Source organism: Mobula hypostoma, chromosome 3 (assembly GCF_963921235.1).
Source record: "Mobula hypostoma chromosome 3, sMobHyp1.1, whole genome shotgun sequence".
In the NCBI taxonomy this organism is placed as follows: domain Eukaryota; kingdom Metazoa; phylum Chordata; class Chondrichthyes; order Myliobatiformes; family Myliobatidae; genus Mobula; species Mobula hypostoma.
The window spans coordinates 189770254-189880429 of record NC_086099.1 but is presented as its reverse complement, the minus strand read 5'-3'; the positions used below and the strand labels follow the sequence as shown (position 1 = coordinate 189880429).

Below are 110176 nucleotides of genomic sequence, written 5' to 3'. Positions count from 1 at the left end.
CAAGGTCAGAAACCTTAAGGGAGAAATAATAATAATACAAAGGATAGTAGATTTTCCATTGAAAAAATGGTAATTTCTTAAAATAAGGGTCTTGTGGACTCACACATATTTTACTAGGTTAGTAGAAGTGAGTATTTCTGCAGAAACATGCCTAATTTTACCTGCACTATACCTAGTACTACCCCATAGCATTCTTGGTCTGTATATCTAGAGATGTGTATTAAAAAAAAACATCTTTTGAGGCTATATGATGAGGTATTGATATCCTGAGTACCCAAAATCCAGCACAAATCCCCACTCTCTGCAAGAGCTCCTCCACCAATGAATCACCCTCTGTGGAGACTCTGCTCCTGACCAATGGTTTTAGCCAGGCTGGACCAGGTCTATGGTGCTCAGGCTGAGATGTGTGGAATCAGGGCTATAACAGTGAGTTCAGGTCACTGTGGGAACAGCAGCAACTACGGATAGCTGGTACAATTTCCATTATCACCGTCAGTCATCATCATCTGTTTGATAAAAGCGGCTGCTTCCCTCCCTTCTTGTTTGCATAGCCCAAAAATATTTATTTGAGTCTGATTTCATGTATGCAGGATGAATGAATTATTTTTACTTGTAAGCTGTTCGTGCAAAACAAGATTTGGTGATGGACAAAGGATGTTTCATTCAGGAAACTGGGAAATCTCCCTGATATTTTTCAAAAGTATCATTTAGATTCAGCTGTGCATAAGATGATAATTGAGCATTCATGAAAAGTTTTGCACTTCTGACATGGCATAGACCCACTACTATTCAAAGTTCGAAGTAAATTTATTATCAAAGTACGTACAGTATATGTCACAACCTTGAGATTCACTTTTGCAGACATTCACAATAAATAGAAAGAAACACAATAGAATCAATGAAAAACTGCACACAAGATGGACAAACAACCAATGAGCTAAAGACAACAAACTGTGCAAATACAGAAAGAAAAAAAAGAAATATTAATAAAAAACTGAATCCCTATAGACATGTTAAACCAAATAAAATATGAAGTTGCACAAGAGCTAGAAAGAAACCATCCTGAAAACTACAACAATGCTATACAATAAACTAAGGACAATGCCACCCTCCAAGGTGCTAATTAAAACAGAATTACTTCAAAAATATTTTAGAACCTGACAGTAATAGTAGCAACATAGATGTACTGTAGAGCCTCCACAGAATGCTGATACCAAAGCTAAGCTTACAGACCAAATTATCCGAACATTTAACATCCCAGTGTCAGAATGCATGGGCACAAAAAGACTCTGCATAGCAAAGCAGAACATGATCAAAATTTGAAAAAAAATGTTAATACTGTCAACAATATTATATTATCACAATATTTAGGAAAGCTTGAAATATTTGAAGAACTACATACAATAAAATAGAGGCACTCATTGATAGAATCCAAAACTGAGTAGTGAAATGAGAACGCTGAAATGGAAGAGGAGATTAAGAAACAAGATTGGAATCTTAAGAGCAGAAGTAGCCCGCATGATGGACTATAAAATGGATAACCCAAACAAGAAAGTTAAGAGAAAAGCTAAGGAAGTACAAAGTCAATAGAAGAAGATATGATCAACCTAACAAAAGCATTTTACAATTTATAGATACATTAAGACAAAAGCTTGGTGAATATACTGTAAAGCCAGACTAAATAGATATATGAAATGTGCTAGATGAAGAAATCAGTTCTGGAACAGTGGGAAAGGTGTATACAGGACATTGAAACTAAATTCCACACACCTCAATGTCACCAACCCTAGCACAGAATTACCAGCAAACACAGAGATAATGAACTTTACTTAATATCCGGTCAGAGAGGGTGATGCACAATCAAGAAGCAAACTAGATTAGGGAGGAAAAAGATCTCATATATTTGAACACATGTTAATGCTTGAAGTTAGAATTGTCACGTACCCCGTGTCAGTCCAACTGTCAATCTTCGTCTCTCTCTCCTTTCCAAACAAACCATCAGTTTTAAATGTCTCTCTCTGACTCTCTTCGAACAGTCAATAGGGGCACTCCTGGATCCCCTCACACTCCCCTTCCTCAGGGGAAAAAAATTGTCAAAGACGATTTTTTAAAAATGTCCATCACAGAGTTTTAAACAATACAGGGAAAAAAAAACATCAGATGACAAAGCAAAAATGGTTACAGTTTCCAACTTAACATCGGGATAAGTAGTCAGCTATGATGTTATCAGTACCTTTTACATGTTTGATTACCAAATCAAGTTCCTGCAATATTAGACTCCAATTTAACAACCTCCTATTTTTATCCTTCATTTTATTTAAAAACACCAGCGGATTGTGATCTGTGTAAATCACAAGAGGTCTTTGGGCAGGACAAGTATAGACCTCAAAATGTTGTAAGGCCAGAATAAGTGCCAATAACTCTTTTTCAACAGTTGAATAATTCTTATGGTTCACATTAAATTTCTTTGAGAAATAAGCTACTGGGTGTTCAATATCATCTGCACCCTTCTGTAACAGTACTGCCCCAGTAGCTTTGTCACTAGCATCTATGGCGATCGAGAATGGCTTTGAGAAATCTGGTGCTTTGAGCACAGGATGATAACATAGGATGGATTTCAACCGTTCAAATGCCTCCTGGCAAAGGTCATTCCATGCAAACCTTTCACTCTTCCCTAGGAGCTTTGTTAGGGGGAGAGCAATGTCAGCAAAGTTCTTACAGAATTTTCTATAATACCCAACCATCCCTAAAAACCTTCTCAAAGCTTTCTTACTAGTTGGAACAGGAACTTCAGCAATCGCTTGGACCTTGGCCTGTACAGGAGCCAGCTGGCCTTGGCCCACCACATACCCCAGATATGTGACTGTGGCATGGCCAAATTCACTTTTATCAAGGTTCACTGTAAGATTGGCCTTAGAAAGTCTATCAAACAGTTTCTCTACCGCTGCAATATGTTCTTCCCATGTGTCACTCCAGACCACTAGGTTATCAATATAGGCCTCTGTGTTTTCTAACCCTCTAATCACCGAATTGATCATTCTTTAGAATGTCCCTGGTGCATTTTTCATTCCAAAGGGCAAAACATTGTATTCATACAGCCCTGAACGTGTAACAAACGCTGAGATTTCTCTGGCCCTGTCAATCAATGGAACACATCAGTATCCCTTCAACAGATCAATCTTCGTGAGGTACTTAGCCTTTCCCACTTTATCAATACAGTCATCCACTCTGGGGATAGGACAAGCATCCGTCTTGGTTATGGCATTAATTTTCCGGTAGTACAGAATCTCATGCTACCGTCCGGTTTAGGCACAAGGACGCATGGTGACGCCCAGTCTGAGGTAGATGGCCTAATAATACCGGTTGCGAGCATGTACCCGATCTCTTTTTCAACTTCTTTATTTTTCTCGAAGTTTATTCTGTAAGGATGTTGTTTAATGGGCTGGGCTGAATTTATAATGACATCATGCACTGTCCCCTGTGCACCATCTTGGTGTGTCAGGAAATAAATCTTTGTGCTTCCTAATTAGTTCCTGCAATTGCTCTCTTTGTGCAGGCCCTAGATGACAAACCTTATCAGTAAGGTCCTTTAAGATAAGGGAATTCGTAAGTCTCGTGGACGCAATACTCAGTTTAGTGAAATGACTTTTTTCCTCATTATCAAGTTCCTCAGCCCCCCCCCCCCCTTGTTTTCGTGGTCATCCCTACTGGTACCGCCTCAGCATCATGATACGGTTTCAACATATTAATGTGCACCAACTGTGTGGCCTTCCTCCTGTCAGGAGTTTCAATAACATAATTCAAAGAATCAATTTCCTTCACTATGCGGTAGGGCCCATGGAATTTTGCTTGGAGGGGGTTGGTCACAAGAGGGAACACACCAGTACTTTGTTTCCAACTTCAAACACTTGCTCCCTCACTCTCTTATCAAACCACTGTTTCATTTTAATTTGGGAGTTTTGCAGATTCTTCCTGGCAAGGTCACAGGCCTTGTTAAGCCTTTCTCTGAATTTTAAGACATAGTGTAACACGCTGAAACACACTTCTGGGTTAGACCATTGCTCTCTGAGCAGGGTCAAGGGTCCTTTTCTGGCCGAAAATGAGCTCAAACGGGCTGAACCCCAGGACTCTTGAATGGTGTCCCTCACAGCAAAAAGTAGTAAGTGTATCCCCTCATCCCAGTCCTTGTCATTCTCATGGCAGTAGGTCTTAATCATAGTTTTTAAAGTGGAATGAAACCTCTCCAGAGCCCCTTGAGACTCCGGATGGTAGGGAGATGACACAATCTGGTGAGCTCCCAGCTCAGAAACTACTTGCTGGAACATTTTTGAAGTGAAGTTGCTACTCTGGTCACATTGAATTTCTTTAGGTAAACATACCTGTGCGAAAAACTTGCTGAGTGCTTTTACCACAGTCTTGGCCTGGATGGTTCTGAGGGGCACAGCTTCTGGGAACACATTGTTGTTGACAAATACTGATTGTGGCAAATACTGGAAAAAAGTTCACCAAAAGCAGGTATTGGCCGAAGTGGTGCTTTTGGAATAGCCTGGTTAGGTTTTCCCACCACCTGACACGTATGACACCCTCTACAGTAATTGACAATATCTCTCCTCATATTAGGCCAATAAAACTTCCTCATGAACCTGTGCACTGTCTTTTTTATTCCAAAATGTCCCCCTAAAGGCATCCTATGGGCCAGGTTTAAAATTTCAACCCTATAAACCTTTGGAACCACCACCTGGTGCACAATAGCCCAATCCTCACTCGCAGGCACAGTGGCTGGTCTCCACTTCCTCATCAACACCCCATCCTTAAGATAATATCCCACTGTTTCTTTCTGAATTTCCTCCTCAGAGAGAGCTGTCTCTTTTAAAGCCACAATTTCCAGATCTTTATTTTGCTTCTCTATAAACTCCCTCCTTGACAAGGACAGGTTTAAATTAAATTTGCAGGGGGCAGGGATCCAGACTGTGAGAGAGTATAGCGAGATGAAGTACAAAGGACAGGTGGGGACTACACGGTTCCGGAATATTAAGTGTAAAGTAGAGAAAGGTGAGGCGGAATGAGTGATAAGGAGGATACATGTGCAGAGGGATGATCTGACGGAGCATGGAGTTAAATGTGCAGAAAGAGTAAGTAAATTTAAGAAGGACAACAAAATTCAAGGGGCGTATAGCCCGGTTAGAGTTCGGGGAGCTGGGTTATGCACAATAGGCAGCAATTTAAACAGAGAGGAGAAATGGGTTAAAAACTCTATATCTGAATGCACGAAGTGTCAGAAATAAGGCGGATGAGCTTGAAACTCAGGTGCGAATGGGTAACTATGATGTTGTTGGGATAACGGAGACATGGCTGCAGGGGGATCAGACCTGGGAAATGAATGTACAAGGGTATACGTGCTATCGAAAGGACAGAAAGGTGGGCAGAGGGGGTGGGGTGGCCCTGTTGGTGAGGAATGAGATTCAGTCCCTTGCAAGGGGGGACATAGAATCAGGAGAAGTAGAGTCAGTGTGGATAGAACTGAGGAACAGTAAGAGCAAAAAGACCCTAATAGGTGTTATCTACAGGCCCCCAAACAGTAGCATGGATATTGGGTGCAAGTTGAATAGAGAGTTAACAATGGCATGTGGCAAAGGAAATGTCGCAGTAGTTATGGGGGATTTCAACATGCAGGTGAACTGGGAAAATCAGGTTGGTACTGGACCTCAGGATAAGGAGTTTGTAGAGTGCCTACAGGATGCATTTTTGGAGCAGCTTGTACGAGAGCCGACCAGGGATAAGGCTATTCTGGATTTAGTGTTGTGCAATGAACAGGATTTGATAAGTGATCTTGAAGTAAAGGAGCCATTAGGAGGTAGTGACCATAATATGATAAGTTTTTGTCTGCAAGTTGAGAGGGATAAGGGCCGATCAGAAGTGTCAGTATTGCAGTTGAACAAAGGAGACTATGGAGCCATGAGGGAGGAGCTGGCCAAAGTTGACTGGTCGGATATCCTAGCAGAAAAGACAATGGAACAGCAATGGCATGTATTCTTGGGAATAATGCACAAGGTGCAAAATCAGTTCATCCCCCGGAGAAGGAAGGATTCAAAGGGGGGAAAGTGGCCACAGTGGTTGACAAAGGAAGTCAGAGATAGCATAGCATTAAAAAAGAAGTATAACAGAGCTAAGGTGAGTGGGAAGATGGATGATTGGGAAATTTTTAAGGAGCAACAGAACTTAATTAAAAAGGCAATACGGGGAGAAAAAATGAGGTATGAACGCAAGCCAGCTAGGAATATAAAGGAGGATAGCAAAAGTTTTTTTAGGTATTTGAAGAGAAGGAAGATAGTTAAGAACAATGTTGGGCCCTTGAAGAATGAATTGGGAGAAATTGTTATGGGAAACAGAGAAATGGCAGACGAATTTTATAAGTACTTTGGATTTGTCTTCACTAGGGAAGACACAAGCAATCTCCCAGATGTATGGATGGGCCAAGGACGTAGGGTAACAGAGGAACTGAAACAGATTGACATTAGGAAGGAAACGGTGATGAGTAGACTGATGGGACTGAAGGCTAACAAATCCCCAGGTCCAGATGGTCTGCATCCTGGGGTACTAAAGGAGGTGGCTCTGGAAATTGCGGATGCATTGGTGATCATTTTTCAATGTTCCTTAGATTCAGGATCAGTTCCTGAGGATTGGCGAATGGCTAATGTTATCCCACTTTTTAAGAAAGGAGGGAGGGAGAAAATAGAGAACTATCGCTCTGTTAGCCTAACATCAGTAGTGGGGAAGATGCTAGAGTCCATTATTAAAGATGAAATAGCGGCATATCTTGATAGCAGTGATAGGATTGTGCCGAGCCAGCATGGATTTACCAAGGGCAAATCATGGTTGACTAATCTATTAGAGTTTTTCGAGGATGTAACCGGGACGATGGACGCGGGAGATCCAGTGGATGTGGTGTACCTTGATTTTCAGAAGGCATTTGATAAGGTACCACATAGGAGATTGGTGGGTAAAATCAGAGCTCATGGCATTGGGGGGAAGATATTGACATGGATAGAAAACTGGTTGGCAGATAGAAAGTAAAGGGTAGCAGTGAATGGGTGTTTCTCGGAATGGCAGGTGGTGACTAGTGGGGTGCCACAGGGCTCGGTATTGGGACCACAGCTGTTTACGATTTATGTCAATGATTTAGATGAAGGTATTGTGAATAACATTAGCAAGTTTGCTGATGATACTAAGCTGGGTGGCAGTGTGAATTGTGATGAGGATGTTAGGAGAATTCAAGGTGACTTGGATAGGCTGGATGAGTGGGCAGAAACTTGGCAGATGGCGTTTAATGTGAATAAGTGTGAGGTTATTCACTTTGGGAGCAAGAACAGGAAGGCAGATTATTATCTGAACGGTGTGGAGTTAGGTGAGGGAGAAATACAAAGAGATCTAGGAGTACTTGTTCATCAGTCTCCGAAGGTGAATGAGCAAGTGCAGCAAGCAGTGAAGAAGGCTAATGGAATGTTGGCCTTTATTACAAAGGGAATTGAGTACAAGAGCAAGGAAATCCTTTTGCATTTGTACAGGGCCCTGGTGAGACCACACCTGGAGTATTGTGTGCAGTTTTGGTCTCCAGGGTTAAGGAAGGACATCCTGGCTGTGGAGGAGGTGCAGTGTAGGTTCACTAGGTTAATTCCTGGGATGTCCGGACTGTCTTATGCAGAGAGGTTAGAGAGACTGGGCTTGTACACGCTGGAATTAAGGAGATTGAGGGGGGATCTGATTGAGACATATAAGATTATTAAGGGATTGGACAAGATAGTGGCAGGAAATATGTTCCAGATGCTGGGAGAGTCCAGTACCAGAGGGCATGGTTTAAGAATAAGGGGTAGGTCATTTAGGACAGAGTTGAGGAGGAACTTCTTCTCCCAGAGAGTTGTGGAGGTGTGGAACGCGCTGCCTCAGAAGGCAGTGGAGGCCAATTCTCTGGATGCTTTGAAGAAGGAGCTAGATAGGTATCTTATAGATAGGGGAATCAAGGGTTATGGGACAAGGCAGGAACCGGATATTGATAGTAGATGATCATCCATGATCTCAGAATGGCGGTGCAGGCTCGAAGGGCCGAATGGTCTACTTCTGCACCTATTGTCTATTGTCTTTCCTCTCCTCCTTGTTCTCCTCAGCCTTACTACGCCCTAAATCCTGTTGGTATAGGGACAGTAGGAAAGCCTCAGACAAATCAATATTAGCAGCAGCAGCCTTTCTGGATATGCTTCGTGTCACTGCACATGCGGGGTACCCATCAGCATCTGTGGGCGGGTCCTCAGCAGCAGCAGGCTTACTTGTGAGCTGAACCGCTGGGTAAACATTCCCACCTGCAAGGTCATTACTGAGTAAGACATCAACATGATCTATCGGCAGCTCAGATCGTACCCCTATTATGACTGGTTTCGATACCAAGTCACATTTCAAGATTATCTTGTGCAAAGGCGCGGCCTCTGTTCCCTTTCCAATGCCTTTAATGATTTTTACTTCTCCAGTATCTGTCTCCGCACCAAATTCCAAAACATTCTTTAATATCAGTGTAAACACGTGGAATTCTGCAGATGCTGGAAATTCAAGCAACACACCTCAAAGTTGCTGGTGAACGCAGTAGGCCAGGCAGCATCTCTAGGAAGAGGTACAGTCGACGCTTCGGGTCGAGACCCTTCGTCAGGACTAACTAATATCAGTGGCTGGAAAGCTCCAGTATCTCTCCATATTCTAACTGGAATTGGGTGTGACCCCTCCTTCACAGACACAAACCCTTCTGGAATAAATCCATCAAGTCCTTCCTGAACACGGTTTGACCCCCCCTTTTCTTCAGCGGTATTTTAGCTGTCTGAACACAGCCCATTGGAGGTTTCTCTTTCTCCTTTCCTTTTCCCTTTTTCATAGCAAAACAATTTGACGCCACATGGCCGGGTTTTCCACAAGAGTAACACTTAAAAGTGGGAAATTTTTCCCCCGACTGATTCCCTTCCTCCTTATTTTTATCACTAATCCCTGGTTTACTCTCCGGTTTAAACGGTGGATTATCTCTGCTCCCTTGTGGGTTACTCTTAGTGGGGAAAAATTTAACTTTATGAGTTAGGGCATATTTGTCTGCTAACTTAGCAGCTTCTGACAGTGTCGCCGCCCCTTTTCCCTCTAAGTGCGTCCTTTATCTCAGCTGAGACACAGTTTTTAAACTCTTCAATCAACATTAACTCTTTCAAGTTGCCAATATTCTTATTCGCTTCTTTTGAAGCACACCACCTATCAAAGTATACCTGTTTCTCATGGGCAAACTCCACATACTTTTGGTTCCAGGACTTTCTCGAACCTTGGAACCTTTGTCTGTATGCCTCTGGGACTAACTCATAAGCCTTAAACACAGCATCCTTAACTTTATCATAATCCTTTGTGTCTTCAAGAGACAGGGCTTCATATGCTTGCTTAGCCTTCCCCTTAACCACACTCTGTAATGACATCGCCCACTGCTCCCCCGGCCACTGTCGATTACAGGCCACTTTCTCGAAATGTAAGAAATACCTATCAATTTCTGCTTCATCAAATGGAGGTACTAACCTAATTTCTCGACTGACACTAAACCCCTCCTCACAGTTCGCCCCCTGAGTGTTCTGTTGCCATCTCTCCCTTTCAAACTCTCTCTGTTTCTCTGCCTCTTCTCTCTGTCTATCTGCCTCTCTAGCCTCATGGACCCTCCGTTTTTCTGCGGCTTCAGCCTCGAGCTGTAGTAATTCCAATTTCAATTTCAACTGAGCTTCAGTCTCAGTATGTACCTTACCTTCAGCAAATAGCTCTATCACCCCCACCTCAAACGTTCCCTTATCCACATAATGCTGGGCTATTAACATCTGTATCTGAATTTTCCTCATTTTAGTGTTCACCTTCAGTTTTATCTTTTGAGCAATTCCGAACAGCAAGTCCTTCTTAGCATCCTCCAATGCCTCCGGGGTGGGTCCTGCCATAAACTTAATTAACTTCAAACTCCATTTCTGCTGATACTCCGCACAACCAAATCACAAGGAAATTTCCCCAATCAATTCAAACCAGCATCCCGACCAATTTGTTCATATCGCGGATGGCGCCCCAATTTTGTCACGATCCCCGTGTCAGTCCAACCGTCAATCTTCGTCTCTCTCTCCTTTCCAAACAAACCATCAATGATAACTGTCTCTCTCTGTCTCTCTTCAAAAGTTAATTGGGGCACTCCTGGATCCACTCACAGAATGGATATTGTAAAAGCAGTTATAAAAAATGTACCTACAACTGAAGAAGTACCAGCAATGACAATATTCATAATTTTAAGTCTTAAAAGTTATTTGCCTTCAACTGTACCTATTAATACATATCAACAATTATATTAAAAATCTTGAAAATATGCCCAAATTTTTGACAGAAGGTAAAACATATCTCTTGCCTTAAGGAGAAACATGAATGACCAATCAAAACATTGTCTTATTACTTGTTTACAAACTATATATAAAATTGTAACATCTTGCAACTAATCACCACTCATTTAGATAACTACAATGTACTTACGGAAGAGCAGAAAGAATGCCGTGAGGGTATGAAAGCATGTAAAAAACAACTGATTATAGATTCTCTAATTCTAAATCAAACCCGGCAGAAAAGCAGAAACCTATCATGTTATATTGACTACCAGGAACATTTGATTCTGCCCACATACATGGTTATTAGAAGTTCTTAACATATATTAACTACACACAATACTTTTGAGATTCCTACATGTGATGAAGCATTGGCGTACTATAATCACCCTATCTATTAACAATCAAGGAAGAACAAACAGCATTATCAAAATAAAGGAAGGCATTTTCCAGGGTGAGTCTCTAAGCCCACTATGATTTTGTCTTGCTTTAAACACACCCTCTAATTTACTGAATCGGACTAAAATAGGGTATCACATCAGAAACAACCAAACAGAATATACCTTAGCACACTTTCTAAATATGGATGATTTGAAATTATATGCTCCTTCTTCAGCAAAGCTAAAGCAATTAATTTGAATAGTAGAACTATTTTCAAAAGATATAAGCATGAACTTTGGACTGGATAAATGCAGAATATTAAACATGAAGATAGATGCAATAGAGCTAACAGAATACAAAACAGAACAGCAGGATACAGTACAACTGATGGATGAATCTGAAATGTATTAAGTATCTGGTATATCAACAAGCAAATGAAAATAGATCACACTGCATTAAAAGGAAAACTTTTGACAGAATTTAAGAAAATCTGCCAGACAGATCTCAATAGTAAAAATATAACAAAGGCAATAAACATATTCACTGTACCCATATTCTTTTGGCTTAATATCTTGGTCTGAAACCAATCTGGAAAATTTACAAAGAAAAATAAGATCTGAAATGACAAATTTTTTAAAAAACACTATGGACACTCGAACACACTTAAGATTACCTAGATCAGAAGAAGGATGAGAAAAACAGATATAAAGAATTTACACAACAGTCAGATAAAACTTCTTAGGATATACTTCCATCAATGAAAACTGGATTCAGCACTTCACACAAGCGTATGCAATTCTAATAAGAAGTACACACCAGTAATCTTAAATGAAAACACAACCAAGAAAAATGAAGAAATTATCACTGTAGAAGAAAACAGTAAACTAATCAAAGAGAATGACCCTCCATGGAAGACATCCCCACAGTCTGAGCAGACTAGGTGTCAACAAAGAAGCATCGAACGCCTGGCTCAGAGTTGAAGATCTCTTCCCAGAAACAGAAGGACCAGGTGGTTAACACACAAAAAATATCAAAAATACATAACAAAGACCAACAAATTCAAGACAATAGATACAGAAAATGCCAAGGGAAACCAGAAACAATCCAACACATTTCAAGATCCTGCAGCAGTTTAACTCAATCTGATTACTTACACAGGCACAATCTAGTGGCAGACATCATTCACCAAAATCTTGCTTTAAAATACAAACTCATAAAAGGCATGATACCGTATTATAAAGTTATCCAGTTTTAGAGTTGGAGTCCAACAAATTATATAAAACTGATCCATTATTACAGATAGGACTGTCAATAATAACTGTCAAGATGTAACATTACATGCTAGCAAGGAAAAAAAGATTACTTAATAGATATAGCCATTCCAAACAGATATAACATACAAAAGTCAGTAAGTGAAGAACACCAGAAATATGCTGAATTAAAAGAGGAAATTGAAATACTACGGAACATAAACCCGGTATATACATTGTCCCAGTAGTAGTATCAACAACTGATGTCATCCCAAAGTCACTACATGATAGCATTAAACAATTATGTCTACTCAGCAAGATTTATGTAAATCTCAAGAGAGCACAATACTAGGCACCGCCAGAGTAGTCTTAAAGTTCCTAGCAATTGAGAAATGAGTGTGCTTAGCTATGTCTGTACCTTTAATTTTTCCAACTTGAGTTGAGAAAAAATAAAAATACAATAATATTAATAAGCAATAAATATCAAAAACATGAGATGAAGAATCCTTAAAAGTGAATCTATGGGTTGTGGGAACAGCTTCACTGATGGGGTGAGTGAAATTATCCCCCTTGGTTCAAGAATCTGTTGGTTGTGTCTTTTCCTGAACCTTGTGGTGTGGGTCCTGAGGCTCCTGTACCTTCCTCCTGATGGCAGCAGTGAGAAGAGATCATGGTCTGGTTGGTGGGGTTCCTTTACGATGGATGCTCTGGATTGGCCCCTGAGACTGAATGTTTACAAGCCTGCTGTAAATTTATATCCATGATCTAATCTTGCATAGACCAAAAAAAAAGCGAAAGTCCAAAACTGATGGATACTTCTTGTCCTCAAACCTGAACCCCGCTGTAATTTAATTAATTTATTTAATACGATACAGCATGGAGTAGGCCCTTCTAGCCTTTCAGGCCCCGCCACCCAGCAATACCCCGATTTAATTCTAGCCTGATCATGGAGCATTTTACAATGACCAGTTAACCTACCAACCAGTGCGTCTTTGAACAGTGGGAAAAAACCAATGTGGTCATGGGGAGAACGTACAAACTCTTTACAGAGAGATTACAGGCAATGCCGGGAATTGAACCTAGGTTACAGGTACTGTAAGGTGTTGTAAGGAATGCTTTTATCAGACATCGGATGAAGCTCTTTGCCGGATCCCTAAGAATGATAAGATCCTTTTGCTTGGGGACTTCAACGCTAAGATGGGACAAAACAACAGGACATGGAGTGGAGTGCTAGGCAGGCATGGTATTGGCAAGGTGAATGCAAATGTCATGAGGCTACTTACTCTTTGTTCTGAGCATAACCTTACCATAACCAACACCATCTTCCAGCAGAAGGCAGAATATAAGACCTTGTGGATGCACCCTTGCTCTAAATATTGGCACATGATTGACTTCATCATTGTGAGACGTAGTGACATCAAGGATGTTCTCATCACCCGTACCATGAGAGGTGTAGACTGCTGGACTGACTACCGTATGATTGTGGCCAAGCTGCATATGAAAGTGCGTCCCCCCTTGCGGCTGCAAAAAAAAAATAAAAAGCAGCTGAATTACAAACGCCTGAGAAACACAGAAGCAAGAAGTGAGTTTCGACACATCCTAGCTGAGAAACTAAGGGAGTTGCAACCTTGTCTGAGCTCAGAAAATAGCATGGAACAACAGTGGACCTAAATCAGCTCTGCGCTCTATGAGGCAGCAGCCCATCCATCGGCCATAAGAACAGGAACCACCAAGACTCGTTTGACGATAACTCAGACACCATCCACAACTTGCGTAAGGACATGCACAAAGCACACTGGACAACTTTAGATAACCCTTCATCCATCAGCATTAGGCAGCTCGGAGGAAAGTGCAACAGGCAATATCGGCCATACAAAATGAGTGGTGGACTAAAAAGGCACATGAAATCCAGACCTTTGCTGATAATAATGAATGCATAATTTTTACAATGCTGTCAAAACCGTCTACGGCCCAATAAATCGAAGCATTACTCCCCTCAAAACAGCAGATGGTCTAACACTTGTGAAGAATCAGAATACCATTCTGCTGAGCTGGGCTGAGCATTTTAACATCTTGCTTAATCAGGCCCTGACACAGACCCCACCATCCTGGACGAACTGCCTGAACTTCCTCCTATCCACGACCTCAGTCTACCACCAACCTTCCAGGAGGTTCTATCAGCTGTCCATTCCCTTAAGAACAGCAAGTCCCCTGGCACTGACAATATCCCTGCTGAGTTACTAAAGAATGGAGGGTACATGTGTATGCGCACCCTCTACTAATACATCACCAAGGCCTGGACTGATGAGAACATCCCACAGCAATGGAGAAATGCAAACATCATTGTCATGTATAAGAACAAGGGTGTCAAGGCCATCTGTGGCAATAGTAGGGGCATATCACTCCTTTCTGTTGCTGGAAAGGTCCTGGCTAAGGTGATGCTTCAGAAACTCATAAGCAACATCACCGAGTCAATGCTGCCTGAATCGCATTGTGGATTTAGGAAGAACAGGAGCACGATCGACATGATCTTTACAGCCCGGCAGCTTCAGGAAAAGTACCGGGAGCAACATCAGGACCTGTTTATGGCCTTTGTCGACCTCTCCAAAGCATTCGACACTGTGCAAAGAGAGCTCATATGGGATGTCCTCCTTAGGTTTGGTTGTCCCAATAAATTTGTTAGCATCCTTCGCCAGTTCCACGTTGGGATGACTGCTTGGGTGACCATAGGAGGACAAGAGTCCGAGCCCTTCCTTGTACGCACAGGGGTATGTGCTGGTGCCAGTGCTCCTTAACATCTTCCTCTTGTGTGTTATCAAGCTCCTCCACAACAATATCGAAGACAGCAGCGGACGTCAGATTAGATGGCAACCTCTTTGATGTCAGGAGGCTCCACGCAACCACCAAACTCTGTAGAGAGTGGATCCTGGAGCTGCAGTATGCAGACAACTGTGCTCTTGTGGCCCATACTCCGGAGGACCTTTAGACTATCCTTGCTGTGGTGGTGAAAGCATACAGCAGTATGGGGCTGACTGTCAATACCACCAAGAGAGAAGTAGTTTGCCAATGGAGTACCAGGGTTCCAACCCACTCTACCTGCCTTCACTGTTGGTGATGAAAAGCTGTCAGTAGTGCCATCTTTCAAATATCTGGGGAGCATTCTCTCTGAGGATAGCGGCATTGACAACGACATCCAGAGCCGCATTAAACAGGCATCAGCTGCCTTTGGGAGACTTCGACGTAGAGCCTTTCAGAACAGGAGCCTTCGTCCCTCCACAAAGGTCGCCGTATACCAAGCGGTCTGTGTCACCACCCTCCTTTATAGCTGTGAAGCTTGGGTAACCTACAGCCGTCACATCAAGTCCTTGGAGCTCTTCCACATAAGCTGCCTCCAGCGCATCCTGGGAATTACCTGGCATGAGTGGGTGCCTCACACTGAAATACTTGTAAAGACCAACTGCAGAAGTATTGAGGCTATGATCACCCAGCCTAAGTTTAACTGCCCAACTACAGGAAAATCAGGAAAACTGCTTTCTACCTTATCTTGGTAAATGAAGAATCTACAAAGACTAATGTTTACAAAGATGTGAATGGGGATTCTTTAGCTGGTAATGTGAAGAAAATTGGGTAGAATTTTGTTTCTAAATATATTTCATGAATTTATTCAGGGAAAGAATGCAAGCAACACAAATTTATAATTCCAATCACGTATTCTCGATAGGTTTAAATTTCTTTGCTTTCTGAATTCCATATTGAAAGTCAAAAGTGCTTTTTTGGTTAATACCTGTGTCAGCAGTCTTCCAGAAATAAGAAGGAATACTGTTTTCCCCATAAAATAATTGAGGTAAAACATTGGTCGCACACATACTTTGCTCTGATTGCTGTATTACAGATTTTTTACAACCAAAACCAATTGGCATAATAATGATAACTCTATTTCATTGTGCCATTTTTCCTTATCTCATTAGACTTTTTTTTTGACGTAGGGTATGTGATTACTGCATAGCTTTATATACAGTACCAATTTAAGTATAGATTTCTGCCTTCTTTCAGGTTTACAATGTGTTTCAAAACATCCATACATTTCCCAAAACCTTTCTAAGTACATGTTTAATTATATCATGTCAAGCAATATTTAATAGTGCTGTTTACAGTCATTTCAGCCCAACTCAACCATTCAAACCAAAGGTGTTTCCCTAGTTAGTCTCAAATACTTGCATTGGGCCCTTATCTCTCTAATCCTTTCCTATCAATGTACCTGTCCAGATGTTTTTTCAATGTTCCAATTGTACCCACTTCTACCACTTCCTCTGGCAGGGGATGCATTTACTGTACCTTCTGTGTGAAAAATCTTTTGTCCCATCTCTCCTTAACTACGTCTGTTACCCTGGGATGATGACAATGACAAACCATCTTTTTCATTTCCTTTATGATTTTATAACCCTCAATAAACTTGCTCCTCGGCCTCCTTCACTCAAGGGTAAACAATTCTGGCCTATCCAGTCTTTCCTTGTAACTGAAGAGCTCTGATCCTGGCAAGCTGCTTGTGAATCTTTTCTGAACTCTCTCTGGCTTAGTCACATCCTTCCTGTAGTATAGTCACCAAAGGTTGAAGGGTAGCATCAATCAGCGTCAGGCTCATTGGACAAGTGGGAAACTCAGTGGTAGTGGGAATGAACATAGTACCTCAGCAACCTCTTTTATAAGCCATATTAGTATCCCCTGAACAAACAAATCACACGCCTTTTATCCTTCTACAGGTATTGCTAACTTTTCAAAGAAGATAAAACTGCACATCAAACACAAAATTTCGGCCTGAAACATCGACTGTACTCTTTTCCATTGATGCTGCCTGGCCTCCAGCATTTTGTGTGTGTTGCTTAGATTTCCAATATCTGCAGATTTTCTCTTGTTTTTAAAACTGCACATCTCAAGTTCTGTTTCAACATTTTCACCTTGATAACTTCACAATTAATCATTTTTAACATGCATCCAAATTAGGTTCACAGTTCCTAAATTTACGTTTTGTATGGCAGGAGGCCACCTAGACTTGTTAAACTTATGATGCTTCTATTCAATGTTGGTATTTATTAATTTCAAATCAAATCAAATTCAAGTTTAATTATCATTCAACCATATATGGATACAGCTAAATGAAACAGTGTTCCTCTGAGGCCAAGGTGCAAACAAACATGGCACAGTCAAAATAGCAAGCAAAAAGAGACATAGTCACGCAAAAAAAAAATATTGTCCAAGACCCTGATTGTACAGATTCCCAACAGTCCAGCCTATCTTTCCACCGATTGTACGCTGGACAGCATTACCAATGGGAGAGACCAACCCACAACCGAGCACGGACACAACCTCTGGCTTCCCTCTCCAGGATTGCAGCAGCAGGCAAGCCCATGACTTGTGGCCTAGTCCTTGCTACAACTGAGGCAACGTAGCTGCCATGCCACCTGTCATACCACCAAACAGGGAAACATTATCAATGAACACACATCAAAGTTGCTGGTGAACGCAGCAGGCCAGGCAGCATCTCTAGGAAGAGGTACAGTCGACATTTCAGGCCGAGACTCTTCGTCAGGACTAACTGAAGGAAGAGCTAGTAAGAGATTTGAAAGTGGGAGGGGAGGGGGAGATCCAAAATGATAGGAGAAGACAGGAGGGGGAGGGATGGAGCCAAGAGCTGGACAGGTGATAGGCAAAAGGGATATGAGAGGATCATGGGACAGGAGGCCCAGGGAGAAGGAAAAGGGGAAGGGGGGGGAAAGCCCAGAGGATGGGCAAGGGGTATATTCAGAGGGACAGGGGGAGAAAAAGGAGAGAGAGAGAGAGAAAGAGAAAGAATGTGTGTATATAAATAAATAACAGATGGGGTACGAAGGGGAGGTGGGGCATTAGCGGAAGTTAGAGAAGCCAATGTCCATGCCATCAGGTTGGAGGCTACCCAGACGGAATATAAGGTGTTGTTCCTCCAATCTGAGTGTGGCTTCATCTTTACAGTAGAGGAGGCCGTGGATAGACATATCAGAATGGGAATGGAATGTGGAATTAAAATGTGTGCCCACTGGGAGATCCTGTTTTCTCTGGCGGACATAGCGTAAGTGTTCAGCAGAGCGATCTCCCAGTCTGCGTCGGGTCTCGCCAATATATAGAAGGCCACATCAGGAGCACCAGGCGCAGTATATCACCCCAGCCGACTCACAGGTGAAGTGTCGCCTCATCTGGAAGGACTGTCTGGGGCCCTGAATAGTGGTAAGGGAGGAAGTGTAAGGGCATGTGTAGCACTTGTTCCGCTTACAAGGATAAGTGCCAGGAGAGAGATCAATGGGGATGGATGGGGGGACGAATGGACAAGGGAGTCGCGTAGGGAGCGATCCTTGTGGAAAGTGGGGGGGAGGGGGGAGGGAAAGATGTGCTTAGTGGTGGGATCCCGTTGGAGGTGGCGGAAGTTATGAGAATAATATGTTGGACCCGGAGGCTGGTGGGGTGGTAGGTGAGAACCAGGGGAACCCTATTCCTAGTGGGGTGGTGGGAGGATGTAGTGAGAGCAGATGTGTGTGAAATGGGGGAGATGCGTTTGAGAGCAGAGTTGATGGTGGAGGAAGGGTAGCCTCTTTCTCCGTGCCTCTGTCGCCAACTTACTCCAGTTGGCTTTAGGATTCGTTTTCGAGCCTCTCAATTTGGACCTCCTGAGGATCCCAGATACTCACATTTTATTTTCCGCTAATGCCCCTCCTCCCCCTCGTACCCCATCTGTTATTTATTTATATACACACATTCTTTCTCTCTCTCTCCTTTTTCTCCCTCAGTCCCTCTGACTATACCCCTTGCCCATCCTCTGGGTTTTTTCCCCCCCTCCCCCTTTTCCTTCTCCCTGGGCCTCCTGTCCCATGATCCTCTCATATCCCTTTTGCCAATCACCTGTCCAGCTCTTGGCTCCATCCCTCCCCCTCCTGTCTTCTCCTATCATTTTGGATCTCTCCCTCCCCCTCCCACTTTCAAATCTCTTACTAGCTCTTCCTTCAGTTAGTCCTGACGAAGGGTCTCGGCCCGAAACGTCGACTGTACCTCTTCCTAGAGATGCTGCCTGGCCTGCTGCGTTCACCAGCAACTTTGATGTGTCTTGCTTGAATTTCCAGCATCTGCAGAATTCCTCGTGTTAACATTATCAATGACTTGGTCTTGTGGTTGCAAGAGAAGCGTGTAAGGCAATCACCCACGATTAAACTGCACGTCACCTTCATGTACCAACTCTGATGCTTTTGATTAGCAGGCAGCAACACGATCTGCACCCAGGCCCGCTCCTCTGAGCCCAGTCCAGTTCTGCTGACTTGCCAGCTGGCTTCTCCCACAGCCTGGCTGACTCGTCCAATCAACGAGCAGCTGACTGATGAGGTAGACCCGTAGCACCTGTAGCTCTTGGTGCCCGGCACCATCTTGCGATTGTAAAATGTATATATAACAAAGAGAAAAAGCTCCTTTGGTTGGCCCCCAAGAGGCTGCTGTGTCCAAACACACTGCCATCCTACCTGAATATTTCTGTGGAATGGTTACCAAATTACTTTGGAATATTTGTTCATTTTCTTTATTTTCCCTGTTTCCTTTCCATTAATGAACTTTGTAAACTAGTTTTACCAGGAGGCTTTTCATCCTTTGATGATTTTCTTCTTCACTTTTCACTGTAGCTAGTTTACTTTTTCTTTCATGTGCAAGGGTTTAATTAATGAACTAAATTAGTGACATTGAATCACGACTTGTTACCGAGAAGTGATAATTCAGTGCTTAATATTTAATTTGAATAATATCATATTCTGGTATTGTTCCTGAATCCCTAATACCATGGTGAAACTTGCACATCACTTTTCTCATTCACAAATACTCAAAGAGGAGTCATAGACAATGACTTAATTCTACAGGCATAATAAAAGGAAAGGCCAAACTGACTCCAACAGAATAGATTAGAAACAGTTTCCACTGCAACCAGCAATTTATGGTCAAAGGCTGCATTCAAATTGTGCACAGAAGTGGTCTCCATAAGCCGTAAACTGTAGGAGCAGAAATTCGCCATTCATTCACATCTGATACTTTTTCAACCCATTCTCCTGCCTTCTCCCAGTAACCTTTAGACCATACCATAAGATATGTTCATAACCTCTGTGCCTTAAATATACCCATGACTTGACCTCCACAGATTCACCACTGTGAAAGAAACCGCTAAAGAAACTCCTCCCATCTCTGTTCTAAATGGACATCCCTCTCTTCTGAGGTTGTGTCTTCTAGACTCCTCCACTATAGGAAACATCCTTTCTACATTCACTCCATCAAGGTGTTTAAACATTGAACAGATTTCAATGAGATACCTCTTATTCTTCTGAATTCCAGTGAGTAGAGACCTAAATCCATAAAACACTCCTCATATGATAAGCCTTTCAAATTATTCAGCTGCCAATTTGCCTAAATTAACATCATTTGGGTCATTTGCATAGTGAAGGCCCTATAATGTGGACCAATCAAGAGGGAATACTCCTTTCATAGTTCTACGTTCTGCCCATCGGTACCCCAGAACACTGAGTTGCCAATCAAGCCTACCCCTTAGTCATGTTTCTGTAATAATTGTAATATCCATGCTCTGAGTTCATCTGTCTTACCTTTGGGCTTCCTGCATTAAAATAAATGCAGGTTAATCTATCAGGTCTTCCTCATTTCCTGCCTGTTCTGGCTACTGAACTTGCAAGGAATATCTTTGCTACAATTTTTCCATTTGCCACAGTTTTCCATATCCATACCCTCCACTTTCCCCCAGACTACATTAAACCCTTCCAAGTAGTACTAGCAGATCTCCCCTCCACGATATTAGTTCCCCTTCAGTGCAGGTGGATACAACACTTCCCACTTGTACAGGACCATTGTAATTACCCCTGAGCCTACAACTGTGGCATCCTTGGTTGATAGTGGTGTCTCAAGTAGATAGAGTCATACAAAATGCTTTTGGAAAATTGGCCTTCACAAATCAAAGCATTGAATACAGTAGCTGTCAGTATATTGAAGTTATATCAGATGTGGGTGAGGCCCAATTTGGAGTACTGTCTGCAGTCCTGGTCACCTACCAACAGGTCAGATGTCAATAACGTTGAAAGAGTGCAGAGAAAATTTGCAGGGATGTTGCCAGGACTAGAGAACCTGAGCTATAAGGAAAGGTTGAACAGGTTAGGACTTTATTCCCTAAAATGTAGAAGATTGAAGGGAGATTTGACAGAGGTATACAAAACTATGAGGGGTATAGATAGGGGAAATGCAAGGAGGTTTTTTCCATTAAGGCTGGGTGAGACTAGAACTAGAGGCAGCTGTGAAAGGAGAGACCAAACAACCAAAAGACCCACCCACTAACCACAGCTGCCATTTACTCTTGCCCACACTGCACCAGAGTATGTGGATCCCAGATCAGCCTCAACAGCTACCTGAGGACCCACCAATAGACAACTCCATAGGAAGACATCTCACTCAACTCAAATGATCATAATCAGTTACAAAGAAGAAGATTCTTGAGAAACTGAAAGTCTGAAAGTAGATGGGCTACACCCCAGCGTTCTGAAAGAGGTATCTAAAGAGATTACGGAGGCATTAGTAGTGATCTTTCAATACATACTAGATTCTGAAATGGTTCTGGAGGACCAGAGAATTGGAAATGTTACTCCACACTTTAAGAAGGGAGGGAGGAAAAAGACTGGAAATTATACCGTAGGCCAGTTAACCTAACTTCAGTGATTAGTAACATGTTGAAGTCCATTATTAAGGATGAGGTATGGGGTACTTGGAGGCACATGTTAAAATAGGCTGAAGTCAGCATGGTTTCTTTAAGGGTACATCTTTCCTGACAAACCTGTTGTAATTCTTTGAGGAAATAACAGGCAGGACAGGTAAAAGTGAGTTAGTGGATGTTGTTTATTTGGATTTTCAGAAGTTGTTTAATAAGGTGCCACATGTAATAAGGTGCCTATAATATTACAGAAAAGACACTAGAATAGATAAAAGTTTGACTAACTAGCAGGAGGCGAATGGGTATAAAGAGCGCCTTTTCTTGTTGGCTGCTGATGATAGTGGTGTTCCATAGGAGCCAGCGTTGGGACTGCTTCTTTTCACATTATATGTCAATGATTTGAATGATGGAATTAATGGCTTTATGGCCAAGTTTGCTGATGGTACAAAGACAGGTGGTGAGGCAGGTAGTGTTGATGAAGCAGTGAGTCTGCAGAAGGATTTAGACAGATTAGAAGATTAGGCAAGAAAGTGGCAGATGGATGCAGTGTAGGGTAAGTGAATGGTCATGTGCTTTAGTAGAAGGAATAAAGGCATAGGCTATTTTCTACGTAGTGAGCAAATTCAGAAATCAGAGATGCAAAGGGACTCAGGAGTCCTTGTACTGGATTCCCTAAAGGTTAACTTGCAGATTGAGTCTGTGGTAAGGAAGGTAAATGCAATATTCACATTCATTTTAAGAGGACCAGAATATAAAAGTAAAGATCCTTTATAAGGGATTAGTCAGACCGCACTTGGAGCATTGTGAGCAGTTTTGGGCCCTTTATCTGAAAAGAAAGATGTGCTGGCATTGGAGAGGGTACATAGGAGGTTCACGAAAAGGATTCCAGGAATTAAAGGGAATACTTTGAGGATCATTTGATGGCTCAGGCCTGTACTCACTGGAGTTAAGAAGAATGGTGGGGAGGAGTGGAGGGAAGAGGGATTATCATTGAACCTATTGAATATTAAAAAGTCTAAATTGTCTGGACAAGGAGAGGATGTTTTCTATAGTAGGTGTATCTGGGACCAGGGTGCACAGCCTTAGAATAGAGTGACATCCTTTTATAAGAGAGATGAGGAGAAATTTCTTCAGCCAGAGGACAGTGAATCTGTGGAATTTATTGCCACAATCATTCAGCATATTTAAAGCAGAGGTTAATAGGTTCTTGATTAGTAAGGGTGTTAAATGTTACAGGGAAAAGGCAAGAAAATGGGGTTGAGAGGGATAATAAAACAGCCATGTTGAAATGGTGAAGTAGTCTCAATGGGCAAGATGGCCTAATTATTGCGTTATTACAATTGTCTATCTCCATCATTATGACCCGAATGAGGAATATCAGTGCTTGAGGTTACTGGAATGATGATGATCGGGGCATGGATTTTCAGTATACAGCAATTTCTTGAAGTTCATTCAGAATTAGTAAGATTTTTAAATTATATTTTAGACTGATACAAACGTTCACAAATGTATATGTATTTAAACATTTTGGGTTTACTTTATAGTTAAGAAAACTACTTTTGTAATATGTTTATCAATAATTTCAGAGCAATGTTTCAACCAGAGTGTGACATTTGGTAAAATATTAGGTGATGAATACTATTTAAAGCATTTTGTAATATTGTGTTATGTACAGAATGGATAGTAATAACAGAAATATCTGAATGGCATCTCATCATGTGATCGTGCCTACATACAAGAAAGAAAATTACCAACACAAAGATTCTGCAGATTCTCAAAATTCAGAGCAACACACACAAAATTGAGGAACTAAGCAAGTCAGATAGCATCTATGGAGAGCAATAAGGAGTTGACGCTTCAGGCTGATACCCTTTATCAGGACTGGACAGAAAGGGGGAAAGGAGCTACAAATGTTTGTAGAATAAGAAGGTGTGGGGAGAGGAAGGAGTACAAGCTGGAAGGTGAAAAGTGAAGCCACATGAGGGGGAAGTTAGGTGAATAGGAGAGGGGTGATGAAGTGAAAAGGGGGGAGGAGACAAACAGATTAGGAGAATGGGCAAGAAAGTGGCAAATGAAATACAATGTTGGAAAATGCATGGTCATGCACTTTGGTAGTAGAAATAAATATATGGACTATTTTCTAAATGAGGAGAAAATCCATGGTCTGAGATGCAGAGGGACTTGGGAGACTTTGTGCCGAACACCCTAAAGGTTAACTTGCAGGTTGAGACAGTAGTGAGGAAGGCAAATGCCATGTTAGCATTCATTTCAAGAGGTCTAGAATACCAGAGCAAGGAGGTGATGCTGAGGCTTTATAAGGCACTGGTGAGGCCTCACCTTGAGTATTGTGAACAGTTTTCGGCCTTCATCTTAGTAAGGATGTGCTGGCTTTGGAGAGGGCCGAGAGGAAGTTCACAAGGATGATTCCGGGAATGAAAGGGTTATCATACAAGGAACGTTTGATGGCTTTGGGTCTGTACTCGCTGGAATTCAGAAGGTTGAGGGGGGATCTGATTAAAACCTCTTGAATGTTGGAAGGCCTAGACAGAGTAGATGTGGAAAGGATGTTTCCCATGGTAGGAGAGCTTAGGACAAGAAGGCTCAGCCTCAAAACAGGTGTGAGGAGAAATTTCTTTAGCCAAAGGGTGGTGAATTAGTGGAATTAGTTCCCACATGCATCTGTGAAGGCCAGGCGTTGGGTGTATTTAAGGCAGAGGTTGATAGGTTCTTGACTGGACATGGCATCAAAGGTTACGGGGAGGAGGCAGGGAACTGGGGTTGAGGAGGATATTAAAAAAAAGGGATCAGCCATGATTGAATGGTGGAGCAGACTTGATAGGCCAGATGGCCTAATTCTGCTCCTATAACTTATGGAGAATGGACCATGGAAAAAGGGAACGAGAAGGAACATCGGAGGGCAATGATTCGAAGCTGATGAGAAGGGTTAAGAGGGGAGCCAGAATAGGGAATGGAAAATGAGAGGAAGGGAGTGAGGAGAAATTACCAGAAGTCAGAGAAATTGATGTTCATTGGTCAGGTTGGAGGCTACTCAGACAGAATCAGAATCAGAATCACTTCATTGCCAGTACGTGAAACATACCAGAATTGATTGAGGTTTGGTGCCAAACATAAAACACAGGACAATACCATAACAGACAACATAATCAACAATTAGTGCAAAGGTCAATAAACAAATTTAAATAAATACGAACAAATAAACAGACTAAATAGTTATCACCAGAACAAGAAGAGCAGGTAAAACCATTTATCAGATGTTATGTAGGGACAGTTGGGGCATTACAGTTGAATGAGAAGCTGGATAGTGTTGTTCCTCCAACCTGACAGTGGCCTCATGTGGCAGTAAAGGTTGCCATGGACTGACATACCAGAATGGGAATGGACAGTGGAATTGAAATAGTTGGCCACCAGGAAATCCTCCCTATTATGGATGGAACGATGTGCTTGATGTAGTTGTTCCTCAATCTACCTTCGGTCTCTCCGATATAGAGGAGGCCACACTGGAACCACGGAAAGTAAATTGTGACTGCCTTGCAAATTACATGTACAAGAAATCCATTCATAATTCAAAATGGCACTGCATGATTTTAAAATATCTGTACTATAGATAGATAGAAATGGAAAAGCATTCAATGCTAGAGAATTAACACTCTTGATGTACCATTTCAATATCTAAGATTCAGAATAGCTTACTTGGTTCTTAAAGTGCAATTCATTTTGTAAAATGGATGCCACAAGAATTGACAATGTTTAAAGTTAATCAAGAACAACATATTTATTATTTTCCACTATTAAATAGAATATAGAACATAGAAATCTACAGCACCATACAGGCCATTCGGCCTGCACTGTTGTGCCGACCATGCAACCCACTCTAGAAACTGCCTAGAATTTCCCTAGAGGGAAAAAAAATCCTCTATTTTTCTAAGCTCCATGTACCTATCTAAGAGGCTCTTAAAAGATCCTATTGTATCTGCTTCCACCACCGTCACCAGCAGTGCATTCCACACACCCACCACTCTCTGTGTGAAAAACTTACCCCTGACATCCCCTCGGTACCTATTTCCAAATACCTTAAAACTACGTCCCCTTGTGTTAGCCATTTCAGCCCTGGGAAAAAGCCTCTGGCTATCAACACGATCAATGCCTTTCATCATCTTATACACCTCTATCAGGTCACCTCTCATCCTCCATCGCTCCAAGGAGAAAAGGTAACATCTTTGTAAATCTCCTCTGCACTCTCTCTATAGTATCCATGTCCTTCCTGTAGTGAGTTGACCAGAAATTAACACAGTACTCCAAGTGGGGTCTGGCCAAGGTCTTATATAGCTATAACATTACATCACAGCTTTTGAACTCAATCCCATGGTTCTTTCTTTCTTTCTTTATTAATCTTGTTATTGATTTAAAAAGAGCATACATACAAACAATAGGAGAATTATCTCAAATATATATATATATATCAGTAGCAATACAAACAGAAAGTGAAATAGACATTATCAAAATCATATATAGTATTAAGCTAATATGTAGTATATAATAAAAAAAGACAGCTAATTCTCCTCTTATCAATTCATAGAGAGAGAAAAAAAAACTTTAAATTTTTAACTTTAAACCTGCGCAGCAGCTTTGAGTGTTCTATGGACACGGACCCCAAGATCTCTCAGATCCTCCACACTGTCAGACTCTAACCATTAATATTATATTCTGAGAGTCTGACCATTAATAAACTTAAACATAAAATTTTCAGAATCACGAAGCTGTTGTAACATTAGAAACACTTAAAGTTTATTTGGACATCATAGAAAACATAGTCAGTGGTAATGCCAAAAAAAGATACTATTTTAGACTCAAGTGGAAATTTATCATTTCGGTTATCAGTGCAAACATTTATAATTGTCTTAATACACGGTGATTTCATCAGGCTTAACACTTTAAGGTTTATGCATATCAGTTTTGTTTCTACACACTGAGACTAGCCAAAACTGTGCTTTTCAAGCAGAGTCACGACAGTACCTACTGTTGTATTTGGATCAAGAAATGACACTAATGGCAAATATATATTTTTTTCCTGATAGATACGATTTTGCACTGTTATGCTCAGCATGGAATCAAGACCAAAGCTGGAAAGGTAAGTTTCTTTTGTGAACTCTTTAGGATCAGCATTGCTCACTTCACTCAACAATTCAATTACATACTCCTCAGGGGTCTTCTGTGAATTATTGGGTAATTCTGCCATTGAATTGACCTGTGATTTACTGATTTCATCCTTCATAAGGGAATAAAATCGTGCTTTGATTGCTGGATTTTGAGAAACAACATTAGCATTCAAAGTGGAGAAATTAAATTTACAGATAGCAAGCTGTGGATTGTTTTGTACGAGGGACTGTTCAAGGCATTGGTTAATTTCTGAAACTTCCAAAATCATTATCCCCTTTGATTCCAGAAATCTTTGCATGCCATCCTTATTGAGTAATAGGCCAAGGTTCAGTGCACCCCAGTTGATAGACTGCCCTACTAGTCCCTGAGTTCTCCTGTAATGCACAAAAATGTCAAGAAAAGAGTTTGCTGCAGAATAGTTTGCCTGGGCAGAATTCCCAATGAATGATGCAACTGATGAGTAGCAGACAAAGTAATCCAGTGGAAAGGATTTTGTTGTACTGTGAAGATTCAGTACTCCTGCAATCTTTGGACCCAAAACTTTATCGAACAATGATTTATTTAGAGCTTGCATGAGGGCATCGTGTAAGACAACAGCACTGTGAAACACTCCTTTAATTGGGATCTTTGGGAAGGAATGAAGGAAACGACTGATGGCTAACTCAACATTCGACAAGTTTGAGATATCACAAGTAATGCTAATTACAGTTGTCCCAAACTGTTCCCTGAGTTTATGAAATTCTTCTTGCTTCTCAGTAGTTGGAATGCTTCGTGACAAGATAATGACATATCCTCCCCCATGTTTAGCAATAAAACTTACTGTCTCAAAGCCAAGCCCCGAAATCCCCCCTGTCACGATATATGCTGCATCTCTATGAAAAAGTTGTTTGTGACTGTGGTACACAGGTATCTCTGAAATCTTATCATTTAATGCATTTGTATTCAGATCCACAACTGAGACAGCTTTGCAGCTGAAGTAGGAGTCTTCCCCACATTCACCTACATCACAGGTCACTGAGTGAAAACTAATCCTTGAAAAATCAAACCCTTTGCTCTGTAACCACAACGATCTCATCCACTTATAAACATCATCAGCAGATTTTTTCAGATACCATTTTTTCAGTATGTTAGTTACCTTCAAGAAATGAATTTGTACATTTTCCTTTTCATAACCAAGAATGTTCTGACAAGTTTCAAATGCCTGGTTGTTGTCAAAGAGAACAGCAACATACCCAGCGGAAGAGTTGCTAACAATCCTTGTGACCAGAGCTGCTTTAACAGGTGGCAGGAAAAGCAAAGCATCGGAATGAGGATATGCTTGTGAAAAGTCACCAGGTTCTGTTTGAACCTGTACTTTCCAGCCCAATGACTCAGCTGTCAGAGACAGCACCTTAGTGAGACAAGATTCTGGGCTGGAGGAGAGAATTGACAAGCATCTGTGGTGCTTAAGAGGAGGTAAGATGTTATGGAATATTTCCCAGGCAAGTATGAAGTATGAGACACAGGGTGTCTGCTTCAGAAATGGAATTTTGCTGCTTTGGAAACAAACGGTTGCAGGAACACTTACTGTTGAAAATGCAGCAACGGGGTAGCATATAACAACATGATCTCCTACTTTGCAGGACTTTACATCTTTGCTGACTGCTGTGACTGTACCACTGAAGTCCAGAGCAATTAACTCATGTCCTTTAGTTGCAGTTGTGTTCCAGTACAATGTCTGTCCAAAGTTCATAGCAGAGACACTGACTGGAAAATAATCTGAAGAATGAATGCACATTGCATCAATTTTAACATAAGCTGTTTGTTTTACAGGCTCAATCATTTTCCATTCTTGTGGCTTTGCGTGAAAATCTACAACTTTGTAAGGATTCATTGTCTGGAAAACTACATTTTCATAACCAGAATAAGGTACAATGCTGAAAATATTGTTGGAATTTATAGTAGCTGTTCGTTTGACATATGAAACATGTACCTTTCCCAGTCGAATCATTACTTCAGGGTAAGTATGAGGCAGGCTGATTACGTTAGCTAAAACTGCAATATCTGCCTCATTAGTAGAGCATATGTCTATCAGCTGAAAAGCAATCTCCTGAAGTTCGACAAGGCATGATCTGGTCATGCCCCATAAGGCAAAACCTGCAGTGATTTGATCCACTGCATTTTCAGATGTCCTGTAGGTGATTGTTCTCACAGACTTCGAGGATTTTTCCCCTTGGACCAGTTGAAGGATTTGCCGATAAACCTCACAGCAGCTGCTGACATGGTCCACTACTTCTTTGCTGTTCCGGTTAGTTATGTTTTTCATGCCCCACAAGAACAACACTTCGTCAAAGCTGTTCAAATCAGTCACATTGTACTGTCGCAAAATGTGTGTGACTTCTCTATCCATCAAGGTCTCTGGATCCTGGTAAGGTATATAAAAGGATTGCCTATGCAAGTGCTTTTGCAGACCTTTAGCAATCCCAATGTTATCGGCAAATACTAATGATTTTGGTGTAGAATGACTATCTACTCCTTTGGCAAGGTGATCAGTTTCCTCCCAAGTACTTTCATAGGAAATGTTATTAAATACTGTGGAATTACCTTGCCCAAGGAACGTAATTCTGACATTTTTAAATTCAGCAATTACCGTGCCCTTTCTATCTGTAAATGCCCCAGAAACTTCAAAAATTTCTGCAGTATTTTTATAGGCCCTCATATATATTATCATTTCCTGTTGCATTGGTTGACATACCACCAAACTGCCAATGGAAGTTGGGAACCCAGTCCTCAAGCCTGATGTTTTCATTGCCAGAATAGCAACCATTTGCATGTAGTAATCTGAGATAACTGGATGAATGCAATATTCATGCATTTCTGGGACAAGTTCATCTGGTACCGTAACATATGTTATAGCTTCCTGTAGTTCATCTGAGCAGAACACATCTCCAAGGTTTCTGAAGACTGAACTATACTGAAAGCCGAAAGAGGAGATAGTTACATAAATATTTTCTGCCTTTATCCTTTCTTTGGCTCTTTGCAAAATGTGGTCAATTGAAAGAATATTTTCTTCAACCATGCATTCCATGTTTTGGTGAACTTCTCCTTTTGCATAAGAAACAGTTGATGCCATAACAGTAAATTCAGTCACTTTGTCTTTCCTGTTAAGTTGGACTTTGAGCTCTGTTGAGTTTGGTTGCACAATACAGGGTTTCAAGAAAGAAATACTCAATTGGCACAACCTGAGGGGTATCTTTGGCTTAATACTTTCCAAGGTCGATGCTAATGCAAGCTCAACGTGCATGGAGCCAGGTAATATTGGCACTCCATTGTTTTTGTGCTCCAACAGGTACGGTGCTTTTGTTAGTGTGAGGTTGTAGCTGTACTCCTTGCCATCTCTGCTTGAACTACTGAGAAGGGGATGAGTTATAGATGACACTTTTGCATCACCTTGTCTAAAATCTTCAAAATTAATGTTAGGCTTAGTGCGATCAAACTTATAACATGGATACAATGTTGGAACTATCTCACATTCCCCAAAGATATTTTGCCAATTAGGATTGTATCCCATTTGGAAAAGCCCTGACAAAACTGAAAGCAGGGTTTTATAATCTCTTTGTGGCTGCAGTGCAGGGAAAACCTGAGCCCCATTTCCTACAATTTCTTTAATGTATCTTTGTAAGGCCCTTCTAGGTCCTATTTCGATAAACACAGCATCATTTACCTCTGCAACAGCAGCTCTAATGGCTTGTTCAAAAAGAACAGGTTTTTCTATATTTCTGGACCAATACTTTCCTGTCACACAGTCATTTCCTGCAACCAACTTTCCAGTAACAGTAGAAATTACTTTAACTTTCGTTTCATGTTTCTGTAAATTGGTGATACTCTCTTCCACTTGGTTTAAAATTGGTTCCATCAAATGACTGTGATATGCTGCAGGGACATCCAGAAGGTGAAGGAATACATTTTTGTCACCAAATGAACTGTGCAAATCTGTATACAATCTGTCTATTGCATCGGCATCTCCTGACACTGTGCATGATGAGGGACTATTGAATGCAGCAATGCAGAGTCTTCCTGAATAAGAATCAAGCTTATCTGACACTTTCTTCACAGGCAAATTACTAACCACCAACATTTTCCCTCCTGTTACTGTTGATTGTAAAGCACTTCTGTGGTAAAGCACCTTTACAGCATCTTGTAATGAAAGTATTCCAGCACAATATACTGCAGCTACTTCTCCAACTGAGTGTCCAATGATAATGTCAGGCTCAATTCCCCAAAACTTCAGAAGAGTCACTATAGCAACTTGGATGCCAAAAAGTATCGGCTGTGCTATGTCTGGTTTTGTGAAGTCATCGCAGTCATTCTCTATTAACTCCATTAAGTCGATGTCTGTGTATTGTTGGATTATCCTGTCTATCTCATTGATCTGTGCCCTGAACCTTGGTTCTATTTGTAGAAGTTGTTTGCACATACCTTGATATAAAACACCATTGCCACAAAACACAAATATCAATTTAACATCAGCTTTGGTCTGAGCCACTTCACTATCTACAGCTGATCTAAGCTGCTGTTGGAGATGGTCAAGGGAAGGAGCAATAAATGCTTTCCTGTATCTGTAATTCTTATGGCTTCTCCTACATGCAGATGTGTACGCCAGGTTGTGAAGAATTATGTCTTCACTTTCCCTTATTTGGTTACTTGTATCCTTTATCATCATTCTAACTGAATTCTGGGAGACAGCGGAAAGCACAAATATTTCAAGTGGTTTTTGTACAGAGTTTTGACCAGAATCTTGCTTGAAATGCCTGACAACTACATGAGCATTTGTCCCTCCAAATCCAAATGAGTTGATCCCTGCCACCTTCCCTTTCTCCCCATTTCCTTCCCAGTTCATCACAGTAGTTGGAATCTGTAGGTTCAAAGCTTTTGCATTGATGCTCGAATTCTCCTTGGAGTAGTGGAGTGAAGGTACAATTTTTCCATGATGCATCATGAGGAGAACTTTAATTAAACCTGCAGCTCCTGCAGCTGATTCAGTGTGACCAATGTTTCCTTTGACTGACCCCATTGTAAGTGGAGGAAAATCTGTATGTCTGGATTGTGCAATCACACTTGATATGCTGGCTGCTTCAGTCGGATCACCAGCTGGTGTTCCGGTTCCATGAGCCTCCATGTACTGAATCTGTGAAGGGTCAACACTTCTGGGGTAAATGCTCCTCAGTAATTCTTCTTGCTGCTTTTGGGAGGGTCTGGTGATAGGTGTGACTGTTCTGCCATCCTGATTGATTGCACTACGGACTATTACACCCCAAATATGGTCGTGGTCCTTCTGAGCCTGTTGGTAGGGTTAATGAGTATGTTAATATTAAAAGAATGGTTTTCCAATAAGCACCAATATTTAAATACACTTTGTCAACATAAAAAGAATCTGATAAAATGTGTTACCTTTGCTAGAGGCTTTAACAGCAAAATGCCACAACCTTCGCCTCTTCCGTATCCATTGGCTTTGTTGGAAAATGGTTTGCTCATTCCATCTGGAGATATCATTTTTGCTTTGCTGAGTGCTACATTGACTCTTGGCTCAATAATACAGCTCACACCCCCGCAAACTGCCATCTCACAATCACCTGAGGGACACAAATGGGAATTTGAACAGAGTCCATGTGTATCCAAGTGTACAAAAAAAGGTTTAAATAAAATAATTTGTGATAAAAAAAAATTGTTGAAACAGTTCAGACCCTTAACAGTGTTGCTGAGCAGAGTGATCTTGAGGTCTAAGTTCATACCTCCTTGAAAGTGGCTTCACAGGTCAATAGGGAGGTTAAGAAGACTTATGGAATACTTGCTTTTATTAGTTGTGGCTCTGAGTTCAACAGTCAGGAGGTTATATAGCAACTTTACAGAACTCTGCTTAAGCCACATTCTGAGTATTGTATACAGTTCTGGTCACCCTACAATATGAAGGATGTTGAGGCTTTGGAGAAGTTTACTAGAGGATGCTGCCTGGTTTAGAGGGCATATGCAATCATGTGAGGCTGGACAAACTTGGATTCTTTTCTCTGGAGCGGCGGAGGCTGAGAGGAGATCTGATAGAAGCATAGATAGAGTAGACAGGGAGTATCTTTTTCCTAGGGTAGAAATGTCTAATACCAGAGTGCTTACATTGAAGGTGAGAGAGGTTAAGTTCAAAGGGGATTTGACTCGCGACCAATCTGGACATTGGAAGTTTTGAGGTGAGGGGATTTCTCTCTGGTCCACTGGTGAGTAGAAAAGAGATTAGTGGGTTGCTACAGCGAAAAGGAGTTTTGACCAGCTGTGACAGTAGAAACCCCAGGCAGGATAGTGGATTGCTCCTCTTGCGGCATGTGGGAAAACAGGATCCCTAATCATTCTAACTGTGTGGTGCATCCAGCTACAGTTTCTAACAAACCATGTTGGAGCTGGAACTGGATGAACTCCAGATCATTCGGGAGGCTGAAGGGGTGATAGATATGATATATAGAGAGGTAGTTACACCCAAGATGCAGGACGTAGGAGACTGGCTGACAGTCAGGAAGGGGAAAGGGGTTAAGGAGCCAGTGCAGAATACCCCTGTGGCCATTCCCCTCAACGAAAGGTATATCACTTTGGATACTGTTGCTGGCGTTGACCTAATAGAGGAAAGTCACAGTGGTCAGGTCTGTAACACTGAGTCTGTCTCTGTGACTCAGATGGGAAGTGAGGAGCAAAGGCACGCTCTGGTGATAGGGGATTTGTTAGTTCGTGGAACAGACAGGAGGTCTGTGGGTGAGAATGAGATTCCTGGATGGTATGTTGCCTCCTGCGTGCCAGGGTCCGGGATATCTTGGATCAAGTCCTCAGAATTCTTTAAACTGGAGGGTGAACAGACAGAAGTCATGGTCCATGTAGGTACAAATGACATGAGTAGGACGAGTGACATGGTTCTGCATAGGGAGTTCAGGGATTTTGGTGCTAAGTTAAAGGGCAGGACCTCCAGCGTTGTGATCTCACGATTGCTATCCATGCCACGTGATAGCGAGGCCAGAACTAGGAAGATTACGCAGTTTAATATGTGTCTAAAGAGTCGGTGTAGGAGGGAGTACAGAAGATTTTTGGATCATCTGGTTCTCTTCCAGGGAAGAGATGGTTTGCGCCTGTACTGGAGGGGGACTAATATCCTAGCGGGAAGATTTGTTAATGCTGCAAGGTGGGGTTTAAATGAGAGTTGCAGGGGGATGGGAACCAGAATGCTAGAACAGTTAGTGGGGAGATTGCAGAGGAAGATGTTGGTAAGACCTCAGACAAAGTTAGGAATCAAAGCGTTGAGCATGGTGTGACTAGTGTCCTGAGCTGCCTGTATTTCAATGCAAGAAGTATCATAGGAAAGGTGGATAATAGTGCAGCAGATGAGGTAACTGGTTTATAGAGGCAATGTGTAGCAAGAAGAGGCTGTTGATAGGGCAAAATTGCCGTCAGCAGGATGAGTTGCAATGTAAAAGGAGGACAAAATCGAAAAGGGAGAATACAGGACTGAAGGTGGTATATTTGAATGCACGCAGTATACGGAATAAAGTAGATTAACTTGTAGCACAATTGCAGATTGGCAGGTATGATGTTGTAGGCATCACTGAATCATGGCTGAAAGAACTTTATAGCTGGGAGCTTAATGTCCAAGGATACACATTGAATCTAAACAACAAACAGGAAGGCAAAGGGGGCAGCATTGCTCTGTTGGTAAGAAATGAAATCAAATCATTAGAAAGAGGTGACATATGACCAGAAACTTTTGAATCATCATGGATAGAGGTAAGGAACTGCAAGGGTAAAAAGATCCTGATGGGAGTTGTATACAGACCCCCAAACAGTAGAAAGGACGTTGGCTACAAATTACAACTGGAGATAGAAAATGCATGCCAAAAGGGCAATGTTACAATAATCGTTGGAGACTTCGATATACAGGTAGATTGGAAAAATCAGTTTGGTGCTAGATTTCATGAGGGGGAATTGCTAGAGTGCCTATGTGATGGCTTTTTAGAGCAGCTCATGGTTGAGCCCACTAGGGAATTAGCTATTCTGGATTAACCATAAAACCATATGATTTGGAGCAGAATTAGGCCATTTAGCCCATCGAGTCGGCTCTGCCATTTCAGCATGGCTGATCCAATTTTCATCTCAGCCCCAATCTCCTGCCCACTCTCCCTATCCCTTCATGCCCTGAGCAATCAAGAATCTATCAACCTCTGCTTTAAATATGCATAAGGATTTGGCTTCCACAGCTGCCTGTGGCAAAGAATTCCACAGATTCACCACTCTCTGACTAAGAAATTCCTCCTCATCTCTATTCTGAGGCTGTGCCTTTGGGTCTTAGATTCTCACACCATAGGAAACATCCTCTCCACAGCCATTCTATCAAGACCTTACACCATTCAATAGCTTTCAATGATCACACATTCTTCTGAATGCTAGTGAATGCAGGACCAGAGCCATCAAACACTCTTCATATGACAAGCCATTCCATCCTGGAATCTTTTCGTGAATCTCCTTTGAATGCTCTCCAGTTACAGCACATCCTTTCTAAGATAAGGGGCCCAGACCTGCTCACAATATTCTAGGTAAGGCCCCACCAGTGCTTTATAAAGATCAACATTACATCAATGCATTTATATTCTAATCCTCTTGAAGTGAATGCTAACATTGCATTTGCCTTCCTCACCACAGACTCAATCTGCAAATTAACCTTCAGGGAATCCTGTACAAGGACTCCTAAGTCCCTTTCAATCTCTAAATGGAGAGAAAATACAAAAAGCTAAGGTGCAAAGTGACTTGAGGTTGGTGGTAGTGGATGGGAGATCCCCAGAGCTAATAAGGTCAATGAATGTGTGGGAGACAATGGCCTGGTGTCAACTGACTGAAGCAGTTTCGTAAGACTCCATTCAACTTTCTTCAGATAGAGCTACGTGTAGCTACAGTGTGAACAATCAAATTTATTTCATGCATTATAGTAATAAGAGTAAAAGTAACAGAACAAAAAAAAATCCCTTGTACCTTGCTTGATAGCCTGAGCAGCATAATGCAAAGCAACAAGCGATGAAGAACATGCTGTATCAATAGCCAGTGATGGTCCAGTAAGGTTGAAAGCAAAAGAAATCCTATTTGCTGCAATACTCATTGCTGACCCTGTCCCATTATAATGGGTGATTTTGTTGGCATCACTATTTGAAATCCCCTCAAAATCACGATTCATGAGACCTAAAGAGAAGACAATGATCAAGTGTCAAATGAGAATTGCATATATGTTTGCACAGGTTATGCAATGTATCACACTGTGTAGAAATTCCAATACTCATTGGGATCACTAATAGTTACATCCGCAATCCTATCTCTTCCAGCTCTATTTCCGTTTGTCCTTATCCCTGGAAACTTCACTTTAAAGTCACTTATAATAAAATTCATAATTCCTATCTGCCATCATTCACTCTCAAACATATAGAGCTTATGAAATAAATTTTCCTGTTGAAATATTAGTGGAGTTCGCTGTTTTAACATCAATTTCCTGTGACTGCATGCACACAGTTAGATATATATATATAAAGCAGTTGATCTTCAAAAGATACATAAAATCGAAGCACTTCATGTTGAAATCTATGATCTATACAAACAAAACCTTCCAGACATAGTTAGGCTCTATCTTCACCCATGTAAATACTCACATAATGCAATAATAATTCATGCTAATTACCACATAACCTCTCTGTTATCAAAATTTTGTGGAGGTGAATACAGAGGATTGATGAGGGTAGGGCAGTGGATGCCGTCTCATGGATTTTAGCAAAGTCTTTGACAGAGGTTCCAAATGGACCAGGAGAGACCAGGAGAGCAGCACATTGGACACAGAATTTGTTTGGTAGTGCAGGCTGGTACCAGGATGGTAGTGGAGAATCGTTTTCCAGATCAGAGACCTGCATCAGTGGTGTGCCGCAGATATCAGAGTGTAGCCCTCATTGCTCATCATTCAGCAATTTATGCAAGTGGCATGATCAGTTTGATTGTACATGACACCAAGATTGCTGGTATATTATCCAAGATTAGAACAGTTTATTGTTGTTGTTGTTCGTCCTTCGTAGTCGAAGATGACCGTGGCTTCAAAGTCAAATGGGAGATTGGTGGCTGTGGGTCCGGAGGTGACTGATGAGGCCAATCCGGGCCCTGAAGGCTCGCCCACATGTGGGACGCAAGTGGGTGGGTGCTGTCGTGGCAGTGGATGCTGCTCGGGCCTTGCGCACAGCACACTTTTGTTGCGCCTGACTTCAGCTGCACGGGCTCCTGTGATGATCTTGCTGCGCCAAGCTGGACGGTCGAGGGCAAGCGTCTCCCATGTGTTGATGTCGACACCTAGGCCTTTGAGGGATGCTTTGAGGCAGTCTTTGTAACGTTTCTTCTGCCCCCCACCCCCCCCCCAACGACTGAGCGCTTGCCCTGACAGAGTTCTCCGTACAGCAGCTGCTTAGGCAATCGGCTGTCTGGCATTCTGACCACATGTCCAGCCCACCTGGCTTGGGCTTTCAGCAGGAGGGTGTAGACGCTGCAGAGCCCAGCTCGTTCCAGGATTTCTGTGTCGGGGACTTTGTCCTGCCACCTGATGTGGCGGAGTCTGCGGAGACAGCTCAGGTGAAAATGGTTGAGCTGTTTGGCGTGTCTGCTGTAGACAGTCCAGGTCTCACTGTTGTAAAGGAGGGTGGTAAGGACCACTGCACAGTAGACCTTCAGCTTGGTGGTAAGGCTGAGTCCTCTCCGCGCCCAGACGTTCTCACGGAGTCTCCCAAATGCAGCGCTGGCTTTGGCAATCCTGTTGTTGACCTCAGCGTCTATGTTCACTGCGCGAGAGAGTATGCTGCCCAGGTAGGGGAAGTTGTCGACTGCCTGGAGGTTCTGGCCCTTCACTGTGATGCGCGGCTCCTGGTATGGCTTTCCTGGGGCAGGCTGGTACATAACTTCAGTCTTTTTGGTGCTGATAGTGAGTCCGAAGTTGTCGCAGGCTTGTGAGAAGCAGTCCATTTCACGCTGCATCTCCTGCTCTGTGCTGGCGTTGAGTGCGCAGTCATCAGCAAACAAGAAGTCTCTGACGACAGTCTCTCGCACCTTTGTAACTGCCTGCAGGCGCCTAAGGTTGAACAGTTTATAGACCAGCTGAGAAAACGGGCATTAGAATGATGATGGACTTTAAAACATATAAGTGCAAAGTTATGCATTTTGGGAAGTTAAACAGGCCAGAGTATGCACTGTGAATGGCAGGGTTCTGAAAAGTCTTAATTGACAGAGAGACCCTGTGGTACAAGTACATTGTCCCTTAAAACTGGCAACATTGGTAGACAGGTAGTGAAGAACTGTTCCCCAGCTGTAGCACTGACGATAGGAGTTGGGACATCATGTTACAGTTGCTGTAAACATTGGTCAGAATACACCAGTGTGCAATCTGGTCACCACACTTATAGGAAAGATGTGATTCATCTAGTGCGACTGCAAAAAGAATTCACAGGAATGTTGCCTCAAATTGGAGAGCTTGAGTTAGGTAGGGACGACTTTCCCTGGTGCAAAGAGGTGACCTTATAGAGGTTCATTGAAATATGAGAGGGAATGACAGGGCAGATGATTACAGCTTTCTTCCAGTGTTAGGAGTCTAAGACTAGAGGGCCAGACCTCTGTGTTAGTTTTTCCACACGGATGGGGGTGGGTATATGAAACGAGCTGCCAGAGTACAAGTTCCTGGGTGCCAACATCTCTGAAGCTGGGCAGTGGTATAGCGGCATCCACACTAGACTTCAAGGAGAATGGTCTCCATTTCAATTCTGGCCCTTTCTTGCACACTTTCCGTCAGCCTGATAAAAAACAGACAACTGCTAAAGAAGCAGCAAGGTTGTCACCCCTTGTGCCACAAGGTGCCAAAAGGAACATCAACAACATCTCTGAAATTCTATGCTGGGTCAGAAGACGTGCCAGTGGATATATTTCATGAGGAGTTTTAGGAGACTTGGTATATCACTGAAGCTTCTAATAAATTTGTACAAATGGAGAGCATTCTGACTTGTCCCATCATCGTCCTGTATGGAGGCACCAGTGCATAGGATGAGGAAAAGCTGCACAGGGTTGTAAACTCAGTCAGTTCCATCATGGGTAATCACTTCCCCACGATCAAGGACATCTCCAAAAGGCAACATTCACCATGAATGACCTGCACCATCCAGGACATGCCCTCTTCTCGTTGCTGCTATCAATGAGGAGATTCAGGAGCCTGAAGACACACACTCAGTATTTTAGGAACAGCCTCAACCCCTCCACCATCAGATTCCCGAAGAGTCCATGAACCATCAAGTTCAGAATTTTTGCACTATTTATATTTTTATATACAGTATATTCTTATTGTAGCTGATATACAAATGCTGAAACAAGTTTGAGGGTCTAAACAACTCACTGTGGTTCACATTGTCTGGCAATGTCTACTCACCAATGAAAACACCTGTTTTGCTCCCACTGATGTGTTCCATGGGCATCCCTGCATTCTCAAACACTTTGTACGTGCACTCCAACAGAAGTTTCTGCTGTGGGTCCATACTACTGGCCTCTATGTGACTTAGGTTAAAGAGCTTGTGATCAAATCCATTAAATCTGTTAGATAAACAGAAAGTCCATGTTAACTGCCGGCTGGTGATATTCTGGGGTGCTCACCTGTTCATGTACTGTAACTCCATCTGATGATTTTTGAAGAAAACAGAAGTTATTAAGGTCACTTAAACAGAAGTTTACTACAGATGGTTCTTCTGCTGATATTTTTACATTCTGGAAAAGTTTCACTGAAATTCATCTGCAATTAATCTGAACATAGAACATAGAATAGTACAGCACAGTACAGGCCCTTCGGCCCGCAATGTTGTGCCGACCCTCAAACCCTGCCTCCCATACAAGCCCCCACCTTAGATTCCTCCATATACCTATCTAGTAATCTCTTAAATTTCACTAGTGTATCTGCCTCCACCACTGACTCAGGCAGCGCATTCCACATACCAACCACTCTCTGAGTAAAACACCTTCCTCTAATATCCCCCTTAAACTTCCCACCCCTTACCTTAAAGCCATGTCCTCTTATATTGAGCAGTGGTGCCCCGGGGAAGAGGCGCTGGCTATCCACTCTATCTATTCCTCTTATTATCTTGTACACCTCTATCATGTCTCCTCTCATCCTCCTTCTCTCCAAAGAGTAAAGCCCTAGCTCCCTTAATCTCTGATCATAATGCATACTTTCTAAACCAGGCAGCATCCTGGTAAATCTCCTCTGTACCCTTTCCAATGCTTCCACATCCTTCCTATAGTGAGGTGACCAGAAATGGACACAGCACTCCAAGTGTGGCCTAACCAGAGTTTTATAGAGCTGCATCATTACATCACGACTCTTAAACTCTATCCCTCGACTTATGAAAGCAAACACCCCATAAGCTTTCTTAACTACCCTATCCACCTGTGAGGCAACTTTCAGGGATCTGTGGACATGTACCCTGAGATCCCTCTGCTCTTCCACACTACCAAGTATCCTGCCATTTACTTTGTACTCTGCCTTGGAGTTTGTCCTTCCAAAGTGTACTACCTCACACTTCTCCAGGTTGAACTCCATCTGCAACTTCTCAGCCCACTCCTGCATCCTAGCAATGTCTCTCTGCAATCTTTGACAATCCTGTACACTATCTACAACACCAGCAACCTTTGTGTTGTCTGCAAATTTGCCAACCCACCCTTCTACCCCGACATCCAGGTCGTTAATAAAAATCACGAAAAGTAGAGGTTCCAGAACAGATCCTTGTGGGACACCACTAGTCACAATCCTCCAATCTGAATGTACTCCCTCCACCACCACCCTCTGCCTTCTGCAGGCAAGCCAATTCTGAATCCACCTGGCCAAACTTCCCTGGATCCCATGCCTTCTAACTTTCTGAATAAGCCTACCGTGTGGAACCCTGTCAAATGCCTTACTAAAATCCATATAGATCACATCCACTGCACTACCCTCATCTATATCCCCGATCACCTCCTCAAAGAACTCTATCAGGCTTATTAGACACAATCTGCCCTTCACAAAGCCATGCTGACTGTCCCTGATCAGACCATGATTCTCTAAATGCCCACAGACTCTATCTCTAAGAATCATTTCCAACAGCTTTCCCACCACAGACGTAAGGCTCACTGGTCTATAATTACCCAGACTATCCCTACTACCTTTTTTGAACAAGGGGACACCATTCGCCTCCCTCCAATCCTCCGGTACTATTCCCTTGGACAACGAAGACATAAAGATCCTAGCCAGAGGCTCAGCAATCTCTTCTCTCACCTCGTGGAGCAGCCTGGGGAATAGTCCGTCAGGCCCCGGGGACTTATCTGTCCTAATGTATTTTAACAACTGCAACACCACCTCTCCCTTAATATAAACATGCTCCAGAACATCAACCTCACTCATATTGTCCTCAGCATCATCAAGTTCCCTCTCATTGGTGAATACCGAAGAGAAGTATTCATTGAGGACCTCACTCACTTCCACAGCCTCCAGGCACATCTTCCCACCTTTATCTCTAATCGATCCTACCTTCACTCCTGTCATCCTTTTTTTCTTCACATAATTGAAGAATGCCTTGGGGTTTTCCCTACTCACCAAGGCCTTCTCATGCCCCCCTTCTTGCTCTTCTCAGCCCCTTAATAAGCTCCTTTCTTGCTTCTCTATATTCCTCAATAGACCCATCTGATCCTTGCTTCCTAAACCTCATGTATGCTGCCTTCTTCCACCTGACTAGATTTTCCACCTCACTTGTCACCCATGGTTCCTTCACCCTACCATTCTTTATCTTCCTCGCCGGGACAAATTTATCCCTAACATCCGGCAAGAGATCTCTAAACATCGACCACATGTCCATAGTACATTTCCCTGCAAAAACATTATCCCAATTCACACCCGCAAGTTCTAGCCTTATAGCCTCATAAATTGCCTTTCCCCAATTAAAAATTTTCCTGTCCTCTCTGATTCTATCCTTTTCCATGATAATGCTAAAGGCCAGGGAGCGGTGGTCACTGTCCCCCAGATGCTCACCCACTGAGAGATCTGTGACCTGACCCGGTTCATTACCTGGTACTAGATCTAGTATGGCATTCCCCCGGTCGGCCTGTCCACATACAGTGACAGGAATCCGTCCTGGACACACTTAACAAACTCTGCCCCATCTAAACCCTTGGAACTAATCAGGTGCCAATCAATATTAGGGAAGTTAAAGTCACCCATGATAACAACCCTGTTATTTTTGCGCCTTTCCAAAATCTGCCTCCCAATCTGCTCCTCTGTATCTCTGCTGCTACCAGGGGGCCTATAGAATACCCCCAGTTGAGTAACTGCTCCCTTCCTGTTGCTGACTTCCACCCATATTGACTCAAAAGAGGATCCTGCTACATTACCCACCCTTTCTGTAGCTGTAATAGTATCCCTGACCAGTACTGCCACCCCTCCTCCCCCTTTTCCACCCTCTCTATCCCTTTTAAAGCACTGAAATCCAGGAATATTGAGAATCCATTCCTGCCCTGGTGCCAGCCATGTCTCTGTAATGGCCACTACATCATAATTCCATGTATGTATCCAAGTTCTCAGTTCATCACCTTTGTTCCTGATGCTTCTTGCATTGAGGTACACACATTTCAGCCCTTCTACCTTACTATCTTTACACCGTTTATTCTGCTTCTCTTTCCTCAAAGCCTCTCTGTATGTTAGATCTGGTATTACTCCATGCACTTCTTTCACTGCTCTATCGCTCTGGGTCCCATCCCCCTCGCAAATTAGTTTAAACCCTCCCAAACCATGCTTGCAAACCTACCTGCAAGGATATTGCTTGAAAATTATTTTAATAGAGAAATGTAAAGTCATGCATTGTTTTAAAAGTTTGATCAATGAGAAGCAATAAGATAAGGCCGGATAATTTGAAGCTGAATGTCAGATCTGAGGTATTTCACTTAACTGTCATTTATAGTCAGGCTGAAAATAACTTAAATTTGTTTCCAGTACAGCTGTCTCTCTAACTTTGCTTTAACTCACGACTTTAACCAACCTTCGCTGATTTAACCATTCTGTACTGATCGTTCCATCCACTTTCTTACGGTAGATTCTACTGATGACTATCACCTCTGATTTACTTTGATTTATTCAAATCTTTGAATAGCATTGCGATGGTGATTTACTTGTGAATTCAAAAAGACCTCAAGGATATCCCATTACTCAAAATTGATTATAACTATTAATATTTTGATCATTCAGTTTGTCATTTTGTGAAATGCATTATACTTTGTTACCCTTCGATTAAACTTGCTCGTTTTGTGATCATTTTTCCTGCTTTGTTGTCGTCAGTATCATGCCAGAACTTTGTATCGAAACGATTTGCTGGAATATCATCCACACAGTTTCTTCCCTCAAGAAGGACTTTCCAGAAATTATCAATGCCTTCCCCTGGAATATAAAGAAAAAAACTTTTAGGTAACCATTTTGTAATTGATGAGCCAGGATATAATTGCTCATCCTTGATTGCCTTTGAGGAGGTGGTGGTGAGCTGCCTTCTTGAATCATTGCAGTTCTTGAAGTGTGGGTGTACTCAAAATGAGTCATTGTTTTGAATAATGAGTGAGAGAATGACATTGTACAGGGCAGGAGCCATTTGAAAACAACAAGTCTTGTTAGAGTGAGTCATTGAAAAAGAGAGAGAGAGAGAGAGAGTGATTGATTGATTGTTTGATTGATTGATTACAGGGCAGGAGCCATTTGGAAATATCCGTCCCTTCTATTTATTGCTCAAATTAGAATTACTCCTGACGAGATTTGATAAGTGGAGTGGGCATTATCAGTGCAGCCATTGTTAGGGTGGTCTGGCTTCGACTCTACAGGCTTTGATAAGAAAGGGCGTAGACTAGAAGTGCTGAGTTATTTACCACATTGACTCAGGTCTAGGGGGCATGAGCCATTTGGAGTCATTTAATTGATTGTACGTTTGTAGAACATAAGCTTAAGGAGTTAGAGCCAAAGGTATAACAAGTATAGGCAAGATGGTTATTAAGCCTGTGGAATGCTCCTGTATGATGTGAGACTTCAAATTACCTAAATCAGGTCTCCCTGATGACTACATCTGTAGGAAGTGCTCCCAAGTTCAGCTCCTGACTGACAAGGTCAAGGAAATAGAGTTAGAGCTGGATGCTCTCAGGACCATTTGGGACAGTGAAAACCTCATAGAAGAGACTTTTATTGCCGTGGCCACACCCAGGGTTCAAGCTTTAGATGGTAGATGGGTGACCACCAGGAGATGTAAGCAGTTGGTGCAGGGTTCCCCTGTGGCCAGTCCCCTCAGCAACAAGTATATCCCTCTGGATACTGCTAGGGGCAAGACCTACCATGTCACAGCAGCACCAGCCAATCCAGTGGCACAGTGGCCAGCTCTGTGGCTCAGCAGGCAAGGGTTAAGTCAGGTAGAATGATAGTGACAAGAGACATGAAAATTAGGAGATTCTCTGGCTGTGAAAAAGACACCAGGAGAGGGAATTTGTAGAATGCTGATGAGATGGCTTTTTAGAGCAGCTTGTGGCAGGGAACAGCATTTGGGAAAAGATCATTCTAGATTTGATGTTGTGTAATGACCCAGATTTGATTGGGGGAGCTTAAGGTACAGGAACCCTCAGGAGACAGTGATCATAATATGATGGAATTTACCCCGCTGTTTGAGAGGGAGAAGATAAAGTCAAACATATTAGTTCTGCAGTGGAGTAAAGAGAGTTACAGAGACATAAGAAAGGAACTGGCCAAATTTGATTGGAAGGGGACTGTATCAGGGATGCACACAGAACAGCAATGGTTGGAGTTTCTGGGAAAAACTGGAAGGGCTCGATGGGTACATCACAATGATGAAGTAGTATTCTACAGGGAAGATGAGGCAACCATGGTGAACAAAAGAAGTCAAAGACAGTAGAAAAACAAATGAGAGGGCATACAATATAGCAAAAAAATAGTTGGAAATTAGAGGATTCGGAAGCTGTTAAAGCCAACAGAAGGGAACTAAAAGAAGCCACAAGGTGAGAAAAGGTAAAATATGACGGTATGTTAGCCAATAATATAAACAAGGATCCAAAAGTATTTTCAGATACATAAAGAGTAAGAGAGAGACAAAAGTGGACCATTGGAAAATGATACTGCAGAGTTAGTAATGGGAGACGGAGAAACGGTGGATGAATGTAATAAGTATTTTGCATCAGTCTTCACTGTGGAAGACATTAGCAGTATGCCAGACAGTGTCAGGAGGCAGAAGTGAGTGTAGTTCCTATTACTAGAGAGGAGGTGCTTGGGAAGCTGAAAGGTCTGAAGGTAGATAAGTCACCTGGACCAGATGAACAACACCACAGGATTCTGACAGAGGTAGCTATAGAGATTGTGGAAGCAATAGGTAATAATCTTTCAAGAACCACTAGATTCTGGGGAACTGAAAAATTGCAATTATCACTCCTCTTGAAGAAGGGAGGGAGGCACAAAAAAAGAAAATTATAAGCCAGTTAGCCTGACCCCAGTGGTTGGGAAGATGATGGAGTCCATTATTAAGGATGAAGTTTCAGTATACTTGGATGCACATGATTAAATAACCCAAAGTCAGCAATGTTTCTTTAAGGGCCTGACAAATCTGTTGGAAATCTTTGAGGAAATAAACAAGCAGGATAGAAAAAGTAGTGGATGTTGTTTACTTCAATTTTCAGAAGGCCTTTGACAAGGTGCCACATGTAAAGTGTTTCACAAGGTAAGAGCCCATGGTATTACAGGAAAGATACTAGCATGGGTAGAATATTGACTAACTGAAAGGCCTTTCCTGATTGGCTGCCAGCGAGTAGTGGTGCCCTACAGGAGTCAGTATATGGATTATTTCTTTTCATGTTGTATATCGGTGATTTGGATAATGGAATTGATGGCTTTGTGGCTAACTTTGCAGATGATATAAAGATAGAAGTAGGTGCAGATAGTGTTGAGGAAGCAAAGTCTCTGCAGAAGGACTTAGACAGACTGGGAGAATGGGCAAAGAAGTGCCAGATGGAATATAGTGTAGGGAAGAGTATAGTTATTCCATTGGCATAAGGAATAAAAGCAAAGGCTATTTTCTAAACAGAGAGAAAATTCAGAAATCAGAGGTGCAAAGGGACTTTGGAGTCCTTCTGCAGGATTCCCTGAAGATTAACTTAAAGGTTGAGACAGTGGTGAGGAAGGCAAATGCATTATTAGCATTCATTTCGAGAGAACTAGAATATAAGTGCAAGGATGTAATGCTGATATTTTAGAAGGCATTGGTCAGACCAGACTTGGAGTATTGTGAGCAGTTTTTGGCCCCTTATCTAAGAAAAGATGTGCTGAAATTGGAGAGGGTCCGGAAGAGGTTCATGAGAATAAATCCTGGAATAAAATAGCTAATTTATGACAAACATGAGAAAATCTGCAGATGCTGGAGATCCAAAGAAACCTACACAAAATGCTGGGGGAACTCATGTCAGGCAGCATCTTTGGACAAGAGTAAACAGTCAATGTTCTGGGCAGACGCCCTTCATCAGGAGTGTTATCACAAAGAAGGCATGGCATCACCCCTTCTGTCTTAGACATTTGTGCAGATTCAGCATGCCATCTAAAAATTTGAAAACTTCTTTAGATACAGAGAGGAAGGTATCCTGACTGGTTGCATCATGCGTGGTATGGAACAGAAAAGACAGCAGAAAGTGGCGGTCACAGCCCGGTCCATCACAGACAAAGCCCACCCTAGAAATGAATACATTTACAAAGAACGCTGTCCTAAGAACACAGTGAAGATCATTGAAGACCCCCACCATCCAGTCCATGCCCTCTTCTCACTGCTACCATCAAGCTGGATATACAGAAGCCTTAGGGCCCACATCAACAGTTATTACCCTACAAGCATCAGGCTCATGAACTGGCACGGATAACTTCAATCACCACCACTCTGACCCTACAGTCTCATTTTCAAAATTCTTTACAATTCATGTTTGTAGTATTATTTTTTATGTGCACAGTTTGTCTTCTTTGGCACATTGACTCTTTGTCAGTCTTTGTTTTTCCCCTATTAATGCATGCAAGGAAATGAATCTCAAGGTAATACATGGTAACATGTACGTACTTCAATAATACATTTATTTTGAACCTTGTACTTTGAAACGTAAGCAGGGGGTTCATTGAAAGTGGACTGGTCTTTGCCTGAAGATTTCAGGTTCTGGTTTCACACCAGATAATTGAGCACAAAAGTCTCAGCTAACATTTCCAGGAAAATTTCACAGCTCTGGGAATATTGTTTTGGGATATGATGTTAAACTTAGGCCCTATTTGCTCTCTCAATCAGCCACAAAATGTCCTGTAGATGCTGCCTGGCCTGCTGAGTTTCTTCAGCAATTTGTGTGTGTTGCTTTGGATTTCCAGCATCTACAGAATTTCTTGAGCTCCTGAATGTACAGATTATGTGTGACAAAATATGGATCTTGCATGTGAATATGGAGGTGCTGCTACTTGCCACAATGCATTATGACTTAAAAGTCCAGTTGTCAATGACCTCATGAATAAAAGAAGGAAAATTGCTTCAACATATGTTCATGTGAAAATAGCAAACAACCACCTCTATTAATAATAGCCCAACCAAGAGTTTTCCGATGAAAGCAGGGATCGATATGGTAACTGCTCTGCCCAAGGACACGAGAGTTTTGGACACAGCTCAGGAGGTCATGAAAAACAGCCTCCCCTCCATGGATGCTGTCTAAACTTGTTCACTTCCTTAGCAAAGCCAACATAATAAAAGATCCCTCCCACCCCAGACATTCTCTCCTCTCCCCTTCTATTGGGCAAAAGATATAAAAGTTTGAAAACATGTACCACCAGGCTGAAGGACAATTTCTATACCACCATTGTAAGATTATTGAACAGACCTTTGGATGAAATTGACTCACAATCTATGCTATCATGGCCCTGCACCTTATTGGCTTCTTGCAATGCACTTTATCTGTGACTGTGGCACTTTATTCTGCATTCTGTTATTGCTTTTCTAACTCATGTGCACATTCTCCCTGTGATTGTGTGGACTTCATTGACAGGCTTCAGTTTCTGTCCAAAACGTGTGAGATAACACACACAAATGCTGGAGGAACTCAGCAGGCCAGGCAGCATCCTATGGAAAAGAGTATGGTGGACGTTTCAGGCCAACCCCTCATCGGGACTAATCAGGACCACAGGATGTGTGTGGGGTTGTAGGCTCATTAGTTATTACAAATTGCCCCCAGAATAAGTCGAGAGAACAGATTACATGGAAAATTAATGGAGGAATAAGACCATAAGAGCTTAAGACGAAGGAGCATATTTAGGCCGTTCAACCCACAGCGTCTGCTCCACCGTTTCATTTCATCATGGCTGATCCTGAATCCCACTCAATCCCATACACCTGCTTTCTCACCATATCGCTTGATCCCCGTACCAATCAGGAATCTATTAACCTCTGCTTTAAATATACCCACAGACTTGGACTCCACTGCAGTCTATGGCAGAGCATTCCGTAGGTTCACCACTCTTTGGCTAGAAAAATTCCTCCTTACTTCTGTTCTAAAAGGTCGCCCCCTCAATTTTGAGGTTGTGCCCTCTAGTCTGGATACCTTCACAAGAAAGAACATCTTCTCCACATCCACCTTATCTATTCCTTTCAACATTCCGTAGGTTTCGGTGAGATCCCCATGCATTCTTTTAAATTCCAGTGAGTGCAGGCCCAAAACTGCCAAACCATCCTCATATGTTAACCCCTTCATTCTGGGAATCATGCTCATGAACCTCCTCTGGGCTCCCTCCAATGACAATATATCCTTCCTGAGATAAGGGGCTCAAAATTGTTGACAATACTCTAAGTGCGGCCTGACTGATGTCTTATAAAGCTTCAGCATTATCTCCTTACTTTTATATTCTATTCCCCTTGAAATAAATGCCAACATTGTATTTGAATTTTTTACCACAGAATCAACCTGTGAATTAACTTCTGGTAGTCTTGTACGAGAACTCCCAAGTCGTTTTGTACCACTGATGTTTGAATTTTCTCCCCATTTAGATAATATTCTGCACTACTATTCCTTTTACCAAAGTGCATTATCATACATTTCCCAACACTGTATTTCATCTGCCACATTTTTGCCCATTCTTCCAATTTGTCTAGGTCCTACTGCAATCATATTGATTCCTCAGCACTACCTACTGGCCGACCTATCTTCATATCATGCACAATGCCATCAAAGCCATCAAATCCACTATATAGATCATTGTAAAACAATGAGAAAAGTGGCGGTCCCGAGGAACACCACTAGTCACTGGCAGCCAACCAGAAAAGTTGCCTTTTATTCCCACTCACTGCCTCCTGCCTGTCAGCCATTCCTCTATCCATGCCAGTATATTTCCTGCAACACTATAGGATTTTATCTTGTTAAGCAGCCTCATGTGAGGCACCTTATCAAATGCCTTCTGAGAATCTAAGTTAAATACATCCACTGCCTCTCCTTTGTCCATCCTGCTTGTCACTTCCTTGAAGTATTACAGAAACCATGATGACTTTGACTTATTTGATCGCCGCCTCTCCGGTGATGAATATCTGTTATCTGTCAAGTAGGGGACCATGCACAATCCTGATTTGATGGGGACAGACTTGAGAGCGCAGCGGAACATCTGGAAAACTTCTGAAATGTCTGCTTTGCTACCGCTGCTACTGTGTGGTAACTGGAATCTCTGGAGCTGAAGGCCTCAAAATCCTCGGCTTTGTGTGTTTCAGCGGCCGGGGAGAGGTCGAAGGCACTCGGCAGAGGATGGCGCCCGGGAGGCTGTATCGGAGAGGCTGCTCGGGAGCTCGGAGTTTTCGGACGGATGGACTCAGGGTTGGCTGTGGTCGGCTGCTTCCAAGGTATTGGCAAGTTGACGGTGCCTGGAGGTTTATGGCAGGGAGTTTCTCCCATTTGCAGCCGCTATCGGGGACTCGGGAGTTGACCAACTTGGGACTTTGAGACTTTTTTTTAACTCTGCCTATGGACTGTTCTTCATCAAATTATGGTATTGCTTTGCACTGCTGTAACTATATGTTATAATTATGTGGTTTTGTCAGTGTTAGTCTTTGGTCTGTCTTGATTTCTGTGATATCATGCTAGAGAAACATTGTATCATTTCTTAATGCATGTATGCATTTCTTTCTTTTTAAATCTTTTTATTGAGTAAGTATACAAAAAAGGTAAGCCATATAAACATTAATACAATGTTAAAGTATAATAAAATTCCAAAAGATAACAATACCAAAAAGAAAATACTACAAACAATGTAATTTAAGCATAAGAAACCAAGATAACATAATAGTATACTAGATTTTATATATATCAATGGAAAAAAAGAAAAAAAACCCAAAAAAAACCCACCGTGCAGCTAACTAAAAGCAAAGCAAAGCAATGGGCTAACTTGAAACCAAACAGAGTTAAACTTAAAATCACGTCCTCAATCCCGACCTCCATTAAAACAGTGAAAAAAAAAACAAGAAGGGTAAATATTACATTAAATGAAAATATCGAATAAAAGGTCCCCAAATCTGTTCAAATTTAAATGAAGAATCATAAAGGTTACTTCTAATTTTCTCCAAATTCAAACATAAAATCGTCTGAGAAAACCAAAAAAAGGTAGTTGGAGCATTAAGCTCTTTCCAATGTTGTAAAATACATCTTTTCGCCATTAAAGTAAGAAATGCAATCATTCTACGGGCTGAAGGGGAAAGATTACTAGAAATTTTAGGTAGTCCAAAGATAGCAGTAATAGGGTGAGGAGAGATATCTATATTTAATACCTTAGAAATAATATTGAAAATATCTCTCCAAAAAGTTTCCAAAGTAGGGCAAGACCAAAACATATGAGTTAAAGAGGCTATCTGCCCCGAACATCTATCACAGAAAGGATTAATATGCGAGTAAAAACGCGCTAACTTATCTTTGGACATATGTGCTCTATGAACCACTTTAAATTGAATTAGGGAATGTTTAGCACAAATAGAGGAAGTATTAACTAATTGTAAAATCTGCCTCCAATCATCCACAGAAATGGTAAGCCCCAATTCCTGTTCCCAATCTACCCTAATCTTATCAAATGGAGCTTTCCTAAGTTTCATAATAATATTATAAATCATAGCCGATGCACCTTTCTGACATGGATTAAGGTTAATTATCGAATCTAAAATATATATAGGAGGAAGCATTGGAAAGGAAGAAAGTATAGTACTTAGGAAATTTCTAACTTGTAAATATCTAAAAAAATGTATTCTTGATAAGTTATATTTATTAGATAATTGTTCAAAAGACATAAGGGAACCATCTAAAAATAAATCCAAAAACCGTAAAATACCCTTAGTCTTCCAAGTTTGAAAAGCGCGATCCGTAAAAGAGGGAGGAAAAAATATGTTACCTAAAATAGGAATCGCTAACCCGAATTGATTAAGATCAAAAAATTTTCTGAATTGAAACCAAATACGCAAAGCATATTTAACGATCGGGTTAGAGACCTGCTTAAGGCGTTTCGAATCAAAAGGAAGAGAGGAACCTAAAATAGAACCAAGTGTATAACCCTGAACAGATTGTAATTCCAATGCTACCCATTTAGGAATAGATAGTATGTCCCGGTCAAGTAACCAAAATTTCATATGTCGAATATTAATAGCCCAATAATAAAATCTAAAGTTAGGTAATGCTAAACCTCCATCTCTCTTAGCTTTCTGTAAATGTATTTTACCCAGTCTCGGATTCTTATTCAAATAAATGAAGAAATTTTAGAGTCAACTTTATCAAAAAAAGATTTAGGAACGAAAATTGGTAATGCCTGAAACACATATAAAAATTTTGGCAAAAAAAACATCTTAACTGCATTAATACGACCAATCAAAGTTAAATATAAGGGAAACCATTTAGATGAAAGTTGAGTAATATGGTCTATTAATGGTAAAAAGTTAGTCTTAAATAAATCTTTATGTTTACAAGTAATTTTAATCCCAAGATATGAAAAGTAATTATTAATCAATTTAAATGGAAATTTATAATATAAGGGAAGATGTTTATTAATCGGAAAAAGTTCACTCTTACTAAGATTTAATTTATAACCTGAGAAAAGACCAAATTGTGCTAATAACTCTAAAACAGCAGGAATAGATCTCTCAGGATTAGAAATATATAAAAGTAAATCATCAGCATAGAGTGATAATTTATGGGACTTTAATCCCCGAGTTATCCCAGTAATATTTGAAGATTCTCGAATAGCAATTGCAAGAGGTTCTAATGCAATATCAAATAATAGGGGACTAAGAGGACAGCCTTGTCGAGTACCACGAAAGAGAGGAAAAAAAGGTGAGTTTAAAGAGTTAGTACGAACCGAGGCTACAGGGGAGTGATATAACAGTTTAATCCAGGATATAAATTTCAAGCTAAAATTAAACATTTCAAGCACCTTAAATAAATAAGGCCATTCTACTCTATCAAAAGCTTTCTCGGCATCTAAAGAAATAACACACTCAGGAACATTTTGTGAGGGAGTATAAACGATATTTAACAATGTACGAATATTATAAAAAGAGTAACGACCTTTAATAAAACCCGTTTGGTCTTCCGAAATAATAGAAGGAAGTACTTTTTCTAGTCTATTTGCTAATAACTTAGAAAAAACTTTAGAATCAACATTTAATAAAGATATTGGTCTATAAGATGCACATTGAGCAGGGTCTTTATCCTTCTTTAGTATTAAAGAAATTGATGCTCTATTAAAAGATTCCGGAAGTTTACCAAGTTTCAAAGAAACCTCAAAAACCTTATAGAGCCAAGGAATCAATAAAGAAGCAAAACATTTATAAAATTCAACGGTAAACCCATCAGGGCCAGGAGCTTTCCCCAGATTCATAGAAAAAATAACATTCTTAATCTCATCCATTGTAATGGAAGTATCTAATAAAGAAGACATATCCTGTGAAATCTGAGGGAAGTCTAACTTATCTAAAAAATCATTCATATATTTAGAATCTCGAGGAGACTCTGATTGATATAAAGAAGAATAAAAATCACAAAAGGTTTGATTAATCCCCACATGATCCAATATCAATCGATCATTTTGGTTATAAATCTGATTGATTTGAGATTTAACATAATTAGATTTCAATTGATTAGCCAGCAGCTTGCCAATTTTATCACTGTGAACATAAAAATCACTTCTTGTTTTCTTTAATTGGTTTACAATCGAGGACGAGAGTAGTAAACTGTGTTCCATTTGAAGTTCAGTTCTTTGTTTGTATAGCTCCTCAGAAGGAGCCATAACATATTTCTTATCAATTTCTTTAATCTTGTCCACAATTGCCATCTCCTCCTGCTTCTGTTTCTTCCTCAAAGCAACGGAATACGAAATAATCTGACCCCGAATATAGGCTTTAAAAGTGTCCCAAAGAGTGTTGACCGAAATATCTTCTGTATGGTTAATTGTAAAAAAAAGCTCAATCTGTTCATTCATAAAATTAACAAAGTCCGAGTCCTGAAGCAACAGCGAATTAAAACGCCATTGTCTATTGTTTGGTATATTGGCCATAATTTTAATAGAAAGCTTAAGTGGAGCATGATCCGAAATGGTTATAGAATCATAATCACATTTAATCACTGAAGGAATGAGACGAGAATCAATGAAAAAATAATCAATTCTTGAATAGGAATGATGAACATGTGAAAAGAAGGAAAAATCTTTTTCCTGAGGATGCAGAAAACGCCAAATGTCTGTCGACCCAGAATCAGAAAGGAAAAAATTAATCAAATTTGCAGATTTATTAGGTAAAGTCCGTAAAGGAGCCGAACGGTCCAAAGCTGGAGATAAACAGGTATTAAGATCTCCGCCCCAAATCAATGAAAACTCGTTCAAATTCGGAAACTAATCAAACAATGATTTATAAAATTCCGGACAATCCATATTAGGAGCATAAACATTAACCAAAACTACTTTTTTATTAAATAGTAAACCACTAACCAATAAAAATCTACCATTCGGATCAGAGATAATATCCTGTTGTATAAAAGTAACTGAGGAATCTATAAAAATAGAGACGCCTCGAATCTTAGCATTGGAGTTCGAATGAAATTGTTGACCCTTCCAGAATTTGAAAAAACGTAGTCTGTCCCCCCTCCGTACATGGGTCTCTTGTAAAAATAAAATTTGTGCTTTAAGTCTCCGGAACACTTTAAAAACTTTTTTTCTTTTAATAGGATGATTAAGACCATTAGTATTCCAGGAGACAAAATTAATAATAGACTCCATAAATCCTAAAGTCAACCCACAACAAGGAGGATTGACAATAGGCGCGACCCACAAACCCGGAGAGGAAACAGAACATACAAAAGATACCGGGGAAAAGGACGCAACCAGTACTTCAATAATGTATATAGCCCAAAGAAAAACAAACTAAAACGTGAAGCCCCTCCCCCCACCCCCCACCCCAAGACCCCAAGGCAAAATCTAAAGCAGACCCGCCAGAAAGAAGCAAGCGCTAAAACTACCCCCATGACTTCCGGTATACGCTCCCTAAAAAAAAAGGTATAAATATGAAAAGGATCAGCTAATTGTAAAACAGTAAAAAAATAAGTAAAAAAAAGTTAGCTCAATTAGAATACACACAGAACAGAACAAAAGCCAGAAAATATATATTAAAAAAAAACCACAATAAACCTCAAACTCATGAATAGACACAGCAACAAAAAAAAAATAGGATTATTAACATAAAGTGATTATAAAAAGCAAAACAGAATAAAATTTAAAAAAAAACTACAAAATTTAAGGCCGCACAGGAAATACGTAAGATGACAAAAGGGAAGTAACCACCCAGAATCCCCCGGGAAAAGAAAGAAATGACGCAGTTAAAAAGAAAGTTTAGCAGCCATATTAAGAAATCAAAAGTAAACTTTTCTGCCCAAATAGGGCACAGAAAAGTTAAAACCAACCAATTCACAGCCTCCGATCAACGGAGATAATTAAAAAAAAGGCAATTAAGATGTTGAAGATGAAAGTTGATCCAGATAACTCTGGGCATCCGATGGAGAATCAAAAAAACGAAGGGCTCCATCTAACATGCGAATCCTTAGACGTGCAGGGTACAGCAGCGCTGGTCTTAAATCCATCTTATAGAATTCCGACATCACGGATCTGTAACGGACCCGTTGGTCCCAGATTGGTTTACTGAAATCTTCCACGAATCGGAACTTAAGATCCGAAAAATCAATGAAACCTTTAGATCGAGCGAATCGAAACAGTCTCTCCTTGTCTTGAAAGTAATGAAAACGTAAGATAACATGCCTAGGTCTATCTGACCTAGACGAGTATGATGGGATTCTGTGAACACGATCCAGTAGCGGTGGTTGGTCAGGAAATACAGTAGGGAATGCATCTTTTAAAAGTTGAGAGAAATATTTCATGGGGTTATTAGCTTCAACAGCTTCCCTCACGCCAATCATTCGTAAATTCTGCCGTCGCATTCTAGATTCCAAGTCAGAGTTTTTAAAAGTCAAAAAGTCAAGTTTCTTCTTCATTACATTAATTGTTTCTTCGATTTTCCCCATCTTAAGCTCACTTTGTTGCGCGAATTTTTGAAGATCAGATATAGCCGACTGATGTTCCGCAATACATGTTTGCATCTTATCAATTAAATCGGCAATTTTCTGGAAATTAGTTGAGATTTCCGTATGAATCAGGTCTTTAACAAAGCCTGCAATTTCCGTACGAATCATCTCCCTAACAGAGGTTGAAATTTCCCTCTGAATTAACTCCGATATTGCTTTCAAAGTCACCGGTGATTCAGTCGGGGGGAGATCCGTAGCTTTCGGTTTAACCGGAGGTTTACCATCCTTGCCGTTTTTCCCGTTCTTAGACATAGCAGATCTAAGTATCATCCAATTGTCAGAGAATTCAGTTTAATTCAAAGTATTGTAAAAATTGATGCCTTAATGGTTAATTAAAGTATAGCTGACCATAGAGAAAAAAAACTCAGAGGTAATGGAGCGAGTCAAGAACGCGACTTCACTCCATGAGCGCTACCGGAAGTCCCTCCGCATGTATGCATTTCTAAATGACAATAAAAGAGGACTGAGTGTTCTCATAATCTAATCTAATTAGTCTCCAGGTACCCAAAAACCTTACCTTTAATAATGGACTGCAACACTTTCCCAACCACTGAGGTTCAGATAACTGGCCGATAATTTTCTCTCTTTTGTCTTCCTCCCTTCTTAATGGGTGGAGTGACACTTGCAATTTTCCAGTCCTCCAGGAACATGCCAGAATCAAGTGATTCTTGAAAGATCATGACCAATGCATCCATTATCTCTTCAGCAACCTCTTTCAGGATTCTGGGATGTAGTCCATCAGATCCAGGTGACTTATTCACCGTAAGAACTTTGAGTTTGCCCAGCACTATTTCGTTTGTAAGAGCAATAGCACTCACTTCTGCTCCCTGACGCTCACAGACCTCTGGCATACAAGTAGTGTCTTCCACAGTAAAGATTGAAGCAAAGTACTTATTAAGCTCATTGGCCATTTCTTTGTCCCCCATTACTACCTCACCAGCATCATTTTCCAGTGGTCCAATATCAACTCTCATCTTCCTTTTACTCTTTATATAACTGAAAAAATCTTTAAGTATCCTGCTTTATTTTTTGGCTAGTTTGCCATCATTTTTCATCTTTTCCCTTTCTATAGCTTTTTTAGTTGCCTTTTGTTGGATTTTAAAAACTTCCCAAACATCCAACTTCTCACTCATTTTGCTACCTTATATGCCCTTTCCTTAGCTTTTATGCAGTCCTTAACTTACCTTGTCAGCCATGGTTGCGTAGCCCTGCCGTTTGAGAACTTCTTCCGTGGGAGATATCTATCCTGTGCCTTGTGAACTTCAGCCACCTCTGTTCTGCCGTTATCCCCACCAGTATACCCCTCCAATCCACCTGGGCAAGCTCCTTCCCGGTGCCTCTATAATTCCCTTTATTCCATTCTGATACTGATACATGTGACTTATGCTACTCCCTCTCAAACCACAGTACGAATTCAATCATATTAAGATCATTGCCTCTTAGGCTTCCTTTACATTAAGCTGACTGATTAGATCTGGGTTATCACCCAACACCCAATCTAAGATAGCCATTCCCCGAGTAGGCTCAAGCACATTTTGCTCTAAAAAGCCATCTCATAGGCATTCAACAAATTCCCTCTCATAGAGCAGACAGAATGTGTCTGCTGTCTGAGCCAACATGAGTCTGATGGGCAAATGGCCTTCTTCTATGTAAGGAAATATTGGAAAATTGTGGTGCCTATCCTATCTTCACCATATAAAGAGGCCCAGGCTTGGATATAGCTGGGGTGATAGGTGGAGCGATAAATTAAAGCAATAGTAAACAGACATTGTAGATATACAATTCATATTTGATTTTTCTTTTCTGTTTTCCATGAATGGGCAGATCTTTTATGTTCAATCATAATAAAGAGAAAATTTACCCTTATTTGTCAATCTTGTACAGACATTTTGCTGAAAGTTTAGTTTTCAATCTTTATTGGTCTTACCTCCAGGAAAATTACATCCTATTCCAACAATAGCTATATCTTCACTGTTGTTTCCCATTTTTAGCGTTCAAGCCTGTTATTAAAATGAGAATGAAACAAAATGATAATTGTTTCATATGTTTCTTTATCAGATTCAGTGATCACTCGTAGTTTTTCAGAAACAATAGCACTGTCAGAAAGACAACATATCCTTTTTTGAATCACTCATTTACCAACAGCGGAATTATAAAAGTAAATGGTTGTTTATACACCGCCTGGTTATGTCAAAAATATGTTGAATGCTTCATTAATGATAAGAGGAAAAAAAGCTGTGATCCTTTTGCAATGAATTCAGATAAAAATCCCAGCCAGTTCTTTAGTCACTGAAAATCAAACATTTAACATTTTTATATTTGTGTCATAAAAATCACTACTTGAATGATCAACAGTCATCTAAAATGGAAGGTATTGGAAAGACTGAAGTAAATTAAAAATTAATAAATTCTTAATTTCTATTCTTGTGAACAAAACAAAATTAGTGCATTTCCTGTTATGTACATGTGAAGTGTTTGCAATTAGTTAATTAATTTGCAGGGGGATGGGAACCAGAGTGCCAGAGCAGATAGTGGAGCGGGGTTGAAAATAAATGATGTTAAAAGTTCATGCAAAGTCACAAATAGAAGGGTTGTGTGTGGTGGTAATAATCTTCTGGGGTGTGTCTATTTCAATGCAAGGAGTATTGTGGGGAAGGCTGACGAGCTGAGGGCGTGGATTGACACATGGAATTATGATATTATAGCCATTAGTGAAACTTGGCTACAGGAGGGGCAGGACTGGCAGCTTAATGTTCCAGGGTTCCGATGTTTCAGACGTGATAGAGGCAGAGGAATGAAGGGTGGGGGGGATGGTGGCATTGCTAGTCAGGGAAGATGTTACAGCAATGCTCAGGCAGGACAGATTAGAGGGCTTGTCTACCGACACCATATGGGTGGAGCTGAGAAACAGGAAAGGTATGACCACATTAATGGGGTTGTATTATAGACCACCCAACAGTCAATGAGAATTGGAGGAGCAAATCTGCAGAGAGATAGCAGTCAACCGCAGGACACATAAAGTTGTGATAGTAGGGGATTTTAATTTTCCACATATTGATTGGGACTCCCATACTGTTAAAGGTCTAGACGGGTTAGAGTTTGTAAAGTGTGTTCAAGAAAGTTTTCTAAATCAATATATAGAGGTACCAACCGGAGAGGATGCAATATTAGATCTCCTATTAGGAAACGAGTTAGGACAGGTGACAGAAGTGTGTGTAGGGGAACACTTCGGTTCCAGTGATTATAACACAATTAGTTTCAACTTGATCATGGATAAAGATAGAACTGGTCCTAGGGTTGAGGTTCTAAACTGGAAAAAGGCCAAATTTGAAGAAATGAGAAAGGATCTAAAAAGCATGGATTGGGACGGGTTGTTCTCTGGAAAGAATGTGATTGGTAAGTGGGAGGCCTTCAAAGGAGAAATTTTAAGAGTGCAGAGTTTGTATATTCCTGTCAGGATTAAAGGCAAAGTGATTAAGAATAAGGAACCTTGGTTCTCAAGGGATATTGGAACTCTGATAAAGAAGAAGAGAGAGATGTATGACATTTATAGGAAATGGAGCAAATAAGGTGCTTGAGGAGTATAACAGTGCAAAAAATACTTAAGAAATAAATCAAGAGGGCTAAAAGAAGACATGAGGTTGCTTTGGCAGTCAAGGTGAAGGATAATCCAAAGAGCTTCTACAGGTATATTAAGAGCAAAAGGATAGTAAGGGATAAAATTGGTCCTCTTGAAGATCAGAGTGGTCTGCTATATATGGAACCAAACGAAATGGGGGAGATCTTAAATGGGTTTTTTGTGTCTGTATTTACTGAGGAAACTGGCATGGAGTCTATGGAAATAAGGCAAAGAAGTTGCGAGGTCATGGAACCTGTTCAGATTGAAGAGGATGAGGTGCTTGCTATGCTGAGGCAAATTAAAGTGGATATATCCCCGGGACCTGATAGGGTATTCCCTCAGACCTTGAAGGAGACTAGTGTTGAAATTGCAGGGGCCCTGGCAGATATATTTAAAATGTCAGTATCTACGGGTGAGGTGCTAGAGGATTGGACAATAGCTCATGTTGTTCCGTTGTTTAGAAAAGGTTCTAAAAGTAATCTGGGAAATTATAGGCCGGTAAGTTTGACGTCGCTAGTAGGTAAGTTATTGGAAGGAGTACTAAAAGATAGGATCTACAAGTATTTGGACAGACAAGGACTTATTAGGGAGAGTCAACATGTCTTTGTGTGTAGTAGGTCATGTTTGACAAATCTGTTGGAGTTTTTCAAGGAGGTTACCAGGAAAGTGGATGAAGGGAAGGCAGTGGATGTTGTCTACATGGACTTCAGGAAGGCCTTTGACAAGGTCCCGCATGGGAGGTTAGTTAGGAAGATTCAGTCACTAGGTATACATGGAGAAGTAGTAAATTGGATTAGACATTGGCTCAATGGAAGAAGCCAGAGAGTGGTAGCAGAGGATTGCTTCTCTGAGTGGAGGCCTGTGACTAGTGGTGTGCCACAGGGATCAGTGCTGGGTCCATTGTTATTTGTCATCTATATCAATGATCTGGATGATAATATGGTAAATTGGATCAGCAAATTTGCTGATGATACAAAGATTAGAGGTGCAGTGGACAGTGAGGAAGGTTTTCAAAGCTTGCAGAGGGATTTGGACCAGCTGGAAAATGGGCTGAAGAGTGGCAGATGGAGTTTAATACAGACAAGTGTGAGGTATTGCACTTTGGAAGGATAAACCAAGGTAGAGCATTCAAGGTAAATTGTAGGGCACTGAGGAGTGCAGTAGAACAGAGGGATCTGGGAATACAGATACAAAATTCCCTAAAAGTGGCGTCACAGGTAGATAGGGCCGTAAAGAGAACTTTTGGTACATTGGCCTTTATGAATCAAAGTATTGGGTATAAGAGTTGGAATGTTATGGTGAGGTTGTATAAGGTTGTATGAGGCCGAATTTGGAGTATTGTGTGCAGTTTTGGTCACCAAATTACAGGAAGGATATTAATAAGGTTGAAAGAATGCAGGGAAGGTTTACAAGGATTTTGCCGGGACTTGAGAAACTGAGTTACAGAGAAAGGTTGAATAGGTTAGGACTTTATTCCCTGGAGCGTAGAAGAATGAGGGGAGATTTGATAGAGGTATATAAAATTATGATGGGTATAGATAGAGTGAATGCAAGCAGGCTTTTTCCGCTGAGGCTAGGGGAGAAAAAATCCAGAGGACATGGGTTAAGGGTGAAGGGGGAAAAGTTTAAAGGGAACATTAGGTGGGGGGCTTCTTCACACAGAGAGTGGTGGGAGTGTGAAATGAACTGCCAGATGAAGTGGTAAATGTGGGCTCACTTTTAACATTTAAGAAAAACTTGGACAAGTACATAGATGAGAGGTGTATGGAGGGATATGGTCCAGGTGCAGGTCAGTGGGACTAGGCAGAAAAATGGTTTGGCACAGCCGAGAAGGGCCAAAAGGCCTGTTTCTGTGCTGTAATGTTCTATGGTTCTATGGTTCTAAAGCAATTTAAGTATTAGCTTCAAAATTGTGTTGCTTACAAGAAAATGGAAACAATTTATAAGTCAAGAATTGCATAGAATAAATACTGGTTTTTATTGGTCATTTTTAAAAGCAAAACAAGCCCTTTATATAAAGTCATTTGCTGAGACTAAAGTATACTGAATAAGATAAGAAATATTATTTTGTTTTCTTCACTTGACGATAATCTGAAGGACTATCAGCCAATTGTAGAAGCCAACTGATTTATAGTTCAACAGGATCTATGACAACTGAACTTGAACAACAATGCTTTGATTCATCATGTAGCTTAATATATGAAACAATTCCAGTAAAGGATTCACTGTAATTCATACGTCATCAGCTATAAATTAGTGTAAGCTGTTTTGAGCCAAAAGTCACAATAACCTAAGCAGCTTTATGTAAATACACTGGAATTTATGTAATTGTCTCAGTTGGTGATTCATCATCTCAGATTTAAACCATCATTATTTGTTGGATATAAAGTCATTAAAAATGAATACAACTTTTATTTGAAGATACAAAAATGAAGTGATTTTATTTACTCTGCACTCACTAGAAAGAGCCTTAAGCAAACCAGTCATTGCTCATCTGACAAAGCTGAAAATTCAATCATTCAGTCACCAAGAACCTCAAACAAGTTCTTTCAAAATTATTTAACATAAATTTGCTAAAGTAATCATTACAGAAACTTTTGGTAGAAATACTTTCAAATAATAAGATAAGAAATGTTTTACTTTTAAGTGAGATTTGGTATTTACCTCATTTCTATCTCTTGTTTCTCTCATTCATTTTGAGAAATTTTGAGAAAATTTGGGGGATTTCCCTCATAACATTGTAAATTAATCACTGAGTCATGGCTGAAAGAAGGCCATATTTGGGAGTTTAATATCAAATGATATACTTTGTGTCAAAAGGCAAAGTATATCATTTGATGTAGATGGGGATGTGGCTCTGTTGGTAAGAGAAGGAATTACATCTTCAGAAAGAGATGACAGAAGAAACTGTTGAATCTTTGTGGGTGGAATTAAGAAATTGCAAGTGTGAAAAAAACAATATGGGAATTGTATATAGGCCTCAAAATAGTAACCAAGATGTGTGATTGAGATTGCAAAGGGAGCTGGAAAAGGCATGTAATGAGGGTAATAACACAATTGTAATGGGGGATTTCAATAGGCCAGGGATTGGGCAAATCAAGTTGGTGTCAGATCGCAAGAGAGGGAATTTGTTGAATGCCTGTGAGATGGCTTTCTGGAGCAGTGGTGCTTGAGCCTACTCAGGGAAAGCCTATCTTAAATTGAGTGTTATGCAATAACCCAGATCTTATTAGGGAGCTTAATGTAAAGGAACCCTTAGGAGGCAGTGATCATAATATGATTGAATTCATACTGCAATTTGAGAGGGAGGAGCATAAGTCACAGGTATCAATATCGCAATGGAATAAAGGGAATTACAAAGGCAAGAGAGAGGAGCTCGCCCAAGTTGATTGGAGGAGAATCCTGGTGGAGATGATGGCACAGCAGAAACGGCCTGAAGTTTCTGGGAATAGTTCACAGGCCGCAGGATAGATGTGTCCATCAGAGGAAGATGTTCTCAAATGGCAGGGGTAGACAACCCTGGCTGACAAAGGACTGCATAATAGCCAAGGAAAGTGCATATAAGGTAGCAAAAGTGAGTGGGAATTTTGATGATGGAGAAGTTTTTAAAATACAACAAAAGGCAACTAAAAAAGCTATAAGAAGGGAAAAGATGAAATATGATGGCAAACTAGCCAAAAAAATAAAGCTAGATACTAAAAGTTTTTTCAGTTATATAAAGAGTAAAAGGAAAGTGAGAGTTAGTAATGGGGGACAAAGAAATGGCAGATGAGGTACTTTGCATCTATCTTCACTGTGGAAGACACTACCAGTATGCCAGGTGTCCATGAGTATCAGGGAGCAGGAGTGAGTGCCATCGCTATTACAAATGAAATGTTCTAGGCAAACTCAAAGGTCTTAAGTTGGATAAGTCACATGGACCTGATGGACTACATCCCAAAGTCTTGAAAGAGGTTGCTAAAGAGATAACAGATGCATTGGTCATGATCTTTCAAGAATCATTTGATTTTGGCATGTTCTCGGAGGACTGGAAGATTGCAAATGTCATGCCATTCTTCAAGAAGCAAGGAATGCAAAAGAAAGGAAATTATAGGCCTGTTAGTGTAACCTCAGTGGTTGAGAAAGTGTTGGAGTTTATTATTAAGGATGAGGTTTTGGGGTACTTGGAGAATAATGATAAAAAAAAATACAAAGTCAGCATGGTTTCTGTAAAGGGAAATCATGCTGATCAAATCTGTTAAGTTCTTCAAGGAAGTAACAAAGTAGACAAAGGAGCATGCAAGCTCAATTTTAATGTTTAAGAGGAGTTTAGATATGTATGGAGAGTAGGGATATGGAGGGCTATGGTCCTGGTGCAGGTCGATGGGGGTAGGCAGTTTAGGCAGTCCTGTGCTGTACTTCTTTATGACTCTATAACTGCTTAATTGGACACAAACAATTCAGTGCTTCATGGTAGGGAGATTTGAACTCCATCCCTTCTCAGCTACAGTTCCTAATGCTGTTGCTTTCTCTATAGATGCTGCCTGACCTGCTGAGTAATTCCAGGTTTCATTTTTCTCTAGGTATCAACATTGACGACACAACAACAAAATTCAATGATCCAAACGTATGAGGCATCGCACCAACAACTAGAGTTGTGCTATGTACTTTGATTTCAAACATTACATCCACTGCTTTGCCTTCATCAACTTAACTGGCAACTTCCTCAAAAAAATCTATAGGATTGGTTAGACATAACCTACCATGCATAAAGACATGCCCACTATCCTCAATTAGTCAATGTCTATCCAAATACTTACATATCCAGCACTTTAGAACACCTTCCAAATCCACTATGGACTGTCCCAAGCCCAGCTGTGAAAGAAGGAGTGTTGGAAATGGTGTTAGTAACCCCATTCCATTACAAATCCAGTACTACAGAAATGCCGACAGAAGATCCAAAGATTTCATCCCTGGGAGAGGTAAAATACACTAAGAAGATGAGCTACACCTGGGAAAACCTGAAAGACTGGTCCAGGACAGAGGAGTCTGGTGAGATGCTGTTGGCGGCCCATGCCCCAGTAGAGGTGAAGGATATAAGAAGAAGAATACCTTCTAATAGCTTTCCCACTATTGATGTCAGGCTCACTGGCCTATAATTTCCTGGATTACATTTAGAACCTTTCTTAAACAGTGGAATAATATTAGCTATCCTCCAATCCTCTGGTACCTCAGCTGTCACTATGGATGATTTAAATATTGCTCTTAGGGCCCCTTCAATTTCTGCACTTGCCTCCAACAGGGTCCGAGGCAACAACTTGCCAGGCCCTGGGGATTTATCCACCCTAATTTGCCTGAAGACAACAAACATCCCCAATTCTGTAAACTATTTAGGGTCCAATACTTTGCTGCTGCTTTTTCTCACTTTGAATGTCTCTGTGTCCATATCCTGAGTAAATACAGATGCAAAATTCCATTTATGATCTCTCCCATCTCTTCTGGCTCCACACATGGATTACCATTCGGCTCTTCCAGAGGCCCAAATTTTCCCTTGCAATCTTGTCCTTAACATCTGTAGAATCCCTTAACCTTGTCTGTTAGGGAAGCTTCATAACTTCTTTTTGCACTCCTGATTTCTTTTTAAAGTGTTCTCTTGCATTTCTTAAACACTCCATAAGTATGTCATTTGTTGCTGCCTGCTAACACCTGCTACGCAGTGAAACCTACCAAATGTTGAAAGGTCTAGATAGGGTGGATGTGCAGAGGATGTTTCCTATGGTAGGGTATCCAGAACTAGAGGACACAGACTCAGAATTGAGAGGCAACCTTTTATAACAGAGGTAAGGAGGTATTTTTTCAGCCAGGGAGTAGTGAATCTGTGGAATGCTCTGCCACAGACTGCGCTAGAGGCCAAGTTTATGGGTATATTCAAAGCGGAAGTTGATTGTTTCCTGAGTGGCCAGAGCATCAAAGGATATGGTGAAAAGGCAGGTGTATGGGGTTGAGTGGCCTCTGGGATCAGCCATAATGGAATGGCAGAGCAGACTCAATGGCCTAATTCTGCTCCTATGTCTTATGTTCTTCTGCACCTCCTTTTTTTTTTCTTAACTGGAGCCTCAATATTTCTTGAAAACCATGGCTCCCTAACCCTGTTATCCAGGCCTTTTTATTGACAGGAACAGACAAACCCTGTGCTCTCAAAAGTTCACTTTTGAAGTTCTCCCACTAACAGACCAGTAATGGCTGGAATTTCTGGAAGCAATTTGGAAAGCACCAGATATATACATCCCAAAGTGTAAGAAGTATTCTAAAGGGAAGATGACTAACAAGAGCATGGCTAACAAGAGAAGTCAAAGCCAACATAAAAGCCAAAGAGAAGGCATATAATAGATCAAAGATTAGTGGGAAGTTAGAGGATTGGGAAACTTGTAAAAACCAACAGAAGGCAACTACCAAAGTCATTAAGAAGGTAAAGATGGAATACAAAAGTAAGCTAACCAATAATATTAAAGAGGATACCAAAAATTTCTTCAGATACATAAAGTGTAAAAAAGAGGCAAGAGTGGATATCAGAGCGCTGGAAAATGATGTGGGAGAGGTAGTAATGGGGGTCAACGAAATAGTGGATGAACTGAATATATATTTTGCATCAGTCTTCATTGTGGAAGACACAAGTAGTATGATGGAAATTCATGGTGGAAGGAGGCATGGATTGTGTGAAGTTTCCAAGCCTAGAGAGAAGGTTCTCGGGAATTGAAAGGTCTGAAGGTAGATAAGTCACCTGGACTAGATGGTGTATATCCCAGAATTCTGAAAGATGTGGCTGAAGAGATCAAGGAGGCATTACTGATGACCTTTCAAGTGTTCTCCTACACAAACTTCTATCACCTAACCTGTCTTATTCCCTAAGAGATCAAGTATCACACACTTTCTCATTGGGTCTTCTATGTACTGATTAAGGAAACTTCCCTGAAAACATTTAATACACTCCTACCCATCTTGTCCTTTTACAGTATGGGTGTCCCAGTCAATATTTGAAAAGTTATAAATCACCTACAACAACAACTTTTCTTGCAACAGTATGTGCAACTTATCTTGCAACTATCCAGTCCGGCCTCCCTATTGTTCTAACTGTGCAAATATAAAGAAGGAAAACAATAAATAAACTGGGGGAAAAATCTACCTACAGCTTTTTCCCTTCTCTTACTGAAGTCTTGAACAGCTAAAGCCTCAAAATTCCCCACTCTAACACTGTCTATTCCAACAATGGCTGCTCCACTTGCCCCTGCCTTATTTTAATTTGTACTTGATAATGAATCAATGTCTTGTATACTAAATCGGCGAACCCGAGGAAACTATGTCTTGCAAACAACAGGAATTCTGCAGATGCTGGAAATTCAAGCAACACACATCAAAGTTGCTGGTGAACGCAGCAGGCCAAGCAGCATCTATAGGAAGAGGCGCAGTCGACGTTTCAGGCCGAGACCCTTCGTCAGGACTATGTCTTCTCAGGTTTCAGGCTGCTGACTGGATACTACTCAAAAATGGATTTCATGTAGAAAAATAAACCTACTACTCACTGTGATAAAGACCCTCATAAAGCCACAAATGTAGCAACATTCAAGGATAAACAAATGTTTGCAGGATTTTTGTATTTTTGGAATGTAGTTTGAAGCTAATCTTTTCTAAACCCTGTGCCAAGATGTACAAGTGGTTCTGTTATAGAATCACATGCTTTGACTTAAATCTTTAGTAGAACCCCAAGGTTCCCAACATGGAGGCTTTGTTGATATTTTTCAAGAGTGCAGAATGAACAAGAGAATGTGGAAATGATAAACAAGGAGATCTGCCAGGCGAAGGAGAAAGCACAGAAAGGGTTGCATCAGGAAAGTGCATCCAAAATTGTTCAGGAAGCTATTCTTCCACACGCACCTCTGTGGGGATCGATGCCTAAGGAATCTTTGTGTATCTCGGGAGCTCCTGACACATGATGTAGGCATAGGTGTAGCCATAGTCCAAAAAAAGAACAATGGTGAATGTAGCTGTAATGTGCTAAGAGAACATCCCTTTTTTACACTCAACATCTCTCCAGGTTGGAGCAGGAGATATCTAAAGCAGAGCATATATGTATCAAGCCCTGATAAAAGAGAAAAAAAAACACATCATAATCATTGTCTATCATCTTGGTGCTAGTCTTCCTTGGATATTTTTCAAGTATACCTCTGCAGGGTCCCCTGTGACTGCAGAGTGGCTAGTGAAGGGGTGAATTCCATGTGAACAGTTTTTATTTCAGTCCTATCCGCTCGCACTCCCTCATCTCTCAATCTGGTGCATCAGCGATGAATGCATTGGTGTGGTCTCACCTGCCTCCTGTATTCCTGCAAAACTCAACAATTTCACCGTGTTCCTTTGACCTTCCCTTTCACCCTAGCGGAATCCACACTCAACAGTCAGTGCAATTTCTGCCACCCTCAAGGGGATTCTACCACTAGGCACATCTGCCTCGCTCCTCCACTTTCAAGTTTTGCAGGGAACTGTTCCCTTTATGAATGCCAAGTCCACTTTCATACCTGCAAACCACTCCACTTCTTAAAGCCCTTTCACCTGAAACTATGGGTGATGCAACATTTGCTTTCTTCCCTTTCCACCATCTAGCATTGCAAATCTGCTTTCCAGGAGAAGCTGCAATCTACTTGCACTTTTTCCAATCTAGTGTACTGCACTCAGTTGTCTCCAAAATAGTAGAGAATCTAAAGGCAGACTAGATGACTGGTTTGTGGAGTACTTGTGTTCAGTCCACTGAGGTGACCCCTAGCATCCCATTGTCTTGCACTTTAATTCTCCATCTTTCTCCTTCTCTGTCCCATTGGTCTGTGACCTCCTGCACTGTTACAAAAAGTTCCAAAGGAAGATAGAAGAAGATAGAGCACCTTAGATTCCATTTGAACACATTTCAGGATTCTGGACTAAATATTCATACCAGTCCTGAAAGTGCAATTCAACTTACAAAACTAACTTGCATCTACTTGATTTATGTGGTCAGAGCAAGTTTGCTCAGAATTTGTGCATTTTAGTTGGCATGGATCAGTTGTGCTGAAAGACCTACTTCTGTGCTATGTGACTATGACTCTATGACTGACTTACTGAGAAGTAGGTTTGCCGTTAGAATCAAACAACATTGAGGAGACTTTTCCCACTTTTGTCTAGCGATGTCCACATAGTGACCTTGCTGTCAGGCTTTTTTTTGAATTTTGAAGTCATTTGGAAGTCAACCCAGGAGATTATTCAGGGTGGCATGATAGCCTAATGGTTAGCACAACACTTTACAGTACAAGTGACAGGTGTTCAATTCCTATCACTGCCTGTAAGGAGTATGTACTTTCTTCCTGTGACCGTGAGTGTTTCCTCTGGGTGCTCTGGTTTTCTCCCGCAATCCAAAGACATACTGGTTGGTAGGTTAATAGGTCATTGTAAAATTATCCCATGATTAGGCTAGGAATAAATGGAGGGATTGCTGGGTGGCATACCTCAAAGGGCCAATGTATCTCAATAAATAAATAAAATTATGTTGACAATATTTCTCACAAATAGGTCAGCTTTTGTCATATTGATCGAATAGTTGCCAAATTATCTTCCAGTTTTATTGAAGAAATATCATTGCCAATTACAATAAAATTCTAATAATCTTCTATCACATTGTTCAGAAATTCTTACCATTTGGCAAGAGGTTCACCTCTTTCCGTTGCTTCCTTTAACTTAACTGAAGGCTTTGTCTTACATTCACTTCTAATCTCTGGGGCTCTATCTGTCCTGACTCCAATGTTCCTTTTAAACACACTGGGGCCCTGCTCCCCACTGTCCCTTTAAATTCACCAAACCCAATTTCTTTCTCTCCATCTAAATTCATAAGGGCCTATTTCTTTTTCACTCTTTCCTTGCTTCCCCTTTTAATTTTCTGTGGCTCCCAGTTAAGGACAAGCATCATAGTCAGAAAATATGTAGACTCAGTTACCATTTGTTACAAACAAGGACCAGCTTTCAAGTTGTCCTCAAATATAAGCTACAAACAGTACTCAGTTTTGTAATTACAAGGTCAGCTGTATAACAAATACAACAGTGGGAAGCCAGTTTACAAAAATGTTTTGGAAACTAGCATGATCATGTGAAATCCATGTATGCTAAACATACAAACATAGAACTATCTTAATTGGACGGCATCAAATCAAGCTTCTTTCTCTCAGCCATCCGATTCCTAAATGGACATTGAACCCTTGAACACTATCTCACTTTTTAAATATATATTGTTTCTGTTTTTTGCATGATTTTTAATCTATTCAATATATGTATACTATAATTGATATACTTATTTATTATTATTGTATTGTTTTTCTTCTACATTATGTATTGCATTGAACTGCGGCTGCTAAGTTAACAATTTCCACAACATATGCCGGTGATAATGCCCCTCCCACTTTCAAATCTCTTACTATCTCTTCTTTCAGTTAGTCCTGATGAAGGGTCTTGGCCCGAAACATCAACTGTACCTCTTCCTATAGATGCTGCCTGGCCTGCTGTGTTCACCAGCAACTTTTGTGTGTGTTGCCGGTGATGATAAACCTGATTCTGATTCTGTTCTTGTTATGTGTCCATAATTTGCTCCATGTGCCCCATAATGGAGCCTGGCACTGCATCTGTGTGATCAGTGAGTCTTTGCACAAGTTCCAACTTGTTGTTGTTGGTAAATGCCATGAGTCATCATTGACTCATGGCAACCCTATGGATAATTGCCTTAAATGAGTTTTGATCCTCACCAAGACAGCTCTTTGTAGATAATGTTGTGATCATAGCCGTCCTTGTGTCCATCCACCTGATTGGTGGCCTTCCTCTCTTCCATTGTCTTTCCACCTTGTTGAGCATGATATCCTATTCCTGGGAGCTGTTTCTTCGCACAATGTGCCCATAGTACGATGTGCGGGGTCTTGTCATTTGAGCCTCCAGGAGAGACTTGGTTTGATTTTGTTGAGGACCGATTTGTCTGTTCTGTGAGAGGTCCATGAGATGTGTAGTATTTTTCTCCAGCACCACAGTTCAAAGACATCAATATGCTTCCTAACCTATGTCATTGAGAACAGAATTGCCTGCACAAGTTGAATCTTTATTATGTGGAGGTAGATTCCTGTTCCCAAGGATCTTCTCTAAATCCTTCATGGCTGCTCTGCCAAGTGGATTCTTTGTTGGATTTCTTGACTGCTTACCACATTGGGCTTTAGTCAGTGATCCAAGTAATTTGAAATTATCAACCATTTCATTTTCCTCGACATCAGGATTGAAATTTGAAGTGCTTCCAGCAGTCATAATCTTAGCCTTCTTCAGATTAAGGTGCAGACCCATCTTGAGGCTATGTTCCTTGATGTTAGTTAGCAGTTGCTTCAGGTCTTCCTTGTTTTCAGCTGGTATTGTCGTGTCATCAGCATAATGAAGGTTACTTATGATTCTGCCACCAATTCTCACCCCTCGATTCTCCTTGTAGACTCCTGCTTCTGAGAATTTGTGCAAATTACACAGGCAGGGGGAAAGAATACAGCCTTGACGTACCCCTTCATGGATGCTGAACCATTCTGTTTCTCCTGGTTCCATTCAAATTGATGCTTCTTGATTGATATAAAGATTGCAAATAAGGACGATCAAATGCACCGGTATAGCCATGTGTCTTAATGTGATCCATGGTTTGTTGTGATCAAAGGCTTTGCTGTAGCCAATTAAGCACATGTAGATGTGCTTCGGGTATTCTTTTGTCTTCTTGAGAATCTATCTCACATCTGCAATGATGTCTCTTGTTCCCCTTCCTTTCCTGAAACCTGCTTGCACTTCAGGAAGCTCGTGCTCTAAATAAGGTTGAAGTCTTTTCTGAATGATCTTTAGTAAAATCTTGCTGGCATGAGGAATGAGGGTAATTGTACTATAATTTCCACACTCCATTGGATAACCTTTCTTCAATATTGGTAAAAGGAATGACTTCCTCCATTCCCTTGGCCATGACGTTGGTTTGCAAATCAGCCAACAGAGCGTTATCAGTATTGCAACAGCTGTGTCTGATTGCTGTGGTGTTTAACTGGAATTCCATCAACCCCAGGTGCTTTGTTCTTTGGTCCAGCTTTTAATGTTACTTCAACTTCTTTCTTCATCACCGTCAGATCCTGATTGTAAGATGTAGGATGATACTTCTGATGTAGTTGATCTTTTTGGTATAATGACTCACAGTATTCCTTCCATCATTGTTTGATCTTCTCAGATTCGTTGAGGATGGCACTTTGTCCATCTTTCAGCATTCCCATGTGAAGCTGGAATTTTCTCTTCAGATCTCGTAGCTTTACATGGACAAGATCAGCTTTGCAGCACTTTGCAAAAATGATTTTTTTCCTCAATTATTGAAGGATTTACATAAACATCTTTGTAATGTGCCTGCATTTGCTGTTGCTTTGGGAAAGTTGTGCTCTGGCCCTCCATTTTCAAAGTATGCACTGTTGTATCTGTTCAGTGCAGCTCCTCAGCTTGTGCTCATGTGTTCTCTACTGCCCTACACATTCACAGAATTTTCCAGCATCAAATCTTTTTTGTCGAGCAATCTTCCTCTGGGTCCACTATCTTTAATTCCACAAACTATTTTGTTTCTAACAAATGAATCTCTCAAATCTCTAAACTCACAAGAATTACTCAGTGTGTGAAGCTCAGCTAAGTATTAGTCAAAGCTAACACCCTGTTTCTGGTCACAGGGAGAAAAATTGTATTTCTTAAATATGATGTTTTTACTGGAGACAAAATGCTGTCCAAATGTTGTTATCATAGTATCCAATGTAAAGGCTGTCTCAACAATTTTAAAGCTGTTATAGATGTCGAAAGCATCTTCCCCAATTACATGTAGAAAAAAAGATACTTCCAATTTTTCATCAGTCCTGCCCATCCTGCGAGCCACTAAATATATATTGAATTGCTGTTTGAAGCATTTACAGTTATCCATTAGATTGCCGGTAAACTGCATAGTGCAGGAGAATTTAGCCTATCCATAACAGGAATTTTTGGTCTCTCACCTGAATTTCTTGGTGAATCCAGTGAACTTGGGACAATGTTCCCTGTTGCCGTTGTGGCCGTTCTTCTTCTCTCTGTCAGAATTAGCGTCTCTTTCTCAGCTGTGCGTGGTATTCATTTATTGTTTGTGTTTAGACTTCACACCGACTTCTGACACAATAGTATATTTGTTCTTAATAATGGAAAACCTGGCATGAGTAAACACTGGCGCATTTTATTAGCAGAACTCAACTAGCTCAGACTGTTCAACTAGTACGAGTGCAACCCACTCACTTCTGTACTGGTGTGAACCATCCGCACTGCCCATTGAAATTATTTATGTGTACACACATAATAACACATTCATTAGGACTTGAAAAGAAAGGGGAAGATGCCAGAATAAGAAGGTAGGGGGAGGTGAAGGAGGGCAAGCAAGAAGCTGATGGGTGGAGCTAGATGAGTGGGAGAGGAGGTATTAGGTAAGTAGCTGGGAGGTGATAAGTGGAAAAGGAAAAGTGGAAAAGTGGAGAAAAAAGGAATCTGATAGGAGAGGAGAATAGATCATAGGAGAAAGCGAAGAAGGAAGGGCACCGGGGGAATTGATAGGCAGGTAGGGAGAAGTAGTAAGAGGCCAAAGTGAGGAATTAAAGAAGAGGGAAGGGGGAGGGGAAAGGGATAACTGGGTTGGAAAAATTTGTGTTCATGATTGGAGGTGACAATGTTGGCATATGATGTGTTGCTCCTCCAACATGGCATAAGAGGAGAGTATGGACCAACAAGTTGGAACAGGAACTGGAATGGGGATACGAATTGAAATGGTTGGCCACCAGGAAATTCTGCTTTTTGTGGATGGGGCTGGCGTGCTCAACAATGCAGTTCCCCAATGTACGTTGGGTCTCACCAGTGTAAAGGAAGCCACATCGGGAGCACCAGATACAGATACATAGGACCTCAACAGACTCACAGGTGAAATGTTGCCTCACCTGGAAGTAGTGTTTGGAGCCCTGAATGAAGGTGAGGGGGGAGGTGAATAGACAGGTGTAGCACTTCTGCTGCTTGCAGGGATAAATACAGGAAGATGATGAGTGCGGTGGGAGAAATGGAAAGGAGAATCACGGAGGTTGGGATTCCTGCAGAAAGTGGAGAGTGGGTGAGGGGTGCAGTAAAGATGTGTTTGGTAATAAGGTCCCACTGAAGATGGCAGAAGTTGCGATGAATGATGTTTTGGATGAGGAGGCTCATGGGGTGGTAGGTTAAGACAAGAGGAATATCACTGTAAAGGATTATTATTGTTAATAATAATTAACAATAATATTAATATTAAATTGAAGATAATTATTTAATCTGACTTTTAAGGAAATACATGGGGTAAGTGGAAAAGTTGACATAGGACACAATATCATAATTAGATTATATTTGGCATAATTATGGAAAGTTACAGTGATAAACTGCAGGCCATCTTCTAAATCAGTGAAAGCTAATTTAGCTAATTTATGCCCCCTAGTGGATGTGAAGGGAATAACTAGATGGAAACACATATCAGTGGGCAAAAATGAGCATAAATCTATCCGGTGACACCCAGACTTGCCTTTACATGAATAATTTTGATTGTTCTATGTCCACTGGAATGTATGGGAGCCCCCTGTGGGGGGCAGGGGGGACAACATCAGAATAGATGCATGGGAACTGATGTTGAGGACTCCAACTTCAAAACGCAAGCAAATAGAGGCAGTGAACTTGTTAAGTCTGAGTCAGGGACTCTGGTGTCTGAATGGACCAGGCATAATAGCAATCTATGTAGTAAACTGTGTACATGACATTGTAAGATTTCCAGGTGAAATATGGAAACAGGGAGTTGGTGGAAATTCAGGCACCAAGATGTGCCAATGTCAAATACAGGATCTTTTGGCACTTTGGCTGATTATTCACTTTCTTCCATTCACAAGCCAAACCCCTAGTAGGATATTGATTTGGCAGTTGAAATGGTGGAGTCAAGATACACAACCTGATTGTCACCTACAGATGTTCACTGTAGCCAGTCAGGTGAACCAGACATGCCAGGGTGCCAAGGGAAATACATTATGGGGGTTGTTCTCCACATCCCACACCAGCTGTGGAATAAGTCCTTTGCCCAATAACAAGTGCATGATAATACACAATAGAAACAGGGAGTTTTGATAGTGCTTCGCGATATCCAAGCCAAGCTATAATAATCAGTGAAGAACTAAGGGCTATTAAGACGAACAGATGCCATCAGGGAGGGAATCTCTAGGCCTGCTCAGAAGAGATAATAATTATGGTTGAACTTAGTAGTGGGTTCAAGCATTCTAACAAGTGTAATCTTGCAAATTAAGGATTAACACCAGGGTTGTGATTGTTAGTCTATCACAGGGAAAATGCCACATCGTCACATAGGCTAAATAGTGTCATAAGAATGGCCAGGAATGAGGTAATTCGGGGCCTCAGGAGGCCCATCACCGTGGGATACAAGGAATTGACAATACCAATGGCAGGAAATTTTACTGTACAGCAGAATGATTCAGGTAGGACCTTGAGGAGATTCATCAGGACTGAGCTGTCACAAACTCCACACCTCCATGCAGATTAGAGAGCTCTGCAGAAGGAAGGTGGGAAGGTGGTTCATGAATACTTTGAGAACACAACAACAATTCAGAAGCATGGCACTGAAGGAGCTGATATTCTCAAAAGACAGAATTGGTGAAAAAGGTGTGGATTTGGGGACTGAATGATCATGGCATCTGTGGATTAAGATTATTTTTAAAAAAATTTTTTAAAGATACAATGTGGAACAGGCCCTTCCAGTCCACTGAGCCACACCACCCACAACCCACCAATTAACCCTCGCCTCATCACAGGACAACCTACAATGACCAATTAACCTAATTAACTTAACCTACTATCCTGCATATTAACCTATTAATACTTGTTTCTATATCCCTATTTTGGTGGAATAGAGAACAGTACAAGAAGCTAAAGACCTTGATAATTGTCAGGCTGGTGGAAGGTAAGTGAAGAAGCAGCCATTGCTCCCAGGAGAAGCATTAGATGGTGTGATTTAGTAATGCTCCCTCAGATGTGACGAAGGGCCAATAGACAGGGACTGAAGAAGGAATCCCTGGAAATGATGAGAAAATGGCTGAAGTTTGTGATAGGGTCAAAATAAGCACCCTCCTTATAGAAAAAGGATAAGGAGAAATTAAGCCAAGACAATGTTGTAGCTTGAAGGCAACATTACTATAATAATTAGAGAAGCAAAGGGATGTGTATTTAATATTTCAGTAATATATGTTATATTGGAAACATACTGTTTGATTAAGCATTCTTTTTTGCTTATTTGCGATTGGTTTTTTTATTATCTTTTAATAAGGTACTAGTTGAATTAATGAAAGAAAAAATTATAGTTTTTACTAACGTTTTAAACTGGTATTTGTCACCATATGTAGTGTTTGACTTCAACTACTAGTGCCATTTACAGAATGGTTTATCACCCTTTCATTTTCCATTGGTTAAATGTTCACAAATGACACGTGCTATGACCATGTATCTTTTAATTGGCCCTTTGCTCATCGGAGGAAATTGCCTTAACTCAGTATAAAAGTGTCATTCTGTGCAAAACAAATTCACCATCTTGTCTTTGTCTCTTCCTGAGTTTCAGTTTTGTATGCTCTGTATCTGTTCCCTTGTTCAAACTTCAAATAAACAATCACAACTCTACAAGTTTTCACTTATTCTTCTACTCCTAAAAGAAACTGTTCATCAAAAAGTCACCAGATCCCACATTTATGTAATGAATTGCTGGTTATCTGTAAAAGTACATAAATGGCATATGTCATCACGCCACCATGTGATACATGCACATCTTACTTAAAGTAAAAACAAGGTTAGACTTGCATTCCCAGCTCTCTTATTTTCCTTTCAATTCATTTTTATGTTTTGGACTTACAAAATGTAACAGTGGTGATGTATTTTTAAAATGAACCCGAGGTGACTACCTGTGCAGCCTGTGCTCTTCAGGCAGACATAATTTAGTGGAAAAAAGGCAAAAAAACAGAAGAATTCACAGCATCATAAACAGTGATAATAATTATTTTAAAAAGAGCAGAGATGGCTGGCTACATACCAGCCATCTTCCTTTGATTACACACAGGTAACTGGATATTGTATGTGGAGTGAATTGAACAGTATTTTAAAGCAACTGGAACAGCCAATGAGAAGAGTGTCAATTTTGCTGAGTGCGTTGGATTTAAAGGCATACAGCTCTCTTAGAAATTTGACTGCTCCAACCAAATCAGCCAGAATGAGCTTTGCTGATACCATGAAAGTAACACAGGAGCATTTAGAACCAAATGCTTTAGGTTTCATAAGTGGAATCAAAAGGAGGGGAGTCCATTTCAGCATTCGTGGCTGCATTGAAGGGACTGTCAGAGTATTGTCAGTTAAGTGAGGGGCGTTATGATGCATTGAGGGATCATTCTGTTTGTGGAATCTTACAAGAAAGCATTCAAGAACGGCTCCTAACTGAAGCACAACTTATACTTTAAAGAGCAGTTGAAATTGCTGTATCAAATGAAACAGCAGACAAAGACACATTTGAGTTGTGTTCAGGAATAAAAGTGAGCATGAACAAGATTAGAACATCAAAACAGAAGCCTGTCTGGCTGAACAAATTGTGTTACTATTGTGGCGGGGGCTCACATATACCGAACTATTGCAGGTTAAAGAAGAGAAAAAGATAAGTCAAGATGCAGTTTCAAATCGAAACTGCATTTAGTTAATTAAAAATATGGTAATTCAAAGTACATTTATTATCAATGTGTGTATGCAGTATACAGTCCTGAGATTTGCTTTACCCACAGACAATCATGAAACAAAGAACAAGGAAACCAACTCATTAAAAGAAAAGCATCAAACACCTCTCACATGCCACAAGCAAAACAAAAAATCACACAAATGGCAAGAAAGTAAGGAGTGAAAATTGAGAATATGAAACACAAAATCAAAAGGCATATTTCAAGCAACACACACAAAATGCTGGTGGAATGCAGCAGGCCAGGCGGCATATTTCAATGCAGTTCGGCTCAGTGTTCATTATCTGCAGGCTGCCCCTAGAACTAGAAACTAGAACACATCACAAACCTGAATTCGAGTCCAAATATACAATCCCTGTTGATTATACCTCGATCTGGCCCCAACTGCTGAGGGCATCGAGCAAGAGAGAGAGAGAGATCACTTGAAACCAAAGACCTACCCTTGGGATCAGCAAATAGATGAAAATGAGAGACCCCTACTCCAGCATCAGCCAGCTGGAGGTTGGTAGACGGTGCTCAATGCTTGCTAACCTTCTGCACCCAACTCAATGATTTCAGTCTTCCTCATCACATTAACCGGCAGGAGATGGAGTCAATATTGGCCCATGCCCTCTTTCTAGGCTTCCTGGCCTCCATGCCACATGCTTTGGTCACAGCTTTGAGGATCACTGTCAGAGATGGGAAAGCATCAGATCGTCTGATCAGCCCAAAATCACACTGCCAGAATGTCAATATCAGGCTCTAACAGTAGCAGAACCATACCCGAAATAAAAAGATGTAAAAGAAGTGAAAGGAATTAATGAGAGTGACACAAGACTATGTAGCCTTGAGATTTACAATGTGAAAACTAACAACAGACAAGCAATATGGCTTACACCAGAAGTGAATGTTAAATTAATTAAAATGAAATTGGACACTGGTTCAGCTATTTCAGTCATTCTACAATATGAGTTTGAATGGTATTTGTAAGATATTAAATTGAAGCAGGCAGATATCCAAATAAGATCTTCTACTGGTGAAAAGATAACTCCATAAGATCATAAGATACAGGAGCAGAATTAGGACATCAAGTCTGCTCCACTATTTCATCACGGCTGGTCCCTTTTTCCTCTCAGCCCCAATCTCATGCCTTCTCTCTGTGTTCCTTCTTGTCATGACCAATCACGAATTATCAACCACTGCCTTAAATATACATAAAGATTTGGTCTCCACAGCTGGCTGTGGTAACGAATTCTACAGATTCCCAAAACTCTGTCTAAACAAGTTCCTTTTCATCTCCTTTCTAAAAGGACACCCCTCTATTCATAGGCTATGTCCTCTGGTCTTAGACTCTCCTACTATAGGGAACATCCTCTCCATATCCACTCCATCAAGGCCTTTTATGATTTGATAGGTTTCAGTTAGGTCACCCTGCATTCTTTTGAATTCTAGAGAATATAGGCCCACAGCTATCAAACGTTCATCATATGGCAAAACATTCAATCTTGGAATAATTTTTGTGACACTCCTTTGAACTCTTTCCACTTTCAGCACATCCTTTCTCAGACAAGGGGCTTAAAACTGCTCACAATATTACAAGTGAGGCCTCACCAGTACTTTATAAATTCTCAACATTACATCCTTGCTTTCACATTCTAGTTCTCTAGAAATGATTGCTAAAATTGCAATTGTCTTCCTCACCACAGCCACAACCTGCAAACTAACCATTAAGGAATCCTGCACAAGGACTTCCAAGTCACTTTGGTCTCAGTTTTATGTATATTCTCTTCATTTAGAAAATAGTCCACCTTTTAATTTCTTCCAACAAAGTGTCTGACGATACCCTTCCTGACACTGCATTCCATTTACCATTTCTTTGGCCATTCTCCAAATCCATCTGAGTCCTGTAGCCTCTCTCCTTTCTCGAAACTACCTGCCTCTCCAACTAGCTTCGTATCTTCTGCAAACTTTGCAACAAAGCCATCAAATCATTCATCCAAACCATTGACATAATGTTAAAAGAATTGGTCCCAACACAGACACCTGTGGAACACCACTAGTCATCGACAGCCAATCAGAATAAGCCCCCTTTATTCCCACTCTTTGCCTCCTGCCAATCAGCCACTGCTTTATCCATGCTACAATCTTTCCTGTAATACCATGGACTTGTAACTTGTTAAACTGCCTCATGTGTGGCACTGTCACCGTGGTTCGGATATGGCCCAAGTGCAGAGACACTGAAGCAGGTCGATAGCTCACAGGCTTTAATGCGAACAGTGTTAAAGAGAAAATAAAATAATAAACTCAAGGCCAAGCAGGGCCGTTAACTAAAACTCTCAAATGGAAAAGGAAGCCTACACTGCAACTGAAAAGAACAACCAAGAATAAAACAAATACCGCTAGTCTTCAGAGTCAGTTGACTCAACAGTCCAAATTCTCAGTCAAGGCGGAATGCAAGCAGGCAGCGAAGCGTTGCTGTGTCCAAGTCTCGACAAATACGATGGAATAAATGGAGTTAAATACTATCGCAATGAAATAATTAGCTGACACATGCATATTCACAAGCGCAATTGCTGTTTCTACTGCGCTGCCAAATCTGTGGTTGTGACAGGGCCCCCCTCTCTAGGCACTGCCCCTGATCCACCACAGACCTGTGTCCGCTGGAAGTCCTGAATGAGGGACTTGCCCAAGATGTCCTTCAGTGATGCTGGTAGATAAGTGCCATGGTGTGCATGGCCAATATCGGAGCCAAAGACTTCCACGTAGAGACAGAAACAAGAGCTTATACAGATGTACCTCGACCAAGTGACACCGTAAAATGAATCACTCTCAAAATGAAGACCCTCTGATTGGAGCTAATTGGGCATCTGCTTCAAGATTAAAATTAACACAGAATCCCTGAGTCTATCAAAATAAACTTAACAAACTTAAACAGAAAGCACCAGGAAATTGCCCAAGAAAAAACACAGGGAAATCTTAAACCATTGCTAACTGTTAAAGCAACAATTAACCAATTCAGGTGCTCTAAAAACCTTAGAGTCCAAAGCCCTCTGATGCCCTGCACAGGCCTGAAGAAGTCACTACAGGACCATCCCCCTCCCTATAGCTGACACCTGATGGCCCAGGAAGACCTAAAAACGCAAGATCCAGGGATGACTCGAGAGACCTGGGGAACTTGAGAGGCAGGGAGACTCAGGGAACCAGAGAGACTGAGAGACCTGGGACCCCCAACAGACTGAGAGACCGGGGAAATCCTGAGAGACCTGGGAACCCCAGCAGACTGAGATTAAGAAACCTCGGGTGGGGCCGAGAGGAAGGCTTGGAAGTCCTTGAGATGGGGAGGATGTTGAAAAACCCTAAACACATTGATTAAGCCTTGGAAACAATCGATAAAAATAAAAACCTTGGGATCATAGAGAAAAGTTCTTGGGAAACCTTGAAAACGTGAAACTTGAAACCTAGAGAAGGAACCTTTTCAAATCCTGCTCAGTGTTTTATCTTTCACAATTGGAATATACTCTCAATTTTACAGATCAAGACAGCATAGACAGGTTTCTTTCATCGCAAATCTGGCTAGTTCTCCATAGATCTGCTTAATTTGCTGCATGAAAGTTCAATTTTCCCTGTCTGTACCATGACTTTCATCACGAGGTTAAAAATACTCTTGATAGGGTTACTTTACTTGTGTATTTGCACATTCCAGCCAGGGATCAGCTTTTGGAGTAGGGCTCTTCCAGAATTTACACTATTTACTTGAATTATGATTTGTTGAATCAATTGATAAGCTTGCTTGAAGCGCTCATTTGTTGTGCAGACCTGAATCACGGGACCACAAAGCTGGGAACCTGGATACTTGAGATCTGAAAAGCTTGGAATGGATACCAGAGAAACTCAGGTAGACTAGAGAAGCTCGGTATGTAGAATCGGGACTCTCAGAATGTAGAGTCAGGACATGCACTCAGAATAAAGACACCCTATCCTCAAGCCACCAATGTCAAAACGTCACTGTTCAAACTTTGCTGGGTCTATTACTTGGCAAGATCCTTCTGTCATGCTGGAAACAGAAACAGTTTCTATATAGGAATTCCAATGGAACATTGTTGCCTTAACAAATCATTCTGACCAATGAATCTCACGGACAAGGTCAGCTACCCTCTCTTTGCTGGGTGCATCTTTGTGTGGTCGAGACTTGATGTCACTGTGGTTCGGATATAGCCTAAGTGCGGAGTGAGAGACACTGACACAAGTCGATAGTTCACAGACTTTAACAGTGTTAAAGAGAAAAGAAAACAATAAACACGAGGCCAAACAGGGCCATTAACTAATACTCACAAATGGAAAGGCCTACATTGCAGCTGAAACGAACAAACAAGAATAAAACGAATACTACTTATAATGTCCTGTTGGTCACCATAGCAACCTTCGAGCTGCTTGGTTTTTATCTCCAAGGTAAAACTCCGAAGTTAACTCCCGTGTCAGTCCAACCGTCAATCTTTGTCTCTCTCTCTCCTTTCGGAACAAACCATCAATGATGAATGTTTCTCTCTGTCTCTCTTCAAACAGTTAACAAGGGCACTCCTGGATCCCCTCACAAAAGGTTGAAACTTTGTAAGACAACGGAACGACTCCTAGGTGACACGATGGTTCCCCCGCCAACAAGGTTTGTTTGGAAACAGGGGACAGCAGGTACACTGTAACATTCTCTGGTGATTTGTATGGATGGAGTTGTGGTGATCGGCGGGTCATTCGATCTGAAGAAAATTCAGTGCCGGAAACACGAAACTGAAGTGGGGAATGGGGATCCGAACTGGGATGTAAAATATAGGATGTGGTGTTTTTAGTAAATGGGAAGAGGAGGCAAGGCAGCATCGCCACCAAAAGTTAAACCTAAGAAAGAAGAAAACCCAACTCCTCAGAAGGCAGAGGTACCCCCATCGGGACCCTCGGCTCTAACTGCCTCGGGCACTGGCCTGTGCCATTGAATACCTCCACCGCCCCCGCCCCCCACCGTTATCCGCAGCTCCCCGTTGGAAATAATAGAGATGGCTGTGGGCGTGGTTCAGCATCGTAACCGCCAGCGGCAGAGGCAGCAACCAATAGCTGCTACAAGTGGGGCCCGGCTCAGAACTGGAGCAGGGGTCAGAACAATGTGGCTCCAGAACAGATAGGGAAGATCTAGATGCTTCGGTGGGGTCTGGAGATGGTCCTGCTCGCAGAACTTGATCAAAGAAAGAGGAGGACAAAGGCCCCGCCGACTCCACAGATCAGGGTCACTATGCCATGTTGTGGTAGGAAATATGCCTATATTAAAACCCTGGACCCCGGCTGAGGTATGAAACGTGGAAGGCGAAGCTCCCAGTCTGCAATGAAAACCAGTGATTTTTCACAACTGCTTGTGGAAATTTTTAACCACTTGCCAGGAGACGTATGGACACTATTAAAGATGGTGTATCGGACCTCGTGACAGCGGGGGGGGGGCGGGTGTAAGGGGTCGATTTCCTGAGATTCTCAAAGGATCGCAAAGGGATTGGGCCCCGCGGCAGGGTGAAAATTGGGATGAGGATGATGAGAGATCCTAATATGGAAAGAGACGAGTGTTTAGAAAGGGTGCCATTCTTGCGGGAGCTAGACAGCACAGTGACCCTGGAACAGTCACAAGGTGCAAACAGAAGAATGGGGAGACCATTATCGATTTCATTGCGAGATTTTCAGACATCTGGGAGTCCAGTGTGGGGATCTCCTGGCCATACAGACTTTCCTGAACGGTCTGACGTAGCACCCTCCTTTAAAATGGCCAATTTAGGATGGCAGAATAGAACATGGAAAGAAGTCATTACATTCCTTATTAATAAGGATAGAAACTGGTTATTTAAGAACCAGGGAGTGAAAGGACAGTACGTGCAGAAGGGAAGGAAATGGGACATCAGTGTACAACTTAAGCGCTTGGACAAGAGTCAGGATGTCTATAGGAAATGTGGTAGGAAAGGACACTGGGCTGGGGAATACCCTAGTAGGGATGAAGGGTTAAAGCAAAAGGTCCACTAGAAAATGATGCTGGTGAGGTAATAACGGGGAACAAAGGAAAGGCAGATGAACTTAATGGGTACTTTGCATCTGTCTTCACTGTGGAAGCACTAGCCAGTATGCCAGAGGTCCATGAATATCAGGGAGCAGGAGTGAGTGTCATTGCTGTCACAAAGGAAAAAGTGCTCGGCAAACTCAAAAGTCTCATGGTGGGCCAGATGAACTACATCCCAGAGTCCTGAGAGAGGTTGCCGGAGAGATAACGGATGATCTTTCAAGAATCACTTGTTTCTGGCATGGTCCTGGAGGACTGGAAATTTGCAAATGTCACTCCACTCTTTAAGAAGGGAGGAAGGCAGTTTAAGAAAGGAAGCCAGTTAGTCTAACAACAGTGGTTGGGAAAGTGTGGGAGTCTATTATTAAGGGTGAGGTTTTGAGGTACTTAGAAACAAATGATAAAATAGGTCAAAGTCTACATGGTTTCTGTGAAGGGAAATCTTGCCTGAAAAATCTGTTAGAGTTCTTCAAGAAATTAACAAGTAGGGTGGACAAAGGAGAGGCAGTGGATGTCATTTGCTTGGATTTTCAGAAGGCCTTTGAGAAGGTGCCTCACATGAGGCTGCTCAACAAGATAAAATCCTTTGCTATTAAGAGCTGGCATGGATAGAGGAATGGCTGACAGACAGGAGGCAGTGAGTGGGAATAAAAGGGGCCCTTTATGGTCGGCTACCAGTGACTAGTGGTGTTCCTCAGAGATCAGTATTGAGACCACTACTTTTCACATTGTTTGTCAATGATTTAGATAACAGAATTGATGCCTTTGTGGCACAGTTTGTAAATAATAGAGAGAGGGGTAGATAACGCTGAGGAAGCAATGCAATTGCAGCAGGACTTAGAGAAATTAGAATTGGCCAAAACGTGGCAGATAGAATACAGTGTTGGGAAATGTATGATAATGCATTTTGGTAAAAGGAACATTAGTGTGGAGTATTATCTAAATGGGAGAAGGTTCAAACATCTGAGATGCAGAGGGACTTAAGAATCCTCATGCAAGGCTCCCAGAAGGTTAATTTACAGGTTTTGGTAAAGAAAGCAAATCCAATGTTGGCATTTATTTCAAGGGGAATAGAATATAAAAGCAAGGAGATAATGCTGAGCCTTTATAAGACACTAGTCAGGCTGCACTTGGAGTATTCTCAGAAAAGATGTATTGTCATTGGAGAGAGCCCAGAGGAAGTTCTCGAGGATGATTCCAGGAATGAAGGCGTTAACATACGAGGAGCATTTGGCAGCTTTGGCCCTGTACTCACTGGAATTTAGAAGTATGTATGGGGATCTCTTTGAAACCTACCGGATGTTGAAAGGACTGGATAGGGTGGAAGTGGAGAGGATGTTTCCTATGGTGGGGGTATCCAGAACTAAAGGGCACAGCCACAAAATTGAGGGGCCACCCTTTAGAACAGAGGTAAGGACGATTTTTATTTTGCCAGAGAGGAGTAGATCTGTGGAATACCCTGCCATAGACTCCAGTGGAGGCCAAGTCCGTGAGTATATTTAAGGTAGAATTTGATCATTTCCTGATCAGTTAGGGCAACAAAGGATATGGCGAGAAGGCAGGTGTATGGGGTTGAGTGGGATCTGGGATCAGCCATGATGGAATGGCAGAGCAGACTCGATGGGCTGAATGGCCTAATTCTGCTCCTATGTCTTCTGGCCCTGGAACGGAGAATAGTGAGTCCTTCAGAGGGTCGGCTCATTTTACTATGCGAAATCCCTTTGGGACCCAATAGGATGGGCGATACAGTCGGCAGAGATCAGACTTTCAGAAAGCCCCCCTGAAGAAAATTAAGACTGAGGACTAAGGGTTAACAGAATCATTGGGATAGTGTGATAAGAAGTAGAGTGGGTCTGTTTTACCTGTGCAAACAAACAATGGATCTTGTGGTTAATGAAGAACCATTGATTTTTGCCTGGAAGGCCGCATGATTAACCATTTGCTTTCATGGTTAAAGCAGCGGTCCCCAACCACCGGGCTGCGGACCGGTGCCAGGCCGCAAAGCATGTGCTACCAGGCCGCGAGAAAACGATATGATTTGGCAATATGAGTCAGCTGCGCCTTTCCTCATTCCCTGTCACGCCCACTGTTGAGCTTGAACGCACGCGAGCTCATTACGCATGCGTCATCCATGTCAGCGCGGGGAGGAGATCAACTCCTCGAGCTTGCAAATGACGGCGGGCTGAAAAGTATGTTTGACATAACATCTCTGCCGGCATTCTGGATCAAAGTCGAGGCTGAATATCCTGAGATAGCCACAAAAGCACTGAAAACGTTGCTTTCATTTCCAACATATCTCTGCAATGAATGCAACTTAAACTAAATTACGGAATAGACTGGACACAAGGAACCCCCTTCGAGTATCGCTGTCTCCCATAACCCCTCGATAGGACTGTCTTGTTGCAGGAAAACAAGCCCAGGGCTCCCACTTATTCAGCGATATTGGTGTGTTGCAATGATTTTATAAGTTCAGACGGGGAAAATATGTGCTGTGTGTTTAATATCCAAACGTTACTTAAAATGTTATGATGCTATTGACTTATACAACCATATAACCATATAACAATTACAGCACGGAAACAGGCCATCTCTGCCCTTCTAGTCCGTGCTGAACGCTACTCTCACCTAGTCCCACTGACCTGCACTCAGCCCATAACCCTCCATTCCTTTCCTGTCCATATACCTATCCAATTTTTCTTTAAATGATAATATCAAAACTGCTTCTACCACTTCTACTGGAAGTTCGTTCAACACTTACTTCAAGCTCCCCTGTCCTCCCCTGATAATTGACTTATCACTATATTCATGCGAGGAAAATATGCGCTGTGTATTTAATATTAAATTCGTTAGATAAACCCTTTTAGAAACGAAATTGAGTGCATTAGCCTATATTCCGGTCGTGATTATCATCCCCCCTGAACAGAATTGCCAAAAATGATTTGTAGGAAAAAAATTGGCACGTACACGCATGCGCACTGGTGCCCGCGCAAGGCTTCATAGTCATTCTAGTCTTTCTCGGAGTAAACTCAACGTATTTGACTGCTACTCTTTGCAAACATGAGGAATTCTGCAGATGCTGGAAATTCAAGCAACACACATCAAAGTTGCTGGTGAACACAGCAGGCTAGGCAGCATCTCAAGGAAGAGGTACATCTCTAGGAAGAGTCCTGACGAAGGGTCTCGGCCTGAAATGTCGACTGTACCTCTTCCTAGAGATGCTGCCTGGCCTGCTGCGTTCACCAGCAAATTTGATGTGTGTTGACTGCTACTCTTGTCCGTTGGCAACCCTACCCCCCCCACCGTCGGCCGGTCCGCAAGAATATTGTCAATATTAAACTGGTCCACAATGCAAAAAAGGTTGGGGACCCCTGGGTTAAAGAGTGTTTATGTGGGGCTGGACCCAGCTGGTGGCGTAGTGGCATCAGCGTTGGACTTCAGGAGCGAATCCAGCCGCTTCCACTGCACGCTTTCCATCTGTGCTGGGTTACGAGCTGGTGATCTCTTTGGAAACTCACCCAACAGAAGGCAATGGCAAACCACTGCTGTAACTTGCCTCGTACGCGGTTCTCCACTACGTCAGAGAGGCGTGGAGGGAAATCGTCCGCTAACTGGAGAAACTCCAGATGCGAGTTTAGGTGGGGCTGATAATGAGCAATGCTTAACGGAAATTTGTGACCTCAGCAAACTGCTAAATTGCATGTCCTCTTATGTATAAAATGCTTATGCTTGCTTAGGCTCTCTGTGATCATGTAATAAAGTAATTAAATGGACTAGCGGGGTATGTGTCTTTGTTAAACTCTAATTGGTGACAGTAATTTTCTCTATATGAACATATATGAATCATCAAAGGCCAGATTTCTGAGATCAATTCCTTTTGTAGTGTGTAAACAACCATAAACACTGCCCGCTAGGTATCCTAAACAAAAAAGAATACGTTGCATTGAGTGTAGGTTCGTCTGACAGATGAGTCACGAAGAGTTGCGCAGCATGGAAACAGGCTTTTTGGCCCAACTGGTCCATGCTGACCAAGCTGCCCATCCAAGCTAGTCTCATTTGCCCATATTTTACCCAAATCCCTCTAAACCTTTTCTTACCACATATATCTGGCTGTCAGCCCTGTCCGTCCGTTAGCCATGTTTCTAGACAATCCCAGTCCCCCATAGCCATCCATGCCCTGAGTAACTGCAATTTAATCCAACAGCCTTTCCTTGCTCTCTGCTATGCTGCCACCCGTCTTCTCCTCCAGCTCAAGTGCAACCCGTCCCACTTGTACCATATTTGCACCAGGACAGGTCGCAATATTCCAAAAATCTAAATTGCCCGCTCTCGGTCGGCACCAGTCTACCTATTGCAGCTTGACGACGTTGTACCCGGTCGGCCACATCATTCCATTCCTCAGCGCTCCCTTGAGACCAGGTACGCCTTTCTCCGACCGACTATCCCAGGCACAGACCTGGATGCCAGACCGCTGCTCTGCGGGCTCCCCACCAGGCCATCTGTGAAGTGCGGTGGAGTAGTCTTCCAGAACCTCCGCTCTCTGGTGAGGGAGCCGTTGTCGGATTATACTGCTATCCCAGTCAAAATGGCTCTGATCAACATGAGATCTTCTTCTTTTTTGAGTTTTTACGGCAGTTGGCATCCACATTGTTGCATTACTGCCATCTTCAGGATTTATTGTCCTTCATTGTCCATTCACTTTAAAGCCGTCTTTCCAGTCCTGTCGCCCTTAAAAAACTAAACAACCATTTCCTCCCCTGATCACTCTCCCGACATTCCAATAAACCTTTAACACTGTTATCTACCAGTCCTATTTTGCGTAATTGCTGTAACATTTGGTGCCTTTCCTGTGCAAATTTCCGGCATGTAATAAGGATATGCTCTACTGTTTCAGTCTCCTGACATAGATCGCAAAAACCTGTTGGATGCTTATTTATGATGGCCAGAGTGCCATTAAGGTTGCTATGCCCAATTCTCACTCTACTTATAATTACTTGTTCCTTCCTCTTTACTCCCCTACTTCTTCCCATATCTACTCTGTCCTAAATTGAATGTAAATATCTTCCTTTTATTGCTCTATCCCAATGCTGCAGCCACTGTTGATTTATCCTTCTCCACACTATGCTCTTCCCCTCTGATTTTGATAGTTTAATATTGACCTCTACAGATACATTTTTGACTGCTGCTTTTGCCAGCCTATCTGCTGTCTCATTTCCCATAATACCCGAATGTGCTGGAACCTACATGAATGCGATATTTTTGCCTTGTCTAGCCGGTCTTGAATTTGTAGACAGGATTTCATAAAGCAGATCCTGGTGACCTCTAGCTGTACCCACCTTAATGCTTGCAAGGGCCGACACAGAATCGCTACATATCACAATATTATTACAATCAACCTGCTCACTCCATTCTAGTCCTAACAATATGGCAAACATTTCAACTGCATACACACTCAAGCAATAAGGTGTTCTCTTGCTAATTTCCACTCGATAACTTGGTACAACAATTGCAGACCCTGTTGCACCTGTTTCTGGATCCTTTGATCCATCAGTAAAAATCTGTATGCCTTTATATTTACATTCCCTATAACTATGATATTCACTGACTATATCAGCCGTCTTATTACTGTGCTTAATCTTAAGCAATTCCAAATCTACAGAGGGATTTTCTAATACTCAGAAAGGTCTGACAGGCCACACCACACTTGGACAAAACTCTTTATTGTATACACTCATATCTTTTGCTGTTTGCTCTCCTGTCCAGCCAAAACTTCCTTTCTGTGTCCTCTCCTTCTCCCAGCATGTCCGCAACACCCTTCTTGTAGGATGGCTATCACCATGCTCCCTTAAATTAATCCAGTAATTGGCCTCCAGCTGTTTATGCCACAGCCCCAATGGCATTTCATTTGCCTCAACTTGGAGTGCACACACTGGGGAAGTTCTAACCGCTCCCAAGCACATCCTTAGAGCCCGAGCTTGCACGATATCCAGTTCTGCCAGCACAGATTTTGCTGCTGACCCGTATACAATACTTCCATAGTCTAATCTTGATCTTATTAATGCAACATAAATATACCTCAGTGATGCAAAATCAGCACCCCATTCCAATCCAGCAAGACACCTCATGACATTTAATCACATTTTTACATTTACTAACTACATATCTAACATGTTCTCTCCATGTCAATCTCAAGTCAAAGTGCACTCCCAAAAACCGAAAACTTCCAACTCTGTCCAGGTTACTTCCATACAGATTCAAATTAAGTCCCCTGAACTTTTTCCTTGTAAAGAACATGGCTTTTGTCTTCTCCACTGAAAATTTAACACCCCACTTTGTCCCCCACTCTTCAACTTGATTAATTCCATCTTGCATTTTTGTAACTATTTGTTCAATATTTCTCCCTCTTTTCCACAAAGCCCCGTCATCTGCAAACAATGACCTCCCCACTTCTGTTGGAATATTTACGAATATATCATTTATCAAAATGGAGAATGAAGTTGGACCCACTACACTCCCCTGAGATGTCCCATTTTCTACAACATACTGGCTTGCTAGCTCTGATCCTACCTTCACCTGAATAGTTCTCCCGTCTAAAAAGTCCTTAACCCAACTGAACATTGCCCCCCCATTCCCATTAAATGTAGTTTGATTGAGAGCCCCTCTTTCCATAACATATCATAAGCTTTCTCAACATCAAAAAACTGCAACCACTGTCTCTTTATTTACTTGAGCTTTTCTCATTTCATCTTCTAGACACAACACTGGATCCATAGTATTCCTTCCTTTCCTGAACCCACTTTGATAAATAGCCAACATACCTCTACTTTCCAGGAAGTACACTAACCTCTCATTTATCATACTTTCCATAAGTTTACATACATGTGACATCAAGGCAATTGGCCTGTAGTTTTCTGGCCTGCTGGCATCTTTCCCAGGTTTCCTTATTGGAATAAGTATTGCCTCTTTCCAGCTCCCTGGTATTCTCCCTTCATCCCAGACTTTGCTATACAGAAGCAGTGGTTTCTCCAGACTTCCTTCACTCAAGTGTTTTATCATACTATAACATATTTCATCTTTACCTGGCGCAGTCTTTCCTGTTTTATCTAGTGCCTTTCTTAATTCTCCCATGCTGAAAGGGACATCTTGCACACTGTCAAGGTTAGTTTTCCTACATAAAGCCTCCATATTTTCAGCTTTTGTTCTCTCTCTACCTCTTCTTCCCTTCTCAGACAAATTATTGGAAATATGTACCATAATGAAAGTGTTTGCCAACAACTCTGCCTTTTCCTTATTTGTTACTGCAGTCACATTTCCATCAACCAGAACTGGGTACCTCCACTCTCTCCTGTCCCCTCTCATCCTTTTTATCATCCCCTACACCTCTCCTACTTGAGTTGTGTTTCCGATTGAATAACAATACTTTCTCCAGTGCGTTCTTTTAGCATGTCTTATTGTCTTCCTTACTACTGCCTGAGCTTGTTTGTACTGAATCATATGTTGGAAGTTATGAGTTCTTTTAACCAGTTTAAATGCCTTATTTCTATTTCTCACTGCTTCCTTACAATTATCATCCCACAATGGTATTATTCTCTTCTTTATTCTTCCTTTACTTTTAGGAATGGATTCTAATGCAGCTGATATTATACCTTGTTCTAATATGCTGTCAAGTGTTTCTACATCCATTCCATCACTGACCTGACTTAGATATCTATCACTTTTTTCCAGAAATTTCTCCCAATTGGCTTTCTCAAGGATCCATTTCCCACCTGTATTCTCTGTGACCAATGAAGCAGAAACATTTATCTTGCACCAGATTGGGTAACGATCACTCCCTACAGTTCCTTCTTGGTACACTAACTAATCACACACTGATGCAATGGAGTTTGATACTAATGCAAGATCAAGCACAGATTCTTTACCTGTATTAACATCAATTCTAGTACTACTGCCATCATTTAGGCACTCTAAATACTTCTCATCTAGCAACTCCTCTATTATCTGACCATTGATGTCTGTTCTGTCACTCCCCCATAATACATTATGTCCATTAAAATCACCACACCAAACAATGTTACTACAATTCTGCCCTTCTATCTCCTCAAGCTTGTTTAACTCTAGTCTTTTGCATGGATTATAATAATTCACAATCACCAACTCTTTCCTTTCAGCCTATGCTTTTACTACCACATACTCCTGTTCACTTCCTACACCTAGTATTCTATAAGGAATACCTTGCTTTACATAAGTTGCACATCCTCCTCCTCCACCCTCTCTCCTGTCTTGCCTTACTGCCTCATAACCATATAAAATAAAATCTAAATTAGGTTTTAACCTCCTGGATACACACAACAGCTGGCTTTTCTCTCCTACTCACTATAAACTGCTTGAAATCTTGTCCATTAGCAATCAGGCTTCTTGCATTCCATTGAGGAAGTAGCATTATTATTAATATCAACCCACACATACTGTCTCTTGACTTGACTGTACCCTGAGTTCATCGTTTACTTCTTCCCATTTTAATCCTATCATACCCAAATGGTGCTCTGCAGCTTTCACAATAATCTGAATCCTTCCAGTTTTAGATTTGATCTCATACGTTGTGTTTACCACTCCTGCTATAAAGGTCACCAATTTCTTCTTCTCTATCCATGCATTCTTCTCATCTTGCCTTTCTTTAGCTGCTGCTTGCTCTTTGCTACATCCTCCCTCATTCATTTTCTTCTGTCCTGCCAACTTGACTGCCTCAGCATATGAGACTTTTTCCTTCACCCTTATCTGCTGCACCTCCACCTCTTTTTTCAACACTTCACATCCCCAGTACGCTACACTACAGTTACCTCCACAATTACAGCACTTTGGTCTCACTCACTCTCCATATTTTCCGTATTCATGTTCCCCACCACACCTTGCACATCTTCTTTTTCCTTTGCACACTTTGGCCACATGCCCAAACTCCTGGCAATAGAAACACCTCATAGGCTTTGGTATATATTCTCTTACATTGTATCTTAGAAATCCAAAATATAACTCCTTTGGAGGCACCTTATCCTCAAATTCTACCAGAATGGTTTCAGTCTCCCTTTTCTCTGCTCCCCTTGTCATTCTTTTCACACTCTTCACTGAACTATTCCTCACCCTCAAGTTCTCCACTAGGTCCTTCATATTAACACTGAGGGGAACCCCGGATATCACCCCTTTGCAACCATTGACCCTTTGTGTTCCAACTCTTACAACCCTGGACACTTTGACTTTCCCAACATTAGTCACCTTCATTGCCTTCTCCATCTGCTCTTCAGTTTTACATCCTATCAGCAGGTTTCCATCTCCTAAAATTCTCGCATGGTTCACTTCCCCTACTTGTCCTCTAATGATTTTTCTTAGCTTACGCAGATCGATTTTCTTTACTCCCCCTTCCCCCTCAAATCTTACCACTACATTTAGCAATTTTGCCCTCTCTGGCCCTTCTCCTCAACTTCTCTTCCCTCACTTTCCGATCCACTAGACCCACCTCCTTTCTTTCTCTTCCGACCCATCATCTTCCTGTTCTTAGTCCCTCTCCCCACCTCTTACCACTCACACTCCGTGCTATTGCTGTCACCATCAGTCTCCCTCCCTGCCATCCTATCAGAGTTTGCAAGGGACCGTGTACGAATATCGTTCCTTACCTACACAGGCCATCAGTCAATATTCCCACAGAATGTCTCCCACAACACCCCACAGCCAGCAGCTAACTCGTAACTCTAGCCCAGCAGTTGGAGCTTCGGCAGTTCGGCCGGCCGGCCAGCCAGCCAGCCTGCCTCAACGCGAGATCCTTATCCAGTAAGACTTTTATTCTCAATGACGTTTTCACCGCCCACGGATTGGATTTCTTACTGGTGACGGAAAACTGGCTAAGCTTGCTCCACATGTTGAACTCCGTCCTGATTTCTGTGTAACTTTTTCAGCGCGCCTAGATCCTCCGGACGCGGAGGAGGACTAGCCGCTGTGTTTAGGAAACATTTTTATTGCCATCTATTGGACTCTGATTATTTTCCCAGCTTCGAGGCGCAATTAATTAAAATGGGCCTGGTCAATCCCCTCTTAATTGCTCTTGTGTATCGTCCACCAATAATACATAAAGATTTTATCACTCAGTTTGCGGACTTACTCTCAAATACTACGCCCAACTTTGATCGAGTTCTGATTCTTGTTGACTTTAATATTCATGTTTGCTGTCCCGCTAAGCCTCTCGTAAGTGATCTTATGCATCTGCTTGAGGCTTTTAATCTTGCTTTGCTTATTACCGGACCCTCTCACAGGCTAGGCCGTACACTTACCTGGTCTTATCGTCCTGTTTTCCGATCTGCAATGTGGAAATAATTCATTCGGGTCTGTCGGGTCATAGTACTGTTATGTTTGATGCTTCTCTGCCTTTTTCCCCTCCTAAGTTTCGTTTTCCTGTATGTTGCTCTCGTTACATTAACTCTTCGGCTGCCAATATGTTATTTGAGGCTCTCATAGCCGCTCCTAATACCTGCACTATTGAGGCTTCTCTTCCCCATCTTAGCACTGAGGAACGTACTTCCTTATATAATACCACCTGCTCTTCTATTCTGAATACTGTTGCTCCCCTTCAATTCGGATGTTAGCAGCTGGAACAGTTTGTGGTTGGGGTGACTTGGGTCTCCAATGATCCTTCAGACCCTTTTTACATACCTGTCTCTGTAAATGTCCTGAATCACAGGAAGTTCACATCTACAGATGTGCTGGGCTGTCCGCACCACTCTCTGCAGAGTCCATAAGACCATAAGACCATAAGACAAAGGAGCAGAAGTCGGCCATTCAGTCCCCCCTCATTCTTCTAAACTCCAAGGAATACAGTCCAAGAGTGGACAAACGTTCCTCATATGTTAACCCTCTCATTCCTGGAATCATTCTAGTGAATCTTCTCTGTACCCTCTCCAACGTCAGCACATCCTTTCTTAAATAAGGATCCCAAAACTGCCCACAGTACTCCAAGTGAGGTCTTACCAGTGCCTTATAGATCCTCAACATCCACATCCCTGCTCCTATACTCTATTCCTCTAGAAATGAATGCCAACATTGCATTCATCTTCCTCACCACAAACTCAACTGGGAGGTTAATCTTAAGGGTATCCTGCATGAGGACTCCCAAGTCCCATTGCGTCTCAGAACTTTGAATTCTCTTCCCATTTAAATAATAGTCTGCCCATTTATTTCTTCTGCCAAAGTGCATAACCATATACTTTCCAACATTGTATTTCATTTGCCACTTCTTTGCCCATTCTTCCAATCTATCCAAGTCTCTCTGCAGACTCTCTGTTTCCTCAGCACTACTGGCCCCTCCACCTATCTTTGTATCATCAGCAAACTTAGCCACAAAGCCTTCTACTCCGTAATCCAAATTGTTGATGTACAACGAAAAAGATGTGGCCCCAACACGGAACCTTGTGGAACACCACTGGTAACCGGCTGCCAACCAGAATAGGATCCCTTTATTCCCACTCTCTGTTTCCTGCCAATCAGCCAACGCTCTATCCACGTATGTAACTTTCCCTTAATTCCATGGGTTCTTATCTTGTTAAGCAGCCTCGTGTGGCACCTTGTCAAAGGCCTTCCGAAAATCCAAATATACAACATCCACTGCATCTCCCTTGTCTAGCCTACTTGTAATTTCCTCAAAAAAATTGCGATAGGTTTGTCAGGCAGGATTTTCCTTTAAGGAAACCATGCTGAGTTCTGCCTATCTTGTCATATGCCTCCAGGTAGGTAAGTAAGTTCTCAAGATTTGGGAGCCCATACCAAACTTCCTCAACCGTCTGAGGTGAAAGAGGTACTGTTTTGCTTTTTTCACCACACAGCCGGTTTGTACAGACCTCGGAGATCCTTGGTAATGAGTATGCTGAAGAACTTAGAGCTGTTCACCCTCTCAACCCCTAATCCACTGATGTCTATAGGGGTTAACCTGTCTCCATTCCTCTGTAGTCCACAACCAGCTCCAGCTTCAGGATATTTGAATTAAAATGTCTTGTTCAGGCAGCCTTGGCACTGCACGGTTGAGAAGTAGCTGTAAAGGGTATGAAAATTTCAACCTTTCGTTGCAGATAATCTTAATTGTACTGGAGACCCTCATGGACATCAGGATATGACAGCAAATGGTCCCAAGGAATCATTTGTATCAAAATAATAAGGTGGGGGTGGAAGAGGTGAAAGGAGATTAGAAAGCAATACCCAAGAACAAAGACACAAAGGGAAAACACAAAAAGAAAAATGGTATTTTAATATTTTGGTAGATGGTTTCTCATCAGTACAGATGGGTGAGAGGAGAACTGGGTGCAGAATATATGTGGAAGATGAAGCTGTAAGTTACCATATAGCTTTAAAGTTACTCAACACAATGAGTGCACAGGCAGCAGAAGTGGCAGTTGTGCCATATGTGGTCAGCCACAAAGAATCTTTCTGCCTGGGATTAGTCATACATTCTGGTAGTTTGTATGCTTCTAATAGCCTTACTGAATATTTGCCTCTTTGGGAAGTAGGAGGGTTTGTCAAAGAAATAAAGAAAATGGAAAACATGTTGGTTCCTGTTTCCCGTATCCTGAAATGGAATTGGGTGGAAAAAGATGGATGGGTTAAGTCCAAAGATCATTGGGAGTTTTGGATTTGGGGATCAAATGTTTAGATACATCTGTATCTGAGGATAGTATCAGATGCTGCTGTAATATCAACGTTGTGTATGCTGATAATGGTGTTGTTAATGTGTATCTTCCTTGAAGGTGGAAGGCTGAAATCAGGTAAACGGAAGAGTATGATGGTTTTGTAATTCAGAGAAGACAATTGTCTGTATACGGAGTGTATGAATTCAGTAAGTAAATGGTACCTTTGTCCTTGTATAATGCCAGTGTCACACACCTACCGGGGCTCATAGCAGTTCTATGAGTATTCAACAGAGTAGAGGAGGATAGTGATCCTGAGATAAATAACTGTGGATCGAGAGGAGGGAGATGTTGGCCAGAAAGAACTACGGTTTACAGATCAGTGAATTCAGATGAATTAAAGACAGTGAAAGCAGTCTTTTTGTCTTTGTCTTTGTTCTTGCCATTTGCTTGGGAATGGAAGCTGCCATTTTGGGGAACTACTTTATGTCCTCCATTTTGTGAGCTTGTTGCTCAGCTTGATCAGTGTTTTAAAGTAGACGTAATGATGCCTCAGGTAATCTGCTAGATGAGGGATCATTTCCATATAAGAAGTTATTTGCAAGGTGTTCTTTGGTATAATATAACATGCATGTTTGTGACTGTTGGGGGCTACATCAGTTCTGCGTGATTCAAGCTGGTTGCTGATTAAGAACAAAGAACCATAAAAATAAAGGCATCCGTTAGTCTTGCGAGACCATGGACCTGCACCTGGAAAGTCTTCACTCTCCAGGGCGCAGGCCTGGGCAAGGTTGTATGGAAGACCAGCAGTTGCCCATGCTGCAAGTCTCCCCTCTCCACGACATCAATGTTGTCCAAGGGAAGGGCATTAGGACCCATACAGCGTGGCACCAGTGTCGTCGCAGAGCAACGTGTGATTAAGTGCCTTGCTCAAGGACACAATACGTTCCCTTGGCTGGGGCTTGAACTTACGACCTTCAGGTCACTAGTCCAATGCCTTAACCACTTGGCTACATGCCATAAATTGCCAATTATCACTTGCTGGGAAGAGGACAATAAATTCAAAACGGGACTGTGAGAAACATGAGGCCAACAGCAGAAACTCCTTTTTAACTGGTATTACACTTTCCATACTTTGACTGCTCATGGAAGATCAGGGAAACCTAGTAGGTTACACAGGTTTTTTTTTGTTCAATATTTTTATTAATATTAGATTATGAAGACACTCAGTCCTCGTTTATTGCCATTTAGAAATGCATGCATTAAGAAATGATACAATGTTCCTCCAGAGTGATATCACAAAAAAAAACAGGACAAACCAAAGACTAAAACTGACAAGGCCACATAATTATAACATATAGTTACAGCAGTGCAAAGCAATTCCATAATTTGACAAAGAGCAGACCATGGGAACGGTAAAAAAAAGTTTCAAAGTTCTGATCGACTCCTGATAGTCCCTGATAGCAGGCGGCAAAAGGGAGAAACTCTGCCTGCCATAAACCTCCAGGCGCCGACAACTGCTGATGCAGCACCCTGGAGGCACCCGACCACAGCCGACTCTGAGTCCGTCCGAAAACCCCGAGCCTCCGACCAGCCCTCCAACACCGAGCACCATCTCTGCCGAGCGCTTTGACCCCACCCCGGCCGCTGAACAACAAGCAGAACCAAGGACTCGGGGCCTTCTCCTCCGGCGATTCTGGATCACACAGTAGCAGCAGCAGCGAAAAAGGCATTTCAGAAGTTTCTCCAGATGTTCCTCTGTTCTCCCACATCTGTCTCCATCAAATCAGGATTGTGCACAGCACCCTACTTGACAGATAACAGATATCATTCACCGGAGTGGCCGTTGCGCACTGTGTCGCGCCGCCATCTTCTCCTCCTCCTTAATAATATTATATAAATTGCTTACTTACAAATACAAAATTCATAAGGATAAAAGTAAGTAATACCAATTACATTACATTTAAATCACAGTAATATGATCACAGTATCCCATATTCCAAATTAATCATGTAGAAAAAAAAGATTGAATTATGAAATGAAATAAAATAAAATAATTGTATTTTATTTAAAAAATAGCTACCCCCACTACCAAAATGAGCTGGTTGGTAAAAAAAAGAAAAGAAATACCTTACCATATAATATTATAATAATAATGGCTCAGATCCATACTTTAATAACAGTTCAAAGATTATGAAAATAACTCAGAAAGGGTCCCCATAACATTAGAAAATCATATTTAAAATCAGAAATCGAACAACGAATCTTTTTCTAGATCAAGGCACAACATAACATCAGATAGCCATTGAACATGAGTGGGTGGGGTGGCCTCCTTCCACTTGAGCAAGGTCGCCCTCCTGGCCATAAGAGACATAAAGGCCAATACCCGCAAATTAGATGGCTTCAGTTTTGTAGCACTACCCTCAACAACACCAAACATGGCAGTCAAAGGATTGGGCTTAAAACTAACATTGAAAAGTACAGAAAAAGTTTGAAATACATCTTTCCAAAATTTTTCAAGGCTCAGACATGTCCAAAACATATGAATTAGTGTGGCCACTCCATTAGTACATCTATCACAGTAAGGGGAAATATCTGCATAGAAACGAGAGAGCTTGTCTTTAGACATATGAACTCTATGTACCACTTTGAATTGTAATAAAGAGTGACGAGCACATAATGATGAAGAATTAATCAATTTTAAAATAATCTTCCAGCTCTCTTCAGATATGAAAATCTGTAAATCCTTTTCCCAGTCTCCTTTAATTTTATCTAAAGAGGCCTTTTTCAGTCCCAACAGCAGACCATAAATGTAAGATATTGAACCGTTGTCAAAGGGTTTCAGATTAAAAATTGTATCTATTATATTCTTAGAAACATAGAAACATAGAAAATAGGTGCAGGAGTAGGCCATTCGGCCCTTCGAGCCTGCACCGCCATTTATTATGATCATGGCTGATCATCCAACTCAGAACCCAGCCTTCCCTCCATACCCCCTGACCCCTGTAGCCACAAGGGCCATATCTAACTTCCTTTTAAACATAGCTAATGAACTGGCCTCAACAGTTTGCTGTGGCAGAGAATTCCACAGATTCACCACTCTCTGTGTGAAGAAGTTTTTCCTAACCTCGGTCCTAAAAGGCTTCCCCTCTATCCTCAAACTGTGACCCCTCGTTCTAGACCTCCCCAACATCGGGAACAATCTTCCTGCATCTAGCCTGTCCAATCCCTTTAGGATCTTATACGTTTCAATCAGATCCCCCCTCAATCTTCTAAATTCCAACGAGTACAAGCCCAGTTCATCCAGTCTTTCTTCATATGAAAGACCTGCCATCCCAGGAATCAATCTGGTGAACCTTCTTTGTACTCCCTCTATGGCAAAGATGTCTTTCCTCAGATTAGGGGACCAAAACTGCACACAATACTCCAGGTGTGGTCTCACCAAGGCCTTGTACAACTGCAGTAGTACCTCCCTGCTCCTGTACTCGAATCCTCTCGCTATAAATGCCAGCATACCGTTCGCCTTTTTCACCGCCTGCTGTACCTGCATGCCCACTTTCAATGACTGGTGTATAATGACACCCAGGTCTCGTTGCACCTCCCCTTTTCCTAATCGGCCACCATTCAGATAATAATCTGTTTTCCTATTTTTGCCACCAAAGTGGATAACTTCACATTTATCCACATTAAATTGCATCTGCCATGAGTTTGCCCACTCACCCAACCTATCCAAGTCACCCTGCATCCTCTTAGCATCCTCCTCACTGCTAACACTGCCACCCAGCTTCGTGTCATCCGCAAACTTGGAGATGCTGCATTTAATTCCCTCATCCAAGTCATTAATATATATTGTAAACAACTGGGGTCCCAGCACTGAGCCTTGCGGTACCCCACTAGTCACCGCCTGCCATTCTGAAAAGGTCCCGTTTATTCCCACTCTTTGCTTCCTGTCTGCTAACCAATTCTCCACCCACACCAATACCTTACCCCCAATACCGTGTGCTTTAAGTTTGCACACTAATCTCCTATGTGGGACCTTGTCAAAAGCCTTTTGAAAATCCAAATATACCACATCCACTGGTTCTCCCCTATCCACTCTACTAGTTACATCCTCAAAAAATTCTATGAGATTCGTCAGACATGATTTTCCTTTCACAAATCCATGCTGACTTTGTCCGATCATTTCACCGCTTTCCAAATGTGCTGTTATCACATCCTTGATAACTGACTCCAGCAGTTTCCCCACCACCGACGTTAGGCTAACCGGCCTATAATTCCCCGGTTTCTCTCTCCCTCCTTTTTTAAAAAGTGGGGTTACATTAGCCACCCTCCAATCCTCAGGGCTTCGGCTCACCGGGCTTAGGCGGAAGCGGGTGAGGCGAGGAAGGTTTGACATTCATTTTCTGTTGCTATTTGAGGAGAGGGGCATTATGACTGTGAGGGCAGTTTGCTGTTCTCGGTGTCGGATGTGGGAGGCCCTGGAGTCTCCAAGCCTCCCGGACGTCTACATCTGCGCCAGGTGCATCGAGATGCAGCTCCTAAGGGACCGCGTTACGGAACTGGAGCTGCAGCTCGATGACCTTCGTCTGGTCAGGGAGAGTGAGGAGGTGATAGAGAGGAGTGGAAGGCAGGTGGTCACGCCGGGGCCACGGGAGGCAGACAAGTGGGTCACGGTTAGGAGGGGGAAGGGGAAAAGGAAGGTGATGGGGAGTACCCCGGCGGCTGTGCCCCTTAACAACAGGTACTCCTGTTTGAGTACTGTTGGGGGGGACAGCTTACCCGGGGGAAGCGACAGTGGCCCTGCCTCCGGCACAGAGTCTGGCCCTGTAGCTCAGAAGGGTAGGGCAAGGAAGAGGAGGGCAGTTGTGATAGGGGACTCGATAGTAAGGGGGTCAGATAGGCGATTCTGTGGACGCAGTCCAGAGACTCGGATGGTAGTTTGCCTCCCTGGTGCCAGGGTCCGGGATATTTCTGATCGTGTCCAAGATATCCTGAAGTGGGAGGGTGAAGAGCCAGAGGTCCTGGTACATATAGGTACCAATGACATAGGTAGGAAAAGGGATGAGGTCCTGAAAGAAGAATATAGGGAGCTAGGAAGGGAGTTGAGAAAAAGGACCGCAAAGGTAGTAATCTCGGGATTACTGCCTGTGCCACGCGACAGTGAGAGTAGGAATGCGATGAGGTGGAGGATAAATGCGTGGCTGAGGGTTCTTATCTGGACTTGTAGGAAATGTATGTAATTGAGATCTTAAAAGATCTCTGATATGTAAGTATCGAAAAAGTGTGTATTGGAAAGATTAAATTTCATTGAAAGTTGCACAAATGAAGAGAGATTCCCTCCATCAAACAAATCCTGAAATTGTTTAATACACAATCTATCCGATTGTTTAAAAGATAAGTCAATTAAAGATGGTTTAAAAAAACAATTAGAAAAGATGGGACTGGAGAGGGAGTATCTCAATAAACCAAAATATTTTCTAAACTGTAACCAAATCCTCAAAGTATGTTTGACCATCACATTGTCAGTTAGTTTATTTAAAGATAAAGGAAGCGAGGATGTAAGTAAAGAAATAATGGAAAATTTCATTACAGAGTGGACTTCCAAAGGAACCCATATGGGGCAATTTTCATGGTTAATGTAATATAACCAGAGCATAATATTTTGTATATTAACTGCCCAATAATATAACCTAAAATTGGGTAAGGCAAAGCCTCCATTCTGTTTGGTTTTTTGAAGGTGAGCTTTATTTATACGGGGTTTTTTAGTCTTCCATATATAGGAAGAAAGAATTGAATCCAAAGAGTCAAAAAAAGATTTAGGAATAAAAACAGGCACAGCTTGAAAAAGGTATACAAATTTAGGTAAGATACTCATTTTAATAGAATTAATTCAGCCAATCAGTGATAAAGAGAGAGACGACCAATTAGAAAGTGTTTTTTAAACATAATTCATTAAAGTTAAAAAATTTTCCTTAAATAAATCTTCATAATTCTTAGTAATTGTTAACCCTAAATACGTAAATTGTTTTCTTAAAATTTTAAAAGGAAGGTTAATATCAGTTGGTATTAAATTGCTTAAAAGAAACAGTTCACTCTTATGTAAATTTAATTTATATCCTGAGAACTGACTAAAATTAGTCAGTAAATGGTAAAGAGGTTGTAACATTGGATGTAAAAAGCAATAAATCATCATCATAGAGCAACAATTTATGGATAGTACCTCTCCTTAAAATACCAGTAATCTCTTTAGACTCTCAAAAAGCAATTGTTAAGGGTTCTAATAACAAATCACAAAGCAGAGGGCTCAAAGGACAACCTTGTCTAGTTCCACGTTGGAGTTTAAAGGGTTTAGAATTCTGAAGATTAGTAAGAACCCGAGCGGACGGAGATAAATAAAGTAATTTAATCCAATGAATAAAATTAGGTCAAAAATTAAATTTTTCTGAGGATGTAAATAGATAATTCCATTCAACTCTGTCAAAGACCTTCTCTACATCCAAAGATATCACACATTCTGATATTTCCTTAGATGGAGAATACATAATATTTAACAAACGCTGTATATTAAAATAGGAATATCGATTTTTAATAAATCCTGTCTGATCATCAGAAACGATAGAAGATCTAATATTTTCGAGTCTGCGAGACAACACTTTAGATAAAATTTTAGTATCAAAATTGAGTAAAGAGGTCTATACAAAGAACATTCAGTAGGATTCTTATTCTTTTTGAGAATAAGCGAAATGGAAGCTTCATAAAAAGACTACGGTAATCTTCCTACCTTAAAGGAATCTGTAAGGGTAGAACATAAGTGTGGTATAAGCAAAGAGGAAAAAGCCTTATAAAACTCTCCAGAGAATCCATTGGGTCCTGGGGATTTCCCAGAATGCAATTCTCAAATAGCCTGAGCAATTTCCTCCTGGGAAATGGGTTAATCCAATTGTCTATGATCATCTATCGAAAGATTAGGAATACTTAATTGATCTAAAAAAATTATTCATTGCAATATTATCATTAACAGAGTCAGAACTATACAATTTGGAATAAAATGCTATAAAAGTGTCATTAATTTCAAAGTGGTGAGTTGTCATGTCCCCATTAATTTTACGTATTTCTTTAATTTGCCGCTTGGCTATAAATGGCTTCAATTGATTAGCCAATAGCTTACCAGTTTTATCTCCGTGAATATAAAATTGACTATTATCTTTTAAAAGCTGGCTTTCAATTGGATACATTAAAAGAAGATCATATTTTGTTTTGGTTTCAATACGTTACTTATATATTTCACGATCGGGTACCAAAGCATTTTTATGGTCCAGTTGTTTTAACTGATAAGCTAGTTCATTTCTCTCTTTGTTAACTTTTTAAATGATGTTTGCTGTATACGAAATGATTTGACCCGGGATATATGCTTTAAAAGTATCCCATATAATAAGAGTAGACATCTCTTCCAACGTATTTTCTTCAAAAAAAAGAGTAATTTGATTCTCCATAAATTTTAAAAAGTCCTCATTGGATAACAGAATTAAATTAAGTTGCCAAAATCTACTCATAGGGATAGGACCAGGGAGATTTAAAGATAGAAGTACAGGAGAGTGGTCAGAAATAGCAATCTCTTTATATTCGATCGATGGAACCAATGGAATGATTTGACTGTCAATAAAAAAATAATCAATCCTGGCATAAGAATGATGGACATGAGAGAAAAAAGAATACTCCCCGTCCGTCGGATAAAGAAAATGCCAAGCATCAACTATACCACATTTAGTTAGAAAGGATTGGATAAACAAAGCTGATTTATTAAGTGTGGCTGGTTTGACAGAGGAGCGATCTAATACTGGATCTAACCAGCAGTTAAAATCCCCTCCCATCACAAGAGAGTAAGTACACAAATCTGGCAAAAATGAAAATAGATGTTCAAAAAATCCTGGATCGTCTACGTTGGAGACATATACATTAGCAAAAACAATCAATTTACTGTCTAAACTCCCTGATACAATAACAAATTGACAATTAGGATCTGAAACAACTTTATGCTGAACAAAGGAAACTGTATTATCTACAAAAATCGAAACTCCACGTGATTTTGCATTAAACGAAGAATGGAATTGCATACCCTTCCACCAAGGAAAAAAATGTAAGCTATCACAGCTGCGTATGTGCATTTCTTGTAAGAAAATAATGGGTGCTTTTAATTTTTTAATATAAGCAAACACTTTGTTCCACTTAATGGAGTGATGCAGCCCTTCCACATTCAAACTAAATAAGTTAATATTTCGAACCATTTTAAATACAAATCATCATGTAATTAAAAGATCTGTCTATAAGTTACTAAAACTAGAAAGCAAACCATAAGGTAAGGAAGTCAAACAGACAATTATGTAATCAACCCAACACAGCTCCCAGAGAGAAATAGGCCCTAGCCCCTCCCCCACCCAAAGCCAGAAAGCTAACCAATAGGCAGTCAGTGAGCGAACAACTAAGTTCCCTCCCCAAAAAATCCTATTGACAGAAACTCCGGTCCTTCAAGGTCAAATATATCCCTACCAAGACACAACATAAAAAGAAAATTAAGTCAGTATTCAAAAACATAAAGGGATCAGTTTAAACAAATTCAAAGAAAGCTATACTAAAATAAAGCCTCAAAAAGGGATATAATAAAAAAGTTTCAAAAAAAGACAATATATGAACAGCCGAAACGTAAGCTTATTGAAACCTTATTTCAAATTCATATTAACAGAGGAAAATATTGATCAAATAAGAAATAAAACAGTTTTAGACTTCATCCTTCAGAAACTCTTTTGCATCTTCAACTGACTTCATTCTTTTTCGCAATCTGTTCTTCAAAACAATACTCAGACAGGTGGGAAATCAAAGGGATGGTTTAAATCCTTTATTATAAAGTTCCGATATAACTTCTTTATATTTCATAGGATCAGCCGTAACGTCAGGCGAATAATCTTCCACAAATCTGACCTTGTAACCATGGAAATCGACCATTCCTTATCGACGGGTATGGCGAATTAAAAGGTCCTTAATACGAAATTCATGAAAACTTAGAGTGACCGACTGTGTCTTGCTGCTGACGACAATGGCTTCGAAGATGATGAGCGATATGATTGATCGAGCTTCGGCTCAGGAGTGAATAGAACAGGGAATAGCTGTTTCAGAAAGTTTGCAAAGAACTTTGTAGGGTCAGCGCCTTCAATTAATTCTTCAAGACACAGAATACGCAAGTTATTTCTCTTGTTTCTATTTTCTAGGCTGATAATCCTTTTCATCATTTTTTCATTGGATAAGGATAACTCTTTGCAGAGTTTAAATGTATCTTCAAGATCCTCTTCAAATGTCACCAGCTTTGCAGTATTTCCCTAAATTCGGTTCTCATGCTCAGTTAAAGTTTGTTGGATTGTATCCAATTTGCCATTAAATCATTGAAACTCCTTGGAAAATTCCAATTTTTGCCATTTCAGCAGTTGTAGCCCTGCTGCCAAAGAAGGGGAATCTCCATTGCCTAAAGAATTGGCACCCAGTACCTCTCCTCAGTGCAGAGATTAAGATCTTTGCCCAGGCAGTAGCCAATCATCTGGGCTTTGTGCTGGCTCGAGTGGTCCGTCCTGATCAGTCCTACATTGTCCCAAGATGGTCCATCCAGGACAAAATTCCACCTCATCCAGTATCTGATTCACCTGTACTGAGAGGGTGGTCCTCCAGTTACTGCTCTCCCTGGTGACCAGGAGGAGGTGTTTGACAGGGTGGGTCATGAGTACCCTTCTGGAACTCTGCACATGTTTGGGCTCAGGCCACAGAGAGCACCCTTGTGATTTCGGAGGCAGTGCGTCTGGGGCACCCCATGTCAGGGCAGTTGTACTCTTTGTGTGGAGCCATTCTTTTGCCTTCTCCGTAGGAGGTTGACAAGTATGCTTTTACGTGAATCGAACATGGAGTTCGTCCTATCGGCTTACGCCAATGATGTCCTCCTCATGGTGACTTGCAGAGGATGTGAGACAGGTAGAAGATCTTCTCGGCTGCGTCCTCTTCAAGGTTCAACAGGGAAACGTGTGATAGTCTCTTGGTGGACTCCCTGCCAGAGAGGTTGAGACTCTTCGTGTGGGGAACCATGCACCTTCTGTACTCGAGTTCCACTGAGGAAGTCTGGCCTGCAAACTGGCAGGGCTAGGAAACAAAAATCCCCGCTGGGCTGGGAAGCTGGTCGAGTCTACTTAGTGAGATCTCACACCGTGGAAGGGAGCTGGTGATGTCAGCTGGTTGCCTCCGTGACGTGGTAACGGCTAGTCACTTTGATCCTGCCCGCTGCTTTTGTCTCCAGGACCCAGAAGATGCCAGTGGATTTCTTCTGTGCAATAGGAGGCACTGGGTCTACACTGCTGTCCTGAGCCTTCTGTTTGCATAGTGCGGTCAGTCATCAGTGTGCGTGCATACCCCAGCTGACGACCCTCTGCCTGAAAACACCTGTATACCGACCTCCCTCCGGGATGGCAGGCATGGGCGATACACCTCCGCAGGAGGATACACGGCATCCAGTGGTAATCATCAGCTGCACTGCTTTGCGGGAACTGCCCCGGTTTTATCGGGGGCCGCTGCGGGAATGGTGTTTAGTCTCACCCGGACAGGGTGCTCCTGAGCCAGTGCGGACTGGTGCCCGTCCCATCATGGTGGCTCAGGGGCGTGGAGGGGTTCTGGCTGCGCTAACAGCTGGTCAGTCTTATTTGCTCATCGGACCCAAGCCTTGAGATACCTCGCGGGACAGCGTCCCACATAATGTGAGCCATTTTGTGGGGATGCCCACTGTGCCTTTCCGTGATGTGCCAGGGCAGTTTCTTAGGCGGGCTGCTCCTGCGCACCTTTTACGTCCTTGCCTTCGCCTGCCGACCAGATTCACCGTGGCGGTCTGTATTACCATCCGGTGGTAGGGGAGGTCAGGGGCGGAAATCTCTTTATGCAGGTGTCCTTCCCCTATACATTGGAGATCTGGGGTGGACGGTGTTGTATAGGACTGTACTGTGCAACAAACTTTTAAGTAGATTCCACTTGTCCATTCTGTGAATGGGGGAGTCCGGGAACCATATATTTATGGAATGTGAGAAGTTGGAGCCCCTACTTGAACATCTGAAGGGGTGCTCCGCAGGCTTTGGTTACACTTCAGCTCCATGCTCCTGATATATGGGCACCCAGTACGGGAGGGGTGGGTTGCTGGGAAGATCTACTGGTTGTAGTGGAAATGGTTAAAACTAGTGTATGTTGGGATACTTGACCACTCTGGAGCAGCTGAACTTAAGACTACTGATGCAGTTTGAGAATAACCTTGAAATCTTGAATCTAGTACTAGGAACTCCAATAAACAAGATACTAAGTCCCTGGCACCAGAAGAGAGGATGCACCTGGGGGTATATTTGTTTCCTGACAACAGGGAACAAAGAGAACTATTAAGACTCGTGCTGAGAGATAATTGACATCTTTTTAATGATTGATCACGTACTGACTGTGAGATGCAAAACAAAGTTATGTGAAGTTGTTTGTCCTGCTGTATAAATATGAGAACTGTGTAACCTAAAAATCAGAGTTCTGGTGGCAGTGGAGACTGCTGCAGACTCTTCATGATATCATGACAATGAACTCTTAAAATGAAACTCGAAGTCGCTCTGGTATTCTTAGTTAGTAAGTTAGTTAGTTATTAGCTAGGACCCTACCACGCCCCTGAGCCACCATGATGGGACTGGGATCAGTCCACACTGGCTCAGGAGAACCCTGTCCGGGTGAGACTAAACCTCATTCCCGCAGCAGCCCCCGATAAAACTGGGGCAATTCCCGCAAAGCAGTGCAGCTGATGGTTACCACTGGACGCCGCGTATCCTCCTGCTGAGAAGGTGCATCTCTCATGCCTGCCATCCCAGAGAAGATGATGGCGCGACGCAGCACGCAGCGGCCACTCCAGTGGTGATGTCTGTTATTTGTCAAGTAGGGTGCCGTGAACAGTCCTGATTTGATGGTGACGGACGTCAGAGCATAGAGGAACATCTGGTGAAACTTCTGGAATGCCTGTTTCGCTGCTGCTGCCACTGTGTGGTCCAGAATCTCCGGAGGAGAAGGCCCTGAATCCTTGGCTTTGCTTGTTGTTCGGTGGCCGGGGTGGGGTCAAAGCGCCCGGCAGAGGATGGTGCTCGGTGCTCGGTGTCGAAGGGCTGGTTGGAGGCTCGAAGTTTTCAGACGGATTCAGAGTCCGCTGCGGTCAGGTGCTTCCAATGGTGCTGCATTGGCAAGTTTGTGGCGCTTGGAGGTTCATGGCAGGAAGAATTTCTCCCTTCTACCTTCTGCATGAGATGATGAGGCTATCGGGACTTTGAGACTTTTTTTTTTACCGTGCCCATGGTCTGCTCTTTATCATGCTTTGCACTGTTGTAACTGTATGTTATAATTATGTGGTTTTGTCAGTTTTAGTCTTGGTTTGTCCTATTTTTCTTGTGATATCATTCTGGAGGAACATTGTATCATTTTTTAATGCATGCATTTCTAAATGACAATAAACGAGGACTGAGTGTCCTCATAATCTAATCTAAAAATAATCTAATAATCTAATTTCCACTGGTGGACTTGCTCCTGGGTTTGGTCAAGATGGCCATTCATGGGTCCAGACAGTGGACAGTCAAGGGCTCTGCCAGGGCTGACTGCCTGCCCCTGTTCCGGGGATACATTCGTGTCCAAGGGTCTTTGTACAGGAAGCATGTGGTCACAATGGGTACAGTAGGGGATTGCCGAGAACGGTGCCCCCCAGAGAATTGACTGTTTCATTGAAATTAATAATCATATTTTAATTTGAATTAGTTCACTGTCTGGTAAGTACCTGATATTTGTATTTTGTGCTTTTTTGTACATAAATTTTTGTAGTTTTGTAAAACAAAAAAGACCACCTGACAAAGTCCGAAGAAATGTGTCCGAAGAATGAGTAGGAATGTGGAGAGGCTGAAGCAAACCTTGAGGCTGTGCTCGGAATTCTTTATTTTGTGCGCTGACAACACACACTAAAACATATTAGATTCGATTAGATTATGAGGACAATCAGTCCTCGTTTATTATCATTTAGAAATGCATGTATTAAGAAATGGTACAATGTTCCTCTAGAGTGATATCACGAAAAAAAACAGGACAAACCAAAGATTAACACTGACAAGGCCACATAATTATAACATATAGTTACAGCAGTGCAAAGCAATACCATAATTTGATAAAGAGTAGACCATGGGCACGGTAAAAAAAAATCTCAAAGTTCCGATTGACTCCGATAGTCCCTGATAGCAGGCGGCAGAAGGGAGAAACTCTCCCTGCCGTAAACCTCCAGGCACCAACAACTGCCGATGCAGCACCTTGGAAGCACCTGACCAAAGCTGACTCTGAGTCTGTCAGAAAACATCGAGCCTCTGACATCGAGCACCGAGCACCATCTCTGCCGAGCACTTCGACACCGTCCCAGCCACCGAGCAACAAACAAAGCTGAGGACTGGGGGCCTTCCCCTCTGGAGATTCTGGATCATACTAGCAGCTGCAGCGAAAAAGGCATTTCAGAAGTTTCTCCAGATGTTCTTCTGTTCTCTCATGTCTGTCTCCATCAAATCAGAATTGTGCACAGCACCCTACTTGACTGATTACAGATATCATTCACCGGAGTGGCCGCGCAAGCTGTGTCGCCTCGCCATCTTCTCCTCCTCCTCATCTGGACATCTTTCGTCATGCCTGTCCTCCAATATCATCTCTTGATGAACTCTAGGCTGTGTGCCACTCCTGGATGCCCAACCAGGTTCTAAATGTGTCCCCAGTGGAGCACCTCTGAACGAACAGGTTCAGGAACAAAGATACATTGGAGGACCATTACCCTGGTCTGCCCCATGTTGCTTTTGGGCTTGGCGCACTGTCAAGTCTATGTTCCACTGGATGGGCACCACCAGTCTAGAACTAGAAATGATAGTTAAGTGCTTCGAACTCTCTCTCTCTCTCTCGAGTGTCTGGTTTTTGATTCTTTGATCCTGAGGAAGTAAGTAGCAAGGAAGTTGAACTTATTAAAGAACAGAGAGCAGTATGCTCTGGTGACCCAGAATAAGTGGCATTTCTGGGGAGCGAATGAGATGGAGATGAATTGATTCCACATGCTGTCCTATCTTGAGTGGTGGTGTTCACTGGTTGATCTGCCCGGAACCAAGGATCTCCAATGCAGG

General features: G+C 41.6%; 1 protein-coding gene across 2 annotated transcripts; it reads right to left on the bottom strand.

The window, feature by feature from the left end:
• Positions 1-26371: 26371 nt before the first annotated feature.
• On the bottom strand, positions 26372-93676 carry LOC134343638 (uncharacterized). Of its 2 annotated transcripts, XM_063042402.1 has the most exons (8): positions 72432-72515; positions 64164-64218; positions 57673-57745; positions 43341-43494; positions 39475-39635; positions 36018-36221; positions 32418-32599; positions 26372-32307 (listed from the first exon to the last, which is right to left on the bottom strand). In XM_063042402.1, exons 3-8 carry the CDS (start codon positions 57728-57730, stop codon positions 26803-26805), a joined length of 6264 nt encoding a protein of 2087 aa, XP_062898472.1. In that variant the 5' UTR covers positions 57731-57745; positions 64164-64218; positions 72432-72515; the 3' UTR covers positions 26372-26802. The 2 variants fall into 2 exon arrangements, with proteins under 2 accessions (XP_062898472.1, XP_062898473.1); XM_063042403.1 differs by lacking the exons at positions 64164-64218; positions 72432-72515 and adding an exon at positions 93609-93676.
• Positions 93677-110176: the final 16500 nt, after the last annotated feature.

Bases quoted from the DNA above. Each gene is read 5' to 3' on its own strand.
- LOC134343638 (XM_063042403.1), bottom strand. From the start codon at position 57,730: ATGGGAAACAACAGTGAAGATATAGCTATTGTTGGAATAGGATGTAAT. The intron at 36,222-39,474 runs GTGAGTAGACAT...TCTTCTCTTTAG, and splicing joins CAAAACAGGTGTTTTCATTG to GTCTCATGAATCGTGATTTT. The intron at 32,600-36,017 runs GTACAAGGGATT...TGTGTCCCTCAG, and splicing joins TGCTCAGGCTATCAAGCAAG to GTGATTGTGAGATGGCAGTT.